The sequence below is a fragment of the Saimiri boliviensis genome, chromosome 1 (assembly GCF_048565385.1).
Source record: "Saimiri boliviensis isolate mSaiBol1 chromosome 1, mSaiBol1.pri, whole genome shotgun sequence".
In the NCBI taxonomy this organism is placed as follows: Eukaryota; Metazoa; Chordata; class Mammalia; order Primates; family Cebidae; genus Saimiri; species Saimiri boliviensis.
In genome coordinates, this window is record NC_133449.1 from 97,253,922 (window position 1) to 97,395,551 (window position 141,630).

General features: G+C 40.4%; 2 protein-coding genes across 2 annotated transcripts; both read right to left on the reverse strand.

Annotated features, from left to right (window-relative positions):
* Positions 1 to 17,271: 17,271 nt before the first annotated feature.
* SLC9A4 (solute carrier family 9 member A4) lies at positions 17,272 to 84,317 on the reverse strand. The gene is made up of 12 exons (XM_003922792.4): positions 83,563 to 84,317; positions 77,943 to 78,406; positions 52,228 to 52,487; positions 50,751 to 50,968; positions 47,674 to 47,876; positions 47,025 to 47,111; positions 43,789 to 43,859; positions 41,489 to 41,650; positions 35,825 to 35,921; positions 30,650 to 30,781; positions 29,079 to 29,166; positions 17,272 to 22,077 (listed from the first exon to the last, which is right to left on the reverse strand). The coding sequence occupies exons 1-12, from the start codon at positions 83,816 to 83,818 to the stop codon at positions 21,728 to 21,730; spliced, it is 2,388 nt and encodes a 795-aa protein (XP_003922841.2). The 5' UTR covers positions 83,819 to 84,317; the 3' UTR covers positions 17,272 to 21,727.
* Positions 84,318 to 102,816: 18,499 nt separating this feature from the next.
* IL18RAP (interleukin 18 receptor accessory protein) lies at positions 102,817 to 132,810 on the reverse strand. Its single transcript, XM_074400571.1, has 13 exons — positions 132,557 to 132,810; positions 131,692 to 131,919; positions 130,655 to 130,707; positions 126,399 to 126,566; positions 125,610 to 125,934; positions 125,333 to 125,516; positions 121,670 to 121,820; positions 117,755 to 117,820; positions 115,854 to 115,977; positions 113,567 to 113,718; positions 111,645 to 111,782; positions 107,801 to 107,974; positions 102,817 to 107,069 (listed from the first exon to the last, which is right to left on the reverse strand). The coding sequence occupies exons 4-13, from the start codon at positions 126,466 to 126,468 to the stop codon at positions 106,735 to 106,737; spliced, it is 1,719 nt and encodes a 572-aa protein (XP_074256672.1). The 5' UTR covers positions 126,469 to 126,566; positions 130,655 to 130,707; positions 131,692 to 131,919; positions 132,557 to 132,810; the 3' UTR covers positions 102,817 to 106,734.
* Between the last annotated feature and the right edge of the window lie 8,820 nt (positions 132,811 to 141,630).

Here is a 141,630-nt window from a genome sequence, read left to right on the forward strand (position 1 = left end):
TCACAAGATCTGATGGTTGCATAAGGGGCTTTCCCCACCCTTTGCTTACACTTCTCCTTGCTGCCACCATGTGGAGAAGATCATGTTTGCTTCCCCTTCCACCATGAGTGTAAGTTTCCTGAGGCTTCTCCCTACCCTGTGGAACTGTGAGTCAAAAACTAAACCTCTCTTCTTCATAAATTACCCAGTCTCAGGTATGTCTTTATTAGCGGTGTGAGAACAGAGTAATACCCATGTTCTTATGTATGCCTCACTATGTCATAGAAAGAACTCCATCTGTACCTCTTTCGGCAGTAACACAGGTGGACTTGCGCTCTCCCCATCAGCTACATTAGCATGGGATTTAAGTGCAGAGAAAGCAAGGGGAGGAAGTTGGTTCTGTAGAATTCCTATTTGCTGGTAAGAGTGGTGGTTAGGTGCCTCTCTCTTGGGGATTAAAGTCAATGCAGTGATATAAAATAGCATCAGTGCTAAGGGTAGTGGGATTGCAGTAGAGTTTCTGGCATCTAGGGTCTTCTGTCTGTGATGACAGCAGAAAAGAAAAACAGCAGCGGTTTCTTTAACAGGCCATCTCTGTAGCAGTTGCAGGCATTTTTTTTTTTTTTGGACATTTAGCCCCAAGCCCACTTTTTCTTTTTTCCAATGATACTGTGAGCTACTGAATATCAAATAATAGCTTTGCTATAAACTAGATGGTGAATTCTGTTGTTAGCAGCTGAGATTCTTATGTTATTCAGTAATTGTTACAGAGGTGGGTGCAAGCAGCAGGTCCTCATTGAAATAAGAAGGTGATATTGCGTATCTGGCCTGATTGAAAACAGAAAAATCCAATTAGGTTTAGAAGAGAGGATTCTGGTAGCCATTTCATGTAATGCTGAAATAATTTCTTGAATTATCATCAGTGCTTACCTTGATTTAAGTGTCACTAGGGACAAGGTTTTGCAGGAGAGAGTGTGTGCTGCCTTAGGACAGTGGGAATGCCATGAGGGACACAGCACTATGGTGGCTGCTTCTAACCCTGCTGGCAGCCTCAAAAATGACAAGCCCCAATACTTCTGCTTCTCCTCTGAATGCAATATAGCCACAGAATAAGAGAAGATTCTATGATTCTCCTAAGAGAATGTTTGGGATATACAGACCTACAGAACTAATGCAGCTGAAAATCACATTCTCTCCTTGATCATATGAGTTGCTTAATCAAAATACCGGGTGAATTCCCAGCTCACAAAATCTCTATGTGCACCCTTAGTCACTACCTAGGAAAGAATGAAATGCAGTGAATTTGAGTGGGTACATTAAGGAATATTTGAATCACTCAAAATATCCCAAATTTGAAAACTTCACTGACCCTTTCAGACAGAAGACGCAATTCCATGGACCCTGCATGATGAATGCCTGCCTTATTTGAAGACCCTAAAATAACCTCAGTAGGGAAGCAACTTTGCAATGTAAAGTCACCCCAATCTCTACGGGTCCTTATCACACCCAGCATAGCCCCGGGGCCAAGTTCAGGAGGAAAAGCTTTACTCTTTAAAATAATTGCAAGATATTCTCTAGTTTATTTTGATCAAACAAGGGAAGTATTTGTGGCAATGAATTCACAGGGCTCCAGACGAGAGAGAAATAAATACAATTTCAGATCAAGATGACTTTGACAGTAATACTCTTATTGAACATTCCGGATTAAACATATATTTTTGGGTGGTAGGAAAGACTCTATTTGCTTATTTTGTTTGCTGAAACCTGAACTCAGTGGTGGTCTATGCTGAATGAAGTACAGAGGCCAGAAACTCATTGGTAACGTATAAAAGGATTTCAAAGACATGAAAAATGTAGTGAGTGTATCTGCATTACTTTTTCTCCATCATAGTTCTGTTCCTGAAAGAAGACTCTGAAGTTCCTCTTTTCACCATGATAAGGGGAACACCAGCATCTGAGAAAAATACTTTAATGGTTGTTTCCCATAGGCAATTGGATACATTTGGGAATACCACTATTGAGATGGACTCCCAAATTTCAGTGGATGATAGGCTCTTGATATGGCAGAAGCCAAATAGCAGTACTCAGTAACCATAGACAAGGTAGTTGTTGCTACTGTAATCATCAAGTTGATTCATGTGATTGTAAGAATGGTCTCATATTCGTTGCTACTGTAATCATCAAGTTGATTCATGTGATTGTAAGAATGGTCTCATATTCAGGGCTCTTCAGCAGGCATTGATTATCGCCAGGTTTCCAGAACTGATATAGCTAGGAAACTTACTAATACCCTTCTTGAACCCCTAAAACTCTGGGACTGTAGCCAGAAGTCTGACTTAAACCACCACAGTAGATTCATGACCATTCACCATTTCTCAGATTTAAGTCAGTTCACAAACCCAGTGCCTCTTGAGTAAAGGGGAGCCCAGGTCCTCTTGAGCATCTTATAATAACATTAAAATGACATGCATTAAGCTTCCTACCTAATATTTCCCAGAGTAGCTGGTGTATATTTTACATGTAATTGTGTTCAAGGAAAAGAAAAAATCCAGGTGCTTGGGGAGTATTGGACACTGGGTTCAAGGTGACTTCATTTCTACAAATCTAACATTCAACTGTGGAGCATGAGTCCAAATAGGGGCTTATGGATAAAGCAACATGGAATTTTGGCCTACCTCCAACTATTGATGATTTGCTGGATCTATGGATCCATTTGTGGTTAATGTTTTAGATCTTGAATGTATAATCAAAACCTAGCAATTGGCTTCCTGACTCATCTAATGTGGGCCATTGTGTCATAAAGACCAAATAGAATTCTCTGGAGCTTGTCTTAATAAACAAAATAGGAAGCCAAACGTATTACCACATTCCTAGGGAAATCACACAATCAGTGCACTTTCTGAGATTTCAAAGATGCAAGGATGGTGATTTCTATTACCTCCCCATTTGACTCTCTGTTTAGACTGTGCATTAGACTTCTGGAGGTGGAGAGGGCTGCGGTACCCCAATCAGATCCCATTAGGACTGAGACACAGCTATCAGGAATGCTGCCTGCTGAAAGTTTAAGGCCTATTCCCTCCTCAGAAATGCCTTTAGCTGAAGAGAGTGGCCTGGTGGCCCAAAGTTAAGATCCTTCCCCAGGGCAGCCTACATCTAATGATGAGTCCTCATTAAAATTTAAAGGCCTGACTTCTTTGCATGAATTCAGGTCATCTCTGAATGGACGCCACACCATCAGAGCTCTCTGGGCATTTGGCAATGACCTTTGTTGCCATTCTATTACAATTAACTCTCTCCCTATGGCCAATCCCCATCACTCACAAGTGTTCCTGGGCATGCTCCCTGTAAAACTCCCTGCAAACAATCTGCTGCTCAGAGTCTATTTCCCAAGGAACCAGACCAGTCAGTTGGTGCCCAAATTGGCCCTAGGAATCAAATTCAAAATGAGATTTGCAACTAGGTCACCTACAAATTGTCAATGAGGATCCCATCCATATCTGATGGTAGGTGGACTAGATAGCTCGTAGTATGCTGCTATTGTGTAGTTATTAAATTTTCACTGGTTATATACTGGGATTGAATGCCAGTGGGAGGAGATACACAGGCAGGTACAATAACTAAGGTGTTTGAGAGGCTTGGGGAGGTAAAAATTATATGGAAAACGGAATTGGATGGCTGATGCTGAATACCATGAATGCACTAGGAAAAGGTAGTGACATGCCGATGGTGATTAATCACCAATTTAATCCTAGATATAAAGCCAGAGGCCTCCTTGAAAGCGTATAAAGAGACTCTCACATCCTGCAGCTGGAGAGCAGAAAAAGCCAAAGCCTGGCCCCAGAAGTTAATAAGATAAGCAGTGGACTCCACAGTTAGTAGAACAAGCAAAAACAAATTTGTTCTCTTACAGTTCTAGAAATCAGAATTCTGCAATGGGTTTTACTGGGTCAAAATCAAGGTGCCAGCAGGGCTGCAATCCCTCTGGAGGATCTAAGGGAGAGTCATTCCTTGCCTTTTCCAGCTTCTAGAGGCAATATGCATTCCTTGGCTCATGGCCCCTTCCTCCATCTGCAAAGCCAGCAGAGCAGCATCTTCAAATCTCGCTCTGATTTTGACCCTCTGTGTCCATGTCTCATCTCTTTCTGACTCACCCTCTTGCCCCACTCCATAAGAACTTTTGTGATTGCACTGGGCTTACTTGGCTAATCCAGGATAATCTCCCCGTGTTAAGATCTTTTACTTGATTACATCTACAAAGTTCTTTTTGCCTTGTAAAGTAACATATTCACAGGTTTTGGAGATTGAAATCTGGATTGTTGTTGTTGTCGTTGTTTGAGATGGAGCCTTGCTCTATCACCCAGGCTGCAGTGCAGTCATGCGATCTTGGCTCACTGCAACCTCAGCCTCCCAAGTTCAAGTGATTCTCCTGCTTCAGCCTCTGGAGTAGCTGAAATTACAGGCACCTGACACCACATCCAGTTAATTTTTTGTGTTTTTAGTGGAGATGGCATTTTATCATGTTGGCTTGGCTGGTCTCGAACTCTTGATCTCAAGTGATACACCTGCCTCAGCTTCTCAAAGTGCAGGGATTACAGGTATGAGCCACCATGCCCAGCCTGGAATGTGGACTGTTTTTTTGGAGGACATTACTCTGTTTATTACACCACCTAAATAAACAACAATTCCTTGCTAGTTTTCCAAACTGGTCAGATTTTAGAACAAGAACCCACTGACTGAAGGAGAGGCCAGATCCCCAAAATCACAGATCCTATAACCCTAAAACAAGCATATATAGTGTGATTTACTGCTCCTTCCCTAAAAGGACCTATAGCTTTTTATTCAGGGAACCATCAACTAGGAAAACCATCAACTTGAAAAAGCATTTCAAGGGCTGTTGGACACAGGGTTGACTTGACATTAATACCAGAGATCTAAAGGATCATTGCAAATCACTTGTTAAAATGAAAGTAAGCAGGAACAAGGTCTAGATGATTATGGGTTCATCTGCCATAAAAACCCACCCAAGGGTCATTTTCCTGAACCCTAAATGTATAATTGAAGTAGTCTTATTTAAAGATTGGCAGAGCCCCACATTTTTTTCTTGTCTTTTAGGGTAAGAGCTAGTATACATGGGAAAGTCAAGTTGAAGCCTCTAACATGTCGCTTCTGTAGCCAAGATAGTAAATTAAGTGACAGAGATTAGTTCCACCTTTAAAGACTCAGTTAATATAATGAGTTCAGTGCCAATAATATTTCCATTTAATTCGCCAGTCTGATTCCACCTAGAAGCAGATGGACCCTACAGGCTGGTAGTGGACTACTACCAATTGAAGGAAATAGTTGCCCCAATTGCAGCTGCTATCTATATGTGATATTATCTTTGCTAGACCTGATAACATGGATGCAGGTATATCTTATGCAGCCATTCATCTGTTTAATGCATTTATGTTCATCTCTATCAAGACATAAAAACAAAAACAGTTTGCATTCTCATGGAACAGACATGGTCTTTCTCCAGGGCTATAGTAAGTCTCCATTTCTCTGTCATAATATATTTTGAAGTTGCCTAGTCCTTATATACTTTACATATAAGATCATAGTAATACCATGCTAAGTGACCTGAATGTACCAGCACCTATCCAGTGTTTTGGAACCTTATAAGACACGTGCACAGAAGAAGTTGGGAGATAAACAATGGAAACATTTAAGAATCTGCCACATTAGTAAAGTTCAAATGACCCAAACATAAGGTATACTAAGACCACCCCTTATAAAACAAAGCTCAAAATGTTGTGCCTTGCACTTCTTATTGCTAAGAAGCAAGCATAAAGTCTAGTAGATTTCTTTGGGTTCAAGAGATGGCATATTTCACACTTGCTAATATTTCTGTAGTTCACTTATCAAGTAATACAGAAGATCGCCAATTTAAAAAAAATGTATGGATACACAGTAGTCATACATTTTTATGGGGCATGTGATATTTTGATATAATCATGCAATGTATAGCAATCAATTAAGGGAAATTGGGCTATCACCTCACTGTTAACTATAGTCACTTTGCTATGCTACCAAACACTAGATCTTATTCCTTCTATCTACCTGTATTTTTTGCACCTACTAACCATCTGGGACTCCTCAGAAAAGATCTGTGCAACAGCTCCAGGCAATGTTGCAAGTAGTCCTGCTATCTGAGCCACATAACAAACCCTATGTCATTCAAGATATTTGCAGTAGGAAAAGATACTATATGGAGTTTATTGGCAAGCTTGTATAGAAGAATCACAAAGTCAGTGTCTAAAATTCTGGAGTAAGGCCATGCCAACAATATCAAAAAACAACATGTTTTAAAAACAGCTGTTGGGATGCTCCCGGGATTCTATAACATCTGACATGGGACATCAAGTGATCATACTTCCAAATTGCCTCTCATGATCTGAGTCTGTTAGGTTGAACTTTAAGTTTAGTCAGGCCAACCAACAAATGATAATATCATATTTGTATTTCTGGGATCAGGCATGAGCAGGGCCAAAGAGCACCAGTGAAATGCACAACCAGATGGCCTTGACCCTGTTCCACTAGAACCTTGCTCCACAATCTAGGAGTGGAAAAGACTTCCCATCTTCACCAGCTCAAGGATATTTTGTCATTCCTTGTTGACATTCCTAACTTTGTCTTCATCTTTCTGAATAGATTCTTCACTAAATAGTTATTAATTATCAATACAGAGGGTTGCATGGTTTTCTGACAGAACTCTGAAACTATGACAAAGAATAACCTGCTTCAGATTTGTGACCTTCAGAAACCTAACTGCTTAGGACAATCCTCACATTTTCATTGAATGAATCACACTTGCTCTAACACATGTGTGTCTTACTAAAGCATCAATATTTCTTGCTGTTCCCTGGTAATCTAGCCCTATCAGCCAGTCATGGACTAGTATGTCCTACAGGATGTTAAAATAAAGTCCTTGTAGTGTAATTTACAGAACAGAACTGAAGTGAATACAGCATAAAACAAAATGGCAAAAGTGCAGCTGAGCCTTGAACAACATAGGTTTGAACTGCGTGTCTACTTACGTGTGACTTTTTTTTCAGTAAATATATTGGAAAACTTGTTGGAGATTTGCAAGGATTTTTAAAAACTTACAGGTGAACTGCATAGCCTAGAAATACTGAAAAAAAAAAGACAAAGTTAAGTTTGTCATGAATTCATTAAATATATTTAATACTAGTCTATTTCATCATCTATTACCATAAAATATACACGAATCTATTGTAATAAGTTAAAGAGTATCAAAACTTACGCATACAAACACAAACTCTACATGGTGCCATTTGCAGTTGAGAGAAATGCAAACAAATGTAAAGATGCAGTATGAAATCGTAACTGCATAAAATCAACTGTAGTACATAATGCACAATTATAGTTTCATAGTCACCTCTTGTTGCTATTGGTAGGAGTATCTGCTTAAAATGCAATGTGATGCTGATCATGTCCATATGAGCGGCTCATTTCTCCGGTAAATTGTGTATCAGGTTCCCTCATGGTTCTCTTGTATTTTTCATTGTGTTTAGTGCAATATTGTAAACCTTTAATAACACCATGGGACATATGAAGTGCCGCTAGTGATGCTGAAAGTGCTCCCAAGAAGCAGAGAAAAGTCATGACATTACAAGAAAAAGCTGAATTGCTTGATACATAACATGAATTGAGATCTGCATCTACAATTGACCATCATTTCAGGCAGATGATTCATCTTGCAAACGTACGATGTAAACTTATGAGATCAATAAATACAGAATAGTACTATAAATGTATTTTGCTTTCCTTATGATCTTTAAACATTTTCTTTAACTTCCTTTAAGAATACATTATGTAATACATACAACATGCAAAATATATGTTAATTGACTGTTAATGTTATAGGTAAGGCTTCTGTTCAACAGTAGGCTATTACTACAGTTGTTTTGAAGTCAAAAGTTATACACATATTTTTTTACTGCACTGGGGTTTGGAGGATTCAGTGCCCCTGACCTCCACATTGTTCAAGAATCAACAGAATTAGTACTATCTCTTCTAAATAAAAGAAAACTACTGTTGGTGTTCCCTGCTTATTGAAATAGAGGGAAAAATGTATTTTCTAATTCAATAGCTGCATACTAAGTGCTAGGAGTTCTGTTAACTTATTCTAGTAAATTTACCAAATCTGGTAAAATTTGGTCAGATTCTTCATTTAAAAAATCTTTAATACAGAAATTTGTGTGCAGAAAGTTTATTTGAGAATGATATTAGCAACACTTACGAAAGGAAGGGATTTTGGGCAAAGGAAGAAGTTACATTGTAATGTACTGCAACATAGACTCAGCTCATTTCACAGATTATTCTAAATCAGAACCATTCAGAAACATCCTGAAGCGAGGCAGGAAGAATGGCCCTTTTTGTCTTCATATGGATAAGTTACTGTCTCTAGTCTGCTACCATGAAGGAGGAGAAAACTTAGCAGTGCAATTCTCTTCACCTGAGGGCAATCTCTGGGGAAGGACTCACCTGTTGACAGGCGATGCTTTTGGAAGCTGGGAGAGTGTATATAAAAATCCTGAAGGAGAACCTGGGTGGTTCACTGCAGGGTCCAGTACAGTCCTTCCTACACAACTCGATGCCACTTGTGTTGTAAAAGTTGACCCTATCTGGGAACAGTTCTGAGGGAAACTTATAAGAGGAAGAATAATGCAACAAACTGACCCTCACATCTGCAGCTGGTCTTGGGGATACAATGAATCACACTCATCTCCCTCCTTTAGTAAGCCTTCTCTGTTCCTCTCATCATCCTCCACATTTCTGGTTATCCAGGTGGCTTTTCTGGTAGGGTGGCTTATACCCGTATCCTTGAGGGCTTTGAGCCACTGCTCACTTTGCCTTTCAAAGTTTTTGGCTCCTGCATGTGTTCATTTACCCCAAAATTGGCATTCTAATGAGCCTAAGAAAGTATCAAGTCCCACAGGATCATCTAGAAGACAGCCATATTCTTCCCTATATCCATTGTGTAACAGCATCCTGCCCATCAGTCAATTCATTACCCCTACCCAGATGGTGAGTCCTTTTCTTATCTGCTCCTTTTCAACTTAACATAGTCCCAAACTTTTCTACCTTTCTCATGATCCTGGATAGGTGACCATTATGAACTGTATCAGTGAGGTCCTTGTCCTTTGGCTTCTGATTGTGTTCATCCTGTAGGAGGTAGACAGGAGCAAGAGGAAGATGAAATGTTGGTATTTATTAACCTAGCTGCCTGACTACCGGGCTGGGCAGTACCATGGATAGAGATACAGAGGGTCACAGATCCCTTTGAACAACCTTCTCTTGCACCTGTTAGAGTCTCACATCCAGATTCACAATTTGGCCAGATCTGCCTATATTTTATCCTACTTGATAGAACACCCTAAGAACCCACTCCTAAACACAGTCTCCCAACTCCTATCAATAAAAACTAGCAGAGTTCTGAAACTATTTCAGTATAGGTTATTTCCTATGGAATCACGCCTTGTACTACTCACTCTAGAATGTGCTGGGACCTGGTTCTAATTATGATTCTAGAGGCATCCAGGGGGGATGAAGTAAACCTGGCAGAGATTATTTCCTTCTTGAGAAACAGCTATCACAGTACAGTTATTCAAATATTTTATGCAAAGAAAAGCTTGTTTCTTCTAATGAGAAGAAAACAAGGACTACTCTAGGCAAGGAATGACCAGAAGCTCTGCAATGTCAGAGTTCTCAGAATCATCTTTGTCTGCATAGATATTACCATCCCAGGTATCAAGTTTTTACAGCTGTCCTGTTCTGAGAATAAGTAACTTGGCAGGATTGAGCATCTAGTTGGAGGTGCAACTCTACAAACATTATCATCAAGCCCAAGGCTTCATCATCATACCTGCCCTGGAGGTTGAAGTCAATATATGCTGCATTTGGAGATGCTTCTCTGATGATTTTTACCCAATTTTCCACAAGACTGCCAAATTTGAGTGAGGGGCAGAAAACTTCAAATAATTAAGACCATAGAACAAGTGGCTTTTCTTCTTGGCCCTTATATTACCACGGATTCACCGATGCTTAAACTATTGTAAAAGACCTGAAGCCCTTTGAAGCCTGTGTCAGGAGCGAGCAGAAAAGTCACAGGAGAAACCTCTAAGTGTTTAGCATTAAGCTGTGCAAGTAATTTTTTCTTCTAAATTTTCTTTTGACATGTAAGTGTTTCTTTCGAGACTGCCTGATTATGGAATACCAGGTGCTCCTGCTATCTGAGTTTCCCATTATAAATGGGGTGTTATCTGAGCCATCAAGCCAAATGATACCCAGTTGTAAAATAAAAGTGTTGGTTAGGCCAGGCATGGTGGCTCACACCTGTAATCCCAGCATTTTGGGAGGCCAAGGCTGGTGGATAATGAGGTCAGGAGTTCAAGACCAGCCTGGCCAAGATGGTGAAACCTGATCTCTACTAAAGATACAAGAATTAGTCTGGCATTGTGGCAGTGCCTGTAATCCCAGCCACTAGGGAGGCTGAGGGATAGAATTGCTTGAACCCGGGAGGCAGAGGTTGCAGTGAGCCCAGATTGCGCCACTGCACTCCAGTCTGGGTGACAGAGCAAGACTTGGTCTCAAAAAAGAAAAAGAAAAAAAGAAAAGGTGTTGCATATAGTATATAAGTTTCTAATTGCTGCTTGCTGAATTACCACAAATACGGTGTTCAAAAACACAAATTTATTATCTCATGTTTTCCTAAGTCAGAAGCCTGGCACGACGTGGCTGGGTTCTCAGAGTGTTACAGGGCTGATATCAAGGCATTAGCTGAGTTGAGTTCTTGCCTGGAGGCCTTGGGGAAAAGTTGTAGGCTTCTGAGTTTATTTTACTATCCTGCTCGGTAATATACACATGGTTACATATATTATTCTTTTGTATCAATGTTGTATACTACAGAAAAAGCAATTATGTATTACTACAACATTCTAACTTTTGTTAATTATTTGACCAATCTTAGGTAATCTTTATGAAATGTGCTAACAGATTTTTTGTTTTAACTTGATCTTCAAAATATCATTGTTATTATTTTTAGTGACAAATCCTGAAATATTTACATATAAATTTATGTATTGTTTGAAAATTCACATCAAAATAATTTGGTGAATGTGGTAGCAAGTGTGGGTATAGCTGAAATTAAGATTGGCCATGAGTTAATATTTATTAAAGCTAGTGATAGATATAGAAGTACTAATTATCATCATCTGTTACTTTTGTATACATCAAAATTTCCCATATTAGAAAGTGTTTCTTTTAATCCCAACAACCACAAAGGAAATAATAACCATAAAAAAAAAACATTGATCAACTGAAGCTGAATAATGTGGATGGGAGCTTTTGTGGCCATGAGAGGACAGCTACACGCAGGCAGGCAGATCACCAGCTCCATGTGCATTGACACATCACCAGCTTCACAGACTCTTGAATCACCAACTCCATGTATACTCATGCAGATAGCTGGATCCATGAGTACTCAGATAGGTCACCAGTCTATGTGCTTTTGTTAAAACCTACAGGAAATACCACCACCCTAGAAAGTTCCAGTTCTTCTGGTGAAGGGTATAAGCTTCATCCAGATTATTGACTACTGTTCAATTTTGCATTTCATTCAAATGTGTTCTCTTGTGCATTCAGGCAGAAAACCAAGTCAGTGGCAATGATTCCATTTAAGTGTTCATTACAAGTTGCCTCATACCAAAGAACTTAATTATTTTATTTGTGTTTTATTGTGAATGATATAAAAGACAATCCGGACAATATTGATTCAGTTTTGTCAATGCTGTCAACAATAGCTCCCTCTCACTAGGAAGTGTGGGGGAAATTGTCCATGTGCATCTTCCTTTCCTGTTCCACACCTGATCCCAACAGGGCGATGAGGTACACACAGAACTCTCATTCAATAAAGATCTCAGATTTTTGTGAACCAGTTACACAAAGAAAATATTGTTAGTGCCTTCATTTCTCTCTCTTTCTCTCTTACACACACACACACACACACACAGAGTCACACACACAGACTTCCTAGAGGCACAGAGGGAAGGGTGGCATTTTTTTTTTTTTTTTTTTTTTTTGAGATGGAGTCTCACACTATTTCCAAGCTGGAGTGCAGTGGTACAATCTCGGCTCACTGCAACCTCTGACTCCCTGGTTCAAGTGATTCTCCTGCCTCAACCTCCCAAGTAGCTGGGACTATAGGCATGCACCACCATGCCCAGCTATTTTTTTGTGTGTGTATTTTTAGTAGAGATGGGGTTTCATCATGTTGGCTAGGATGGTCTCAATCTCCTGACCTCGTGGTCTGACCACCTCAGACTCCCAAAGTGCTGGGATTACAGGGGGTAGCAACTTTTTAAAAATTAGTGCCCAGTAGATTCCTTGCCTGAGCTTTTACATAAATTTTATTTTTAACATCAGAAGTAATATTATTGTCACTATTTTATAGATCAATGAAATAAATAAGGTTCAAATAGCTATGATAACTTGTCTAGGGTCCCATAGTCTAAGGACCTCTATTATCAACACATCAAACCAAACAGTCTGAACAACAAAAAGGAAAAACTTTTCAGTTGACTTTAGGACAGCTTTGCCAAAATTGGGTATATCTTAGAAGCAAACGTAAATACATAAAGACAATTCATGGGTAAAAAGAGTATTTAAATAGACAACTTAAATGAACTAAATCCCACAGCATTTGTTGATATAGTTAGTAATAATTAAATGAAGGCCACCGATGACCTTAGATTATTAAGAAATAGTTGGATCAGTATATTAAATGGATTCTTTAAGGGTCGAATCTACTGAAAGCACAAAGGAGTCAAATTTGGATGAGAGGCAAAACTGAGCACGAGGCAATAATCCAGATGAGGCTTACCCCTCTGCCAGAGGAAATGGCCCTTTCTGGGTAGCATTATTTCTCATCGGTTTTTACAAAAGTGAAATTTAAGTTCACAACATTGGGGTACCAAAAAATTTCACTTTCTCTGATTTCTAGATTAACTTTAATCAGCTCCAACCACTGTCATTTTAGTCTTTCATTTTCTGTGAGTTATTTTGTTGTCTTTTAGCTAATTACAACTCTGAAAATTATAGAAAACTGTTGGCATTGCAAATATCCTTGTTCATAGCCATGCAAATGGCTCTGTCAGGTGGAAAGACAATTTTTGATTTTCTCTCCCACCATGCAAAAAGCTTGCTTTGCATCTATTTGTTAAGTTAATTTTAGCATTTCTGATTGCCTATAAATGGTATTTTGAATTTTCCTTCAAACTGGTTGAAACATCATATTGGTTTTCTCAACTAATGAGTTGAATATAATCTTTGACAAGTGTTCATCTTATATTTGAGTCATTATTTTATCTTTTTTAAAAAAATATCTTTTCACAGGATCTAGATGGTCTGACTCCATAGCCCACACCTGATAAAGATTCTTTGCTTGATCAAACATTAGGCAGGCTGAGTCTTCTTCTAGGCCCATTTGTGTACTTCCTTATAAAATCTGTTTTAGTGAAGAACCCTGCTAAGTCAGTTTAGCAAGAAACACTACTCCCAGCCCCCACCATGTCTGATTACCCTCAATATCTCATTGGGGTATTTTCCTCCACCATACCCCAGGTGATGTCTGATTACAGTGGTCTGTCTTCAGCAAGGGTCTTGCTAGGTTGATTTAGCCAGACTCCCCCTTATCCCTGATGTTTCCTCTTAGTAATTTCTCATTCAATTACTTCCACTCTGCCAGTGCTACAGTCAGAGTGGACACAATCTCCGTTTCCCACTGCAAAAATCTCATGACAGTGGTCTCTACATCTATCTTGATGGTCCCAAATGAAGTCTTCCTTACTGTGCCTTAACAAGTGTAATTGAATAATTTTTTAAGAAACTTTTTAACTACAAAACTATCTAAAACCATTAAAATGGTAATAGCTAACATTTACTGTGTGCTAAACTATATGTCAAACACTCTGCTAATACTTGGAAGGGTTAAGCAAATTGCCTAAGTAAGGTTTTACAAAACCACAAAACAGCATTCAAATTCAGGTCAGCTTTACTCTTTTTTTTTTTTTTTTTTTGAGACGGAGTTTCGCTCTTGTTACCCAGGCTGGAGTGCAATGGCGCGGTCTCGGCTTACCACAACCTCCGCCTCCTGGGTTCAGGCAATTCTCCTGCCTCAGCCTCCTGAGTAGCTGGGACTACAGGCATATGCCACCATGCCCAGCTAATTTTTGTATTCTTAGTAGAGACGGGGTTTTCCCATGTTGACCAGGATGATCTTGATCTCTTGAACTCGTGATCCACCCGCCTCGGCCTCCCAAAGTGCTGGGATTACAGGCTTGAGCCACCGCACCCGGCCTAGTTTTACTCTTGTACTCCAGCTTTTAGCCACTTGTATTTCACAATGGTACCTCTTCTCCTCCAATAAATTCACCCTACCTCCTCAAGTCACTAGAAAACTAAACCTCTTGTGAGGTACTCCAAATGTCTTATTTTCTGTTCCTTCTGCATGGAAGAATTTAATTGCCCAAGTTCACCGTAGATGTGGTTTACTTTTCAAATTTTCATTTTCATTCTTATAATATTTGTCCAAATATTTTTTTCTACCAGAGAGCTGCCTGAAACTGCATGTGTTATGGAGTGAAAGTGCAGACATTCCAGCTGTATTGTCTAAAATCAGAACTTGAAATTCAGCTCCAGGGATGTGGGTGGGGTAGGGCAAGTATTGTTTGCTAAACCCTGTGTTGGGTTGGTCGGTACTGCCCGGCTCTGTGTGACTTTCCATGGGTGTGTCCTTGGGTGAGGACCTGTCCTTTCGTCCTTTCCTTTTAAGAATATCCTTTTTTGGAGGATAGAACATTTATCCTGCTTTCTGACTGGTTGTTTTTTTAACTTCTTGGTTTAGAATTTTAGTGATATCCTCCCACTCCGCCCCCAACTGCACAACCCCTTTTGAAGATAGCACGGTTAGATAATCGAGCTGCTTCCTGAACCAGGTCCAGGACAAGCACAAATTCAAAACAAGGGGCGCGTTCACGGGTGAAATAGTACACCAGTGAAACCCAGGGTCGGAGTTTCACTCACTCTTAGTTACCAAGAAAAATTCCTGTAAGAAAACAAAATAAATGAAACACTATGGGTTCTTCCTTCCTTTTAGACTGGCTCAGGGCCATGGTGCTAGCCGACCCCTTATTTTAAAAGTTTCTAACTGGCTCAGTTTCTAGTCTTTTCGATAGTTCAAAGAAAAATCCAATAAAAACAAAACTATTGAATAAAAACAATTTAATTCAAGCATAACTCATAGCCTCACTTTACTATATTTATTCAAAGACACAGACTCCTGAATGAACGATTTGATTATGCCTTCTGTGAGCATGAATTAGCATTTCAGCATCAAGTAAAAGGGAAAGGAACCTTGGAGCTGTGGCAGCAGCAGGTAAACAATACCTCAATTTTACCTGGTTTGGTAAAGTAACCTTTAAAATTCAAATGGTGGTGGCAAAAAGCAGACTCTTCTTTTTCAGTGTATTCTCTACAATAGTTAATGAGGGTAACTACAGCTCAGCAGATAGAGTTAGTGACATGGCAGTCAGACAGCTCTAAATGATGCTGCCACTTACTAGCCATATGTCCTTTGTGAAAACTTACCTGTGACTCAGTTCCCTTCTCTGTACAGTGGGGACAAATCATAATAACTACTCCATAAGATTGCTATGAGAATTAAATTTTTAAAGTGCATATATAGAGTACTTGGTAAAATTATGAGCATATAGTATTTCAATTACTGACAAAATACTTGCCAAGAATATAAATTCTTTTGCAAATGTTACATGAATGCTTCAATAGTTGAAGTCATTCTCCTTATCCTCTTCCATTTTCTTCAGTGGAAACGTTAGTTTATGTGTCCATTCTAAGTAAATAGCACAGTTCAGTGTTTTGACGTTGCCAAGAATTGTGGACATTGTCTGGCCAGGAACTCATTTGGGAACCATGAAAAAAGTTCTTTGGAGACAACATATAAATGAAATTTTTAAAAACTCAATTTAAAATCAGACCAGAACATTTATGAGTCCTCGAAAACAAAAACATAATGACTCAAATTATCAGTCTTGCTTGTCATCTAATTTTTACAACATTCATTAAGTTTATAAAAACAAATTTTCAAAACAACAACAGTTTCTACTGTATTTATGTGTCCACTTTAAAGCAAAGTTCTTTTTTGGCAAGATGGAGCTTCTCTGTTTTTTTCCTATTGGATCTTTCCCAAGCAAGAAAGAATTTTGTGTAAATCTGAGTCACTTATTAAATTCCCAAATCTACTCAAGGAAGAAATCTAGATCGGTGGCTATGAGCCAAGACAGACCTGATGTCTAAGGTCTTTCTTAAAATTAGGGAGACCTTGGACCTGTTGCTTAATCTCTAAACTCATTTCCCCTCATTTTGGATGCACTGAAACTAGTATGTGAAGCATTGTAATAGAGCCTGGCACGTAGTAAGCACTCTAAATGTTGGCTATCTATTCAAGACTGATTTCTTAGAACAAGAGTAAATACCTTGATTTTAGGACCATCTATTTCACCTTGAGATCTGTATTACTATGGAAACAGTTTTGGTTCAGTCCACAACATGGTTTTTAGTTAATTTGTTGAATAAACCCCAACTTGAAAAAGACTAGGCAATGAAAATTATGATTTCTAACCTGCCATACTTACTTGGGTACCCCTGGCTTAAAGCTCATTAGAGCCTCAGAAAGAAAAAGAATTTATTAAATCGATTATTGTGCACAGATGAAAGGGCACATCACTTGCTAATTACAGTAGTGGCTAGCACTGATGCAGGCATCTCTTTTATTCCCCTTAGCTTATGGTTCCATTAGCAATTAACAATGACTGATGTCCTGAAAGGAAGCATTCTGTGTGCACTGCTGGGTTTTCTCAGGACGAATTAGAAATGAGATACTTGACAGAGTTTAGCCAGAAAAAAAAGAAAAAAAAAACAATTTTAAACTACAAGAAACCACCTGTTTTATTTGCAGATAAAATATACTTGCAAAAACCTTAAACAACATCAACACACTCATTGACTTCATTTATTAAGAAAAGTTTACTTTGCCTAATTTTGGAACATTATGAAATGTATTAGAAACTATTTTATTTCATATTGAAAGTGCTTAAACACTTACTTCTTTAGTTAATATTCACAAGTGTAAAATAATCACTTTTTTTGGAGGGAAGGTATCTTACAGAAATGAAAGTCCAAACTGAGGAATTAAACTCCATTGAGTGTTTTCTCAATGAAGAAGTTTCCCTTTTCCTCACTGTGTGCCCATCACAGTATACAGAAGCAAGGCCATGGTCTCTCTGAGAGTAAATCAAGATTAGAACTGTACGCCAGGGTATACCAAAAGCAAGCAAGCAAACAAACAAAAAAGCAGTATTACTGATACTTGAGGTAATGACATAAAACAATCAAGATAAAGGTGTGCTTGATTGAAAGATGTGACTCCATATTCAGGCCCCATCTTTGGTCTGCTCTTAATTGATGGATGCTGGGTAGAGATGTGTTCAGGTAGAGCTGGGATCAAGGCGGTGATGTTCTCTATTTCTGTCACATCTTCTCCCTAGCTCCCTCAAATATACCAATCTAGCTACCTTTCAGAAGTCTCAGTAGCAGTTACTTACACCTCTTCACATAATTAAAATAATGTATATACTCTTTCATAAGCAATCTCTTCTACCAATCTAGCTACCTTTCAGAAGTCTCAGTAGCAGTTACTTACACCTCTTCACATAATTAAAATAACGTATATACTCTTTCATAAGCATATGTACTTTAGCCTAAATAATTACAGCTAATAGTGATCAAACTCTTCTATTAAAAAAAAAAAACACCAAGCTGAGCATTTTACATATATGATCTCATTTAATCCTCACAATCATTTTATGAGGTAGATATTTTCTCCATTGGTAAATTTCAGCTTAAAGTACGATAATTAACTTCCCCAAAGTCTCACAGCTACAGGTGGTCTGATTTCACAGCCTGGGCTTTGAAATAACTATACTATTGAAAATCCAAATGATCATAGTGTCAGGAGTCTTGACAGGTGAGGCAATATTCACAGGGCTTCTCTGCAAGCTGAAATCAACACTCCAGGCTGAAGACTTGAATTCTGCCTTAGTAGTCACTTCTTACACAGGAAAAGGAATTTCATCATGAAATTCAGGTAATTCCAGCTCTGCCTCCCATGACCCTTCAACTTTTTTAGAAAAGCACAGTTTAGAGCCTTTGTGAGAGAAGGAAAAGAATAGAGGAAACATAATAAAGTGTCCAGAATCTCATTCTCCACTTTGTCAGAGCGGATTCCCTTCTAGGTCAATGTTTCTGTTCTAGTAGATAGGTTAAAGACAGGAGAGGTGCCCATGACATCATGTCAGACTTGAGGAGGATGAATAAGAACATTTACCATATTCCAAACACCAGAAATGTGTGGCAAATCTTTAAGGTGCAAGGCTACCATATAGGAAAAATAAAAGGAAATGGTACTTAACTTCAGAAATTCACTGAAACCCAAGACCCTTCAGGCTAATAATATAAATAGGTTTGGGGAAATTAAAAACAAACAGAACAAAAACTCTTAGAGGAAAATTAGGATTGTGTGTGTTGTGCATCTGATTTTTTTTAGGATGAAAATAAATGAACAAATTTTTTGGGCCCATTGGCAGAGAATGTTGACTGCTTAATGGACCAGAAGCCAGGCTCAGAATAGGAAACTTGATGCAATTTCATTCCCTTTCAGAGGGGAGTAGGGAAGAAGCATCAGGCTCTCCTTGACACTCAAGAGAATGTCCTCTCTGCTGCACTGCTGGGTGCCTTTTGGAAAAACTCATCATGGGATATTGACAACCAGAGCATTCCTGGGCTAGCTTCTGTACACTCAACCAACCTCCCAAGTGCACTGCTCTTTCAGAGTATGTATGGAGTGAAGATCCGATCACACTGCATTTTCAGACAGTAGTGAATGATCAAATAGAGAGGCCATTTTGGCCGTGAGCTCTCCAAGTCTCACAGAGCCACCAGAATCACAGCATCACTGGGGCCCTCAACCTGCCACAAGTTTTAGGAAGTAGCCTCAGGGCCTCTTTCCAGGCTTGAACAGCCATGGCCAGTCAGTGTCTAGGTGAACAAGTGTCCTTAAACAACTCCATGAAGACCTCTGCCAACTAAAGGGGGAAGTTCTACTCTACTAAGTCATACTCCCACTCACCTTAATGGGATCAGCATCTCAGAGTAAAACAGGAGAGTTACACAGAGTCCACTAATTCTTAGACCTTGCTGGCTGCTCGGGGAAGGGGCCTTCACAAGGGATTTCTGTTGTTGCATGGAAGGAGTCCAGTAAGGGATGCAGGGACACTTCAGGTCTCAAGAACTGGTTTTCCTAATGGCACTGGAAAGGTGAATTCTGACGACTTCTCTTGGCTGCTGTATCTCCATCTGTAGTTTAAGGATAATAGCCCACTGCCTTTCATGGGGCACAGTTTTTTTTTCTGTTGTTGTTGATTGCTTGTTTCTTTAAGCAAAGAGAACAAAATCTGGCTGGGTGCAGTGGCTCACACCTATAATCCCAGCACTTTGGGAGGCCAAGGTGGGCACTTGAGGTCAGAAGTTGGAGACCAGCCTGGCCAACATGGTAAAACTCCATCTCTACTAAAAATACCAAAATAAGCCAGGCGTGGTGGTGCACACCTGTAGTCGCAGCTACTTGGGAGGCTAAGGCGGAGAATTGCTGAAACCCAGGTGGCAGAGGTTGCAGTGAGCAGAGATTGCACTACTACACTCCAGCCTGGGTGACAGAGCAAGACTCCATCTCCACGAAAAAAAAAAAAAGGAAAAGGACAAAAAACAAAGATTCCTGAGTTTTATGTATGCTTCTATCCCTTTAGGCTGATTACTGTTATTTGACAGTGCATAATTTTTATTAAAATCAAGATACTTAGACAATTGAGAAGCAGCTTTATATTTTAGGTTCAGAAGAAGAAAGACAATGGACTTTTTTGAAGGCATTTCTATGACTGCAGCAGGAAAATGAGTGCAAATCATTAAGAAAAGAAAAATTCAGGAGAAAGCGTATGTCTAGTCAGTAACTAGTATCCATGGGTTATATTAGAGGACAAGCAAGCATCCTTCAAGGAAAAGCAAAATCTGAGTTGGCATCCAATAGCATCTCAAGATATAATTTTTATCATCTACAAAATAAAAATGTCTGACAACACCTTTTCTAATGCCCGTTACAGCTTTAAAATACTATTGTGAGTTTAACATTTATAGATAATCTACCATGTACAAGGCACTATAATAACTGATAAGAGAAAAAGATGGAAAAAAAAAGCCCAAAAATACAAACTAGGTAGAGTGGTGAGATAAAAAACACAACAGATAAATGGATACAATTTAAAATGAGCAAACTCTCCTCCCTGTCCTTCAGCTCACTGACCACCAGAACGAACCTATGTGTGCATGGCTAGGCATAATCCACAGATAAGGTACGTGGCACATCCAAAGGGATGTGGGGGCACCAAGGGAGAAGGTCAAGGCTGGTCTAGAGAGCAGGATGCCTTGATCATGGACTTTAAAGACACATAAGATTAAACCAGCTGAAGATGGTAGAGATGTCAAAAATAGTGATGGCAAAAGGGTATTTGATTAGTTGTATATCGTAGATTAGTCATTTGGCCCAATAACAATGCTTGATAAATGTTTCTTAACCTACTGGTGGCCAGAAGCAGAGAGGGAAGGTGGAAGAGAAGACAAAAAGCGAGGAAAGATAAAATAGTCTAGTACAATTGAAGAGTTGGAGTGTGAGATTCAAGGTTGAGTTCGGGGATGATGAGGATGGAAAATGAAATTGAAAAATAGTTTCTTCCCCTAGGGTAAAATTTCACACCCTACAAATGCACACCTAATAAATGTCTGTTTTTAATTTCATTGCTGTAAAGTCTGTTTACGGCTGTTTTGTTTCTGATATTCATTTTTAAAATAAGTATTCCAATTATGAAATAGACGGTAAGCCCACTGTTGACAGATTAATCCTGTAGTGTATATCACATCTATCATTGCTACTGATTAAATAAAGCAACTTCGTAACAAATTTTATCTCTGATAAAACATAATTATTGCATATTGAATATGAAATCAAAATCAAGTTAGTTTCAGTTTGGAGGGAGGACAATCCAACCGTGAACTCACCATGCAACTTTGGACTAGATGGCCTTGTCTGTAAACACGGGGGGTTGAGTTAGGTGACTTCAAAAGCCCCTTCTAGTTTTAATTTGATTATAAGTTGCATATGCATATAGGCAATGTGAATTACTAACCAATAACACTTGTATCTCAATATATGGCTTGGATCTGATGCTCCTGATGGAAAGTTCTTAAGAATTCTTAGTGACTAATTCCTGGGGTGATTAACTTCTCTCACTCACATGGAATTAAAAGGTATCCCACACTAAGAACATGGCAGAGCCTGCAAGTTTGTTCCCAAAAAAATCTTCCTGCTGCTTACACATCCATGTCTAATAGCTTCAAAACAGCAAACTCAATAGCTCTCTTCTGAATTTCAGAAATTCTCCTTTCACAGTTATAGGAAGACAGATTTTTGAGAAACACCGAAAAAATCTTGTGGATAGTAACACTATTTTCTTTGGAGCAAAGGACTGTGGGACCTGTAGTCCCTGCCGTGTCCACGGTCAGTTGTCCACCTCGACCGAACTGCAGACGCCTCACCCTCACTCTCTCCTCCAGACTCACCCTCCTCATCCACTGCATGAAACAAAGGTTTGGGCCTTAACGCCACCCTCCTGCTTCCACCCATGTACCCCTCTTGGCTTGTGCCTCTTTGATAACCAAGGCTGAATGTCTTCCCTCCTCTGCGTAGGCTCTTCATTGGGATCATTTCTTCGGCCTGCTGCTTCTGAAGCGACCTTATCCTAGAGCGTGTGCTGAACATGACAGATGGGGATCCTGGATGGCTGCCGTCATCATCTGGGAAAACATCATGACAAGAAGGGGAAAGAATAACCCTTAAGACCAGAGTTAAGACTTAACATCCAGATGGCAGGAACTCAAGAGTGAGGCAAAGCCCTTCCTGAGGTTTCAGCTCTTACACTCAACTTTCTATTTATTTATGATTTTTTACTGTACTCTAGGTTCTGGGGTACATGTGCAGATCATGCAGGATTGTTGCATAGGTACATACACGGCAAGGTGGTTTGCTGCCTTCATCCTCCCCGTCACCTATATCTGGTATTTCTCCCCACATTATCCCTCCCCACCCTCCCGACCCCCTGCTGTCCTTCCCCTAGCCCCCCAACTGACCCCAGTGTGTGATGCTCCCTCCCTGTGTCCATGTGTTCTCATTGTTCAACACCTGCCTGTGAGTGAGAACATGTGGTTTTACACTCAACTTTCTTATTAGCATGATTTTCCCTTCTCGAGGTCATTGCCCCAAGGAGATGGAAGGACAGAAGCTTTAAGTGCAGTGTCATAAATAAATAGAAATGCATGAAAATGGTGTACCAAACCAGTCTCGCCAGGTAAGTAAGGCAGTGTCTTTTTACAGAAACAGATCAGTTGGCCATAGACATAAACATGGGACACAAAGATTCTTGGTCTTGTCCAAAGCCAGTGCTACACAGAAGGTTATGTGGTGCAGCCATATGAAAGTGGTTGCTTTTATCATGATTTGCTTTTTAATAAGTGGTTACCAGAAAGCAGTACATCTGAATTCCAATCCTTTGATACAGAAAGAGTCAATTCTGGAGAAACGGGAATAGGAGGGAACCACAGCAGAGACCACGGTGTGACCAGATGCCCTCCTTTCGGAGGAGTAAGCAGGTGACAGACTGTGACTGACACATGATGGGAACTTCCCTTCCCTGATAATTTACTATATGCCTGTCACTATGCTAATCCTTTTACATACTCATGCCATTGAATCCTCATAGCAGCCCTTTCAGGTGAGTAAAGTTATGAATCTCACAGGTAAAGTGGCTGAAGTATCACATAGTTAAGCTATGCTCAATATCGCACACTGGTGAATATGTGACTGGAGTTTGAGCAGAGCCTGCTCAGCTTCAAATCCACTTCTTAGCATCAGGTCTCCTTGCTGTCTCCTTGATGTATCCACGTGCAAGAGAGAGGGCTACCTCGTAAGAGGGGAGCCGGCAGCCCTCTATGCAATATTCCCAGTATCCAGACCCCTAACCCATGCCTAGGGCATTGCCTTGTCCCTGCTTCAATGTGCACACATCTTCGAAGGAGTATTTCTCACATATCTCATTTACTCTCATTTCCTCAAAGTCTTAGCCTTATAAATTTATTTTCCCTTTAAATATTCTCCTGCTAATTTAGATATTTTCAGACATTTATATTTAAATCTGAAAGCCATTGTTCTTTCTCCCATTCTCCTTCCTAAAAAACAAAACAAAAACTCCACATCTAGAATAAATATGCCCAAAGGTTTACACTTGAAAAAATGTATTTAGAATGTGGGACACCTGAAAATCTTAAAATATCCTGCTCAGTAATGTCTTTTGTAAAATGTGACCAAATTAGTAATACTAAGAAGGGAGCTTGGAAATTGGGCAAAGAAGACCAACTTCTTTCAATAAAGAAAACATTAATTAATCTATCTGTCCGTTTTTTTCCATGACTCCCCTTTAACGTGTGCTTTATGATGGGGCCTGGGACCAGCCCCTCTGGATCCTTGGTGCTTGGAGCACTAACTAAGGAAAGAATGGCCTGAAGACTTCTGTCCGCAAACCCTGTTCCCTCACTCCAATCTTTCCTGCTGAGTGCCCCATCTGTGGACAGGCCCTAGTCGCAGTTTTGGTTTCCTGACTGCCCTCTGGGTTATTGTACGGTGGACTCCAAGCTCTAGGAAGAGGCATGGGTATGTGACTTACAAAGTTTCACTCAACTTAGGTGACTGGAGCTGCCCAAAATTGAAGGAACATGCTGGCTGGAAAGCAGAAGGCAGAAACAGGAAGAGTGAGGATGTGTTTTGTCTTTCTTTTGTATAATTCTCCTCCACATGGGCACCCAGGCAGTGCAGATCCAGGCAGAACAGTGGATACTTTTGTAACAAAATGAATTTCTGTTCTTTTACCTTCCACCGGACCAACAGACAGACAGCTTTAACTTCTGGACATGGGCACCCTGGGGTGAAAGGAGAAATAGGGAAAGTGCTTCTGCTCAGCACAGTGCAGGCCCTAACACAGAGGACGAACCACCTGACCTAGCACACACTGTTCAGAAACCCACACCTGGAGTGCAATCCTCCCAACCTCCACATTTTTTAAACTTGTTGTAAAATACACCTAACATAAAATTGACCATTCTAACGGTTTTCATCTAACTATAAACACGTGTACGGTTCATTGCATGAAGTGCATTCACATTGTTGTGTTACCACGGTTCATCTCCAGAGCTTTTTCACCTGCAACAATACACACAGATTCTAAGCAGCCTTATATGTCATAAGGGGTTTCTAGGCAAGTCCTCTCTGCTTATAACACCAAGTGAGCCCCAAAGACAACAGAACTCTGGAAGAGCATGGGAAGTCCCCCAAACCAGCATGAAGTCCAAGACCTTCAGAGCAAGAAAAGTCCTGACCTTGGAGGGCAACTGGAGAGCTAGGAAGGGAAGCATTCTCTGAGTTTCAGGCAGGTTAGCCAGGGAATGTTTGCCTGAAGAACAAGACCCATCACTGTCTCCCCTAGATCTCCTCCAGCCATTCTCCTGGTGCAGAAAGATTTTGGGTTTGGAGAGAAAGATTCCAATTATCAATTGTGCTTGGCTACACACTGAGGACTATCTCAGCCTCATCCTGATCATTATTATAATCCTTTTTAATGTATCATGGTTTATTATTTTTCATAAATCATAACCATCAAAATTACAAATTATTCACAGTAGAGTTAATTCCAAGCAAGCCAGAAATCAATCTGCATACATAGGCATCAGTTTCCATGACAAATAAGAACAAGTGTATAAAATCCTACAGACACGACCCACAACATATTACAGAGCACTGATTTCCCATCTTTAAAACTTACTAAAGATAATTAGTAACGTAAGTGTTGTTCCATGACTTTTCCCTCAGTTTTCTAGTTTACTCTCTTTGTTCATCTAGATGAGACTAAGAACCAATTGAGTATGTTTGAAAGAAATCATTAGAATTAACATTTCATTTCAAGTCTGAATTAATTCATGTAGAACTGACATTGTGAAGCGTTGTCTTTCTTTCAAAGGACATCCGTACTTATCCATGTAAGACTTCTTTAAATCCCTATGTAGTAATAGTAATAATGACTAATATTTCTTGCACATCTATTTGGTTCCAGGGTCTTTTCTAGCAGCTTTATGTACCTGCTCATATGTGTACTTGCATGTATGTGACTGGCTTCACATCACAACAATACAATTGCGTATGGAGAGAACCAATATTATCCTCTTTATAGATCAGAAATGACAGTGTGGAGAAGTCGAATTTTACTTTTCCTTCATAGAGATTCTGTCTATTTTTTTCCTGGCATTTTATGGCTTTGTCTGAAAGTGTGATTGAAATATCCTTTAGTGAGGACATCTATCAAAAGGCTAGGATCCTGTGACCTATTTACTAGTCTAGTGAATAATGTATGTATGCTTCCAAATGTTAAACAACTCTCAAATTCTCGAATAAACCCCACTTTGAAAGATGTATTGTACTTTTAAGGTTCTGCTGTATTTTATTTATAATGCTGATTTAAGATTTGTTCATTAGTGCTCACATGAGGCTGCTTTGTGGTCATCTCCTGCTACCATAGTCATGCGGTATTAATGCTCATCTCATAAGAAATAACTGTTGTCTGGGCCTGGTGATTCACACCTGGAATCCTAGCATGTTAGGAGGCTGAGGCAGGAGGATCCCTTGAGCCCAGGAGTTATAGAGCAGCCTGGGCAACATAGGGAGACCCTGTCCCTCTTAAAAAATTTTTTCTAAAAATTTTTTTTAAAAAAGAAATAACTATGACACTTTCTTGTCTTCTCACTCTAATAACAAAAATCGTGCCAAGTTATTGGTACCAGGAAAATTGTTTTTAAAAAATTAAACTATTGGCCAAGCTCAGTGGCTCATACCTGTAATCCCAGCACTTTGGGAGGCTGAGGCAGGTGAATCACCTGAGGTCAGGAGCTCAAGAACAGCCTGGCCAACATGGTGTAACCCATCTCTACTAAAAATACAAAAATTAGCCGGCATGGTGGCATGTACCTGTGGTCCCAGCTACTTGGGAGTCTGAGGCAGGAGAATTGCTTGAAACTGGGAGGTAGAGGTTGCAGTGAACCAAGATGCACCCCTGCACTGCAGCCTGGGAAATAGGGCGAAACTCCATCTCAAAAATAAATAAATAAACTATTATATGCCCTATATTTATCTGTTGCTCTTTTGTTAGTTTTGTTTGCTTTTCTTTGTGGAATAGCTGACTCATAACATAAAATAATACCAGCTGCTAGAGTGTGTTTTGGGAATAGATGACTCAATCAGTGAAGCAGGATTGGGAATCCAAAATTCTCTCCAAGATAAATGACTTTAGCACAAAAAGGTGGCATTTTTCTTGGGGAAAAAAAAAAAAAACAAAAAACCAGGAGCATAGCTATTTGAAAGCAACCTGAAGTGCATTTCTACTTTAATTCTTACACAAAGATAAATCTTAGATATGCTGAAATTTAAATGGGAAAATTAAACTATTAAACTTCTTGATTAAAATAATTGGGTGAATCATTTTTGAAATTTTTCTGTGGAAGATCCAGCAGCTTGAATAAAAATTTCTGAAGGCCAGGCCGGGTGTGGAGGCTCATGCCTCTAATCCTGGCACTTAATCAGGAAGATGGATCACTTGAGATCGGGAATTCGAGACTAGCCTGACCAACGTGGTGAAACCCCGTCTCTACTGAAAATACAAAAATTGGTTGGATGTGGTGGGACATGCCTGTAATCCCAGCTACTTGGGAGGCTGAGACAAGAGAATCACATGAACTCGAGAGGCAGAGGTTGCAGTGAGCTGAGATTACTCCACTGCACTCCAGCTGGGGAGAGAGAGAGACTCCAACTCAAAAAAATTTAAAAAATCATTGGCAACATATAGAAGAGAAAATGGATGATATGCTTGTTATATAGAGTTCTTCAGATTCATTTCAAGAAAGTCAACAAACACATAGAAAACAGAACAAAATGAAACAAACAAACAAAAAATGAGGAAAGGCAGAAACAGAAAACTTCACCCTAAGGAATATCATTGTTTCCAAAATGTGAAAGATGTTCAACTCTACGAAAAGTCAAAGAGATTCATATGAAAATTAAATCGGCATATAAATTGTATGCTATCGTATTACAGATTACTCAAAAGTTTGACAGCAGCCCAGTGGTATTAGGAAAAGATCCTTCTTTTATAGACTGTTGTTGTGAGGGTAAATTAGTGATACAATCTTTTGTGATGGCGTTTTAACAATATATGTTAAAGTTTAAATCTGTATGAATTTGACCACAAAATTTTACTTCCAGGAAAGTATACTAAGGGAATAATTGCTTATTTGTGAAAATATCAATCACAAGTGGTCCAGAGTGCTTATTATATATTACTGTTTATATGTAGTAAAAGTTAATAATACTGTATTTATTAATTAGTAAGTAGCTTAATATGCTTTGGTAGATGCATATAATGAACTATTATTCATTCATTAAAAATGACTATTAGAGCCATATCTATTGACATGGAAACCTATGCACAATATATTGTTTGGTGAACTAGGCAATTTATAAAAATTGCAAAACAATGACTGTACTTTGACTTTATGTATAAGATGATGCCAAGTTTTTCTGATTTTTTTTGTGTGGGGGCAGGTGTCAGTATGGGTAGTGTGGGGGTCAGGTGGGTATAGGAAGAAGTCTAGAAGGAAGCTCACCAAAACATTCTATGGTGATTATACCTTGGCATTGAGGTTTGTAAGTTCTTTTGACTTTCTTGTTTATGCTTTTCTCTACTGATTGATTTTGATTTTGTATCAAGTATGTTTTTAAATCAGAAAAACTTTTCATTTTGAGGTAATTATATATACTCCTTAAACATTGAATTCTAAAATCCTATATGTTTAGTTTCCTTGAATTTCCAACATGATTTTAACACTTAAAAATTAGGAAAATAAAAATAGATAACATGGCGTGTTAAAATTTCCATAGGGTTGTTGTGTTTTAATTTTGCCAATTAAGGATAGTTACACACACACAATTTCTATCACCATTATCATCAATTCAGAAAGAAAGACTCTTAACCAAAATCACAGGAAGAACATAATCTGAGATTAAAAAAAAAATGGTCCTTCAAATTGAATCAATTTAGCTTTATGAGAATTTCTTCCTTGTCACCTTTTGCTAATAGCAAATCATTTTATACACATATAAAAATAGTAACTTTGCTTTTATTGGAATAATAAAGTTTTGATAATTCTAAGAATTCCACTTAATAATTAAATATTAAATGGGAAACATTTAATCAGTAAATTTGGTGAAAATCATTCCAGTGAAACTAAACCAGCTTTGGAGAATTCTGCTCATATTTAAATGGTGGGTAAATATGCCAACTTCAATGAAACCCCCTTTCACATTTCTTCAAGAGGAAATCAAATTATGACCCTTGGGCTCTATCTGGCCTGCTTCCTCTTTGTGTATGGCCTGTGAGCTACAGATTGTCAGTATATTTTAAGGGGCTGAAAAAAAATAAAAGAAGACAATATTTCATGACAAGTAAAAATTATATGAAATTCAAATTTCAGTGATCATAAACAAAGTTCTGTTTATGATCATCTGTGAAAGAAGTTGTTTTCTTCTTTTTCCTATTGTGTAAGTAACCTACATAATGTTCTTGATGTTGCCTCTTGGTCCACACTCCCAGATATTTACCATCTGACTACAGAAAAGCAGCAGAGCAGCCAGGTGTGCAGCTTACCTGAGAACCCAGCAGCTCTTGAGTCTCTTCCTGCAGATTGAGGATTCCCATAGGGAAAGGAGAGGTAGCGGATATTCTTGGTGCCAGCCTGTGAATAGCAAGTAGAGAGAAAACGCAGAATGAGCTGCTTCAATTAGGAGCTTCACATGGCAAATAAAGGGAAGGGCTGGACACGGTGGCTCACGCCTGTAATGCCACCACTTTGGGAGGCAGAGGCGGGCGGATCACCTGAGGTCAAGAGTTCAAAACCAGCCAGGCCAACAGGGTAAAACTCTGCTCTAGTGAAAACACAAAAATTAGCAGGGTGTGGTGACGGGCGCCTGTAATCCCAGGTACTCAGGAGTCTGAAGCAAGAGAATAGCATGAACCTGGGAGGTGACGTTACAATGAGCTGAGATTGTGCCACTCACTGCACTCCAGTCTGGGTGACAGAGCAAGACTCTGTCTCAAAAAAAATAAAAAAAAAAAACAAAACAAACAAAAAAAAAGTAAAGTAAAACAAAATAAAGGGAAGAACACAGACCTGTTCTTTGGCATCTTGTTTGCATTACTGGCTTTTAGTTCCTTTTGTTTAGAAAAAGCAGAACATGCCGGGTGTGGTGGCTCATGCCTGTAATCCCAGTACTTTGGGAGGCCGAGGCGGGTGGATCACGAGGTCAAGAGATCGAGACCATCCTGGTCAATATGGTGAAACCCCGTCTCTACAAAAAATAGAAAAAATTAGCTGGGCATGGTGGTGCACACCTGTAGTCCCAGCTACTAGGGAGGCTGAGGCAGGAGAATTGCCTGAACCCAGGAGGCAGAGGTTGCGGTGAGCCGAGATCGCGCCATTGCACTCCAGCCTGGGTAACAAGAGTGAAACTCCGTCTCAAAAAAATAAAATAAAATAAAATAAAAAAGCAGAACATGCTAGTCTCCAATATGTATTTCCTTTCCCTCTCATGATAAAATAAACCATTAGCAACCTTTTAAAGTTACCCCCTATCCCCACTGAGTTTAGGTTCTGATTAGGGTCTGCTTCTCACCCAGCCTCCATCCAAAGTGCCAGTAAAACTGGTATGCTATGGCCTCCAATGGGAAGAGTGCAGGAACACAGTGGCTGATGTGGAGGTGAGCCCAGGTGCCTTGGTAACAAGCAATCCTTTCCTATATGTTATTGGGAGAGAAGTAAGTTCCCTAGGGTCAGAGGGCCTGGTCCAGATCCAGACCCCATAGTGACCAGGCACTGACCATGAGGACTGAAGGGAGACCTCGGCATGGTCAGTACCTGGTCATCATAAGGCCTGGGTCTAGACTCACCGCACAACGGGTGCTTTGCAGTTCCTGTCCCACCATGGAAGGCAAAAGCTTATGGGCAGATGCCTTGAATCCCTAAGGCCCTGGACCCAGAGAAAAAGGTTGCCTTGGTGTCCTGCACTCTTACTTTTATACCTCTCAGGTAACTAGGTGAGGTTTTGTTTGTTTAAATATCAATGGTCATGCATGTGAGAAGATCCTGTACAGGAACAGGCTCAGCAGGTGACAAACATTTGCAGACTGAAGGAATGTCGCAGTCCCCAGCCCCAGTGTACCGGCTTTCCCCAGGGCAGGCTGTGGCCTTTCCTCATGCTCTCCCTTAACGTGTTCTGGTGGCGGATCAGAATCTCTTTGGCCTGCTTCTCACTTGTCTGGGGTTTGAGGTTGTATTTGTTGTAGGACAGGGTCTGCAGAGAAAACAGAATGTCAAATACTTAAGGACTCCTCCATACAACTTTCAGCCAAGGAAGCCATGGAAATATCAGGAACGTAAGACCAGGAGAGCGGGTGAGCACCTTGGAGGGAAGCTAAGCAACTGCCTTGGTGATGAACAAGCAAGCCTCAGCCCCAAGAAGAGAAGTCTGTGATCCAAGGTCACCGCTCTCAGGGCGCAGCTGTGGCTGGAGCCTCTGCCTTCTGCTCTAATCCTTACAGCAGCTATTCCCTTAGTTACCCACAGACTTGACCTGCCCCATACACACACTTTCCTTTCCAGGTCATGTTTTTGATGCCGGGCCAATGAATTTAACAGGAAAGGAAGACACCAAAACCAAACTACTTTGTGAATTTCCATAGGGTTGTTTTTTAATTTTGCCAATTAAGGATACCCCCCAACACAATTTCTATCACCATTATCAATTCAGAAAGACTCTTAATCAAAATCACAGGAAGAATATAATCTGAGATTTTTTTTAAAAAGTCCTTCAAATTGAATCAATTTAGCTTTATGAGAATGTCTTCCTTGTCCTTTATCCCAGACCAATGGAAACTTGTCATGGACCATAGGTCAACATCAGTCAGTCCTCAGACAGATGCTGGCGAAATGCTTAACTGAAATTTCTTCTCCCTCTTGGTGCTGACTAAACGTCCACTAGTGAATGCTCAGTTTGCTAGGGGTCAATAGGTGACACACTGTGTGCACTGATAAACCACAAAGTCCTAGTGCATGACAAGATTGGGACTGCAGGTGCTCTCCCTCCCAAGTGATGGGTGCTGTGATAGAGGTAGTCAGTTCAACTGCAATAGAGAAAATGTTCTATGTGACAGGTGCTGTGGAAGGCACAGGATTGAAATAAGTGGGTAAATCAGAATTACAGTCTTCAAAAGGCTTACGGTCTCCTGGAGAGGTTAAACCAATAGGGATAAGATGCTATGTGTGCAGGTAAGTGATAAGATTTTGGGATCATCGGGGGTTACAGAGTACAGGCAAAGGGCACTTCATCCACTCTTGGATTGGAAAGGTTCAGTGTACTGAGAGAAGTCTTGAAAGATGAGTGAGCATTATCCTGAGAATAAATTCCAGGAAGAGGAAACACAGGAGCTAAGACATCAGCTGTTAACCACCTTGGAGGTGAGAGGACAGTCAGAGGATGTGCTGGGAAAGAGCCAGGAATGGGTCTGTTACCACAAAAGAATGGGATGCTTCATTCAAAGTTTGTGAGAGGTGAGACTGGAAGGGCATGGAGGGGCTGGGGCCAGGCCACAGGCAGCCTGCTAAGGAGTAGAGGCTGAATTTTTCAGGCCATGTGTTTTTTAGGTGGGTGCACACACTTCAAACAGTGCCACAAGACGCCCCATGAGGTGAGGAACAAAAATACTAATACTTCTATTTCTTTTGATTTGTATTCAAATAAATACAAAACAGATTAAGCTCTATTAGTACTTAATATATGAATGTATAATGTGCCTTCACTCAATCCATACATCTTAATATGTGAATTTATAATGTGCCCTCATTCAGTCCATACATGAGACGGTCAAGTCAACAAGGGATTGACAAGGGCAGTTATTTCACCAGCTTTTAGTTCATTGTTCATGTTTCAGTGTATGTACATCCCATTAAATAGATTTGTAATTTTCATTATCTATTAATTAAAGTAGCTCTCACAAAATAGATAATTGTATAAAAATAGCATCATAAAGAAAGTGTAAACTGGACTGCCAAGGTGGCTTATGCCTGTAATCCTAGCACTTCCGGAGCCCAAGACAAGTGGATCACTGAGCCCACGAGTTTGAGACCAACCTGGGCAATGTGACTAAACCCCATCTCTACAAAAAACACACAAAAATAGCTGGGGGTGTTGGTATGCACCTGTGGTCCTACTACTCAGGAAGCTGAGGTGGGAGAATCAATTGAGTCTAGGAGGTCAAACCCACAGTGAGCTGTGATGATGCCACAGTGCTCTAGCCTGGGTAGCAGAGTGAGAGTGACACCTGTCTCCAAGAGGGAAATAAACGAAGGCATAAACTGAAGGCCAAGGGAACAATGAGGGAAGGGTGAAGCCAACTTTCTCCTTCCTCCAACGGGAGCTCTTTATCATCCACTTTTAGCAAATTAACAAATCGGACAATAATTTGGCCCAAAAAGTTGAATTGTGAAGACAGTTTGAAATATGGATTATTGTCAATCATTAGTAAATACACCTCAACCTATGTGTATCTTATATGTTGAAAAATTTTGAAATGGTAACATGACACTGTTGTGAAAAATAAACCAAGAATTAGGAATGTAAAGACAGACTTTTATAATTGTTCATCAATTTTAAAGTCATGCAAAACTGAATTCAGTGTATGTGTGTGTGTATGTGTGTGTGTTTGTATACACACAACGTATTGCTAGTAGGATTTCCTACACCTAGACCTACACCTAGACTTGGGAAAAGGCAGTATATTTTAAGGAACACTTGGACATTTGGCTTCCCATTTCACTTCCCATAACCTCCCATAACCCACGTGCTTCTCTATTTTGCCTGTCTACAGGGAGCATAGAAGGCTCTATGCAGGTAGTGTGCATGCAAGTTTCTTTCCTCCACTCCCTCCATTTCTGTGTTACAGTGGAGCTTGTATTTCCCACTAAACCTTGAGCCCTAGAGGAGAAGGAAGCTTTTCTTATTCAGTGCAGTGTTCTTGATGCCCGGCACATTCTAGATGTGCATTAACTATTTGCTGAAGGAAACTGAAATTGGATAAATTGCTCTCTTCCTTTGAAAGTATGCAGAAATTCTGAGAATGATCTGATTATCCAGGCTACTCAGGAAACACCCATCAATCTGTGACCTATCCCGGGGGTCTAGGCTAAAGCTGCTTTCTTCTCTTGTACGTTTAGAAATAGCGTTTCTCTGTCTCCATTCCCACTGTGTTTCAGAGAGCTTCCTCTGTGGTTGTCCTACCAGGAACCCCCAGAGGTGAGTCCCCTAAGCTTTCCACCCATGAAGATTCCGTTCTGGGTGTGCTGAGTGGAAGGACTTCAAACAGGATTGGCTGGAGTCCTCCTAGGAGCAACGGATCCAGCAGGGCCAGCTCAGTTTCAGATCAACTATACATTAGGGTTGCTCAGAGTTAAACTCTGCATTTATTCTGGTCCTGCCCTGAAGTAAATCCTGATGCCCAGGATGGTCTCTTTCAAAATGTGAACAGTGAGAAATGCCCTGGCCTATCACCCGGGCTAGAGAGTGAAGGTTGGCCAGTGTAGACCCTTTGCGACATTCCTCAAAAATGTAGATTGTCTGCTAGAAACAGAGTAGATATATAATTGTCCTGAATTGCATTTTTAGGTAGACTTTCCCTTCAAGAGATCAAGAGGACCTTGGTGGAACAGAGAATTCTCAAGACCTCTGTAAAGCTGAGTAAGGAAAGGAAGATGGGAAGGGGTAGGGCTGGTGAGTTTGACTTGTGAAGTAAGCAAAGCAGAGTCAAAAAGCCATGTCACAGGCTTGTAACTGCCCTCTGTTTTTCAATTGTGTTCTCCCTATTTGGCTCCCATGGTGGTCAGCAATAAACTCTTTAAATGGAAAGAGGACTATGTGCTTTAATTTGAGGGCAACAAGGAAGGGAGATGCTGTGTAGTTTAGAAGGTAGAACTCTGGAAGGCAGACTGCATGGGATACTTATTAAAAGAGAAGAAAGGAGTCTATCTTGGAACCTGCATCCAAGGAAAAAACAAAAGGATGAGCAGTCGACCTTATCTTAGACTGGATTGGAGTTGTAGCATCTCCACCTGTTTCCAGACCTTTCTCTAAACTTGACCTTCATTCACATAGAGAAAAGGCTGAGTACCAGGCACTCTCTGGGCTCTGGTTCTCACTAAGCTAGCCACATTCTTCAAACCAGGAAGTTATCTATTATTTATCTAAGGCAAGATGTGATAGTCTTACTGAAACAGTTTCACTTGGAATGATTTGACAAGTTTGGAATTTACTCTAAGCACACTACCAATTGATGCTGACCTGTATTCCTCCAGCTGGTACAGAGCCTCTCACTGACACATTCCTTTGAATCATTGACCTTTGAGTTGAAACAGGAGACCAGAGAACATTAACTTTCATTGGCTTATGTAAGTCCGAAGTCATGAAAATAGCACAGGGTGGGTGGGTAGAAGACCTGTGTTCGTAACCTGGATTTGTTTTGTGACCTTGAAGAAGTCAGGTAACCAACTCCACTAACCTCAGCATCTTCTCTTTGAAAATGAGGAGTTTTGCCTAGATGATTTTTTTTTAGTTTCCTTAAGACTATGATCAATGTCACCAAACCAAAGGCCCTCAAAGTGAATTCATTTCTAATCGCATCCAAGTATTAGAATTAGGATGGACAATCAAATCCTCAAACTTAAAAATACTTCTCATTAGATGACTTTGTTAGATGACTAATTAGATAAATATCATTTAACTAAATCAAAGTTTCAGAAAGATTCATCTACTTCCCCCAGAATTGTTCTTAGTATGCACTTTAGACCAGGTCCCAAGGACTAGTATAGATTTCATATCTAGTTTCAAAATTAAGAAATAAGATGTCTCTTTTTATTCAGGCATTTATTCATTATAAATTATAGTTTCAATATTCTAACCTGAACTATCTCAACTTTCTCATCTTTACTGTAGTCAATACAATTGAGACAACTGCACTGTGATCAGCATCCTGGTGCCATATTTGTTCTGTAGTGTGGTCGATGAGCTTCTCTGTAGAGAGACCTGCTGGTTCTGGAAAGCACCAGGCTGCAGGGCTAGGGCAGCCTGCCCCCTAGAGACGATAACTAGATTTGCGTTTCTTTTTATGCCACAGGTGCCAATTTTGCAGCAGAAACGTGGCAATTAACTTTCTGTTCTCCAAGCTAAGCAGAGAGAAAATATTCAGCAAGAGACCACCTTAGAGAGGGTGATGTGAGCATCAGGGGACTCCGGAAGGACTGTTTTCAAGAACAGACAATGGGGACCACACAGGTAGCTCATACACACCCTTTGCCGAACTTGGTACATGTTGCATGTCAGAATGTCCCTTATGGATTCCACATCTTCAGGGGAAAGTCTTTTGATTCCTTGTATCCTCTGGGCCCTGGAATAGTCATTGGAGAAGAGACAAGCATTATTCTCTCATTTGGCAAGAGGTACCACAAAAATATCAATGGGCCTTGATCTGTACTGAGAGGCATCCTAAGTTCTAGAATCCTAAACGTAATTTTTCCTGTCGTTCTCGTAAGTTGATTTGAAATGTCAGAACATGTGTCTTGACTTTAGGTTTCAAAAATACCATTCCTTTATTGATATCCTATGTATAGTAATTATTTCAACCCATTTTTTTAAAAAAAGGCCTAAAGTGATAACAAACACATTAATTTTTTCCTCCAAATCTGTTGTGAATTGAAATGTTTGTACAATACAATAAAAATCAATTGTTAGAAAATTATACCACGCCATGCAATCCAAATATTTTGCCGTTAAATGCAACAGAAAAAACATTGACTCAGTGAAAGGCAAATTCTTTGCTAGTTTTATAATTACCTATCTCACTGAGGACACGTGACAAACAACTCACAGATTAATACCATGTACACACCACATTTTGATTAGCATTTACCTAACAGAATATTAGTTTCATGAGTACATTTATATTGGAATTGTACCTGTAAGGATTTTACCTTTGGTTAAGAAATAATTGAAGAAACCAGAATCACATTTTACAAGGGCAATTAGACCATTTATACCATGAGAGCCAGCCCAGCTCTGAGATATTGTGCACCATGACCCCTTCCTGCCCCTGGAAGGAATTAAAAGCCAGGTTATGCCTGTGCCCAGGTTAGCAGTCAATGCACAATTGTCCTCTGGGGATTTCAAAGTCCTGACATTGCTAGGGGAAGAATTCTCATGTGACAAATGTATTTGATTACAATCCAGTGGCAGTAATTAAAAAAAACTTGGTATTACATGAATAATATACATTCCAAATGAAACATAAGAACAAAAAAGAGAGAACTAAAAATAATTAACTTCCTTTTTAATACTATCAACTTCCTTAAAATCTTGATATAAACCCTAATGGGTTTGTTCGTTTGTTTGTTTCTAGCTGCAGCTCTTTTGAATTTTGAATGCACAAGAACATTGAAGTATTTGATACCTTCTTGCATATGCTCTTAAAATAATTGGTCACAGATATGAGTAGTTATTAGTTTTAATACAGGCCACCTTTTAAGTATTTTTCAAAACATCAGTAGCAATACAGCCATAAATAGCGAAGACATTTTAAAAGAAATGTATATTTGAAAAAATATCTTAAAGGACTTGGACACTGGCTATCAGAGCATGCCTGGATTTTGTTTGGCAATGCTGTCTGTAGACTGACTAATACCCTTTCTGCAAACTGATTGAAACCAGTTTCCATATCTTAACGCTGTGAATGTCACCTCTATTGACACACAGTTGCCACCCTTGGTGATCTAAACATTATTATCAGTACATTTAAACCTAACTGTTTAAATGTCCTTCAAATAACATTTATTCCGATTTAGATATGCCCACACATTTCCACAATCTGAACACATTCCTTCAATGTGGTGAGTGTGATGTACTGCTAAGCAGAAACAACAGCTAGCCAAATAGTTCCACTTTCTGCTGAAACAACCAAATAGGAAAAACCACTGAAAAAGGAATTGGTAATACAGTTACACTTGATAGAGCAGTAGGTCTAACTTGGCACTCTTCCCAGTTTATAACTGACTACTTTGGGAAGGACGAACTTAGTTAAAGTCCATTCAGGCTCTGGCTGGAATGAGCACTCCAGGTATACCAAAGGCATTTCCCTTCATGGAGCCACACTGAGAAGCAGCAGCTAAAGAATTACAGCAACTATCAATCTACAGCTATAGAATTGACTCATCTGGGCGAGGTGATACCTGGAGTTTCCTTCATGCCACTTCATTAGCAAAGTCATCCCTGAAATACTCACAGCACAAGCACAGGAGATGTATCCTTAGAAAAACGGAATGAGTATCATTTCTATGTCAAATTAACTTATAAACCAAGACTCTTGTCACTGGACCATTCATTCATTATCCATAAAGAAGATCTTCGGCACTTTAAATAAAAATTCTGCCATAATTGCAGTCAAACTGGGAAAATCTGAACCTAAGTATACTTGGATACAATGTTCATATTTCTCATAACTCTTTTTACTTATCTTTTATATTGATATATAATAGTTGTACATAGTTTTGGGGTATATGTGATAATTTGATACAGTCATATAATCAAATTAGGATAATTGGGATATCCATCACCTTACATTTTTATCTTTTCTTTATATTAGAAACATTCAAAACATTTGAAATGTACAGTTAAACTATGGTTACGTTACTGTCCTATCAAACACCAGAGCTTATTTCTCCTATCTAAGTGTATATTTGTTCTCACTAATCAACCTCTCTTCAACCTGCCCTCATTCTCTGTCTCTTTTGGTCCATTACTATAGTAATGGAAAAAGAGGCTTCAATTCTACTACAACATCTAGTAGAATACACGTGTCATAGTATGAAGTTCCAAAAGATCAAATCTTATTTACTAATTCATTTAGAAGAATATACCTTTTTGTAAGCAGCTTAGATGTGAAGTCTGTGGGAAAAGTAGGCTCAGATGACAGGAAGACTTGCCTGTGGTGCACACAGTGGCACCCACCAGCCGCCCTGTGTGTGCAGCCACTTCGCATCTTTTTACAGAGGTCACCAAGAGGACCAACATTTAGAATGAGTGATGAGTGGCTGAGAAGATGTTGCTGCTCCTCAAAATACGGTGTTCCCTTGTGGAAGTGAAAAATGGCATCAGAATCTGCATCCTAGTCTTCCATGTGAGAATGTGGAAATGTGGATTTATACCTTTCAGTGTGTGATCCATTAGGAAATTCTTAGACGACAATGAAGTTACTTTAGGTCTCTTTACAAAATAAATGACATATTAAAATTATTTGAGAGTTTTAAAACACATTTTGAGGTTGTATGGTTGTCATTTGTTATGCCTACAAAAATATAAATATTTTAGTATCACTTTAATTTTAATCAAAAAATGTTTAAAGCTTCAAATCAGCTTGAGCCTCTATCTCTGATAATTTCTAACAGCTTACTCACAGATGAGATGTGATGCTTCATATTTGAAATAGTAATCAAAGTGCATATTCTACGTATTCATAGGATTGCTTTAAGTTTAAAAGAAGATAATGTATGTAAAAGTAACAGGATTCCAAACAATCAACACCATCCAAACTCTGTAAATAGACCACCATGGTGGCAGCATTCTCTTGAACGTCATAGAATTCGAAAAGCTAAACCTTTTGTAGAACAATTGCTTGAACTTCTAAGGAAAAAAATACCTGTGCATTTTGTTGTTATAATCTCATGCAGAATAATAAAAAGCAAACTGAGTACACATTTCTTTTTCCTATTATTGTATGAAGGTTTGTTTTGTAAAAAATTTGCTGCTTTGATCTTAGGAGAGGAATTCCTTTTTGCTTCATGTCCTACAGATTTCTGATGAGATCAAATAAATGCAGTTTAAATACTAAATATGTATTAAATATCAACTTTAAAAAATCTCTCCCACCCCAGTTAACTAACTGCTTGGGTTATAGAAGGAAAAGGAATGATCTCGTACCTATAAGGCTCTCTCACTAATCTTAAATTCATTTCTAAAGAATTATTGACTCGACTGGCAGGCCCCACTCTGAATAAAACTGGTTTAAAGATTACCTTGAGGTCAGAAATTAAGTCAAATGCTTATGGCTAATGCAATGTAATACAAAAATTCAAAATATGCTTTACCACCCGGCAGACCGATTCTCATTTGAGATAACACCCCTACCTTCCTAGACCAAGAGCTCACATAAGTGAGCAAAGCATTTGAAGAAGTTTCTAATGGTCTGAACTGCATTAACTGGCATTCATCCTTCAATGAGCAGGTCAAAGGCGAGAAGCCCAGGTGAGGTGAGGTGCACCTCTCATAGACTTGCATAGCTCTCTATTCTTTAAGATTATGTTTGTGTGGACTTTTTTATGAATGTCGTGACCCAACCAGCAGAGTATGGTGCCTATGAGGGCAAGGCCTGTGTCTGCTTCATGGTGCCTGGCACATACGAAGTGTTTAACAGGCAGGATTTGATCAAAGGTGTCAAATGCAAGAGGATTCCAAAAAATTCAGTAACTAAGAAAAGTCAAATTTAAACGCAAAATTTTTAGAAATAAAGGTCAATGCAAAAAATTCTTGACAAATATAATAACAACATTTTAAATAAAAAGAGGATCGATATGCCTGATGTTTCCTTTGCCTGGGGCTCCACTGTGATGCAGCAGAACATTGCCAATATATATATATTTGTCAGCACTTTTCCATTTTAATATCAGAAATTTCCTTAAAGCCGTGTGATGGGCAGCACCAAAACAAACCAACAAACCCCTACCACGACTCCCAGAGAAAAGTCACTAAGAAATAAGGCAGAAAACTTTTTATTATACTGAGATATCCTCAGGGATGCTAGTTAAGATTCTTCTCAGGCCATGTAAGAAATGCAAGGGTGTTTCTGATTTATTAGCAGGCAAGGGATGAAGGTATTATCTCAGAAATAACACTCAGGCAATAGTGACAATTTTATTGCTACCTATTCTTAGCTCTTCTTCCAACTTGCTTTTTAAATATGAAGACATAATTGAAGCATATGATCAAGTGTTTTTACCTGCAGAAGACAACAGGATGGAGGGTGCCCATGTTCCTTATCCTAAATATGTGTTGTGATTAATTTTCCCAATTTATAAACCATTCGTTGGAGAAAAACTGGGCATCTTTGGGAGATTAATGAATTCTTTTGACATTGAAGAGGTTCTCATTAACAGTTTTAAGAAGTATTTAGCCAGCTCTTGGGACAAGTGGCTACCAGAGGCTCTACCACATTGCAGAGAAAATCATCTTGTAATGATGGATGTATATTCCAGTGTCTCCCCTCCTTATGTCCTGCTTCCACAACAACGCCCTGTGGTCCTCTGTTTCCCAGAAATCCAGGCAACTCCCTGCTCCTACTCCAAGCTGGTCTCACATAGACTCAAGGCAAATTTCACAGTCTCAGGTAGACCTTCGCCTTACATGCAATTACAAACACAACTTTCTCTTTATATAACCCACCAATGACCACACCTCTTGCTATCATCACTCATTCCCAAATCCAAGTTATCTCAGAAAGCTAACTCATCTCTCATGTAAGAGGAAGAGAAATGGCTGATGGGAAGAAGCACAATGGTAGGAAGGATAGAATCACATGCACAGGGGTCATGTCAGGAGGAAAATGAGGCGGTCTTGTGAAATATGCTGTGATTCTACACATTCACTTGCCCTTCCCTCCCAAAGAAAGGTGTCACACAGCCCTAAGTAAGCAACATTTGCTGGAAAGTAATTTTTCAGAAACTAGGTAAAATATGTTGAGCTTGGGCCATACCATAAAAATGCCAAGACTTAGATTACATATTTTTAAAGTAATTTCTTCCTCATATTTCTGCCTCTTTTCTCCTCGTATACCTTTAAATGAGGCAATGAGTTAGTGCCCCTTGGAATTCTGACAGTGAAAGTTTAGAACAAAGTACAGACAGGACTTACTGATGGGGTACGGAGAAAGCTGTAGAGCTCAGTATCCCAGTCTCCACCATCTCGATGGCTTGTTTCATTTCCAGCTTCTTGTACAAAGAAACAATGCTTGATTTGGGTAGGTTCTCTCTGATGAGGATTTTTCGTAAGTATCTATGATCAAACTTCTTAAACCTAAAAACAAAAACCAACATTTTGGAAATCTTGAATGTCTATAAGTGTTACATAAGTATGCATTTCTCTTAAAACAAACTACTTACTACTTAAGTTTATTCTGAAGAAACATCAGGACAGTGCCTGGAATTCACAGCATTTGAACACTTTTTTAAAAAAAAATTCATAGTATTTATGCATTTTTCAAAATATAAAAAGAATGGCCTCCTGGCCTGAATACATTGAAAATCAACTAAACAAAAGGAAGGGACAAGCTGCAATCAGGGCAAAAAGTGTGCATAAGTGAGGCGCGGGGGAGGCCCAGCCCAGCTCAGCTCCAATTGTAAGAGAAGAAATGAGGGGGCTGAAGCTTTTGAACAAGTGTTCCATTCTAATAGCTCATAACAGCGGCAGCTGCACTTACAGTAATACTGGCCTATTCAACCAGAAACCAATAACTTTAAATGGCCCGGTAGTTACAGTAGTTTTGCCCCATTATGCTGCAGATCATTTTGAATCCTACCAATTAAAGGGAAGAAAAAAACCCTACATATGTCCCAATCGCCTGAATGATGGAGACTCTGAATAGGCGAGACTGATGGCCGCTGACTATTGTAAGGAGCCTCTGGCCGGCCCATTAGACTGAGCTGTGCTATGCATATGGTGCCTTCAGAGTCAGCCATTTGTTTGGAGTTGGAATTTTCAACACTTTCAATCATTTCACATTCAAAGAGTAGTTTGTCCACCTGCTTTATTTTCCGGAGGCGCACATAGCTTCCCGGGCTGCTGGCTTATTATCTGGCAATTGGTTTTCTGGTCCGTAAGGTGTGCAGGCTCTGTCAGCTAAGTTCCTTCAGGGTTAGGGGCTCGCTTCCTGAGCTTTGCTGTCTGAGGTCGGCTCAGACCAGGTCTCCTTTTGTTCTGACTGGCTCGATAGTCTGTCTTCTAGTTTTCCGCCCTCATGAGAAGCCATGGCTTTTGTGTATTCTCGGCCCATGGTAGTCACCTCCCCAACCAAAACACCCTCCCTGACATTCTTCTCACTGAGCTCACCTTAATCTTGTCCTGTTGAATTCCAGAGGCTGCCCTTCTCCTTACCTTCCTGGGTTCTGCGTGTCTCCTGATGTGCTGCGTCCTCCCTCTGTACCCTCCACATTCTGACTCGCTCTTGCATCCCTGCCAGCCTCCCTGACCACTTCTTCCCAGTCTCCTTCTGCCCTTTCTTTTCCTTCCCTGAGTAACAAGACTGGGAGCGTGGGAGCTTCTCAGAGCCCGGTCCTCCGTGAACTACCAGCTACTCACTGACAACTGACAACCTTCGTCTCCAGCTACAACCTCCCTCCTGAACTGGAGACTAAATCCAGTAAGACAGTCCATTCTGAAAGGTGAGATATGGTGGAGAAGAAGGATTTGGGCATTTTTAAAAAGAATTATTATATTTAAGACCCTTAAAGATCTTCCACCATGGCTTCCCCCACAATGGAGGACTCCCTTCCCAGGATTCCTCAGCAGGCACCAAACTCCCTTTCCAACCTCTTGAAGCTGGCCATTCCATGGTAGATCTGATCTAATCTTATCATTGGGAACCTTGTCCTTGCTTTTTTTTTTTTTTTTTTTTTTTTGAAATGGAGTTTTGCTTTTGTGGGCCAAGCTGGAGTGCAATGGTGCTATCTTGGCTCACCACCACCTCTACTTCACAAGTTCAAGCGATTCTCCTGCCTCAGCCTCCCCAGTAGCTGGGATTACAAGCATGTTCCACCACAGACAGCTAATTTTTTTGTATTTTTAGTAAAGACAGGGTTTCTCCATGTTGGTCAGGTTGGTCTCGAACTCCCAACCTCAGGTGATCCACCTGCCTCGGCCTCCCAAAATGCTGGGATTACAGGTGTGAGCCACCATGCCTGGCCTTGTCCTTGTTTTTAACTTAAACCTGACTTTCCTAATTCCTACCCATTCACTGTACTGGTTCTTTCTGAAACAACCTACACCAAGTCTACTGCTTCTTCCACCTGACGTCTGTTCATTTTCCAGGCTTAGCATGCCCTGGAATTTCAGTTACTTCCTGTAGGGGATGGCTCTGGAGCACTTCATCTGCTTGGTCTCCCTTCCCCATGCCACACATATTCTTCGTCAGTGAGTGAAATCCTCAGCTTTCTTACTTGTCTCTCACTTGGTAGTGACTCCAGTGCCCACACACATCTTCAATTCCAGCCTTTAAGTGATCCATCAGCTGCCAAACAAACACAAGAAAATGCCAGAGAAAAGCCAACTCTGAAAGACACACAGGACAGATAAGACCCTTTAAAACACAAAGGAGGCTTTAATTTTCTGGGGCATATCTGACTTTCTATCACTCTGTTCATGTAATAAAATATTTGATGCCTTTTATAGTAATTTAGTTTAAAGACTTTGTAGATAAGTTTCTTGATAATTCACATAATATGTAATGAAAACAGGGCATCTGGCATTTTGGATAATCGATTTCTAGAATGATCTAGGAAATTTCTCATTACTGAAATCATTTGGAAGACAATAATAATAATAAAATATATTTAAGATACTATGAAAAAATAGTAATAACTGTTACTTTTAATTTCATTGCAAAAGATCACACTGTTATCCAATCAATAATGTCTGAAAATATAATTCTATAAATATTCTACTGTAATAACATATAACAAAATATCTATTTTTCTCATTTTAAGATGCTCGTTTGATCTAAGTACTTACATCTTACCATGTATTTGTTTTATCCAAAATTGTTTATGAAAACTTAGGAAAAAGTGCAATCTTCAAAATAATTATGAATTAGTCTCCAAATATTTTAAATTTGAAATCATTGAAGTCTATTCTGGCTTCTGAATTTTATTTTGAAAAACAGATTCAAATATTAAATTAATTCTTACATAATTGATTCACTATCTTCTACCAAAAATGATAACTTTTTTGAGGAAAAGAAAAATAAATGAGAGAAGAGTAAAATATCCAAGTTTCATGGACTTAGGTGGATTATCTAATTTGTCAAAATAATAAATTATAAGAGATAAAGATAGAGACAAAAATCTACAATCAGGTTAAGGTGTTACATATTATAAAACAGTCACTACTTATCTGTTCATTATTTTCAAATGGCCTTGAAAATTTTTCATCTGAATTTCCTGGAATTTAAATAACCAGATTTCCTAGGTGACTTTGACCATGAACTTTAGGGTAGATTTTGGAAGACTTCATCATTCATCCGTTTCTCCTGTATTAAAATGGTGAACTCTCAGGGATAGAAGAAACCTAAGCTTTTTCAGGTTCAACTATCTCCTCAAAGCTTGAATGTCATGTACAGCAACTATGTCACAAGTTTCCAATCACAGGTTACACACATCCACTTTAGCTTCAGGTGTGCCAATCAGAAAATGATTGTCAGAATGCTCTTTCATTAACTGAGTGGAAGTCCCCACCTATAACCCTTCAGACATGAGTTCTCGTGTCTATTCCTTGGAGCTCTACACAGTGGCATCCCTTCAGCATTGTGCCGAACTGAAACAAACAGGTAGAAACCATGCTCAATGTCGTATTCATCTTTGCCAGACTGGGATATTTTCGCTAAAATCTGCCACTCAGCCAAGTTTGCAAAAGAAGTAGCACCCTTTACACCTCCTCTATTAAGAGTTCAAAAAGGGCAAAGGACCTCATATTTCATTGCAACAGTGATTTTAGAAGCAAGCAGGACGACTTTGAATGTTAGTCACTATGATAATATTTTGAGGTATCATTTTAGCCAGGCATGTCACCAGTTATTCAATCAAACACTACTCTAGATGTTACTGTAAATGAATTTTATAGATCTGATTAATAATCTGATTATCAGTTGTCTTAACTAGGGAGATGACCCCAGATAATCTGGGTGGGCCTGATTCAATCAGTTGAAAGGCCTTAACAATAGGCCTGAGGCTTCCCTGATGAAGAAAAAATCCTACTTGGGGACAGCAGCTTTGGTTTATGCCAGAGAGTTCCAGTCTGCCCTTCTGGATGGCCTGTCCCATGGATTTTGGACTTTCCTAGCAAGCACCCACAGTAGCAAAAAACAATTCGTTACAACAAATCTCTTCATATATGTGTATCCATATCTATATATCTATTTCTGTATGTGTCTATCATCCTGCTGGCTCTGTTTCTCTGTTGAACCCTGATGGAAATACCACTAGCTTAGACAAAAAGAGAGGACAAAATGTAAGAAAGATGTCAGACCCTCACAATTCTATAAGCAAGAAACAGACAGATAAAATTTCTCAGCTGCAAATGGGTGCTACCTTTATTAAAAAGGAAGCATGATTCAGAGGGTGAAGTTGAGGACCCAGAAGGTAGAGCAAAGAGTTGCAGGGGATTAAGGGATTCCCAGGCCTTGAAACCAAATAGAGCTTGCCCAGGAAGCGTTGAAGTTTGCTTCAAAGTTTGGTATAGATGGATCCTTTTTTTTCTTACTTTATTTCCCCACCTTTTTGAAAGGCAATAGCTATAACTGTTATTCAATGAGTCTCCTACCATCTATTTTAGGAGCAGATAACTTGTTTCTTGAGTTTCAAGAATTCATAGATGAAAAGAAATCATGCCTCAGAATAGATTATACTCAGAGCCTCACTGAGGCCTGCTCTAGATGATGGAGATGATGAGATTGGGGTTTTTTGAACTGATAAAATTCAGATAATATTTTGGATTTTGAATTGATGCTGCAGTGTATTGAGATTTTTGGGGTGTTGGATTAGAAAGAAGGTATTTTGCATGTGGAACAGACATGAATCTTTGGGAGACAGAGGGCAGACTGTGGTAGGAAGAACAATGCTCTTGAAAAACGCTCGATGTCTTAATCCCCAGAACTTGTGAATATGGTAGTTCAGTTTAAAGGAGGATTAAGTGCCAGTTAGGCTTAAGGTTGCTAATCAGCTGACCTTAAAATGGAGACAATCTCCTGAATAATTCACATGGACCCAGTGGGATCCTAAAGCTCCTTCAGTGTGGAAGAGGGAGGCATAAGGGTCATTGTTGGAGGGATGTAGCCACTGCAGGCTCTGAAGATGGAAGGGGCCATGGGCCAAGGAACACAGGCAGCCTCAGGAAGCTGGGGAAGGTGAGGAAACAGATTTTCCCCAGGGACTCCAGAAAGGAGCACAGGCCTGCAACACCTGAATTTTGAATTTCTGACCTCCAGGACTGGAAGACAATAAATCTGCATTGTTTTAAGCCACTAAATTTGTGGCAATTTCCTATAGCAGCTGTAGGAAACTTGTACAGTCACTCTTGGTAGAGGTGGGGAGGAAAGAGGAAGTCTAGTGGCATGTGCACACATCTCATGGCGACAAAGGGGAAGCAACTTATTATTAATTGTGATGCTGTGATAACTTACACGAATATGAAGCTCTTCATTGATGGATTCTTTTTTATTGGTTTTTTTAACATCCAGGTACCGGACCAGAGGGCCAATTGTGATTCCCTAGATCAGAAATAACGAAATACAGGGTTTTGTTGTGATGAAGACTGTCACTGGAGAGAGCAAATTTATCAACAAAACTATTCGAATGTCTAATCTGTATGTTTTTATACTGGCTATTACAGGATAAACGCTCCAATATTTACTTCAGTTGTTAATTCCTTTAAGTACTGAAATAAAAATAGATATATTGTCTGTATTTTAACATAGGAATTTGGTCTCATCCATTAAAATAAACTTTCATTAGCTCTTAGGAGCTAACTCAACTAAAACAAAAATGTGTGCTACCTAGTACTAATTGGAATCTCATCTTCAGAAATGTAGTGTAGCTATTAGTCACCTGCTACTCAGGAATCTTTTGATTAATATGCTGCATTGACTTAAAGGCGATATATTTTAGAAGTTAAAGGATGATCACAAACATGATCTAGAAATCTTTGGGAATTTGATTGTTTGGATATTGAGCAAAGATCTGAAAATCAGATAAAATTTCTTTATATTTTATTAATTTATAAATTGTCCTGAAATAACCTATTTATTTTAAATATAACCGAAATCTACTTACCTGAATAAACACAGTAAAGTATATAACTACTAAAGTAGCAGTGACAAACATTTTCTTCCTAGGAAAAAGAGACAGAGGAAGCAAAAATGCAAGTGAAAAACTTCCAGCTCCTCGAACACCACTGTAGAAAATTATGCACTGGTCCTTGGTGGAGAAGGGGAAAGTCCGAAACTGGTTACTGACATAGAAGAGAGCAAATACGCCTAGAAAGGGGGAAATATGTATTAGAGCAGAGGGTCATGAATGAGCAGAGATACAGAGCTCATGAACTGAAGTTGTGTGTGTGTGCCCTGCCGGCAATGAAGCCTAATTCCATCACACACCCATGATTGTCTATCAGAGGTAAAGTACCTTTTATGGCTTTTGACTTTTTTGTTAGTTGTGAGATAGTAGCACTTCAAGTGGGAATCTTTGCTACAGTAACCTGGCATGTATTATGTGCATGTGTCTGCATTTCTGTGTTTAAAGTAATAAAATCTTGATTTTTTTTTAATGTAAGGTATATATTTTCTAATCTATACTCATAATATTTGCCCTGCCTTTCAAAACTAGTCAAAGCAAGGATATTGTTGAGTGGGTGAAGGGGAGAAATGCATTCTTATCATCTCATATTTTCATTGGGTACTCAAAGGAGGTCTGCAATTTAAAAATGAGACGGGTACTCTTAGTGACTGTGGTCTCTACAATCAAATCCTTTATCATTGGTATGGTCCTTCTTGAAGTTCAGTGCAAACAAGGAACGAATTTGGAAAGGGTTAGAGGGTGAGTGGGTGCCCTTACTGCCGGTGAGTTTCTTAAATAGAAGGTGAAGGGTCGGGGAGCTTGTTTGAAACACAAAGGAGTTTTTTACTACACTGATGTTCATCCCCAAGTGGCCCACATGACCTAGCTACCACCAATGCGTGGTGCCTGGTAGGAAAGTTTCCTTAATTAAAGCTCTGATGAATCAAAGAAGCATTTCATTTAGTAGAATAAAACTCTCCACACCCTCATGTACTTCCAGTCACACGAACTTGCCAGCAAGAATTCTTTGATAATAGGTGCATGGATAGTGCAAGAGAGAAGCAAATTTACTTTTTATTTTTTTTTATTTATTTTTATTTATTTATTTATTTATTTATTTATTTATTTATTTTTTGAGACGGAGTTCGCTCTTGTTACCCAGGCTGGAGTGCAATGGCACGATCTCGGCTCACCGCAACCTCCGCCTCCTGGGTTCAGGCAATTCTCCTGCCTCAGCCTCCTGAGTAGCTGGGATTACAGGCACACGCCACCATGCCCAGCTCATTTTTTTTTTTAGTATTTTAGTAGAGACGGGGTTTCACCATGTTGACCAGGATGGTCTCGATCTCTCGACCTCGTGATCCACCAGCCTCAGCCTCCCAAGCAAATTTACTTTTTAAAACATTGTTGTGTTTGTCCCGGTTACTCTACATGCCAGTCATGTGACCTTGGGGGTGGTTCTTAATCATTTCATGTCCTCAGACTCCACATCTGCTTGATGGGGTAGCCACAGTGTTTCTCTCAGAATGCGAATGCAAGGATTAAATAAATTTAACATCCATAAATAATATAAGATGCAGCCTTTTATGTAATAAGCCTTCACGAGTGTGAGCTTATTACATAAGCTTAGTTGTGATGAGTCAGGGTGGGAAGAGAACAGGCTGTGAGTGGGAGAACTGGATTCTAACACCTGGCTCTGTCAATTGCTGTGATGTGGCCCATTGTGTCACTGTCTTGGTGGTTTTTCCATCAATTTCCTCAACTGTGATAGCATGGGGTTGAGCTGGATTATGAAGCATGAACAATGTCGATATTCCTCCAATATAAATCCTCTCCTAGGCAGTTTCTTTTCTTGTTGGCTGGGCTAAAGCTCTATAATTTTACTTCTCTTGGCATTCGCTCTACTCCCTTGTAGATTCCTAGAGTATTAGAACTGAAAGAGAACTAATAAATTTGTTCAAATTCATCTTTCTGTGGTTGAGGAAGACAATTTTGAATAGCTAAATGTCTGTCCAAGATCAAACAGCTAGTTTATAATAAGGCCAGTACTAACGAATTGAGATTGTAAACTTGTATCACAGCTTCCTCCATTCCCTTCCAAGGAGCCCCACAAACATATATATTCAGAATTGCTTACAAATATTTTAATATTTCTGCATTCTTGTTAATCTCCTCTAGAGCCTAAAACCCATCTTAAACGAATTCAGAATTAATATGTTCAAGATAGGTTCTCAGTCGTTTCACCTAATTTCTCTTTGAGTAATTGGCTTGAAAATATTGGTCAAAGTCGTTTAACATCATGCTTCAAATATTAGTCAAGACACTTAAAAACAGAATTGCTCCGAGTCAAAAGGCAACCCATCTATTGTGGTTCAGTGCTTAATGTTCTTTTCTAGCTCCTGAAACATAAATGTAAAAGAGAAATCATCAGCCACTAGTTCTCATTTTAAAAGCCTAGTTACATTTTACAGGTGTGATGCCAGTTATACTCTAGAGTTGTTCTTACAAATTAATGCAAAGCTCTTTTAAAAATATTCACTTCCTGATTTTTTTATTTGCTATACATCACACATTCACGCATTCAACCCTCAAATAAAGCCACCTGTACTATTTATGGGAATGTTTTCTGCCATTATTTGCCTTCCATAGAATACGGTTTGTGAGATTTCACTTATCCTATAGTGAAAGTGTAAACAAATGCCCACGGTTTATAATCCATTTCTGATTTAAGGTGCAAGAGGATATAAATCTGCAAAGAAGTGAAGAGCAAGGGATTCACTGACTGAATTGTATTTAAGTAGGTAGATGTAAAAGTTCTTTCTTCAATTAAAAAAATACTCCTTGCCCCAGCCTGGCTTCAGTGCAGAACCTTATCAACCACAAACAGAAAAGATTCCTGCTCACAACCAGGTGCCTAGTCTACCCTAACCGGTAAAACCGGTTAGCATCCACTCAGTACTAAAGCTTTTACACTGCAGAAGGGAATAAGAGAACTGAAAACGTAGCAGGGACCGGAGACTCTGGGGACCGGGGACTCTGAGGACCGGGGACTCTGGGACCCTGCTGTCTCTTACTAATGGCTCTCCAGATCTGGCAGAAGGCCAGGGTGAAGCAGATGAAGGCCCAGTTCCACTCGTGGTTCTTGCCCACGGTGGACACACCCATGAAGATGAAGATCAAGGTCTCGCTGACGCTGCTCAGCATCTTCATGAAGTATTTGATGGTCGTGTACGATGTCTGGGACACGTTTTCTTCCACGTACTTTTTCATTGTTACCGCACAGGCTGTAATTCTACAAAAGGAGCAGAGTCTCAGAGAAAATCCACGAGATTTTACTCTTCCACAAAACACCCTCCCTACAGGTGATGCCACAGATGCGTGAAGCCTGTGTTGGTACAGGAAGAATATCCCCCTTATTCCCTTCTGTGACTGCAGATTTTTCACAAATATTCTTTCTCCTTCTTTTCCCTCCCTAACGGATCTTTACAAGGTAAAGCTGAATGTGGTGGAAAGGTGGGCATGGCATGGTCTTTCTGGAATAAAATGACATGCAATTCCCATGGGCACACCCAGTGCAGAATGCTTTTCTCTTGCCCTCTTCATGAAGAGTTTGTCAGTCCCAACTCACACTTGCTACTTTACTTAAACCAAAATAACAGATAGAATAATTCAGCAAGGCTCTCATTTCCTCCAACCCAAACATAAATTATCAAAACGTAACACAATGCAAGATTCTTTTTTATTGGTTTTATTTCAAATAATCCTGTTCTAGCGTGCCATTAAGCAAGTGTGGGAAAAAGAAAGAAACTTGCCTGGTCTTAGAGGTTTGGATCATTTTTCAGGTGGGAAAGTGACAGATGTCTACAGTTTACACTATCACATTTAGTTGAAAGAGCTATTTCGCCTTCAATGAAATTAAATGTATCTTCCTTAATAGCTGGAAAGAAGGATAATGCCATAGAGAAGATAAGAAGACCAGATATAACAAGCCAAGCCGAGCAGCCTAATTCAAAGATAGACATCTCAAGGATACAAAGACATAAGGACCAGCATTTCCAAAATATTTGCATTAGGGCAAAGAAATGTAGATTTCTAATCTTATCCCATCTGCCTAGTTTCATTCCATATTGAAGAGCCATGGCTGTGTGATGTGGTTTGAGGGCCACAGCAGAAGGCAGAGCCCAGGAATGGCAGTCCCTGATGCATGCCTCTCTTCGACTTTAAAATTAACTTTTCAAGGGAAAAAACACACTACCGGGATGATAACTTAACCTTGAAGTTTCCCCAGATCTTCTCTGTACCAGCTCTACTGAGCCTTCTAAACTGACATCATAATTACTACGCGCTTCTCAGGCAAATCACAAAGGCAAAGTTGAAGAGAAGGTTCGTTTGACAAAGAACTCAATATAAAAGTTTAGAAACTCCTAAATCCTGCAACACCTTTGAGGGTTAGCGTCATTAGTCCTGCCTTTCCCACATACCTGATTCAGGTGACGTGGTCCTAAACTTTCTTTTTATTACTATGTGACTTGATCATTGGTTTGTACTTACGCCAGGATGCCAGAGAGGTAGAGGGTCTCAGCAGCTAAGTAAGACAAATAGCTGAACATGAAGACGATGAGTGGCTCAATTGCAGAGATATTCTGAGTGAAACGTGTGATGAATGCAGAAATAAATCCAAAAACGATGCCAAACATTACCCCTCCAACCCCTACAATGATGAATCGAGCACATCCAGCCAAAATGTCCACAGGTTCTATGTCTTCAAATTTATGCATCTTTGTGAAGGCAATTAACATATTGTATAAAACCTAGATTAAAAAAAGATAAAATAAATATGAATGATTAATGCAAACTGGGAATACTTTGCATGCAGATTCTCAGCTATGTGTCTAGGTAAGTAATACACAAAAATAAATTATACAACAAAAAACACTAAGATGACTGAGTTTTAACTGTATTCCCAATAATTTAGATGTATTCTGTTTCACTGAATAAAAAGTGTAATACTCACAGCTTTCATTCACTGAGCACCTACTACGTGTCAGTCTCTGTTAAGCTTTCAGTAGCAGTTAATTCATTGCCTCTAAATTCCAAATGTACCCTTCTATTCATGTTCTATAATAGACAGTGTAATTACTTGAAGCATTTCTTCTTTTAAGTGAGCACCTGGTTAAGCTCTCTCAGTAGAGGGCCTCGGAAGGACATTGCAGGTGCAGGTGGAAGGGGCTTACTGCAGTTTCTCTGGGGCCTGAGGGGAGAGTCAACCACGTGGGTGTGAGGAATTCCAGTGGATCCTGCCTGAGCCACAGGCCCTGTAGGTGATCCCCCTGCAACCCTGCAGCTTTGGCCTGGTGATAACCTGTCTGCAAAAAGCCCATGCTATGATATGAGAAAAAACATGATAACCTGTCTCCATGGCCCATGTGCATTGTGTCTGTGGCCCAGGGCTCCACCCAAGCAGCCCACCCTCTAAGAGCCTTCTCCTCCTCCCCCCATGCAGCCTGCTTCTCTGAAGATCCTCTACCATCTCCCCAGTGCAGGCTCCCACTACAGCTCTGGCACAGGGGTTGCTGACTGATGTCTGGCCCTGCCTGCCTTCCAAAGGGTGGTCAATTGTTTTCCCAGCAACTCCAGACCAGCTCCAGTGTGACTAAAGCAGCCAACTTCTCTGCTACCCAGTGGCTGGTCCATACCTTCTCCAGTGAGAGGTGAACCCCTCCCACGAGTGTCCTTCCTTGGGTGACCTCCCTCAGCCCTAGGGTACATAGAGAGTTTGCTTATACCTTGTAATTATGCCTTATTATAGTTAACACATTGTTATAACACATTATAATACATTAACATTTTTTATCTAACCTATCATGTGGTGTGTCTTTCCTGATTGAACCTGACTGTTATACCCTCCACACACATCATTTCGTCAAATCCCCCAAACAATTCTAGCTTATGTGACACACACTCTGAATTTTCCTATTTCTCTATTTATTTCAACATTTATTTTGAAGCCGCAGAGATCTATTTATCACTATTTCATGCCACTCCACAGCCCAGAACTATGATCTAGCTCCTGAAAAGCAACAGCAGGCGCACAGATAATGAGACACAGAAAAGAGCTGAATGAAGATCTCTGCAGGAAATGAAGAGCTTCGGGAATATCAGCCCCTGAAAGAGTCCTGTGAAACCACAGTGCATGCCTCTTAGCCTCTGTCTATCTACTCCAGGAAAGACGCAAAAAAATCAGAGCAGAGGGTGGAACCTAAACGTCAAGGAAATCGTGGCTGCGATGGTATTCTGCATGCTGCAGAGGCACAGAAGGACTGCACGGACCTTCTAGAACTGCTGATGCCCCCTCATCTTCACAGTTGGCTCTCATTTCCTCGCTGGCCGTGGCCCTTCACGCTGCACCCTGCCAGGCTCTCTCAGGCCTTGACTCTCATCTTTTTAAAATGGGAATCATCTTCCTTATGGAGACACTCAAGTGTCACCACTGATCTTGGGTGTGGCTTGACAGCCTTTGGGTTCTGACTTTGGCTTTACCCTCAGGACTTACCAGAACCGCATACTGCATTGCGTGCGTGCTGACCCGTTTGTTGCTGTGGTCTGCAAGCTGCAGGAAGCCATAGCCATTCCTCCTCCAGCCCCTCTCCTAGTCCTGGCCCCTCCAGGTTGTAAGCCCAACCTCTGCTGATTCCCTATAACATCACCATCATGATAAAAGACTGTTGTTTCTGGTCAGGCACAGTGGCTCAAAAAGTACCACAAATTTTGGGAGACTGAGGTGGGTGGATCCCCTGAGGTTAGAAGTTCAAGACCAGCCTAGCTTACATGGTGAAACCCCATCTCTACTAAAAATACAAAAATTAGGCCAGGTGCAGTGCCTCGCACCTGTTATCCCAGCATTTTGGGAGGCCGAGGCAGGCGAATTGCCTGAGCTTAGGAGTTCAAGACCAGCCTGGGCAACATGGTGAAACCCCATCTCTACTAAAATAAAAAAAAAATTAGCTGAATGTGGCGGTGTGTGCCTGTACTCCCAGATACTCGGGAGGCTGAGGCAGGAGAACTGCTTGAACCCAGGAGGTGGAGGTTGCAGTGAGCTGAGACCACACTACTGTACTCCAGCCTGGGTGACAGAGGAAGACTATCTCTTAAAAAGAAGTACAAAAATTAGCCAGCATGGTGGTACATGCCTGGAATACCAGCTACTCAGGAGGCTGAGGCAGGAGAATCACTTGAACCCAGTAGATGGAGGTTGCAGTGAGCTGAGATTGCACCATTGCACTCCAACATGGGTGACAAGAATGAAATTCCATCTTGAAAAAAAAAAAAAAAGATTGTTGTTTTCCCACAGAGAGGTTGGCAGTAAATGACTGATCATGTGCAAAGGTTGTCCCTAGGCTTCTGTCTTGTTCTGTTTACAATCATGAACAGTCAGAGTGCATCAATGGCAAAGACCTTCTCCTTGCTCTCCCTTCTGAACAATGTCTCAACGTTTGTTTGAGGGAGGCTGTCTTCTAGGGACAGATAGAAGTGAAAGCAGCAGGAGGTTATGGAACGGACATATTTATGCTGCAGCCACCATGCAACGGTACACTTTTTGCTACTCCCTTATGTGCAGATATCAAACATCATACAGCATGGCTTTGGGCTTTGGAATGTGAGCTGGCAGTGAGGGGCATGCCTCAAAGTAGCTCAGGTGTCACTCATCCTCACCTAGGACGCTTCATGGCCAATGCACTTTGTTGATGGGGGTTGGCAGACACGGAGGTTGTATGGTGGCCCTCTGCTAATGGGTTTTTGGTCCACAATGAGGCTCTGTCGCCTTGACTCCTGTATGACTCTCCTAGGGATGCTGTGACAAAGTACCACAAGCTGGGTAGCTCAGATTAACAAAAATGTATCCTCTCACACTGTTCTGCAGACTAGAGGTCCATACTCGAGATGTTGGCAGGGCCCTGCTCCCCATGAAGGTGTTACGGGAGGGCCTTCCTTGCCTCTTCTGAGCTTCTTCTGGTGGCTGCTGGCAGCCCTCACTGTTCCAGGTTTGTGAGTGCATCACTGCAGTCCCGGCCTGCATCTTCATCTAGTCTTCTCTGCCTGTTTCCTCTGTGTCGCATCTCCTTCTTAAAGGACACCAGGCATTGGATTAGGGTCCACCTTAGTCCAGTGCGAGCTCGCCTTCGATAATATTAACTGTAAAGACACTGTTTCCAGTTAGGGTTCCATCTTGAGGTTCCAGGTGAGCATGGATTTTTAGGGGACACTACTCCACGTAGTACAGCTTTTATAGCCAAAATGACCATACGGTGAAATTAACTTGTATTACAGACTGTAAGTTTTCATTATAAATCTCTCAGAGCACAAATAATTTTATTTTGAATTTTACAGGGTCCTAAACTGTGGCTTATTCCCAAAATGGTTCAATCATGTTTCTTAAAAAAGCCTAGAATGCAGATTTTGAGTGTATAGATTAGATTAGTGCTCCCTGCTCAATGTAATAAGTAACCAATAGCAATAAGCGTGGTTAGATATGGGAATGTGAGCAGAAGGTTGTAATAGGCTTGCATTCTTCCCACAAAGAGATGTTTCTAGTGTATTTTCTGGGAGGAGAGGAAGCTGGGGAAGATGAAGAAGAATCAGAAAGCTTGATGCCAGTGAGTCCAAGCAAGTACACACACAACATACAGACACACATCATACACACAACAGACATACACAAGCAACAGACACATGCATCAGACACACAGACACACACACACACACCCGATAAACACTGTGAATTGCTGATATTAGGAAAGGAATTACTTAAAAAGAGAAAGACTTGTAGAAATCTTAAACTGAATTTGCTTAAGAATATACATGAAGTGTAGAAATGTCCAGAAACAAAAGAGCAAAGGAAAACCCCTACAAATGTCCCACAATCCCTCCTAGAGAAAACTACTAGACGTACTATAAGTATGTATTTTCTAATTCTATCTATCTATCTATCTATCTATCTATCTATCTATCTATCTATCTATCATCTATCTATCCATCCATTCATCCATCTATATATCATCTATCCATCTGCTATCTGGGGCAGTCAGAGCCCCTCAGATCCCTAACTGCAGGGATTCCCATCTGCTGTTCTCAGCTAAGGCCTGAGCTTGGCAGGGACACTGAGATAGGTCCCTTCCTGGAAGGCAAAGGACTCCTTGGATAGATGTTTTAACCTACAGTTTCCTGATGAGCTTGATAAACTCTGAAGAATGCAGTAAAGACAGTCCATCAGCTTCTGTCCTTCCCTCTCTCCTTTTCCTGGAATCACCTGCAGGGTGACCTGAGAGCTCTCCCAGCCCCTGGGCTTCTTCCCCATTTTCCCTCACAGGAGTTTCTCTAATCAAACTCTTGCATGTTTAATGCACTCTGAGTGTCTGATAAATGAAGAACCTGGACAACATCTATCGGTTTGTCTGTGTATCAGTCATTCTTTACAAAACTGTTATAATCCTGGTCTATTTTATTTAAACAAACTGCAGCCATGCTTTAAGAAAACCTGGGCTGAGTATTTGAAAGAAAAATTGTGATTTTTTATTTGGAATAAATCCAAAAGAATCTTACTGGTTGTGTCTTGACTCAGTGAGTTAAGTCCAATTTCACTTTCTGCCACGTATGGGTCTTAGGATCCCTGGGTATTGCACTGCTGGAGTTGAGCTCACAATGAAAGAAGTGAAGCCACAATGAGGAGTCACACACTCCCCACAATCCCAGAAAAAGAAGTTTGAATGAGGTTAAGTGGAACCTGACAGCTTATTTGACTTTCAAATCCAAAGGAAACTCAGTGAATATGACCGAGACTCAAAGATTTGAATATTGTTGCCACAAGCTAAAACTCTTTTCCATAGCTTGTTAGATTATTAGTAGCTACCCAGACTACTCCAATGGCCTGGGAAGGTCAACTGGGCCAGCCTTGGCTCTGGACTCCAGTGTGCCCTGCCAGGAAGATGCCATGGCTGTTTCAGAAGCTAAAGTAGTACATATAATTAAGAAGACTGCATTTACAATCACAATCCCTATTACTACACGAAAAACAGTTCTTACCTTTCAAATTACCAGGCTCTGGGTATCATTATAGTTGCAAAAGATTTTCTTTGGGTTCATTTCAAGTCACAATAATGTGTGTGCATCTTTTATACACTGAAGGAAAGCTCAGCCAATGCTGAATCTCAAACATGTCCACAGCCCCATGGAGAACAAGGTTAGATTTTCCCGCTTCACTCATTGTCTCAGGAAATGGTCCTTTTGTGTTATTTTGAACATGTTCTCCAAGCCTTCCAACATGCTAATAATCATGATCCTTTAGCTGATGCCACTGTAAAAGTTTGCAAAGCCTTTTTAACACGCAGAAACTCATGCAGTAGCTAAAAACATTAGTCCTTCAACCAGGTCTCAGCGGAGGTGAAGAGTCAGTTCTAAATATGCTAACTTTTTTGTTGTTGTTAACTTTATTGAGGAAAGATTTACATATGATAAATTGCATCTAAAATGAATGAATTCTGGACATTGTAGATACCCATTCAGCCATCACCATAGTCAAGATATAGAACAATTCCATGAACCCTGAAAGGTTTCTCATTCATTTGAAGTTCTCCATTCTTCTCTCTGACCCTGGCCACAATGAGAAGTCACACACTCCTCACAATCTCAGAAAAGGCAAGTTTGAATGAGGTTAAGTAGAACCTGACAGCTTATCTACTGCCACAATCGATTACTTTGCATTTTATATAATTTGAATAATAAATTATGAATTCTTTTTTTGTGACTTATTTAACCCAGCAGGATGTTTTTGAGAGTTACCCAAGTTGTTGGAGATATCGGTGGTCTCTTCCTTTTTACAAGCCTGAGTAGTATTCAACTATCTGGTTATAGCATATTTTCACCATTCATTTATCTGTTTACCTGTTAATGAATATTTCTCCTTCTCCATCCCCCAGTTTTTGCTATTGAATGTTGCTGCTATGAACATTCATGTACAAGCCTTTTTTGTAGATCTACGTCTTCATTTCTCTTGCGTATATACCCAGGAATACAATGGCTAGGTAGTATAGCAGACATTTGAAAGTTTTAAGAAACTGAAAATTTGTTTTTCAAAGTCATTATATCAGTCAGGGCATGGTGGCTCATGCCTGTAATCCCACCATTTTGAGAGGCGGAGGTGGATGTATCGCTTGAGGCCAGGAGTTCAAGACCAGCCTGAGAAACATGACGAAACTTTGTCTCAACTAAAAATACAAAAATTAGCTGGGTGTGATAGCGTGTGCCTGTTATCCCAGCTACTGGGGAGGCTGAGACACAGCAATCACTTAAACCTGGGAGGTGGGGAGTACAGTGAGCAGGTGAGCAGAGATTGTGCCACTGCACTCCAGCCTGGGCAACACAGAGAGACTCACTATCAAAAATAGAAAAAATAAAACAAAACAAAGTCATCATATCATTTTACATACCCACCTGTGGAGGGTAAAGCAAACTCATCTTGGATGATAATCCACCATGTTGATTTCTGATTAATCCTAGTCTGGGAATGCCTCTAAGATTTCTATTTTATCTACCTTTTTTTTTTTTTTAATTAAAGCACATATTGTAAATTGTGCCCTTGATTTACAGGAAATAAAGTAAGTACAGTAAGCCAAAACAACTTTGACCATAAATTCTGCCCATAGACAGATTTATACAACATTCTTGCCTTTCCCTACAATTGTCTACACATTCCTTCTCTATGGTATATAAGGCCTGCGTCTGGGGGTTAATGGCACAGGGTTCCACCATCTTTTCTCACCACTGCTGAAGACACAACCATAGCTTCTGTTCCTAAGTCCCTGTTAAATGTTTATTTCCAAAAAACTAGGTATGTCCATCCCTTTTTTCTGCCTCTCCGCTTGCTTGGACTTTTGGGGTAGATTTAGACAAATGTATCCACTGCAGAATACCCCAGAAATGTATGAGATTTCCAGTGGCTCCATATACTTGTTAACACTTGATATTGTCAGGTTTTTTTAAATTCTGGTCATTCAAATGGATGGGTGGTATTTTACTGTGATTTTAATTTGCATTTCCCTGATTACTAATTACGTTGAGCATATTTCCATGTGCTTGCTGGCCATGAATATATCATCTTTTATGATGTATCTGTTAAATCCTTTTTCTGTTTTTAATTGAGCTCTTTATAGTCTTATTGAGAACTAAAATTATTTAAAATTATTGGCATATTCTCTATGTCATTTGTGAAATACATGTATACTCAATGATTTCTTTCATATGTAACCTGCTTTTTTGATTGTACATTTTGAAGAACAAGTTTTTTTCTTTTGATAAAATCCAATTCATTGCTTTTTTTTGTTTGTTTTAATTTGCACTTTTCCTGTCTTTTGACTATTCCAAGGTCAAAAAGCATTTGTTTCTATGGTCATAAAGATATTACTACTATGTTTTCCTCCAGGAGATCTATAATTTTACCTTTTACATTTCATCTATGATACATCTTGAGTTAATTTTTAAATATGGCTTGAGGTTAGGTGTAATTTTTATGTTTTTCCACATGGATATCAGATTTTTTCAGTACCTTTATTGAATAGACTTACCCTTTCCATTGAATTGCCTTGGGTCTTTTGCCAAAAATTAATTGACCATGTATATGTAAGTCTGTTTCTAAACTCTGCAGTCTCTTTCCTGGTCTATATCTCTATTCTTTAATTAATATTGTGATTTGTGTATAATTATTATAGTTATTGCGGCATTATAGTAAGTCATCAAATAAGTCTTTTAGCTTTGCTCTTTATTTTTAAACATTGCTTCATGTAGTCTAGGTCTTCACATTTCCAAACAGATTTTAGAATCAGCTTTGTCAATGTGTACTAACATGTTTTTTGGGATTTTAATTGGGCTTTTATTGAATCTATAGATCAAATGGGAGAAAACTGATATCTCAACAAGGCTGACTCTTTCATTAATGAATATGACATTATTTAGGTCTTCTAATTCCTTTCAGCAATGTTCTACAATATTCAGTAAAATGACCTGGCATATCTTTGTTAAATTCACTTTGAAGTATTTCTGTTTTGGCAGTGCATTTAAATGTTATTTAAAAGATATCTAAAATGTTATTTTCTTTCTTGAACTGTAAAGTATCTAGAAGTGTGTTGTTTAATTGTTAAATACTAGGATTTTCCTAGATATTTTAAACATATTTTTAATTCTGTGTGGACAAAAAACATACTCTGTATGGTATCAAGGCTTCTAAAGTTATTGAGGCTTCTTTAATTGTCAGATGTATGATCATTTTGATTAAGCACACCATATGCACATGAAAAGAATGCTCAGTTTGCAGTAGTTGGGCATAATGTTCTATGAATAGGAATTAGGGCAAGGTGGTTGATAATATTCAGATCCTCCATGCCTTGCTGATATTTTACTTAATTTTACTATCATTCCTAAGAGAAAGGTGTTAGAATCTCCTACTAAAATTGTGGAATTGTCATTTCCTGCCTTGTCAATTTTTAATTCATGTATTTAGTTGCATTATTATTAGATATATACATACATATGCTTTTTAGGTATTCTGGATTAGTCAGTTTTTTTATCGTTATGATAGATCCCTCTTTATCTTTGTAATAATTTCTATGTTTACCTCTATTTTTAACTGGTATTAATGTAAACAAATCAGCATTCTTGTGCTTATTGTTTGCTGGTTTTTTTTTTTTTTGCATCAATTTACCTTCACCCCATTTATGTCTTTATAATTAAATTGTATTTCTTATCAATAGAACATATTTGGGTCCTGCTTTATAATCAGTTCTGTTACTCTCTGGCTTTTAATTGAAGTGTTTAGTTCATTAACAGTTAATGTAATATTTTATCATTAGATTTGGATCTACCATATTATTATATTCTTTCTTTGCCCCTTTCACTTCTGGATTATTGTCCTTTCCTGCATTCATTTTTATTTATTGAATACTTTTAAGAATTCTATTTTAATTTTTATTTACTGGCCAAATTTTTTTACATTATGTTCAGTGGTACTCTACAGTAACAACTTTAACTTTTTACAGCATGCTTTTGGCTAACATTATACCACTTCATATAAAATAAAGAAACCTTATAGCCATGTTGGTTCATTAAATGTACTGACTTTTAACTTTCCTTAAAAATCAAAGTAAGAAGGTTCTTTGTAGTCATAACATTAAATCTTGTGGATTAATTTAACACTGATGGCTAGGGCTCTAATAATAATTAATTGCAATATTTTTTGTGACCACCAATCCTCCTAGTCATGATAGTTATGGTCCTCACCATGCTCATGGATCCCTATAAGGGTAAATTCTATGACATAGCATCTGAGGAAGGAGCAGTTCATTTCTACTTTCTACTCAAGAGTGAGAGTAGACAGACCCTCAATAAGTCTATCTACAGGCTGGGGTCTGGGAAGCAGTCTTAGGTGAAACCCTCTGCCCAGCTTTAACCTATGGTAACTGTCTTTTTGGAGACTCACAGAGATAATTGACTTGGCATGTATGACTAGATAAATACAATGAAATAGGTTAAGAGACAATGAGGGACCATGAATAACTATGAGTTCGTGGTGGAAACAGAAAAATTGTAAAATAGAAACTATGAGAAGGGAAAGAATAATTGAGTGGATGATATGGAAGCTAACTGGAGTGGTGATATGGTTTGGCTGTGTCTCAACCCAAATCTCTTCTTGAATCGTAGTTCCCATAATCCCTATGTTTTCTGGGAGTGACATGGTGGGAAGTAATTAAATCATGGGGGTGGTTACCCCCATACTGTTCTCATGATAGTGAGTGAGTTTTCAGAAGATCTGATGGTTTTATAAAGGGCAGTTCCCCTGCACATGCTCACTTGCCTGCCACCATGTAAGACATGCCTCTGCTCCTCCTTTGCCTTCCAGCATAACTGTGAAGCCTCCCCAGTCATGTGGAACTCTGAGTCAATTAAACCTCTTTCTCTTTATAAATTACCGGGTCTTGGCTGTGTCTTCATAGCAGTATATAAATAGACTAATACAGTAAATTGGGACAGTAGAGTGGGGTACTACTATAAGGATACCCAACAATGTAGAAGTGACTTTGGAGCTGGGTAACAGGCAGAGTTTGGAACATTTTGGAGGGCTCAGAAGAAGACAGAGAAGACTGAAACTTCCTAGAGACTTGGAGGGCTCAGAAGAGAGGAAGATGTGTGAAAATTTGGAACTTCCTAGAGACTTGTTGAATGGCTTTGGCCAAAATCCTGATAGTGATATGGACAATAAAGTCTAGACTGAGGTGATCTCAGATGGAGATGAAGAACTTGTTGGGAACTGGAATAAAAGTAACTCTTGCTATGTTTTGGCAAAGAGACTGGCAGCATTTTGCCCCTCCCTAGAAATCTGTGGAACTCTGAATATGAGAGAGAGGATTTATAGTACCTGGCAGAAGAAATTTCTGATAGGCAAAACATTCAAGAGGAAGCAGAGCATACAAGTTTGCTCTGACAATGAGGTAGAAAAGAAAAAATCATTTTCTGGGGAGAAATTCAAGCCTGTAGCAAAAATTTGCACAAATATAAGGAGCTGGATGTTAATCACCAAGACAATGGAAAAAATGTCTCCCGGGCATGTCAGAGACCTTCACAGCTGCCCCTCCCATCACAGGGCTGGAGACCTAGAAAGGAAAAATGGTTTCCCGGGCTGGTCCCAGGGCCCTCCTGCTCTATGCAGCCTTAGGACATGATGGGTGCCCTGTGTTCCAGATGCTTCAGCTCCAGCTGTGTCTAAAAGGGGACAATGTACGGCTCAGGTCATTGTTTCAGAGAGTGTAAGCTCCAAGCTTTGGCAATTTACACATGGTGTTGAACCATGTGTGAGTGCACAAAAGTCAAGAATTTAGGTTTGGGAACTTCTTCCTAGATTTCATAGAATGTATGGAAATGCCTGGATGTCCAGGCAGAAGTCTGCTGCAGGGACAGGGCCCTCATGGAAAACTTCTGCTAGAACAGTGCAGAGGGAGAATGTGGAGTTGGAGCCCCCACAGAGTCCCCACTGGGTGCTGCCTAGTGGAGCTATGAGAAGAGAGCCACTGGCCTCCAGACACCCAAATGGTAGACCCACTGACAGCTTGTACCATGTGTCTGGAAAAGCCACAAACCCTCAAAATCAGCCCATTAAAGCATCTGAGGGGTGGGATGGGGAGGGGAGGTGGGGGCTGTGCCCTGCAAAGCCACAGGGGTGGAGCTACCCAAGACCCATGGAAACCTACTTGCATTAGTGTGACTTTGATGTGAGAAATGAAGTCAAAGGAGATCATTTTGGAGCTTTAAGATTTGACTACCCTTCTGGATTTTGGACTTGCATGGGGCCTATAGCTCCTTCCTTTTGGCCAATTTCTCCCAATTGGAACAGGTGTATTTACCCAGTGCCTTTACCGCTATTGTATCTAGGAAGGAACTAACTTGCTTTTTATTTTACAGGGTCATAGGCAGAAGAGACTTGCCTTATCTCAGATGAGACTTTGGACTGTGGACTTCTGAGTTAATGCTGAAATGAGTTAACACTTTGGAGGGACTGCCGGGAAGGCATGATTGGTTTTGAAGTGTGATGACATAAGAATTGAGAGGGGCCAGGGATAGAACAGTATGATTTGGCTGTGTCCCCACTCAAATTTCATCTTGAATTGTAGCTCCCATAATCCCTATGTGTCATGGGAGGGACCTAGTGGGAAGTAAGTGAATCATGGAGGTGGGTTTTTTCATGCTGTTCTTGTGATAATGAATAAGTCTCATCATATCTGATGGTTTGATAAAGGGCAGTTCCCCTGCACATGCTCTCTTGCCTGCCACCATGTAAAATGTGCCTTTGCTCCTCCTTCACCTTCTGACATGATTGTGAAGCCTCCCCAGGCATGTGGAACTGTGAATCCATTAAATCTCTTTTTCTTTATAAATTACCCAGCCTCAGGTATTTCTTCATAACAATATGAAAATGCATTAATACAAATAGGAGCTGGGCACAGTGGCTCAAGCCTGTAATCCTGGCACTTTGGGAGGCTGAGGCAGCTGAATCACCTGAGGTCAGGAGTTCAAGACCAGCCTAACCAACATGGAGAAACCCCATCTCTACTAAAAATAACACTAGTTGGGCATGGTGGCAGATGCCCACAAATCCCAGTTACTCAGAAGGCTGAGGCAGGAGAATCACTTAAAACCTGGCTGGCAGAGGTTGTAGTGAGCCAAGTTTAACCACCATTGCACTCCAGCCTGGGCAACAAGAGTGAAACTCTATCTCAAAAATAATAATAATAATAATACAAATAGGAAGAGACATTTAAAAATCAGTTGTAAAAGCAGCAGAATGTGAGCAAGTAACCATATGCGTCCATAATGAAGCTCCGAAATGACAATGTGATAGCTATTAGCATTATTTATTCAATTTTTCTTTCCCTTCTAGGAACCTTGCAGGATTGCACTTCTAGTCTCTTTGAGGTTGGTTGTCACCATGTGACTATGCCTGGCCAACTTTTGAGTTTGAAAGAGTTTTCCTTTGTTTTTTTCTCAAGAAAGAATTGCAAGAGAGAGTTTTGAATAAAAAGAGGCATGTCATTTCCAGAATGGGGCATTTGCTTGCTGAGGTGAGACTGTCCAGAAATTTCTCTTTCCTCCAGCAGTGACCAGCAATGTTCAATATGGTAACTGCTCTATAAGCCAAAGACCTTCAGTAACCATTATGAAGGGAGGGCCCTGTTGGCTAGCAGAAGGCAAGGAAGGCAAGTAAGAAATAAACCTTTATTGGTTTTGGCTATTTAAGTTTGGAGAGCTGATTATTACATAGCATAACCAAGTTCATCCTGATGGTAAAAGACCTATAAACTCTTGCTTCTGAACTTCCTAAAAGCAGCTTGGTTCTAGATGAAACTTTGTGATACCTCATCGTAAACCGCTTATTATTCCTGGGTTCCTGAGGGATCAGCTATGGGTTGAATCAAGCCCCCTGCTCCAAATTTATATATTGAAGTTTAACTGCCAGTACCTGATAATGTGACTGCATATAGAGACAGTATCTTTAAAGAGGTTATTAAGTTAAAATGAGGCCATAAGGGTGGGGCCTTAATCCAATATGATTGGTGTCCTTATAAGAAAAGGAAGAGATACTAGGGAGGGTCACACAGAGGAAAGGCCACATAAGGACACAGCAAGAAGGTGGCTGTCTGCAAGCCAAGGAATGAGGCCTCACCAGAAACCAACCCTGCCTAAACCTTGTTCTTGGACTTCCAACCTCCAGGATATGAAAGAATAAAAGTCTGTTGTTTCAGCTCCCCAGTTTCTGCTGTTTTATTACAGAAGACCTAAAGGGCTAATAAAAAATCTGTGTCTTCCTCATTGCCTTTCATATCTTTATAATTAATCTTCATTGCTTGAGCTTGCCATAAACTCAAGTTACTTAAAACAAAAAGCCTAACTAATTACTGACCCTTTATTTTTTTACTATTAAGTTAAAAAAAAAAAAGCATTGGAAGTTAAGAGTCATACCATAATATAATAAAAAATGATTTTCCTGCATGCCACATAATGGAAAATTACAAACAATATCATAAAGACCTGTAGTCATCAATCTTAATCAAAAAATTAAATGGTGAACCTAGTTCATTTTCTAGCTTATATTAAGGGGCTCTGGCATACTAAACTCTGTCATAGGGCAGTTTCTTGGCAACCACTTTCTCTGACTCTCTGACCACAAAAGGAAACTAAGAAGACCAGCAATTACCTAGCAAGCTCTACATAACAATGTAAAAGGCAGAAGAGAGAAAGCTCTTTCACCTCATTCCTAAAGGAGGGGAAATAAAGACCTGAAGCCCAGATAGGGAATTTAAACAAGGTGTTGACCCACGTTCATGGGGTTGAGATCTCTGAACATTTGTTGTTCATAATTTCAGTGAACAGAGGCCAAGCTGGTGAACTGAATGGATGTCGGAAAATGTGATGAGGAGGAGAGAAAAGTGTGTGTGTCAATAAATCTTGTTTACTGACCTGGGTCACAACAATGACATCTCTTTAAGGATTTTTTTTTTCAATTTAAAAAGTTTGAAACTCTTCTGAGCTTGAAGAAAGATGGAGGATTGCCATAGTTCATAGCTGCAGTTACCACCTATTCGCCAATGACTTTCAAATATGCATCTTTTTCAATCTCTGGCCCAGGCTCTAGACTTTCATTACTGTAACTATTGAACAATCCCTTTCAATTCCCTGTAGGTTTCTAAGACTCAACAACTAAAAACCAACCTAATACTATCATCTACCCCCACCAATACATCCATCCACCTGTTCCTCACCCATGGTGCCATCCAAACACCTGCCTGAGTCTTACATCCCTCAGTCTATGCAAATCCCTCTCCTCCTTCGCTCCCCACACCACCTTGGAGAAAATGACTTTAGGACTATCTTTCACCATCTAGTGTCAGTTCACCTGCATGGCACAAAAGGTAATTTAAAAGCCACTTAACCTCAAAACTTTTTTAGCCATAAAAGCTAGCATTAATTATAACTGATAGATTTAAACTCACCCAAGACTAGCTCTGTAATTTGCTTTTTCTGAGAAGGAGGTTGCTCTGGCATAATGGAACAAGCAGTGCCTGACACTAAGTAGTAGCTTAGTAATATTTTTTGATAAATGGATGAGTGGATGGATGGATGGATGGATGGATGGATGGATGGATGGATGGATGAATATATGGATGGATGGATGGATGGATAGATGGATGGACAGATAGATGGAGGATTAGAACTCAGGGGACCTCTGGCTCCACGAGACATGACTGAACTTCATCATTAACATAAAGGCATGAGATTTCATGGTATCTCAGCTCTCTCTGGTGGTATTAGCCTACTACTCACTAACAACCAAAGCTGGTACTGGGTGATAAGGAGGAAAGTATGGATTACCCCAGCCTGGAGGCAGGATCAAAGGCTTCTCCCCTCACCCATATCCTGGATCTAGTGCTCCCATCCAGGCCTGTGCAACAGGTTCTACTGGATGTCATCCATATATACAACCATTGAGGAAGCTATAAGGAAATTATTTGCCAGCCAGCACCTCCCAAACAGCCAACTCATGGGACTTTTCATACGACACCGGGCATGTTTTTCCTATTGCAGCCCAACACACCCACAGCCCCTTAAGGATGCAAGAACGGGTGTTGTGGGGGTGGGACAGCTCTTGAAAACCACAGGACTAGGAAAGTCCCCAGGCTGTGCTTGAGGCTCTAGGCTTTTCTCTCAAGTCAGAGATTTCCATTAATGTATTATGTAACCTCCTAGGAATTCTCTGTGGCTAGAATGGGTTCTAATAATATACAGAATAAGCAGGTCCATGGTTAAAAGGAATTATTTACAAGCTAAATAAATAAGTCATGTCTTCATAGCTGTGGCTCTTCAGAGGCAGGGGACAAAGCTTGTTTGCTTTTGTATCCCAGGCACTCAGCAAGCCTAGCGGGGAGAGAACTCCTCCCACGCATTTTTCTGCGCTCATTCTGATTATTCCCTAAAAAGCTAAAGATAGATTGCTTTTCTCCCTGTTTCTCCTCCAAATCCATTTCCATAGCTGCTCGACCCCACCTCCTGGCAAAGAAAAGACAACTTGATAATCAGCGGTTTTTCTTGTGCCTGTGAACTGAAGTGAGTTCTAATCACTCCTAAACAGCTCTCAGTGTAGTCTGGTTGAAAGCCAGTTTGTGCAATTCAAATTTCAACCTTTCTGTTTCTCAGCCAGAAGAAAATGAACCAAACAAATGTTTGATGACCCAAATGGGAGGCCTTGCTGTGAATCACAAAGTGCCCTCCTCCAGCCCTGCGCCACTCTAGCGTGCCTCCCAAGGATTAGCCCACGCCCTTCAGGCTGCTCTTTAAAGGGCGAGTCTGTGGCTTGGGCTCCAGAAGTGCAGGAAGCAAAGGGGTTGCCTGTTGGAGAAGGTTAGGAGTCAGATTTGGTGAACCCCCACCCTTTGCAACACTCTCCTTCATTTACTGGGACCTGCACTGATCTGCTCCTCACTTTTCCCAGCCCCTTCCATGTCCCCAACCAGGTCCAAGCTCTTCATCACAGGCTATAATGGTTGCTGCATCTCTCTCTCTCTCTCTCTCTCTCTCTCTCTCTCTCTGTCTCTTTCTCTCTTTTCCCATAACACACACACACACACACACACACACACACACACACACACACACCAGCTGTGGGCTGAAGAAAAAATTCACCATGAAAACCTCTAAATATTTTGACTGAAAGTGCATGTCTGAAGGCAAATGCCTGACTCCTTTGGGACTCATGTCTAGGCTGTATGGGCACCAGACTCCTACTCTACACCAACAGAGGGTCAGAAGCAGCCCCAGAGGACACCCTCACAAATAAGGCACTTGCTGAGACATTGCAGGGTGGTGGAGTTCACTCCCCAGGCACCAGAAGCCAATCAGCCAAGGCTGGATGGCCCTTTCTGCCTGAGGTTCAGGCCTAATCTCCATTTCTATGCCTGACAGATTTGGCAGATGGTCATTCTTGTGTGGACCCATCACTGGCACACAGGAAGGGCAAGGGGACATTTGTGTATCACCTGCCCTGTGCCAGGCATCCGAAGACCTACTTCACAACCTCCTCACAATCACCATTTGAAGTCCGATTAATCATTCCCATTTTACACATGTGGAAACAGGCACAAAACGATTGGGTCCCTTGTCAAGATCACGCAACTTATAGGCCCATGTCCCTCATATACAGTGAGCTCCCTACATTCTTGGCCCAAAGAAACCGTCTCCTAGTAAAGCTATCTCCTCTCAGCTCCCATCCTTGGAATCAGAATAAAATGAAGGTAAATATAAAGAGGACAAGGAAAAGATGCCTACTCTCCCCTCAAGATTCTGCTCAAGTTTACATATAGCTCTTCTCTTGGAAAAGCTGAGACTGCAAAGTTCAGATAGACAGATATGACAATGCAGCATCATTAGGGCGTCAGGAGAGCTCTGTGGTTCAGATGTATCCATGCAGGTGGGCTTGCGTGAATAACACCAAATGTAGGTGTTATTCCCTCTGTGCCAGGTTCTATTTTAAATGCTTTATGCGTATCAATTCATTTTAACCCTCCCAAAACCCTCTCCCCATTTCACAGAAAGGAAACTGAAGCCCAGAGACAGTAAGTGATTCACTTGAAGTCATACAGCTAGCAAGTAGCAGTGGAGGCAGGACCTGAACTGAAGCATATGGCTTCCCATCCACGCTCTTGGCTATGCTTTACTGCATCTTGAATGGGAACTAATAGAGTAAGGACTCCTTTTGAGGCAGGAAAATATAAACCAGAAATAATCATGAAGACAAATTTGCCCTCAAATGAAGAGGCCGGCTATGTGGTTCACCCTTATGTGCATGGTGTCCAAGACAGTGGGGGTGCAGAACAGTGCATGACAAGGTGTGGGGAAGGAGAGATAGGACCCTGGGATTCTTCCCTCTGTCCATGCCCGCCTCTGGTTTGATCCCACCCTTAGCATTTAGGCTCAGTAAGCAATGCTGAAGTTTGGTGGTGGCAGTTCATTTGAAGAAAATCACCCAGTTTGCTCCCTCTTGGGGGCTTAAGGCTGGAGGGCTTCAGTCAATGGAAACAGAGACCAGGGCAGCAGGCAAGCCCCACCACAGCCCCTGCACACCTCTCCTAGTCCCCACTACTTGCTGCCTCATTCATTATTCACTCTTCCTGCAGCATCTATTTTCCCACTATAGCCCTTTACTCAGCGCCCTCTGCAATGCTCCATTCTGGATGCCGAGTCCTGTGATTACAGGGGGGAGCAGCATGGAGAGAAATTGACAGAGCCGACAGGCAACTAGCCAACAAAGTTACCGTTGCTTACAGGGACAGACAGATAAGAAGAGAAGAGGGCAAAGGAATTCTAGCATGAGGATCAAGAGACATAGGATCTAATGCTACCAGCAAGAATCCATAATAAATAGAGGGCAAATTGCAAACTGAATGAAAGGTCAATAGTCTCTGATAGAAACTGTTGCCACTGATCACCTCAGCCAAAGGGAAGTGCCGGCTGAGCAAAGCAGTGAGGACGCCTTTTGACTCTCTCTGGGATACTGAACTGCATAGAACAAAGTCTAGTCAACAAATAGATAAATGACTTCTGTGAGAATTTATGTCTTTATAACAAAAATAACAGTGAAGAAACTTAGGCACATGGCAATCTGCTAAGTCACCCAACAGGCCTGAAGGACTAAGAAGGGCCAGCACAGAGATGTGGACCTAGACAGTCTGGGTCCAGGGGGTCTCTTTCCTTAACCACTGTGTAGTATCCCTACCTCATTAAGCTGCTATGAGGCTTAAATATGGAAAATGGCATGAAGCACCCATCAAGGTGACTAGCCCAATGCTCAGAATGTTTAGCTCCGCTTCCCCTCCGACTATCCTTTTAGAGAATGGCATCCAGAGTCAGCAGGATGCCCTAGGAAGATGTCACTGGAGGAGGGAGCAAGAGTGGGAGGGGAGAGAGGGATGAGGAAAAGGGGAAGTACAGGGTGGCAATCAAGAGCAGAGACACCCTAGAGCCAGGCTGCCTGGGTTCCAGCCTCAGCCCTGGCCCATCTGGGCCTTTGACCTCTCTGATGAGGTAGAGGAGATGGGGAGATGGGGGTAGCTAGGGGTGATAGAAAGCTTGGTGGCCTCACTTTATTGCTTATTCAGCAAGTTGACCCAAGAAAACCAGGGCCAATTATAAATCTAAAAACAATCTGCCCTACCATTTGTGAGGTAGAGCCATATACATATATATCTTTTTCTTTTTTTTTTTTTCTGAGATATAGTCTCACTATGTCACCCAGGCTGGAGTGGAGTGGTGCGATCTTGGCTCATTGCAACTTCTGCCTCCCAGGTTCAAGCAATTCTTCTGCCTCAGTCTCCCAAGTAGCTAGGACAACAGACACGCACCACCACACCTGGCTAATTTTTGTATTTTTAGTAGAGATGGAGTTTTACCATATTGGCCAGGCTGGTCTCGAACTCCTGACCCCATGATCCACCCACCTAGGCCTCTCAAAGTGCTGGGATTACAGGTATGAGCCACCACGCCCAACCGAGGTGGAGCCATATTTAAAATCAGCTACTTATTCAGAATAAGCCAACCACCAAACAGTGTCCTGGAGCTACTTCAGTAAAAACTCACGGCTAGCATTCAATCGAGTGCTCACTCCAGGTTGGGCATTCACTCTACTAACAGCTGAATGAAAATTTTCCAGTGATCCTTATGAGCTGAAGAATGTCATTATCCTGAATTTACAGCAAGAGGAAGCACAACAGGATCAGAACGTTGCCTTGGACCACACTGTTTTACAAAAAGAGCACTGGCTTCACTCGCTGGACTTGAGCCCCATCTCTTTATTGGTAACACATGGGTTCCCTCTTGTTCATCCCAGTTCCATGAGTGGAAAATTCAAAAGGTGAGGAAAAAAGGATAAAGCGTGGGAGGAGGCAGAGCTGAGCACACCCGTGTCTGCTCTGTCATTGGTCAGGCAGCATGTCCTTGCGCAGTTTATTTTAACCTCCTTCGCCTCATTGTCTTCATTCGTGAAGGGCACTTTTATTCATGAAGAGTTTATTTTATTAACTCCTTTAATTTTACCAAGGGCACTTGGTCATGCCTCAGTAAAATTAAAGGAGTTAATAAAATACTAACAAATGCAAAAGTGACATCGTAGCTGCACCTGTCTTCCTGCTGAGATTTTGGCCATGAGATTCAACTAGGGATATTGTTTATGCAATTTCCAAAACATCCTTTATTTTTTAAATAAAAACTTGTATATATTTAAGCTGTACAACATGTCTTGATACACACACACACACACACACACATACACTGTACACAAGGAAATAGTTTACTAAGGTCAAGCTAATTCTTGTATCCATCTCCTCACGTTGTAACCTTTTGTGTATGATGGGGGGTGAGGACACTAAAGCTATTTGGGTTTTGTCTCCCTCCTTTTGCCTACCATTAAGTGTGCATGTGTTCTGGTGATTAGTGTCATAACCTAAAATATTCAGCAAGAGGGAGAAATAAGTGGAGCAAGACATCTGGGGGATCAGATTCATCAGCATTTCGACTGTTGGGAGCAACCCCTTCTCTTTGGTGGGAAGGCAGCTCTTGGTGGGTGAAGATCTGCAGCATTGTCTGTCACATGTAACCCACAATCACAGGCCACCTTCTGGGTGACTCAGCTGCCTTGCTGAAAAGGCATGCTTGTGACTGCTGCCCCAGGAAGGCTCCTTCCTCAATGAAAGGGTGAGGTCAAGGCCCTTAGCTCAAAATACAACTGGACGGCAGCAAGTTCTAAATCTGGTCCTGGGGCTTCTCTGTTTTCACTTAGGGACCCAGCAGTGCCAGCGCACACTTAATACTCACTGTGCTGTGGGTGACCACAGAGTGGCCCAGGAGTGACGTGTGGGCAACCCCACGGAGCCAGTGCAACAGCAGCTCTGCCCAGCAGAGGTCACAACAGTGTCCTCAGCACTTACTCTGGTCACTTGAAAATTATAATTTTATCCTGAAATGATCATGCTTAAAAATGTCTCCCCCAAAGCAATTAAACTTTGGGGCAGTCAAACAGATGTTGCTAATAAAGAAACACCAACCAGAACCAAACCAAGCTGTTACTGGCTCTCCATGAAATCTAGAGATAACCCAGAGGGAAGTCAGATTCTCAAGTTCCAGGCAGGAGTCAAACGCTTTTTTTTTTTTTGTAATTGATAAAGACTCTTCTTTGGTAAGAACTTCTGTAGACTATATCATGGAGTTTTTGACAAAGAAAGAATGTGCTGTGAAAATTAAAGAGATGGTATTTACCATGTAGTTTCTTGATCTCTCTAATAATTTATGAAGGAGAGGTTGAATAATTGCCTCAGAATGGACTTCCAAGGGGTGGCCCTGGTCATATCACAGGTGAACACCCTCCAGGGCACTGTCAGTAGTGGGGGTGAGAGTAACCAAATAACACCCCAAAAAACTTGGATCTCAGTGAAATAAGGTTATCTCTGGGAGACTGCCTAGGAAATGAGCACATCATGGGTCAGAGGGGCTCCCTTTAAGAGATGGAATGGATTACCAGACAAAGACACTTACTCGTTTGTAGCAAAACTGAAAGTATGAAAGTATTCACAGAAGGAATGGGTTGGGGAAAGGGGATCTGAGAGACTGATCCAGTGCAGTCTGCCGAGATGGATACGGTCTTTGTTCTAGGCATGTCATCATTTTATATCAACATTTATCAGCTTCTCTCAACCTAAAAACAATAAATCTATAGTTCTCAAACTTCAGCAGTCAGCTGAGGTTTTAATAACACAGGTTCTTAGGTTTGACTTCCAGACAGTCTGGGTTGGAGGGTGTGAAATGGGATGGATATCTGAAGACTCATCAGGAACACCAGTGTGATGCTGAGACACATGGCCTGAGGACCAGACTCTGAAAAATGAAATCTCTGGATCCTATGGGAGTCTGGAGTCCAGGCTTCCCCGGCAGCTTCCTGACAATGTGGCCTTTTGTGAAGCTTGCCTACAAAGGTAGAATGCACCAGCCTGATGATTCTAGTTCCTACCCTCAACAGTTAGGAATTCCCATTATGAATAAATGATTTGACATCAGGTTTCATGTATGGGCCTTCTTTGCTTAGGAAATCCATAGGTATAGCTCAGATTATTTTTCTTTTTTTTTTTTGAGACAGAGTTTCGCTCTTGTTACCCAGGCTGGAGTACAATGACGCGATCTCGGCTCACCGCAACCTCCGCCTCCTGGGTTCAGGCAATTCTCCTGCCTCAGCCTCCTGAGTAGCTGGGATTACAGGCACGCGCCACCATGCCCAGCTAATTTTTTGTATTTTTAGTAGAGACGGGGTTTCACCATGTTGACCAGGTTGGTCTCGATCTCTCGACCTTGTGATCCACCCGCCTCGGCCTCCCAAAGTGCTGGGATTACAGGCTTGAGCCACCGCGCCCGGCCCAGATTATTTTTCAAAAGAGACTTTTCCTCACCTAAAAGATTTCACACACACACAAAAAAACTTATCTTGCTTGCCAGGAGAATTAGTAAACTGTAAATGGAAAAAAAAATTAAAAACAAAATGTTTGTATGTCTTTTAGTTAGACACAATCTCTGGAAGCAAAATATAAACTCCAGGAGCAACAAAAGAGTACATTTGTAGGTTTGACTATATAAAAGCTTAAAACTTTTATAGGGTAAAAAATACCATAATCTAAAAAATTTTAAATGACAAAATGGAAGAAAATATTTGGTTTTTATAGGACATTCAAAAGTTTAAAGGTAAGGTAACTTAATGAATTTCTACAAACCTTTTTTTTAAGCAAGTGGTCCCAAAGAAAAATGGGCAAGATGCAACATTTGCATATAAAAATTGGGATATGACATACTGATACTGAAAACTGTAATCACTGTTTAACTGAAATTTAAATTTAACTTGGGGTCCTGTAATTTTTTTTTTTTTTTTTGAGATGGAGTCTCACTCTATTGCCAGGCTGGAGTGCAGTGGCATGATCTCAGCTCACTGCAACCTCTGCCTCTTGGGTACAAGTGATTCTCCTGCCTCAGCCTCCCTAGTAGCTGGGACTAAAGGCACCCGCTACCACACCCAGCCAATTCTTGTATTTTTAGTAGGGATGGGGTTTCACCATTGGCCAGGATGGTCTCAATCTCTTGACCTTGAGGTGTACCCTCCTCAGCCTCCAAAAGGGCTGGGATTACAGGCAAGAGCCACCATGCCAGGCTGGTGTACTGTATTTTTTTAAGCTTGTCAACCCTGAAAGGATATGAGTTTTCAATTTACAGCATATGACACAGTAATGATTGGCAGTTGCTGAAAAGTTGCCTAATATTATCATGCAAATTAAAACAAACATGAGAAATCCTTTTAGCTCATGACATTAGAAAACATTAAGAAAACAATGTCCCTTGTCAGAGATACAAGAAAACATACATGCAATACTCTGTCTAAGGAAGTGAACACTGATTAAGGAAGTATAAGCTGATTAAGGATTTCTGGAAAATCTTAACAGCTGCGGTCTAGAGCTTGAAATTAAGGTTCAATATTATGTACTGCCTCGATATTTGGCAAAATTATGAAGACCTCAACTGGTCTACCTGCAAGTTTCCTTCCCAACTCCGCCACCTGAGTAAGATCCTCTAGCCAAACCACCCTCCTTATCCAGGATACCAGGCACAGTTCCTGCTTCTTCCTGAATAGAAGGGTTTAGGTCCCTGCCAACCTGCAAAATCATTCCAACTCCATGACTTCCTCCTGTGAGATCCAGGGAGCCCCTCACCCTCTCATTACCACAAAGCCTGCCTCCCACAGCTCCTGGTTGTTTATTGGTTTCCAAGTGCAGCCCCTGTGTGGCCCTGTAAGGCATGTGGCATCCTCCTCCCTTAGGCAGTCAGTATAGGTGACTGATAAACTGCTGTCAATCTCATCTGCCCAGTGTTGGGTGTCATGTGTTTGGCCATCTATAACCTTAGAGTGAGAATTTCTCATTTGCCAAGGAGGCAGAGAGGGGCTGATTAAAACAGTGGCACATTTTAACTTTTATTTCACTTCTAAGAAAATATCATGGAAAAAAACGAATGCAAAGAAGAGGCACGCAGAAAAAAAGCATATTCAGTAGGCATTTCAACCTTGCTTGTAAAAATGAAACATTGGAAACAACCTAAATAACCCACTCCTCAGGAAACTGTTAAGTAAGTTACTGTAAACTTCATCTAAAAAATACTATGTAATAGCTGAAAAGACATTAAAAAGAGGGCCAGGCATAGAGGCTCACCCCTGTAACACTTGCATTTTGGGGGGCTAAGGCAGGTAGATCACCTGAGTTCAGGTTGATGTCGCCCAGGCCAAAGGTCTTGACCTGGCAGATGAGGTAGAGGGAGAAGCCAATGCCCAAGGCATTGACCAGGGCCCCTAGTACTGCCCACCACAGGATGGAATACAAAAACTTAGCTGAGTGTGGTGGTGGGCACCTGTAATCCCAGCTATTTGGGAGGCTGAAGCAGGAGAATCACTTGAACCCGGAAGGCAGACCTTGCAGTGAGCTAAGGTTGTGCCATTGCACTCTCCAGCCTGGACAACAAGAGTAAAACTCTGTCTCAAAAAAAAAAAGAAAGAAAAGAAAAAGAAAGACACAGAATTTTAAGACTTTTTATAACTAAGCAATACATATAACCCACCCACTTTATATTAAAAAATACAGCTCACACACACATCAAATAATAAAAGATTTGCAAAAATGTTATATATGCGTTTAACAAAGACCCAAAGGAAAAGGCCAAGCAGATAAAAGTGGTTGCGTCTTGCACAGAGGAGGTGAGGGCAAGCAGAAGCTTTTGCGTTTCATGCTATATAGTTTTGTACTATTTGACTCTTACAGTGAAAATGTATTACAGCATTACTTATATGCTGTGACAGAAATTTAAAAATAAGAAACGTATGTATGAAAATCTTCCTGTCTAGCAGTTGCTGAAAGTTTGTAGTCATTAACGAAATTGAGCAACGGGACTAGCTAGTTCTCAATATTCCACACCCCTAGCCTACAGGCACCCCCTGGGCCTTAATGCTAGATGTTGCTCAAGCCTCTAAGTCCTTCTCAGTTTCCTGCCAGAAAGACTCATAAGCAAAAACGCCTGGTTCACGTTTTCCATACAAGTCCTGCAACTGAGTGATACACAAACTAACACATTTTCACAAATCTTTTGTCATCTCTTCCCGGACGCTTATCTTTTATTTAACCTAATAAATGCAGTCTGTTAAAACCGCAGATAAAGGGAATGAGAGTGAGGTCCGATGATGGAGAGAAAATAAAAACATCAGCTTCCGCTTTAGCTAGCCTGAAAGCCCAGAGGGGCCATTAGCAACGGTTTCTGTTTGCTAAGTGAAAAACTACGTTTAACTCAAGAATGATACTTCTCTCTCCTTTTCCACGCTTTAAAGAAACGAGTGGGCTTGTGAATGGCAGGCAGTGTGAGTGAGCGGTTATGGAGGCCATGCGGATCCTAAGGAAATGGACCAGAACTCGGGCCGCACCGCGCGGACTGAAGCTCATCCCTGCCCTGCAGCGGCCGAGCCACCCCGGAGCCCGCCCCACGGCCTCCGGTCCCCAGCCCCACCTCGACCCCTCATCTCCCCAGGAAGCAGGAACGGACACCTGGCGCCTCACCACAGTAATGCCGTCATTGAGCAGGGCCTCCCCAAAGATCATCATGTAGAGCTGCTCGTTCACGCTGGCCTCCTCAAACACGGCCAGCACGGCCACGGGGTCCACCGCCGAGATGAGGCTGCCGAACAGCAGGTTCTGCAGCAGGCTGACGTCACCCAGGCCAAAGGCCCGGACCTGGCAGATGAGGTACAGGGAGAGGCCGATGCCCAGGGCGTTGATCAGGGCCCCTAGTACCGCCCACCACAGGATGGAGCCGATGTTCTCAAAGAAGGGCCGGGTAGGCATGAAGTAGCCGCCCTCCAGCACGATGGGCGGCAGTAGATACAGGAAGTAGATGCTGGAGTCCATGACCGGAGGCGATTTGTGGTCGGTGCCGAAGATGATGCCGCCCACCAGGGCCCCCACCAGGATGAGCAGGCAGCTCTCCGGCATGAGGCCCGGCAGCCTATGGTAGAGGTGGAAGCCTGCGGGACAGCGGAGAGCAGGGTTAGGTGTTTGCAAACGAAACGGTTCTGGGTGTACGTGAGGTCCTTTAAAGGCGGGCAGACAGAACCACGGGCAAGCTGGCTGGCATCTCAGCCTCAGCGTCCCATCTGTAGCAGGAACCGGTAGCGCCATGAGGGTCGTCAGTAAGATCAAATAAGTAACATGCCCAGCGCAATGCAGGTCACAGAGGCATTCTCAGCCAGCGGCCCCCTCCTCCATCCTCCTTCCTACTTTCCCATCTTACAGGGATCTGCGAGGGTGCATGCGGGAAAAGGAGAAACGAGGCTGAAACTTTTGCGCTGGTGCACGCCCAGCTTTCAAGCTTATGCAGAATCTATCACAGCCACCAAAACCTCAGCTTATTCCAAACTTAATCTGACCTCATTCCCCTCTTCACCAAACACATACACAAAAATTACAAGGCCTTTATTTTATCTCCTATGTTTAACCAATGACATTGCCATCTGGTCGGCCACTGAAGAGGAAAATCAGGTTGCGTTTTCATGAGTGACTCTTATACAATCAATTCTGTATTCATTTATGTCATGACTGTCATTCCCTACCCCCAAAATCCATCCCCTCCTCTCCATATCTTTGGCCACTGCCTTTATTTAGAGCAGGCATCCCCAAACTTTTTACGCAGGGGGCCAGTTCACTGTCCCTCAGACCGTTGGAGGGCCGTCATATACTGTGCTCCTCTCACTGACCACCAATGAAAGAGGTGCCCCTTCCTGAAGTGCAGCGGGGGGCCGGATAAATGGCCTCAGGGGGCCGCAGTTTGGGGACACCTGATTTAGAGTCTCCCCATTTCTCATCCTAATGATTGCATTGTCTTCCTGACCTCCAATCTCACTCTTGATCCCCCAAGCCATTCCACACTCTACTGCCAGATGATTTTTCTACACCACGGGTCTCTGATTGTCTCAGTTCCCACCTAAGATTCTGAAGGCACAGAAAGCATCTCCTGGATTGTAAACAGGGGATATTAGTTGAGCCTCACTGTGCAAAGATTACTGTTAAGTACCACCAGGTAGAAGACCAAAGAGGTAGACAGCTGCAATTCCCATGGTTAATAAAGTTTTTGAAACAAGACATAAACAAATAAGAAGATGACATGTACGTATATAGTGAAGGGTATACTGAACATATCATCAGACCTGGTGAGAGATCAGAGCTCAGCAGATCACCATGGGGTTCTCTCCATCTCCCACACGCTCTGCATTATCTTCATGTAGCCTGCATTCAGCCAGGCAAAGGCCTTGCCACTCTTCAGGCCTCTTTCTTATCTTCTTATTCTATTGTCACTGCTTGGATTGTCCTTTTCCTTGATGCCTTTAAGTCCTGCTCATCCTCTGAGGCTTAGCTTTCCCTAGCTTCTTCCTGAGTTCATATCTTCCTCTGAATTCCTATTAATAAAACATTTTATCTGACTCTGTTTAATAACAATGATCCCTGTCTACTATTTTTTTGTGCATGATTCATGTCCCCCACTAATCTGGAAACTCCCTAAACTCAGGCAGAATGATTTACATCTTCATATCTCCCCAAAGGCTTGGCACGGTATTTTGTCCACAATAGCTGGTCTACTTGCTGAAAGCTTCTGCTAAGTGTATAAATGAATGAATAAACAGTTAAATGTTTATCAGATAAGCTTTTTCATGAGAAGAGATTGAATAGGTTGTCGCAGAATGGTGAGAATTTGCATATTTGGATAACAGAATGGGAGACATTTTGGGGGGGGGACAACAAGAGTGAAAGAAGAGAGGGAGAAATGGACTAGCCAGATATCTGACATTCACTGAGGGAGGGAATCCACCCAGCTGGAGCAATCTTTGAATTGGGAAAAGTGTCAGAAGACTTGGAAGATGATTTTGAGACAAATAATAGAAGATCTTGAATTCAAACTTAAGGATGATGGTGGACTCCCAGCCACAGGCCATGGGGAGCCAGCAAATGTCTCCTTGGGAATTAGTAGATTCAGCCATCCAAAGATGGTGTGGGCTTCTCTGGCCATGGCTTTGAGCTTACTCGTTCACCATAAACAAGCAAGTTAACACAACGGGTATAATTATCACCAAGGAATCGGATCATCCCCACTTTCACTTGGCTTCGGGGTCAGTGCAGGTACCTCTTCTGGAGCACTGAACTCTATTTTCTAATAACTACTTATTTCTCCATTTCCTCTTCCTCCTCTTTATTCTCCTTCTTTCTTCTCCTTTTTTCCTCCTCCTTCTCCTTATCTATCTCCTCCTTTTCTTTCTCCTTACCTTTTCCTATCCTTCTCTTCCTCCTTCTTCTTCAGTGAGTGCTTATTTTAACCAAACTTAACTTTTTTAAATATATGAAGGAGGTGGAAGAGCCCATAGAGTGATTTTCTCAGGCCCTCTGGCTCCCCAGTTTGGCCCTGCTTTCAGGGATCCAGTTTCCTGAAATGGATTCAACATTTACCTGCCTTAAGCCAAGTTGCACTTGACACAGCTGTAGCAGGAAGAGGCCACACATCCGTAAGTAGGGCCCTGTAAAGGGAAATGCTGCATGCCTTTCACATTTTAAAGCTTCTCCCTTTCACGATGGACAATAGAGTCAATCACTTAGAATTCAGAGTATCAGTCCTTAGAACTTAAATTGACACAAATATTGAAAGTCCTGTTTGAAAGTCAAAGAAGACCCTACAATACAGTTCCTCCCAAAGATTCACGGAGCATTCATCTGTGATGTTCTAGGACACGGAACCGAAGTAGAAGATAAACCACAAAGTCTGAGGTGGCTTTGTGTTATCTTTGTTCTACATTCTCTTTGTTTTATAAATGAATAATTGCATGCTTTTAAAAGGACGGGGGGAGGGTTTTGATGTTTTTCTGTCAGTGTGTCTATGGGTAGTAAGTACTAAATTAACCTGTCTTCCCCATTAGACCAAGTCCCTTGAGGTGAGGGATCATGGTCATTTCCACGTATTTCATGGGTGCTCAGAAAATGTGCCTTGATAGAAGGAGGAACAAAAGAATGAATCATTATAATGATTATTAATTTTATTCTGATTCACATCTTATATTAGAATCTTTAGAAACCCATATGAATTCCTTAAGTGTTAAAATTTGAAATAATCATTATTATTATTTTGGCCCTAGTAAATACGCCCTTATACATAAATCTACCAGCCTAGTACTTGGCACATAATATATATTCAATAAATATGGCCTTTTTTCTCTTCACTCCTCATGTCCATATGGAATATAAAAATAATCTAAATTCTTCAAGACTGATTAATATGAAATTGTATTTGATAAGCATGTGCTGATATCCTACTCTTTTTTCCTAAAGTATGTTAAGTTACATCATGAAAATCAAGAACATTTAAAACAACAGTTCTATGAACAATCGTATTTTCACAGTGCTCTTCATTCCTAGACAGAATGAACCTGGATACATACAATCCCTCTAGAACAGGCGTCCCCAAAGCCTTCAGGCCGCATGCGGCCCCCTGAGGCCATTTATCCGGCCCCCTGCTGCACTTCAGGAAGGGGCACCTCTTTCATTGGTGGTCAGTGAGAGGAGCACAGTATGTGGCGGCCCTCCAACGGTCTGAGGAACAGTCAACTGGCCCCCTGTGTAAAAAGTTTGGGGACGCCTGCTCTAGAAAGCAAGCTAGGTTTTACACAAATATAAAACCAAGACAAAATGCACCCTTACTGCATTTAGATGTTTATTGATAGACACAGCAACTAGCTAGTCCGTGACAGGATGTTTCCTCGTACTTAGATGGACTTGAGCCATTTCTGTGAAGAGGAAGCCAGGTTGTGGAGTGGGGAGCAGGGAGCGCAGAATCGCTAGCATATTGTTTTAAAAGGAAAACTCAAGTACCAAGTAAGATCACCTTGAATATAATCATACAATTCACGAAAGATGTTAGGCTTCTCTGAACTGGGAATGTTATCCATTTGGAAAGCCATTTTTACTCGAATACCTCTTAAAAATCATGTAAGACCCTTTGTGTAACTTAATCACTGAACAAATAGCACAAGAGTTCTTCAAACTAACAATTCCTATTTAATCTTCACGCTTTACTAGCTCAAAATGAATAGCAGTTATAAAGGAGAGTCTAAAGAAGACACTGATACCAGTGTCCCCAACACTCATGGGGAGGGAGCTAGGTGAATAGACAGAGCCCACGGAAGGTAACTGCCAGATCTCAAGGTTCAACCCACATTTCACACCCATCCTAGAGAACATATACCTATATACATAAATGAGAATCAAAATGTTTCATAGATTTGATCTCAGCAAGGCAATCTACATACTTAACATAAAATTTATAGCTGAGGCAAAGGAGACATTGTGCTTACACTTGAGATAATTGTATTAAGTTTCCACTTTGGAGTAAGGCGGTTTTAAAGAGACAAGGGGTGCAGTTAGGGATTAAGTAATCACAGAGTGTAACCATCTCTTTGGATTTTGACACAAAGATCCCTTGATTGGAATTTAATCTACTCACTTGGATACACATTAGTTCACAAAGGAAACTAGAGATACCTCACTGGCCCCATTTGGCTTCGTTGTAAACTGATACTTTACAGACGGATATCATCTTATATGGCCCCACATCCCATCACTGAGTGATATGAGTTGCCTGTGGTTTTCTTATTCCTTGCTTTCTGTCAATTTGCAAGAAGCATATGCTACTTCTAAAGAATAAACAATGGGGTCATTGATGAAGCCCACAATTACACAGCCAAGAAAATTTTACAGGAGAAACATTATGTGGTTCCTGAAATTTCCACCTTGCATCATGCCCAGGTTTACATGCTTTATTCTCTATATTTTTAAAGCATAGAATCTGAGAGTTTTCTATGTCAATAATGTCAGATGGTTGTCACCCTAAAATGAGAAGAAACCAACACAGTCCAGGACCCAGAAGTATGCACTTAAATTTCAAAGCACAATCCTGAAGCATTACTTAGCTTAGTAAAAAGCAGTTATGACTTTCCCTTGACTGAGGGGAAGATAATTTTTAATGTAATAGCAGTAACAATTAAAATCCTTTTAGCCCAGTATCTGTAAGGCATCTTCACATTCACTATCTTATGTTAAAAAAAGAAAAAAACAAACTCACCAAACCAGGTGTTTAAGGACTTACCTATTTTTGCAAGGGACGCTAGAAGTATCCAGAGAGTGACCTCATAAGGAATTTGCACATAGTCATAATCCAGTTCAAAAACAGATATCCTTTCATCTGGCTCTGAGCTGGAAGTGGCAAACCAAGCGTCAGGTGCATGCTGAGCAGTGGAATTTGCAGATTCATTAACATCAGAAGATGCTTTAGAATACTCAAGAGCCATTAGCAGTAGCAAACAATTCCAAGGACTGAAAGTCACGAACATCTGCAGAGCCATTCTTGTGGGCTTCTCCTACTTACACCCCTGTGTGTGGATATATGTCACACATCTGAAGTTGGAGAGGCTTCTAGGGAGTGTCTGCATCCACCTGGATCAAAGGTAATACAAGTACATCCCTGAGTCCTTCCAAGAAGATTCCGAGTGTGTTACTGAGCTCTGCATGTAGATGCTCTCTAATCTTCTTTAAACCATTTGTGTTCAGGCAACTCAGCTTCCAACTCACAAGTAGTTATTCAATAGACTTGTTAATAAGTCCATGGAGTTACCTGGAGGACCTCCATCCGATCATGGCTTGAGCAATTTATAAAAGGAATAAAAATCTCTCCAGTTAAAGCTGTTTTCTCATTTCATTGCATTTGTGTTGTGGGTGAAAATTCAAAAGCATACCATAGTGCTCATTCCACAGATCGCTGGCGTCCTTCTGATGAGGAAAGGAACCCTTCCCTCTCTGTCAGATACCAAGAAGGAACTACCTGTTCTGCACCTGTTCCTTCTCTCCTCCCCCGTCCTCTCGTTTGTTTTGAATGGCCAAGGCTTCAGGTAGCTCTTGAACTATACTTAATTACTTGTTCTGATTTGACTTTTGTAATGAAATCCTTTCTCTAAGTGTTCTCTGAAGGTCACACTGCTGACACCTAGTGGGCACCTGCAATACAACACCCTTGACACATTTAGTGGTGACTATTAAGGTGACCATGAAATTATCCAAACCAGGACAATTTGGGGATAAATAATTAATAATTATGCCAAGCTGTAGGCACAAACCAGAACTGTCCTGGTGAATTGTGTTATATGGTATTTATACATGAGGAAGAAGGAGGATGAGAAAAAGGTGGTAACAAGGATGGTAGCAAACACTGAAACTTTTGCACATTATCAGACTCCGCGAGCAATCATTCACAAAAGGAATGAAGTTCCAGCTCCCTACGAACTTTACACTGTAATTTTTTAAAAACAAGAAGCCAAAGAACAAATTCCATAAATACATCTAAATAGCTGGATTTGTAAAACTCCATGGCACATCCAGATTTTCAATTTAGAAAAAAAAAAAAAAAATGTTATTGAAAAGAAGCAGCACCATAGAGTGTTGATTAAAGAATTTTGAGATGATTTTTATGAGCCTACTTCTTGCTCTTCTATTTGCGGCCAGGTGACTTCAGCGAAGTTAATCACCTTTCAGAGATTCCTTACTTGAAATGGGGAGACAAATATCTGCCTCATTGAGTGGCTAGGAACATTAAATGACATAAAGCAGGTAAAGAATTTGGCATATAATTGGCACTTAAAGATTAGTTTTTATTTTAAATTATATTTCTTTTTCTTATACAATAATATACAACACTTTTTCAATGATTACGGATATTCAGTAAAAAATCAGAATAATACACCATCCATATACTACCTCAACATCTCTTTTACATCAAACTGCAAGATTATTTGTGTTTTGTTTTTTTTCTTAGTTCATATTAGTGACTGCAGGAGATTCCCCCCCACCCAACACACACAAACACACACACACACACACACACACTCACACACACAGACACACGCACACTCAGCAAAGAGCACTGGAAAATTGAGAAAGGAATGGTTGAGAAGGGTTAACACCTAGATGCAAATTTATATGAGGCAATAGAATTAAAATTCACAGATGAATTTTTTTCTTTTTCCTTCAATTTGACTCCAAAATAGATTGGATTCAGTCACTGAGACAAATCAGGTGGACGACAAGCAGGGCACCCATATTGAGTTAATTATTTTTTTTCTCAAAGAATATATGAATTTATTTTCAGAGAAAGCTGCTTTATAATATGCATTTTATTTTTATTTGAATTTTTATTGTACTTTTTTTTTTTTCTAAAAAGAAATGAGGGAGTAAGTCTCCCATAGTGCCTTGCGAAAAGACCAAAACTAAAAATCAGAAAACTTATGTACTCAGATACTAATTGTAAGGCTGGTTGCCTCGCCAGGGAGTTTGAACACGCCCATCTCCCTCCCCGCTTGAAAATTACATTATCAGAATATGCCCATCATCTAGCTCTGCCTTGGAAATCCCCTCTGCGCTCAGCACTTAGCCCGCTCACCGGAAATCCCACCTACCTACCAATAGCAGCTCACCCCATCCACATCCTGTTTCTCCAAATCCAACTGAATGCCTTCACTCCCTATAAAACCCCACTCCTAAGAGGAATCACAGGCAACTTCCCTGGCCCTTTTCCCTGGGACCACAGAACCTCGCCTGGGAGCGTAATAAATTGGCATCTAATTTTCTTGTGCTGGCCTCGGTCTCCTCGTTTTTAACTCGACAGTAAACCTTTAGAGAATAAACTTTATACTAATTATCTAATTGGCTTTGGAAAATTACCTGTTCAAGTCTTAGTTTTCTCATCTAGAAAATATAGATGCTGTCCATACTTGGTAGCTTTTTCCTGCTCTAAAATTCCAAATTCTGTGGGTATATGGCAACTCGTTTAGCCTTATGATCACCTGATGGCTGATAGTCCAGTCCCTCTCAGTGTAAGAATGCCAATCTCGTGAGGATGGCAGGAGAACAACTTAAGCTCTGCCACCGTCTACTAACTTGTAGCAGCCCACTTCATCAACCATTGGCATCGCTTCCACTCATGTAGTTCTTTCCCACAGATTGTCTGAACGTTCTTTCTAAAATGCTTTCTTAATATAAGCTCCCCAGTAAAGTGTATGTGAGACAAAGCTTCCACGAGAGGTGCAAACCAAAGGCAGCAAAAGTGATGGGAAAGGGGGAAGAAAGGAGAAGCTCTTCCAAAATGGCAGCATGAGAAGCTCCTTAGACTCTCTCCCTAGTGAAACAACTATAACTGGTGAGATTATTAAAAATCAAAAGCAACCAACCAGTCTCTGGAAATTGTCCTAAAAGCAGACAGAAATGGAAACAAATCTTCTAAATATTGGTAAGACCTGAAGGCATGACCTGTTTTCTCTACCCAACCCTCAGCTCAGTGTGAGAAAAACTCTATTCTGGACGAATGTAGTCAAAAGGACAGGACTCCCTCTAATCTCAGATCCCAGTTTAGGACTACAGTTTCTACCCAGAAAAGTCAGGCTGTCAGTATATGTAACCAAACTCTGCCCTACCCCCTCAGCAATCCGTTGAACAAACTTGATTGCAGGCAAGTGTAACTGAAAGATCCGTTCTTCCAAACAGCCCCACTCATAGGACTGAAATTACTCCAGAAACAGCAAACTAGGAATACTGGACCCCAATAACTCTCAACTTGCTCCTAAGACTGAGTTTTCACAACAGGGGAAATAAACCAACACGACAAGTGGCTACCGCCCCAGTCTAGCATATTACTCACACACCAGGGGTATCACTCCAAGAGAAGCAGGTAACTGTCTCTGTCCCCATCTCCAGAATAGTGGAACAGAGGTTCTGCAGAGGAGAGGAGAGAGGCTATAGAACAGAAAACCTATAGCTAACTCTAAGTAGACTCACTTTATTTGAAACAAAGTATAGAGATGTTGAAGCCTAAGGGCACTGTCAACAGCAATGAAGATTTAGGTTGTAAGCAAGGAAGAGAAGCTAGTAGCTCCAGGATTGCAGTAAGTTAAAGGGTAGACCTACTAGAAGTTTAACAGAACAACCAGAAAAAGACACGATTGAAAAGAACCCTCCTGAGGTATAACATGTCTCAAAGACTGGCCTCAAAGATGACCATGCAAAGGGGCCTGACTTAATTGGATCAGACTGTGAAGTAATTTATGACTCAAGGCATTGGGTATTGTTGAAAACCATAGGCCATTTCTGCCGGCAGTTACTGGAAGCTAACAGTTAAGTGTGATCGATACAACAGACCAACCAGAAGCTTAACAGATCAGTGAAAGTCAGAGAAGCCCACTAAAACCACTGTTATTCTAGGGGGTGTGAGAGAGGGCTTAGGGGGATTATGAGCATGCCCCAGGCTTCATTGGCTAAGGAGCAATATAAAAAGCTGCAAAGGAAAACAGAATTTGCTGAAATTGTCCAGCCAAGTCACTAAACGCAACAGCAAACAATTAAGCAGCAACAAGCCCTGGAGTTGGGGGAAGGGGAGAAAGCAGCATCAAGAATTGCTACAAGATAACTTCTAAAATGTCCCGTTTTTAGGCAGAAAAAGTTCCGAGACTACATACAGTCTACAGAAGTCACATTTTAGTTTCAAAGATACCAGTAGATTGAAAGTAAAAAATGGGAAAAGATATATCACAAAAACAGTATGCTAAGAGAGCTTGAGTGGCTTTACACAGACACAATAGGCTTTAAAATAACAAATGTTACTAGAGATAAAGAGAGACATTTTTAAAAAAGAGGTGTCGATTCATCAAGAAATCATAACAACTCAAACTTATGTATACAAAGTGGGATTTATCCCAGGAAAGCAAGATTGGTTTAACATATAAAATTATTTCATATAACATGTATATGAATAGAATTAAAGCAAAACCACATGACCATTTTAACAGACTGAGAAACACATTTGACAAAATCAACCACCTTTTATTTCCAAAACACTCCACAGGTCAGGAATGGAAGGAGACTTCCTCAACATGATAATGGACAGCCAACATCATACTTAATGGGGAAAGACCTAAGTACATTTCTCTGAAAGAACAGGAACAAGACAAGGATAGACACTGTTTCTATTTCCATTCAATATTATGCTAGAACTGCTTTTAGTCAGGGCATTTAGAAAATGAAAAAAAAATAAAATAAAAGGCATTCAGATGGAAGGAAAAATGTAAAACTATTTTCACTTGCATGATCTTTTAAATAGATTATCCTAAAATATTTAAGTAGAATATCCTAAATAATCGAGTAAAAAACTATTAGGTACAAGAAATGAGTTCAGCAAACTTGTGTGATATGAGATCAATATGCAAAAACAAAGTATTTTATAGTGACAATGAATAAAACAAAATTGACTTAAGCAAACAATGCCATTTATAATAGCATCGAAACACAAAATTCTTAGGAACAAGTTTATCAAAAAAGTATCACACTTGTATTCTAAAAAAATTGTTGATTTTAGTTAAAGAAGATCTAAATAAATGGAAAGATATCTCTGTTAATGCATCAGAAGACTTAATATTGTTATGTAGGTGACAGTCTCATAAATGAACTACAGATTCAACACAATCTCTACCAAAGTCTTGGGTTTCTTTTCTCCTTTTTCAGAAATTGACAAGCTGGTCCTGAAATTCATATATAATATGCCCAACAAATCTTATTAAAAGAAGATCAAATTTGGAAAACGGATACTTCCCAAATTCAAAACTTACTACAAAACTAGAATAATCAAAATAATGAGACGCTGGCCTAAGAACAGATGTAGAGAACAATAGAACAGGATGGACAGCTCAGAAATCCTTTTCTTTTATGGTTAATTGATTTCTGACAAGTGTGTCAGGACAGTTCAATATATAAAGAATACCCTGGTGTTGGAACACATGATGTTCATTTGCAAAAGAATAAAGATGAAATTAATAAAATTAATTAATACAATTAAATGAGTTAATATTCATAGGGTGCTTACAATAGTGTGTGGCACATAGAAAGCACTAAGTAATAAAAAGCAGGGAGAGGATGAAATGGGAATAAGCAGGACTTCCATTCATTCAACTGATGTGCCGAATGTGCTGTCGTCTATCCTGGGAATAACAGGAAAGAAAAAGATGCCTCAGTTAAAAGAACACACTTGTGTTGTGCAGGCTTCTCTGACTAGAAAAAGGATGCAGACATTTAGGAAGGGTCAGGACAATTGATAAGAGGAAGACGTATAGTTGGAGCTTCGTAGTTATTTGAAACCAAATTCGTCTTGATGTGTCTACATGGTAATATGATCTAAATAATAATTATCCATCACTTAATTTCTTGGAAGTGATCCATTCACAGGTGCGCCAGAGTATCACAGGGTGCTGGGCACTTTCCTGTCTGTATTTGTGATGGTGAAGGGAAAAAATAAACAGTTTTCACTTGCAAAGCAGAGAGTTAAAAGAATCATCCTGGAATTTCAGGTCAGCAGCAAGCTATTGGATCACTGACAGTTTTGATAATTATTCAAATAACTGTATTGGTTGTAGAAACTTGACCTTTTCTGACCTGCCTTCCTGTTCCCTTGTTGGTGCCAATCCCAACAATCCCTGTGGTTCTTGTCATCTGCTCTTAGATACCCTCTCACACATAGAGCCCAATGGCAGGGAAGGAATAGCCAGATATCCTCTCCAACGGATGCCTTATAATTTAGGTTGCCATATCCTGTCTTCCCTCCTGGGACTAATTGAAGGTGGTACACACTGCAAGGGAATCTCCCATCCCCCAGGGTTTCAGCTGTGTACAGACAGAAGAGGCGCTGAGGGTTCATTCTTCCCTTTTTACCCTCGGTTTTCTAGAGGCAACTTTTGTTTTAGAGAAACTCTAAAAGAGAAAAAGAAAAAGCAGAACTGTCACTATATTTTACACATGATGAGTTAGAAAGTCATCTCTAAGAATAGTTTTCAACAAAGTATTAGCACACCTGTTCTTCCCTCCCGTAAGTAACGTGTCATAGCTGACTTTACCAGAGAGTATTTGTGTAGCACTCTGAGTCTAAAGTATCTGTTGGTTGTCTCTGAATTCTTGTTATTTTGTCAGGGCTCAAATTTATATTCTTTTTTAGGAAGAATGAAAAAGAGTAGTGATAGAGAATTGGTCAATGCTGTCCAGAAAGACAATTTGCTTTCCAAGACCATAGCTAGCAATTAAGCTGGATGGCCTTGGATCAAGTTCTGGTATATCATACCCCTAAATTGAAAGCCTGTGTCTTAAGCTGGAGAGAAGTCAAAAGCTATGACCCTGCTTTCAGGACAGAAAGCTGAGCTCTGTCTCTGCCCTGCAAAATCAAACTTCCACTGCTCAGAGAGAAACAGAGGAGGTTGGTAAAGGGTAAAATCAAGTCCAAGAGATCCCCCAATATGGAAGGAGAGGGTAAATACCACAATGTAGTGTGGGTGGATGGGGTGGACATGAATGTAAGCTTTGTAACAAGACAGATCTTCATACCAGAGTTAATGTCACATTCTTACAGTTCTTTTATAGTAGCTTTCCTAAGGGAATACAAATTTTGCAAGAGGAAAAATTTGAAGCTGTGTGAACTGAGGACATCTTAAACCTCTTTCAGTCTCAGCTACTTTATCCACAATGATGATGATGATGAGGGTGCGTATCCTAAAGATGCTTGAGGATTAGGTGAAGTGACACATAACAGAAAGAAAAATGCTTAGTACAGAATTGATACTAGATTAGTATTAGATTCATTTTATTTCAAGGTGATTATAAACTCCATATAGGGAAAAGCCTAATATCCCTCAGTATTCTATAATACTTCCTAATAAGTTACTTGTAAACAAGACATCCTAAATTTATTGGATGTTTAAAATAAGACAGTGAGGTGGTTAAAAATGAAATGTGTCATCTTTCTGTATTTACCCACATTGTCACCAGTCACCACTGTTTAGAAAACGAGTCACAGGGCTAGTAGAACTCAGACTAAAAAGGCTGAGCTAGCAACTGTATCCTCCCTAAACTTTCCTCTTCATTCCAAGGGCTAATCCTCTCCCACTTCTACCCCAGTCAACCCACCATCACCAGCACCTATGTTAGGAATGCCTAGTTTGTCTGTTTTTCCTCTCCTCTTTATAAAATGACTATTTTTCTTTTTTATTTTATTTTATTTTATTTTATATATATATATATATATATTTTTACTGCATTTTAGGTTTTGAGGTACATGTGAAGAACATGCAGGATTGAGTCAGTAGAGTGAATCGGCAACCAACAGAATGGGGAAAAATATTTGCAGTCTACCCATCTGACAAGGGGCTGATATCCAGAATTTACAAAGAACTAAAGCAGATCTACAAGAAAAAAACAAACAAGCCCATTCAAAAATGGGCAAAGGATATGAACAGATACTTTACAAAAGAAGACATACAGGAGGCCAACAAACATATGAAAAAATGCTCATCATCACTGGTCATCAGAGAAATGCAAATCAAAACCACATTGAGATACCATCTCACACCAGTTAGAATGGCGATCATTAAAAAATCTGGAAACAACAGATGCTGGAGAGGATGTGGAGAAATAGGAACACTTTTACACTGTTGGTGGGAATGTAAATTAATTCAACCATTGTGGAAGACAGTGTGGCAATTCCTCAAGGACCTAAAAATAAAATTACTATTTTTCTTTCTTTCCTCAATTAAATTCCTATTCCCTTAAGGGGACCATGACACTGGATTTTGAGAAACACTGATTCACCTTAAGGCAGGTGGATAACATGTACTGACATTGGGAAGAGGCTGCTTTTGTTAGCAGAAGAATTGCTGATAGATACTCAGGCAATTTAGAAACATGGACGTGCCAAACATAAGCCAGTGAGATGTGAGTGACACGGTGGACCAGAGGAGATTGCAGTTTTCTCCTTTACTCAGGCTTCAAGGATATGATTGAGTGTGGAGGAAGGCAGCTGAACTTTATTTACAATTAATCTTCAAAGAACCAACTCTCATGACAGTAACCACTGTCACCTCTCATTTTCTATGATTCAGTCCAGGTAAACCTATTCCTCCTTCAAGGCTTCTGCCTGCTTCATATCATCTCCAGCATCACACACCCAGGGAAGCTTGGGAACTGTATTAATTTGCCCAGGGTCTTATAACAAATTACCACATGCTGGGTGACTTAAACAATAGACATGTATTTTCTCATGGTTCTGGAGGCTGGGAAGTCCAAGATCAAGGTGGTAGCTGATTAGGTTTCTGGTGAGGCCTCTCTTCCTGACTTGTAGACGGCTGTCTTCTTGCTCTATCCTCACATGGACTTTTTCTGTGCAAGCTAGTGTGACAGAGAGAGAATCTCTAGTGTTTCTTCTTGTAAGGGCAATAATCCTTTTGGTCCAGGGTCCTACTCTTATTATCTCCTTAACTTTACCTCCTAAAGACGCTATCACCAAAACACAGTTACACTGCAGTTAGAGGTTAGGGCTTCAACATGTGCCTTTTAGGAAGATGTAATTCAGTCCATAGAAGAAATCTTCAGAGAATTTTTCACTTCCTGGCTCTGGCTCCCTGTGATGAAGCTAGTTGTGACCTATAAAATAATTTGTTCTTTTTGTTGTCTCAATTGGCAGAAACTGTTTTCTTTGGTACTCTATTAGAACAGAAGGTATATCTGCCAATATCCCTGGTACAAGACGCTTCCACAGGTAGCTTTTAACTTTTTAAATCTGTTCTTTGTTACAAGACAGAATTTATGTCCCCTAATGATATAACGCTCATGATTATCGGCCTTCAGCAAAGGGAGGGTTTTTGAGGAAACACTGGAGAGACTCTCCAAAGGTCCATCTGTATTAAATCATTAAAATGAACTGCTTATCCCAGAAAGCTCTGCTGCAGAATTGATCCTGTAGCTACCAGCTGGGTGGCCACTGAAGCAGAGGCCAGCAAGCATTTCTGTACCAAGCTGCCAAAGTTGCCTCAGAAGGAGAGAGCAAGATTCTAAACCTCCACATTTAGTTTCCCCCAATGCTTTAAGTTGAGGCCCAGATAAATTTCTCCACCTCTTTAACATGGGCTAGCAATACCACCCAGTCCCCAGATACTTCCCTGCCGGCCTGAACTTCCATAACTGATAGGATGTCCTTCCCTTTGAATACTTCACTTCTGCATCACCTTCATGACACACAGATGAAAGCAAGCCCCTGAACAAAAAAAAACACAAAGAAATAAAACCCAAACATTGATAAGAGACAATTAGTGAAAGCTAGGCAAAGAAGGCCTGGGAAACACAATATGTGTGGTTCCAGAAATTTGTGAGGCTAGAAGTGGGGGGAGGGGTGGGCAATAGGCTCTTGTCAACCAGTAGGCAGGACTTGTCCGTAGGGTATTTGCCAGGTACTCAGATGTTTAGGAAGGTGAAAGCCTCCTGGGCCAGGTGGGAGCAATGGCTCATGCCTATAATCTAAGCATCTGGGAAGCCAAAGTGAGAGGATCTCCTGAGCCCAGGAGTTTGATACCAGTGCCACTAACATAGCAAGACTTTGTCTCTACAAGAACTAATAATAATAATAATTAATAATAATAATAATAATAAAGCAGGGGATGGTGGTGTGCACCTGTAGTCCCAGCTAGTCTCAGCTACTCAGGAGGCTGAGTTGGGGAATTGCTTGAGCCCAGGAGGTTGGGGCTACAGTGAGCCATGGCCAAACCACTGCATTCCTGCCTGGGCAACAGAGTCAGACCCTGTATCAAAAGAAAAAAAAAAGGCTTTTACTTTTACAGTGAGGTCATATTTTGATATTTGAACCAGCTTGAGTGGGATTATGCCATTTCATAGGCAAATGAATTTGTGCACCTGGTTCTTGGTCCAAAGTCATTACAGGAACTACTAAGGTAAGAGGGTCAGAAACCATAATAGGCTTGTAAGGCATAAGACAGCAGGGGCAGGGGCAAAATTCAGAGGCCCAGATGTTGTCTCTGCCTCCTCCATACTCAAGGGTGTGGCCTCGCCAGCACTGAATTTCGTTCAAGAACCAAGAACACCCAGGGTTTGTAAGTTCCTCATACAAAAGTAACACACTATTCACACTTTTATATGGAATAGTAATATAAACCTTGAGGATCAAGACTAGTAGGGTACCCAGAATGAGGCTATTTCGGCAACTGTGATAGGAATCTCATGGCATGGAGAAAGTGATGGGATCTGTAGGAAATCAAATGACCAAGAACATCTTTGAAAGCTACACTGCGTGTACTCCTCTCACAGCATCCAGCCCTGTTCTATTGAGTTCAGGGTCTGTGTGTGTTGTTGGGTGGGATGAGTGATGTTGGATGGGTACATGTGATCGTAATTGATTATACCAATTAAACCCACTTGCAATAAAATACCTGCACTTGTTCACTCATAGTGAATCATGTTTTACTGAAAAATATGCTGAATGATGGGATTGCAATATATTCTGCTTTATTTGAGAAATGTCTACATTCTACCTACCTGGAAAAGGGAAGAAACATTCAGTTAATTTTAAGAGAAAAATCAGAAAGATTTGGAAAAGTGTTGGAGGTGGCCGGGCACAGTGGCTCACGACTGTAATCCCAGCACTTTGGGAGGCCAAGGCAGATCTTGAGGTCAGGAGTTCAAGACCAGCCTGACCAACATGGTGAAACCCTATCTCTACCAAAACTACAAAAATTAGCTGGCGTGGCATGCGCCTGTAATCCCAGCTACTCAGGAGGTTGAGGCAGGAGAAACACCCGAACTCGGGAGGCGGAGGTGGCAGTGAGTCAAGACTGCACCACTGCGCTCCAGCCTGGGTAACAGACTGAGACTCTGCCTCAAAAAGAAAGAAAAGAGAAGTGTTGGAAAGAGCACCTATTGGAATAAGTTGTCTTGTACCTCTTGTGCAAGTCTGAGAGTCGGTTGGGACGGATTTTTCATTAGGATCTTCACTCGTGTGGTAGTGCACAAAGAGCAAGGTTCAGTTCGGTAATAATTGCCTGAACTGCCTCGTCACAGGCACATAGCGCAGGAAGAGAAGGCGAGACAGCCGAAGTATGCGGGGAAATGAGACAGAACAACACAGAGGGAAATCAGGACGCTGTCCACCAAAAGATAACCGTTTCTATGTGAATTTCTTAATTCTGAAAAGCATGATGGTTTCAGATGAGAAATCCCTAAGAACACGCTGAGACATTAAGGAAGAGAACTCTACTTACGAAAAAGACTACTTTTCTACTAAAAGAAAAGACTCTACTTTTATGTCAGTTAGGACGCTTTAAACTCTGCTGCAATGATAAATCATCTAGAAACTTCAGTGGCTGAATACAGGTAGTTTACTTTGTACCCCCATATGTTGTGCAGAATAACCAGGTTAGAGTCACATTGGAAGAAGTTCAATGTGGGTCAGGAAGACCTTTATCATGTGGCCATGCCATCTCAGGCATGTAGCCTCCAAAGTCACAAAGGCCAAGAAGCAGTGTGCAAAACTTATATCTGCATTGACTCAGCCTAGAAATCACCCTGTCACATCCACTTTCCTTCTAGAAAATATTAGTCACATGGCCCAAACCAACTACAAAGAAGGCTGGGAAAAGTGGCTGCCCTGTGTGTTCAGAAAAACAAAATGATTTTGGTGAACACATAACGTTTTCTCTGTCACATCTGTGCAATTAGTTCTCGTTAGACTTAAGGTACAATTGCATACAGGTTCATCCATCTGTAATTGAGTGGTTGATTTGTAAATAGCTTCTATGGGATCTGATCAGTGGAAGCAAATGGGACCTTAAAAAATGCAGTGAGGCAATGGTGGGAAAAGAGAAACACCATTTCCTGTAGATATCTTGGTAAATTCAGCCTGTTCAATAATCCAGTTACAGTTGTGGGGCTCATGAAAAACTCCTAGACATGAAATGAACCAGAGTACAAAGGTAAGAACAGCCAGTAAGTGATATTTAACTGTGCCAAGTTCTTGTCAGAGACTTGCCTGTATACAGTTGGTTTTTTAAAAGGCACAGAAACTTACCTGGGGATGAGTACAATCAGAGATTAAATGGGCTTCTTTTTCAGTTGACCTTGAATTTTGGCAAAGGGGACAAATTTAAGGACTGAGTGACAAGTGTCCTCTCAGTTCAGAGATGTTAAACAAAACTCCTGCAGGGACTTGGTAAGGGCAGCCAAACTGGTCGTCTAGCAATCACATCCACAGAGACCGATGCAAAAGACACTACAGCCTCCCAGTTAGAGATCTCCCAGGGCACGACTCATAGACACGAGGCTTGTCTGCCAGCAGGGAAGACTGACATTTCATCCCTGCTTGAAGATGGGATCACTCAGCACAGAGCTGAGTTCTCATCCCCACAGAATCCATGTAATTGGAACATAGAGAAGTAAAAAAAAAAAAATCTTGAAAGAGTTTATAATCTTTTGGTTGGGTTTCAAAAATCGAACTGGTGCCTGATCTTCAGCAGGATAACAGTGATCGTGGGAGATCAGCTCGAACAAGTGCAGTTGGAGAGCTAGGAAAGAGAGGGATGCCTGGCAGCAACGGTGGGGAAAGTGGGCATCCAATTTCCCATGAACCATGTGAATGTTGTGCAGAATAACCAGGTTAGAGTCACAGTGGAAGAATGGACCATTAGGGGCTTTACTACATGGTGCAGAAGATGAGGTGGGGCCAGAGAAGGTTTTACCTTCATCAGGTGTGCCAGGAGCAGTGGACATCTTGGTAGGGTTAGAGATAATGGGTTTACATTTTTGCTTTTAAATTAACATGCAATAAAATTAGTTTGTTTGATTTACAGTTGTATGCATTTAAATAGGATGTAAATTCACATAATCACCAAGACAATCAGGTTACATGCCCTTTCTTTGAGACCCGCCCTCCAACTCCTGGAAACCCCAAATCTGTTCTGTCACCATTTTGTCTTTTTGAACATTTCATAGAAATGGAATCATGTAACCTTTGGATATTAGCTTTTCCCACCCAGCATACTGCATTGACATTCATCCAGGCTGGTGCGTGTCTCAGTGGTGAATTCTTTTGCATTGCTGAGAAGTATTCCATGGTTTGCCTGCACAACTGTTTGTTAATTACTTTACCCTGTGCCAGTTATCAGTGTATTACCAGTTATCAATATATTACCTCACAGCTCTGAATTCACCATTCGGTACCTGCTCTGGGTAATAGATTGAATTTTTGAAGCATTCATCCTGTACAATGAGTATAGTATTCACCTCTTTGGTACAGGGAGTTGGACAAGCATTACAGAAGGGTCCGTCTTGTTCCAGCTGCTGTATTCTGTGTTTTTTCTCACTTGTGCTGCACCATCAGGCAGCAGTGTGTGTGTGTGTGTGTGTGTGTGTAGGCATCTGCTGGTGGTCTGCACTAACTATATCCAGAGGAAGCTGTTGCTCAGTGACCTCGCAGTCCTAGCTTAGGCCAGGTGACCCCTTCCCATGTCTTCCTGATGTGGGCACTGTGCATTCCAGGCTGCATGTCCAGAGTGGCATTCCAAATGCACTGTGTACCCCCATATCAACTGCAGCTCGCCTGCACCCTAAAGTAGTCATAGCCTGACCATGCTACATGTCTGTCCACCAGCCATGGCTTGACTGCACCCCACAGGTTTGCTTCTAGCTTTCCCAGAAACTGTGAACTAGCTCTGACCTAGGCAAATAGGAGACCTTCCTTGCCATTCAGCGGGCTACACCACATCTCTTCTAGGGATGTCTGAACCCCAGCCTTGGAGAAGGGAACACTTCCAACTTTGTCTTTCTACTATCTCTCAGCCCTGAGGTGTTCTTTGGAGTTTTATTTATGTCTTTATAATCACTCTCTCATTATAGCCAAATAATTATTTATATCACAATATTCCTTTTTAAGTTACTACTTGATTTCTCTCTTTTGATTGGACATAAACTGACACATACTGGTTGAAGATCCTTGAGTTTTTCTAGGTATTAGCGATTATGAGTAGAGTCACAATAAACATCTGTGTATTGGATTTTGTGTGAACATAAGTTTTTATTTCTCTGGGGTAAATATCTACAAGTGGTATTTCTAGGGCATATAGTAAGGAAGTCACATTATAAGGACTTGTTGAATTGTTGTGAAAGGTGGCGGCACCATTTTGCGCTCTCACCAGTAGCAGACGAGAGTTCCAGTTTCTCCACATTGCCACCATTTGGAGTTGATAGGCTTCTTTTCTTTTCCTCTGTGTGCCTGAGGGCCATTTTAGTCAATGTGTTTTGTCTTGTTTTTCACTCCTTGTGGCTTTAATTTTTATTTTCCTAGTGGACAGTGATGTTGCACATCTTTTCATGCACCTATTTGCCATCTGTCTGTTCTCTTCAGTGAAATGTCTATTCAAGTTTTTGCTCCTTTCTTAATTGGGTAGCTACTTGTTATTATTGAGGCTAGAGAGATCTTTATAAATTCTCAGCCCAAGTCCTCTGTTGGACTTATGACTTTAAAATAATTTGTATCAGTTTAAAGCTTTTTTTTTTTTTTCCATACGTTTAACAGTGGTTTTTCTCAGAAAAGGGGGTTTTAATTTTGTTAAAATCCAATTTTTTTTTTCTCTTAAGGATCATGCTTTTGGTGTTATATCTAAGAACTCTTTTTCCAATCCCAGGTCATGTTTTCTTCTCACAGTTTTATAGATTTAGGTTTCACAGTGGAATCTATGGCCTATTTCTAGTTAATTTTGTATAAGGTGTATGTTCATCTTATTCCATGTGTATGTCCGATTGATCTAACAGCATTTGTTTAAAACTCTACTCTTTATTGAATTACCTTTGAAAATTTGTCAAAATCAATAGGCCATATTTGTGTGGATGTATTTCTAGACTGTCTATTCAGTTCCATTGATCTTCCTCTTTATCAATATCACATCATTTTGATTGCTATAACTTTTTATTGATTCATAAAATCAGGTAGCATGACTCCTCCAGCTTTATTTTCTTCTCCAAATTGCTTTGTTTTTTCTAGTTTATTCACCTTTCCACATACATTTTAGAATTAGTTTACCTATATCTACAAAAATTCTGCTGGAATATTTGTTGGAATTGTGTTAATCCTCGTAATCAATGTAAAAGGGATTGTTGATTTGAGAATATGTTGAATCTTTATATCACCAAACATGCTATGCTTCTCTCTTTATTTAATTATTCTATAATTTTGCCCATAAGTATTTCATAGTTGTCAGCTTATAAAACATCCACACATTCTGTTGATTTATACCTAAATTTCTTCCTTCCTTCCTTTCTTCCTTCCTTCCTTCTTTTTTGAACTATTATAAATAGTAATGTCCGTAACATCTGGCTTTCAATTGTTTCTTAATAGAAATATAAATTTTTTTTTTATTTTTACACTGTTAATCTTGTCTCCTAAGAACTTGCTAAACTCACTAGTTCTAAGAATATTTTTGTAGCTTTCTTGGATTTTCTACATAGAAAATTACTTTTCAGGAAAAAAAGAGAGATTAATTCTTTCTTTCCAAACTGCAAGCATGTTATTTCTTTTCATTATCTTATTCCACTAGTGAAAACTCTGATACAAGTATAGGATTCTATGAGTAACCATCCTTGCCTTGCTTCCCATCTTATAAAGAAAACATACAATCTTTCACCATTTAGTATGATTTGCAGCTGTAGTTTGTTTGTTCTTGTTTTTGGAGCCTTTTATCATGTTGAGAAAATTCCCTTCTATGCCTAGTTTGCTGAGAGGTTTTATGATGAGTGGACGGTGAATTCTGTCAAATGCATTTTGGAATTGGTAGATATGATCATGTGTTTGTTCTTCCTTAGACTGTTAATATAAGGAATTACACTAAAATATTCTAAAATATTAAGCCAGCCTTGAATACTCAGGATAAGCTCCACTTGGTTATGGTGCATTATCATATTTGTATGTTGCTAGGTTCAATTTGCTAATATTTTCTTGAATATTTTTGTGTCAGTGTTCATGAAGAATGTTGGTCTATAGTTTTCTTATAATTTTTTGTTTGGTTTTAATATTAGAAAAATTCTGGACTCATAATAACTTGAATAACTTAGAAAATGTTCCTTCTGTTTTCTGAAAAAAAATTGTGTAGGATTCACATTTTTTCCCTTTAAATGTTTGATAGAATTAGGCAGTGAAACCATCTGGGTCTGAAGATTTTATTTTTGAGATGTTTAATAATATGAATTCAATTTCTTTAATAGTTATGACCAATTCAGGTTACCTATTTCATGTTGGGTGAGTATTTTTAGCTTGTGATTTTTGAGCATTTATCCATTTCATTTAAGTTGTCAAATATGTATTTATATAGTATCCATGATATTTTCTTATTATTCTTTTAAGATGTGCAGGATTTGTAGTGCTATCTTGTCTCTCACTACTAATATTGGTAATTTGTCATCTTCTTCTTCTTCTTCTTGTCAGTCTTGCTAGAAGTTTTTCAATTTTATTGAAGCTCTCAAAGAACCAGGTTGCTGTACTATTGATTTTCTTTATTGTTTTATGTTATTCACTGGCAATAGTTTCTGCTCTTAAATTTATCATTTTTTTCTGCTTACCAAGGTGGAAGTTTAGCTTATTAATTTATATATTTGCCTTTTCTAACATAAGCATTTAATATTATATACTTCCCCTTAAGCATGGCTTTAGTCTCATGTTGCAAATTTTGATATGTTGCGTTTTCCTTTCTATTCATTTGAAAATATCATCTCATTTGCTTCAAGGCTTCCTCTTTTATCCATAGGTTATTTAGAAATGTGTCACTTAATTTCCAAGTGTTTTGAGATCTTTTCCTATCATCTTTCTATTAACAATCTCTAGACTGAATTCATAATAAATCCATTATAAATACAGAACATAACTTTGTATAATTTCAATTTTTCAATTCTTGTTAATGTTTGTTTTACAGTCTAGGATATGGTCTATCTTAGCAGATGGTCTCTGTGTACATCAAAAGATTGTGTGTTCTGAAGTCATTGAGTAGAGCATTCTATAAATGTCAAGTAGATCCAGAAAACAACAATTAAGTGATGTTGTTCTATATTCTTGATAGATTTCTATTTACCAGTTTAATCAATACTTGAGAGAATAAGATGGCTCACACCTATAATCCCAGCACTTTGGGAGGCCAAGGCAGGCAAATCACTTGAGCTCAGGAGTTCAAGACCAGCCTAGACAACATGGTAAAACCCCATCTTTCCAAAAAACAACAACAAAAAAAGGAATAAATTGGCCGAATGTGACAGTGCACACCTGTGGTTCCAGCTACTTGGAGGACTGAAGTGAAAAGATTGCTTGAGCCTGGGAGGTTGAGGTCGTAGTGAGCCATGATCACACCACTGTACTCCAGCCTGGGCGACAGAGGGAGACCCTATCTCAAAAAAATGTGGGTACATATATATATATATATATATATATATATATTTATTTATTTAGAAACAAATAATATATATTAATATATTTTTATCATATACTAAATAAAATAAATAATAAACGTTAACATATTTATCATATTAAATATATGTTTGCTAACATATTATTTATTTTAGATAATGTATAGATTAAATAATACATTTATATACAGGCACTCTAGCTTTCTTTTAATTAATGTTCATGTAATTATATCTTATTAACCTACCTATACCATTGTATTCAAAGCATTTTTCTTTTTTTTGAGACGGAGTCTTGCTCTGTCACCCAAGCTGTAGCCCAGCGGTGTGATTTCGGCTCACTGCAACCTCCACCTCCCAGTTCCGTGATTCTCTTGCCTCAGCCTCGTGAGTAGCTGGGACTACAGGCACGTCCCACCGGCCCCTGCTAATTTTTTGTATTTTTAGTAGAGACGGGGTTTTACCGGGTTAACCACGATGGTCTTGATCTCCTGACCTCATGATGCGCCCACCTGGGCCTCCCAAAGTGCTGGGATTACAGGTGTGAGCCACTGAGCCCAGCCCAAAGCATTTTTATTGTAAGGGCATTAAATTTCTTGTTCAGATAAACTTGCAAAAGACAATGTACTGAGAATGCAAGACATGATTAAGATTTCACTAATTTTGAAGACAGTGAATTTGGTTCCGATCAAGTTAAATCTGATAAATGGCTTGCTGAAAATAATTTTAAATAAATTTGTAAAAATGTATTCTAAAAATCTCTGTCTTTTAATTATTTTGTTTAGACATTTTACACTTACTGTAATTATTATGTTTGGATTTATGTCTACCATTTTGTTATTTGATTTCTATCTATTTTCTTAGTTTTTTTCCTCTTGTTTTTCTCTTCCTTTGTTTTGGATTATTTAAACATTTTGATTATTCCATCACAACATTTTTATGTGGTAAGAACACTGAACATGAGGTCTATCCTCTTAACCTATTTTAAGTGTGCAACACACTATTGTTGACTATAGGTATGATGTGGTGCAGCAGACACCTAGTGCTTATTCATTTCATGTAGCTGATATTTTATGCCTGTTTATTGATGACTTCCTATTTCCCTCAGTCACCATTTTAGTCATTCATTTTATGCATTTGACTATTTTAGTTAGCTCATATAAGTGAAATCATGTAGTATTTGTCTTTCTGTGTCAGGCTTGTTTACATAGCATAATGTTCTCAAAGTAGGTCCATACTGTGACCTATTGTAGAAATTCCTCCTTTTTACAGGCTGAATAGTATTTCAATGTCTGTCATGCTTTAACAATATTTGATGTTTTGTTTGTTTGTGTTAATGGCTACCCAATGGAATAAAATGTAACGATTTTCACATTCTACTCAGAATCAACAGTGTGCCACTTCAAGTGGGAAAGAGACACCTTACCATCATCTAAACCCCTTATCTGACTCTTTTATGTTGCGTTATATCTACCTATATTGAAAATCCTACCAGAAAATGTCATCATATTTGCTTTTAATAAATCACTTCCTGGATGTTTTAAATATTATGCTATACAAGTCTAGATCTTGTTGAACTCCTATGTAGAATGTTATTTTTGCTTCAACAGGAAATAAACCCAGTGGGATTAAGTCTCCAAATTAAGCCTATGGCTTTAATTTCAGTTTTGTTTCACTTTCAGTTCTATTTAGACCTACTTCATATTTATACCTTTCAGTGGCCCATATGGAACTCAGAAAGTGATCTCTCCTATAGCTCAATTCTCAAAGTTTATGGTATTCCCTTTAGGATCAGATTCATACATGCATAGATTGGGAATGAGCCCAAAGGTGTATAAACCGTTGTACAGGTTCAGTTTTCTGAGCTCCTCTCTGCCTGTACCCTCCTCCTCTGTGCAGTTCTCTGGCCAAAGCATTGAGGCTTTATTTATCTCACTCTGCAGTGCACTTCCCACAACTGCTTACATCCACGTAACGAAAGGGTAAGAGGAAAAAGAAAAAATAAAACACAATAGAGGTTTGCCACACCCTCTTGGGACTACAGATCCTCGTATCAAGGTAGACGATTCCCTTCCTCAGAGATTTAGACTCTCAAGGGCCACTAACGTCACTGTTTCTGTTGGTGTCACCACTGCTAACACAGGATTGCTTAGAGACTGGGCAGTGAAAGACATGAAATGGAAAATATGGGAGGGCTAGAAAACTCTTTCTCAGTTTTCAAGCCAGAACTAGAGACCTTGTCAAGCTCTTTCTGTTATTGCTGCTGTCTACTTCTGAGTTTCAGACTGTACGGAGTCTAAGTCAGAAGAGACTGGGGACAAATTACGAGCCTTTAATTATTGTTTTCTCCAATCTGTATGCTTCTATTTACTTTTCAGAATACTCAGATTGATTGTAATGCATTTTTATCCAGACTTTATAGCTGTACTAGGAGGAAGAGACAGGATGGTGTTGTTTACTCCATCTTACCTAGAATTTCAACTTAGAAATAATATAGATGTTAAATGTAGGTATTAAAACCTAAAAGGGACCAGGAAAGCTATGAGAATTGCTCAAGCTATCATAGAAGAGTCAGTAAAGAGAACTCTGTGATGTATGTCAGAGGTAGGGTGACCATCATCCAAGGTAGAATACTTTTTCAGAGTAAAAGAGAGTATTATAATAATAATACTTGGACAATAAGTACAACCAGGAACCAGAATATATAGACACCTTCCTTAGAAGATGTGATAAAAAATTAATACTCTTTTCTAACTATATTTCACTGAGTCCAATTGTTCTATTGCAATCAGTATCCTATACACAGAAATTTTGTTTTGGTTTTCTGCTTTCTTGTGGTTAATTGACATGTAAGAAATATAAATAGCCCCCTGTCCCAAATGCTACTTTGTTACCTTCACTGTACCTCCCAGCCTGGAAGGAGTGTATTCTGGAAATATTAGAAGTAGCTCTTTCTCCTTCTGTGTACCTGCTAACCTGAAGCTCAATTTGATTTTCTCTGAGATTAAGGACAAAAGGCTGGACCTCTGGATAGTCTGATTATCTATCTTAGGATAGACTGGCCAAAAGAAGTTTGAGTCTTAAATCTCAGTGAGTGGCTGGCAGGAAGGCCAGGCATCCTGGCCATCACCAAAGCACAATGGCACGGTGACAGCATGGGTTCCTCTTCACTGAGACCCTGCAATGATCCTTCCCACAAGAAACTTCCTCCAAGAATAATTTATACCCTTTAACTCATCGTTAACTTTATCACTGAAATTTCCAACAAGGATGTTGCTTGGTGCCAAAGCCACAGTGGTTTTTATGATGTGGGTGCCTCTGTGAATAAAGAGCAGAAGTGTTTCACACAGGCCCCAAGACGATCATGACTTTTAGCCACTCTGAACTTGGATTACATCCAGACCGGTGGATGTGACACATTGCATGTGAATGAGCCCAGACGTTGCTTTTATTTATTGCTCAGATGATAAATTATTTCATTCCTTTAGAGAAGTCAGAGTATAAGAGTTTGATATCCACATGCAAGTGGAACACTATTTTAAGTGCAGGATAAACTGTTGTAAAGGAAACGCACTTATGAGGGGGAAATTGGCCTCATCTATCACGAACCATTTCATGGGCCTGCAGCCCATTACCCCATTACTTTGGAGGATTTAAAGGGAGACCCCTCCAGATTGGAAGCACACAGGATTGCCAGACTCAGCAGACGGTTCAGGCAACAGTTCTATTTACATTCCATTCTTGCTGCCTTTTCGCCAGTGTATATCCTTATTCCCCAGACTCTTAGCTGCACTGCTGACTCTTGCCAGTGCCTCTCTGCTCTGTATGTCACTGCAAATCCATTCCTTGTCTCTTCATTGGCCTGATCATTTTGGCCCAGTTGGTCTATACTTCCAGGGGCACAGGGTAAGGGTTTACACTTTATACCTAACATGAAGATTTCTGGCTGACATCACAAGGAGGAACTGAAATTACCCCTACTCTTGTTTCCAAGCCTATATCCTGGCATAGACTGCATCTGGCAAAAAGGGAAGGGACTCTTCCTTTAGTTCCTCCACCCAGAGTGGACGCTTAGCATAAGCACACAGTAGAAACCTACCCTAGCCTTGTCTATTGTGGGTGCTGTTAGTCTCTACCTTTTATGCTCACTTTCTATGCTTCAGAGTTGTTGGCTGACCATGGAGTAGAAATTGTCCTCTTTACAGAAATGCTTTAGGCAGAGTTTAAATCACTTGTTTCTAAGGCAGGGGGTGGTGGCTCCAGCACTTTGGGAGGCTGAGGCAAGCGGATATCCTGAGGTCAGGAGTTTGAGATCAGCCTGGTCAACATGGCGAAACCCCATCTCTACTAAACATACAAAAATTAGCCGGGCATGGTAGTGCACGCATGTAATCCCAGCTACAAGGGGAGTTGAGGCAGAAAAATTGCTTGAACCCAGGGGTCAAAAGTTGCAGTGAGCTGAAATCAAGCCACTGTACTCCAGCCTGGGCAACAAGAGTGAGGCTCTGTCTAAAAAAAAAAAAAAATTACTAGTTTCTAATAAAATAATAAAGTCATATGCACAATACGTGGTAGACAGGACAGTCCGTAGCCACAAGGCAGACGTAGCTGTATTTTCTGATTCTGCTCAAACCACTGGGAAATTCTTGGGGATGTTGTGTACTGAAAGTACCCAAGGTCTAGAGAATTTACTCCCACTCTGTCCAGTCCAGGAAATCAAAGGCTCGAAACCGCATTTTCAATCCCATTCCACTGTCCATCAAGCTTGCTGGTGGTGGCAGGAGACTCTTTCAAGCCTGAACCCACACACACAGAGTTGTGAGTTTTGTCCAGCAGCATCTCTATCCCAGAGATTGGAATGGGAGGGGGCTTCCAGGCTCATTTCCCCATTCCTTAGGCTGGGAGCTCCTCCCTGGTGGTTTCTCTTTTACTGAGTCATATCCAATGAAAAATCCTAGAGGTGATTCTAAGCTGGTTCCACATGAGTCCTTGAGAGTTTTTTCACAGGCATGTGGTAGCGCATTTGGGTCCAGAAACTAGAATTGGGAGGAACTGATTTTAAGCCTCTCCACGTAACTATGGGCAAAACCCTGAGAGCTTTTTTCACAAGATGAGGTAGAGACTCTGGCTCTTGGAAGTAAGAGAACTTAATTAAAATGAGTTTCAGTGTTTGATCATTCAAGGCAAGATTCACTGCTGCTTGTAGTTCAAAGACACTGGGTCCGTTGACATACTTGGGACTCAAGATGAATATTCCTCTTCTGCTTCTCTTAATACTGCTCACAATGTCTTCTGCATACACTGGAAATAAAACATTTGATTATTTGCAGTTGATATTGTTAAACTTTGAGTCAGAGAGCTCCTTGCAATGGATTATCTTACATAGAAGGAAGGGAGATATGTTCATTCTACCATTTACGCTTTATCAACTCTATTGCCAGTGGAATATATGCTTCAGTGTCCAGTGGCTCTCACCTTTACATTCCACGCTTTGTGTTCAGTCTCCCCAAATTGGCAATTCCTCTAGGGACAAAGCTGACTGGAACTAGGTAAGCTGGGATAAGGGGAGCCGTGGGACGTCCCAGCCTCCTTGGTGGAGGTATCTGGGAAGGAGCAGACCAGCAGAACAGACTGAGATCTGGACCTCTCAGGGTGCCCAGGGCTTGGCCCAGGCCTGAAAATCCTGCTTGACCCAGTGCTGAGTGAGCTTTGTGGGAGACAGAGTCCCAGAAGTCAGAGGGGCCACTAAATTGGGGTGACAGAGACAATCTTCATCTGTGAAGCCGAGAGAGGTATCTTTGTCTTAGAAGGCCTGCCTAGGACCCCATATCACTTTTTCTTCTGCAGATGGATCTGTTTGATCATGGAGCACATCTCTGGAACACCTAGTTTCTGTGTTGTTGCCCAGGATGTTCTAACCTCATAAAATCTCCCGGATCTATATTCCAAAAGAAAGAATGACAAAAGGAACTTGGAGATTGCATTGAACTGCACTTTTTGCGCTGTAGTTTTCCTTGACATGTTGGACTTACCCCCTCCTGGAGCCACATCTCTTTCAAGCAAACATAGGTTATATCCATATTTGTTTTCTAAAACATCAGGAAATAGGCTCAGGGCCAAGTGTTCTTCACTCAGAGATGAAGTGGCGTCACTTTGACAAGAGCTAGATTTTGCATAGGACACGAAAGCATCAAAATCCTTTTTATCTGAAGAATAGGAAAAAGTATAAAACATAAGTCATTTACTTTTTAAAAAATTATCATGGTACACATAAATATGCTTGAAACTTATGGTAAATGAATAAGAAATAAGATTTGGGGATCCTTATTAAATTGCTTTTAAAAATTCATTTCAAAATCATACCACTGAGCGGTATTGCTTGTCCACCCAAAATCTAATTCTAATTTATGAAGCACTTTTGCATTTTCGCTGAGGTTAGATCAAACAGCTGAGGCATTCTGTGCCTGAATCACATGAACTCAGGAGTTTCTCTGAGCCTCCTTCGTACCTGCAGTGTTTCTGTGTCATTAGTCACATATCAAACAGGAGTCTGCCTCATCCACCATGATGGTATCCAGTAAGCAAAGTACTGCAAACACCTAGCACATCGTATCCAGGGATAAAGAGTACTTCCTTGGAGAGTTGATGGCACATATGCTGATATGTGAATCCCTATATCTAAAATAAAGATAATCGTAACTCCTTGACAGGCTGTTTTAAGAGTTTCATGAGATAATGTATATGAATTTCTTGGTGCCTGGCTCATAAAAGGCACAAGATAAATGTCCATTCCCCTCTATTCGAGATGGAAAACTATATGTATAGAACCTGTTACAGGATATTTTCAAGGTCGTATATGCCTCTGTTGACTATATTAGAAAATAATAATTTATATAATATGTAAAATAGTCAACAGAGGCATATGAGACCTTGAAAATATCCTATATTTTTATATGCATACTTCATAAATGCATATGATTCCTGGGACTAAGGAACTAACTGGAAGAAGTAGAAAATCTCAACACAACCCACAGGCTTTGGAATGGGATACACCAGATTCATATTCCAGCAACCTCACAGTTGTTACAAAATGGTAAACACTAGCACTGATTGCTGATGCTATTTAGTAGTACACCATGTTCAAGGTGAACCTAAAAAGATTCATGGTGGATGGAAGTACCAGGTACCGAAAAGGAAGGTCCCAGAGTCAATAGAGGAGGATGCCAAAGAGCTGAGGTTGGGAAACTAACCTATGAAGCACCTCATTGCTCATGTAGGAAAGCTGAGACTTGTGAGACGTGGCTGACAGGTAGGTGTTGTGCTGTTTAAATATGTAGTTGCCTCTGTCTTCCATATCATGTGAAATCTGGGCAAACTAAAATTTTTCTATAACCTAGAAACTACATTTATTCAGTCATAAAATTAGAGAACAGAGTATCAGATGATCTCTGAGGTCCTCCAGAATTCTAACATTCTACATCTGTAAAATTTTGGTTACTCAGCACTAACTTCAGTCATATTGCTAAAAAAACGTTACGCTGGCCAACAGAGGGCACTGCATCGCTATGTTTGAAAACCAGATTCTCCCTCCAGATCTGATCACTAAAACATTGTCTTTGCAAAGTAGAAAGAGAAAGGACACAAATCTTTCACCATTGACTGACTCTATTACACAAGCTCCAGAATCTTAAGGTAGATAGCAATTTAAGACATTTATTACATAATTTGCTTCACTCAAAAAAGCTATTAAAAATAAATCTTAAAAACATTTAGCTTAAGGATTTCTAATACATATTCTCAATAGTTAGTCTAAAGAAAAACGTGAATGATGCATTTCTTTTTTTTTTTTTTCTTTTGAGACGGAATCTTGCTCTGTCACCAGGCTGGAGTACACTGGCACTATCTAGGCTCACTGCAACCTCTGCCTCCCGGGTTCAAGTGATTCTCCTGCCTCAGCCTTCTGAGTAGCTGTGATTACAGGTGCCTGCCACCATGCCTGGCTACATTTTATATTTTTAGTAAGGATGGGAGGTTCATCATGTTGGCCAGGCCAGTCTCAAACTCCTAACTTCAAGCGATCTGCCTGCCTGAGTCTCCCAAAGCACTGGGATTATAGATGTGAGCCAACATGCCTGGCCTTTTTTTTTTTTTTTTTTTTTTTTTTTTTTTTTTTCAGATTGGGTCTCAATCTGTCATCCAGATTGGAGTACAGTGATGTAATCATGGCTCACTGCAGCCTTAACCTCCTGGGCTCGGGTGATTCTCCCATCTCAGCTCCTAATAGCTAGAACCACAACGGGGCACCACCACACCCAGCTAAGTTTTAAAATGTATTGTAGAGACAGAGTTTCACCATGTTGCCCACACTGGTTTTAAACTCCTGAGCTCATGCAGTCCCCCCTACTCTGGACTCCCAAAGTGCTAGAATTACAGGTGTGAGCCACCATACCCAGCCTCCCATGCAAGTCTTTATTCAGCGTTTCTTCCCCTAGGGATCTGACAGCTCCTCACTGAAGTCCTAGTCTGGGAAAGCACTGAAGTTCGAAGGGGCCTCTCAGTAAGGTAAATGATTATCCCTGAAATCCAGCAAAAAGGGATTCTGCTGTTTTCAAGCAACAGTCATTTACTAAAACTCCAAACTTCTAACCTTAGAGATTTCCTGGACTAGAAAAAATCAGAAGCAGCACTTCTACTCCAAAGAAGGAAACATCAATGAACATGATTATCCTACCCCAAATATTGACAGGTACTTCATTAATAATAATAGTACTTGCATTTTACAGGTCTTCTCACTTTTAGGGGCATTCCCACCATCTAAAAAGCCCTCATTTTACAGATGAGGCTAACTGAGGTAACAGCTAATGAGATCTCTTAAGTCAGGCAATCTGTGCCCAAATCCCAAGCTCTAACGCCTTCCAGTGGTTCAATTTTAGGCATATGACTTCCTCTCTCTCTGCCTGGCTGGTAGGATTGCTGTGACCATTAAAGAAGCTAACACACATGACAGGAATACACTCCAGTCCTCAAGAGACAGCCATAGCTGAGCATTTACCGTGTGCTGGGCGCCATTCTAAATACTTAATGTGGCCGGGGACGTTAGCTCATGCTTGTAATCCCAGCACTTTGAGAGGCCAAGGCAGGTGGATCACCTGAGGTCAGGAGGTGGGGACCAGCCTGGCCAACATGGGGAAACCCTGTCTCTGGTAAAAACACAAACAATAGCTGGGTGTGGTGGTGCACGTCTGTAATGCTGACTACTCAAGAGGCTGATGTAGGAGAATTGCTTGAACCTGTGGGGTGGAGATTGCAGTGAGCTGAGATAGTGCCACCGCACTCCAACCTGGGAGACAAAGCAAGACTCCGTCTCAAAATAAATAAGTAAATAAGTACTTAATGTGTCTTAAGAATGCATCAATGAGCCCTCATAGCATCCTTTGCAATTGGTGCTATGACAATCCTGTTTTATAGATGAGGAAACAAAGGCACAGAGATAATTTTCCCTTTTGCTTTAGGTCGGTTATAGAGGTATGATATTTAAGTGCAACATGTTTCCCAATAGCATTGTCTACAAGATTCCTGGTAACTAGAATGAAACGAAAAATAAATGTTTCTCCAGCCTTCCTTAGTGTGAGGTCACCAGCCCTGGAGGAAGGCATCAAAACCTTAGGGGCATTACTTTATCCAGTTGGGGGGTATTTCTTTTTCTTCAGCTCCTCCCTCATGCTCTGCCCTGGCTGGCAGATGACATCTGAAATTATTTTCTAAAGTAACTCTGAAGAAACAAAGCCAAGGAGTAGTGATCGTATTTTCTGTGATCCTGCTCCAAGTCACTTCTGAGAGGAAAAGTCAGAGGGCTGCATGTGAGGGTGACCTTACCCCCAAGCGTCTCGTCCTTGCTCTGGTAGGTCCGGTACAGCAGCACTATTTCAATCCAGTGCCTGTAGAGGAGAGCACTCGCCGCCAGCAAGGCCACCAGGGTCCCGACAGTGCCAAGCAGGATGTACAGGAGCACCACTGCGGAGACAGGGCCTTTGTGAAGAGACACCGAGGCAATGGGCTTGGGCCCAGACCATGTTCAGGCCAGCACTGTGGCCTACCCAGCACCTTTTCCAGCTCTATCATTTTATCAAAATTATTGCCACTAGCAGCAGTTTTTGTGAATCTGGAAACCTCTTAAATCACATCATGGAAAACTACTCAGCCATAAAAAGGAACAAAATAATGGCATCTGTAGCAGCCTGGATGGAAGAGGAGACCATTATTCTAAGTGACGTAACCCAGGAAGAAACACCAAACATTGAATGTTTTCACAAGTAAATGGGAGCTAAGCTATGAGGATGCAAAGGCAAGCCTTCAGGGACTGAGGGAGAAGGGCGGGAAGAGGGGGATGAGGGATGAAAGACTACACATTGGGTACAGGGTATACTGCTTGGGTGATGGGCATGACAAAATCTCAAAAATCACCACTAAAAAACTTATCCATGTAACCAAAACCACCTGAACCCCCAAACCCTACTGAAATAAATTTTTTTAAAACATCATATTTTGAGAACCATCTTACAATAAACACTAGAGACCCCAGGGGAATGGGTAATTCCTGATCAGGGTGGCCACAGAAACTTATCACATTCATTTTATTTTTTTTCCTCATAAACGTCCACACGATCCATTTGCATCTTTCTCATTGCATATTGCAAATTATTTCCCTGTATTATTATCTCTACTGAAGCCTAAATTTCCAGAGACCAGGAGTCCCATCTGGCTTACCTGACACAAGGGATCTCCTACATACTCCCATGGGGAAAAACCCCGCTTCACAGAGTGTCTACTACAGGCCAGAACACACTTTGTCTTATTCAAGCCTCACAAACATTCAAATATGCTTATAACTATAATTATTTATTTATTTATTTATTTATTTTGAGACGGAGTTTCGCTCTTGTTACCCAGGCTGGAGTGCAATGGCACGATCTCGGCTCACTGCAACCTCCGCCTCCTGGGTTCAGGCAATTCTCCTGCCTCAGCCTCCTGAGTAGCTGGAATTACAGGCATGTACCACCATGCCCAGCTAATTTTTTGTATTTTTAGTAGAGACGGGGTTTCACCATGTTAACCAGGATGGTCTCGATCTCTCGACCTCGTGATCCACCCGCCTCGGCCTCCCAAAGTGCTGGGATTACAGGCTTGAGCCACCGCGCCCGGCCTATAACTATAATTATTAATTAAAGAAATGAATGGTATCAACTTCATCTCTAGACATCATCTTAAAGAAATTTAAATGCTGTTCTTCACCTAGAATTTCTACTCCAGCTTTTTTTCACCCATATATCAGTGGTATACCATTTTGAACAATGAACAAGATTACTCCTTCTCTCTTCCTTTCTCCACTCATCAGAACATGAATCCATCATATCCTCTGGATTTGGAAGCCAGGAAAGAAAAACTGGACAGGGAGCTAGGTCTTAGCACAATGCCTGCCACTCAGGGCACGTAAGTCCTGTAGCAATTGTAGAATGCATGCATGAATGAATGAGTGAATGAATGAGTTGCTTTTCCAACACAGCCTCCCAAATACAGAGTATTACATAAGACGACTAGCTCCAAACCAATACTATGCAGTTTACCAGTTGCGTGGCTTTGGTCAAGGTATTAAATGAGTTGACACAGGAAAGTGCTTAGAACAACGTCTGTCATCTAGAAATGTAATCACTATCATCATTATTACTATTCTTTAGGAAAACTCCTCCCCTCTCAAGGGAAAGCAGTTTCATGCCTCCTGGGCAACCTTCTGGGCTTACCTCCTCTCTTTACCTTCAGCTGGATGGACTGGGTTTTGTTTCCAATAGAGTTTTGGACAAAGCAAACAAACTTCTTGTGAAGATCATGCTGAGTCACTTTTTCCAAGATGATATCACGCTCAAAGATTTCACCCTTTACAGTGGATTCAATACTAAGAAAGGAGAAAAAAAAAACCACATCCATTCAGGAACATACATTAACACCCATTTGAAGCATTTGAAATGGTCTGGCTTTTAGAGAACTGTGACATCAATAGTATAAGAAGATACCAGGAAATTGTAAGATGGTCTGATAAGAGTGCTCTTTCTTGACTCAATTATTGACTCTTCTAAGCATGCTAAGGCATTATTTACTTGTTGGACTCATCTGACCTTCCTGACTCTAAGAATTCTCCTTGAGAATAGGTAGTAACAATACATTAAAAAAATATTTAAAATAAACAACTCCTACTGAAGATTGACTATGTATCAATTCCTCTTCCGTGCACCAAATATGGACTCTCACGTCCTCCATTCCTCACCTCCCAGAAACCACAGAGTTTAATGGAATCATAGCAGCTTTGGCCAGTGACGAGGACAAGGCCAAGAAGGTGGGCGAGCAGGCCCAGGTCACACCACGGGAAACGGGCAACCGGATTCCTGGGCCCGTGACACACGCCTCCATTTAGGAAGTTGAGACTCTTGGCATTTATTCACAATTTGAGTTCTCTGAAGTCACCAATTTACAATCCAACTTTTTTTTTTTTTTTTTTTTTTTTTTTTTTTTTTGAGGCAGGGTCCCACACTGTCACCCAGGCTGTAGTACAGTGGTGTGATCTTGGCTCACTGCAATCTCCACGTCCTGGGTTCAAGTAATTCCCCTGCCTCAGCCTCCCGAGTAGCTGGAACTACAGGCATAAGCCACCACGCCCAGCTAATTTTTTTTGTAATTTTAGTAGAGACGGGGTTTCACCATGTTGGCCAGGATGGTCTCGATCTCCTGACCTTGTGATCCACCCACCTCAGCCTCCCAAAGTGCTAGGATTGCAGGCGTGAACCACCACTCCCAGCCTACAATCCATCTTTGTGTTAAGAAATCTTTTATATGTAAATGATGTTTTAGGCTGTGTTGCTCTGAGCCCCTGCTTTCTACCTTCAGATTGTGATAGGTATAATACCTTCACTGCAGCCACCCCTCCCAGTGAGCTTGCAAAGTGAAGGTTATTATCCATAGATTATCAATGGGGTAATGGAGGCTCACAGGAGTTAAAGTTCATGTTGCCACTAGATAGAAAATGGGTTTAAACCCAAGGGTGCGTGATGCCAAACTATACCTTCTTGACTACACTCTCCCACTATGAACTCTAATGCAGTAACAGCTTAAGATGGGCCTCAATGACCTTTTTGATCTTAGAAATTCTTGCTAAATTTTGTTGTTGTGACCAAAATCTGTTCTTTTCTTTTTTGTAATGATGTATACTTTTCAAAATGATACTGCATTTGCTCATTGATATCTGTTAAATATCAGAAGAAGGTACTTAATCTATAAACTCTTACTCTGGATCAGATCTTTGAAAACCAGGGAATATGTCCTTTAGAGACATGTCTGATTGGACATCATTGGATCCAGGCCCGACTGGAGATCAACTTTTCTTGTGATTGGTTAGCTCCAAATATCTAGGGTTTTCTACTGGCCAAAATCTCTCACTAATACATTCTTACCACTGATCTGAGTTCTGCGCTCCAGAAAGCAACATACCAAGTCTAATTTCTGAAACAGCGTACTAGCTCCCAAGGATTTCAAGACCAAGAGCCCTCCTCTGAGCCTCTTTTTCTGAGCTAAGTTGCTTCAGCTGTCCCTCACTTCACATATTTTTTGTCAGACTTCTTATTATGATGTCACTTCTCCTGGATGTTTCCCAGAGTGTTCATTATCCCACACATCTGGATCCCCGGACCCACCACGCTCTGAATGGGCGACATAGGTCTAATGCAGAATGAGGGTAGGCGGCGTTTCCTCCCATTTTTTGGACATGTTACTTCTCTCCAAGCAGTTGGATCAGTACTTCTGTCTGCTCAATAGCCTGACTTTGAGAGCAGCCACGTCAAACTGTTTCTACAAATCGAGGCTTAAAACAACTTACATATTTCATTCAATGGCCCTTTTCACTTTGCATTTCTGTACTTTTATTTTTACCACTAGTTGGTGCTCATGGCTATACCATCAAATGCATATTTCAGAAGTTTCTAAAGGTAAAAGCATCTCTTCTGAATCGTAGAGAACAGATTCCGTGAGTTTTTTTCTTACCTTTTCGCCTCAGGTACTGAGACTTCCCGCTCTAGGTCAGAATCTTTGATGTACCATTTTATGACAGGTTTAAAGACCCTTTCAAAGCCAAATAGTGCTTTGCAGCTAATATTTAAAGGCTTTCCTGAAAATGAAGAGGCCAGAGAAAACAAGAAGGAAGCTCGTGAGAACACTTTGTCCTATGACTGGAAGGAAGACGTGGCCAGAAGCTGTTTTCTGATGCAGTCAGATTTGCAGGTAGAATACGTGTGCCAGAAATAATGAAATGTCTACACATCTTTCATTCAGAAACACATGAAATCAGTTATGTTTGTTCTAATGGGCAATCCTTCTATCTCAACCATATAACTATATGTTCTTAAAATGAAGATAAGCGTGATTGTCTTCTAAGGGTCCTTACAAGGACTGAGAGAGACACTAAGAAAATGAGGTGTTTCTGAGATCAGCCCAGTCTCCTACACCTGTGGAAGTACAGGGTGTGTCCCTAAAGAAAATTTTACTATCCTATATGTTTATTAAGTAAAAAGAATAAGGTTATTTCAGCATGTGGTTTAAATAAAGAATTATTTTCATATTGAGCTACTTTTCTGAACAATTCACTATGGATGGGCATGTATATTATGAGACTAACTTCTTTCTACCCATTTTTTTTCCCCATGAGGAATATCCAGATATGCTCTACCTCGAACTTAATATTTAACCATGAAATGCTTAGGAGCTCTGTTTGAAAACTCATCTTTGCACCTTAATGTGTTTCCACCAGTAATACCTTATAATTCACTAATATATATGTGACTTAACTGTTTGAATTAATTTAATTTTCCCCCCCTTTCCTCCTTCCTTCTGTTTTCATGATGTTGACCGTATAGCTAGGGCTATTTCCAGAGTCAGGACACGCCACTACTGCCACCTAGTGATCTTATAACATATATGCTTACATTTCTTTCTAAGATAATAAATCTTTTAGTAGCATTTTAGAAAATATTATTAAAAGAAAACCAGCATTTTATTTTACATACAGCAGTTCTTATTTGGCTGTGTAGAAGGACATAGATGTTATTGAAGTTGACAAAATAAAAGGAGACCACAGGGAAGTCAATCTCTCCTCAACCCCCAAGAAGACAGTACTTTGGAATACAAACTGTTTGGGCAAGGGTTGTAGAATTCCACTACAATTCTCTTAAATGCCACACTAAATGTCATATTAATAAGAGTTAATGTTACTCCAGTTGGTGAGTTTATAGTCATAACTGATAGACCTAACCAATATACACGAAACTACCTCTTCTTGGGTAAGTAAGGAAGAATAAAATCTATTGATCATGTTTTACAATCCAGCCACTTAACATACATTGTCCCGTTATTTCTCAATATAATGTTTTTATTTTTTTCTTCGAAATGGAGTCTCATTCTTTCAGCCAGGATGGATTGCAACGGCGCAATCTTGGCTCACTGTAACCTCTGCCTTCCAGGTTCAAGTGATTTCCTGCCTCATCCTCCCAAGTAGCTGGGATTACAGGCGCCCACCACCACACCTGGCTAATTTTTGTGGTTTTAGTAGAGACAGGGTTTCACCATGTTGGCCAGGCTAGTCTCCTGACCTCAGGTGATCTGCCCACCTCAGCCTCCCAAAGTGGTGGGATTACAGGCGTGAGCCACTGTGTCAGGCCTGCAATATAATCTTTTAGGGTCATTTTTATGGTACCTATTTGCATATTTAAATACTGAGGCTTAAAGGGTGAAGAAACTGTCCACGGTCACAAAACTAGTCAATGGCTGAGTTAATTCAAACCCAATTCTGTTTGACTGGAAATCCCAATGTTCTTTTCCTTCTGTCCCACTTAGACCTGCTCCCAGCAGCACAATGTCATTCAACGGTGATGTAATGAGACCCAGCTTACCAAGTTCTACCTCCAGTGTGCTCTCGATGGGATCCAGAATATCTGGTTTGAGTTTAGTGTCTGCGACTGAAAGATGAAAACAAAGATTACTATTTGCATTGAGAAGTCTGAGGGCCTGCTTAATGAAGATTTGCACGCACAGCCACACTTTGATCTGAATGTCTTGGAGCTCTGTCTTCAAGCTCATTTATTCATGATCTGTAAATTTAGGAATTCTGGTTTCCATGTAAAAATCTTGCCACCTAAAATGACCGCCACCTCAGGTTGTGGGTGCTGGTAGAAGATTAGCCATTAATTGATCTATATATGCCTGTGTGCATTTTCTTTCACATTGGTCCTGCCCCTTGGAGACTTAGCCCCTATCCCCGTCTTTTCCTACAAGATTTCTTCATGGTACCATCTGGCTGAGTAATCCAATTGAAAGGAGAATCCACCCGAGAAACTGTGAAAGTCAAGCATATCTGAGTCTTCCCCTCCATCCTTAATCTCACGGTTTATTTCAAAATAAAGAAGAGTTCAGTCCTTAATTAACAAGTTTATCCTTCAACTTCTTGCCACAAACTTTCAAATATGCCTCCACTGTCAAACTTCCTCATGAAGGTGTCTCTTTTTCTGGATAAAGGAAAATTCAGGGTCTTTGCTGTTGGCATCATCTACTCTTACTTCTCAAAGGCCTTCTCTCCTTGGCACCACCTTGGTCCTCTATATTTAACTTCTCTCTCTCTTTGACTCTTTCTCTCTCTTTCTCTGGGCTTCTTCGCATTAGCATTTATTCATGCTCAGTCTCATCAACCTTAAAAAGAGAAAATGCTCCCTGCCTCACATCCCAGCCTCACTCATTCTTCTTCCTTCCCAGCCCAATTCTCCATCCCCTCACCTCCCACGGAACCTGGTTTCTGCCACCGTTACTCCACTGAAATTGCTTTAGCCAAATTCACCAGTGACACCCATGCACCTAAATCCACTGGACATAATCAAGTTTTTAATTTACCTTCCCTCTGATCAGCATTGGACACTGTTGGCCATGCTCTCTTTGAAACCCTCTCTTCTTTTGGTTTCATGTTCTCATACTCTGCTGCTTACCTTCAACCTCTGTATTCACTTCTCTGTGTCTGTCTCTTCCTCTATATCTCTTTTGACTATTAGTTCTCTCTTAGTGTTCTTTCACTCCTCTTGAGTCCCCTGGGTAGTAAGTTTATTCTCTAGGCCTCTTCCCTGTGAAAGGTCTTGATGCTTGAGATGTCTCTCCTACATCATCAATTTCACTTCCTCTGTTGCTCTTCTCTCCATCCTTCCACTGATATTCACTTGCTGATGTATGTTTCCATCGCCTGTAAGGATCTTCCTCTTCTCCACATCCTCAAGCATTGAAATATTCCTGAGTTAGGCTCTAGGACCTTCTGCCTCTATGCCCACTCCCTAGGAGATCTCATTCAGCTCTTTGGCTTCAGCTATCATGTAAAAATTCGCTATCTTCACATTCACATCTCCAGCCCTAACTTCTCCAGACTGGATTATCCAAATGCCTACTTGTTATCATGACTTGGATGACTAAAAGTCCTTTTAAGCCTAATACTTAATTTCCTCTTCAAATGCTCTTTCCTTCAGCCTTTTCAGTCTCATTAAATGGTATCACCATTCGCTAACTTATCCAGGGCAGAAAACAAAAACATGCTTGATTGTTCTCTTTCTCCTACCTTCTACATAAAATCCAGCATCATGCTCTGCTGAATTACAAAACCCCAGCCACTTCTCATCACCTCTTCGAGGTCTATTCACAGCACAGGCAGTTTAACCGTAAGTCAAGCCTGCTGCTCCAAGACTGTGCCTGCTCTCATCCTTCGTATTGACGTGCTCTTGTCAGCATGTTGCCTCCTTGACCAGCTCAAAGCCTGGCTTGCATCCATGGCTCCTGCTTTTCCTCATCCTTGCTCCCAAACACCAAATCCTTTACCTGTACCTCCTAAATATTTCCAAAGTCATCCACTTATCTCCATCCTCTCTACCACCCCCTAGCTCAGATCCCCGTCAGCAACTGCCTGCTTGACCACAGAACTTCCTCACTCTTCTCCCTGCCTCCATTCTTCCCACTTCCAACCCAGCAGACAAAGTGATCTATCTTGAATACAGATTTATTCATGACATTCTCCCACTTAAAACTCTCCATACCTCCCCCTTGTTCCTTCATTAAACCTCACACGTATTAGAAGAGTGTGATGTTAGTACTGCTCCCACATGCTCTCCTTCATCCCCTGGACTTCAGCTCTGCTGCTGCCTAGGTCTAGAATGGAAGCTCCCCTACCCTTAGGGAGCTGGCGTGTCCTCATTTCTCTGTTCTCACTTGGACTGGGCTTCCCCAGGTTGGGTCTGGTGGGCCTCCCATGTGCCCATAGTGTTCCTTTCTCTCGCTGCACTGTATTGTGATAGCCTGCTTCACCTTTGTCTTTATACCAAAACAGAAAGTTCTTGGAGGTCAGATAAAGCATCCAGGCACTCATCCTTGCAGCCTTAGCTCCAAGCCTGACACATCCTGGGTGTTCAGTACACATTTGTGTGAAAATGAATAAATGTGAGAATCAATGGCTAAGTGAGGAAGACAGGAATGATGGCAGAGAGGGCTTGACTGAAATAGAGGCAACAGGTGTTGCAAGGTGTCCCTTGGGTGAGAGAAAAGCAGATTATGCCGTTGAGAATTTGAGGGGCTGAGTTATGGCTGAGTAAAAGAACAATTAGACATCACTTGCAGGGGAACAGTGGTGCAAGTGGGTTTTGCACGTTCTAACATCTTTCGAGGAGCAATGTCATAATAGAAAATGACATCTAATCTATGTAAGATCTAATCAAAAGAAATATAAAATGATTCTGAAGTGGTAGAGGGTGCAAGGGCCAGGAAGTAGGCAGGAGAGTTTCCCTTGATCATGGGGTACTCCATGTGGTTTGTATCTTGTAACAAAAGAAGATTAATAACTAAGAACAACATCAACCACTCTGTAGCTCTTTGATACAAAGCATGAATGACTGGCTCTCTTATGTTTTGACTCCTTAGACCACATTTCAATCAATGCTATCACATCATTGATTCAAGCTGATACTTGCAGATCTAGTAAGAATGATCCTAAGATAAAAATAGACAAGCCATGGAAGGAAGCCAACGAACCAAAAAACATATAACAAGATGTTCGACCTCATTATTAGTCAGGGAAGTATACTGTGGAGTAGAAAACAAACAAACAAAAATGAAACTCCACTTAACATCAGTCATAAAGTCTGATAACAACAAATATTACTTGGGAATAGAAGGAATTTACTGCTAATGGGGTGTAAATTGGCAAACCAATAATTTAGTGTAATACCATGTGTTTATGACACAAAACACATTTCACAACTCAAAACAATATTCTATTTTGTTAATAGATGCATACATATGTAGAAAAAGCATAAAAACATAAATGTAAATGACATAAATGATAAGATGTGATTATACTGCAAAAGCAAAGGCTTGGAAGGGAATGGAATCATAAACCTCAAGTTGTTCTTCCAATATTTTGTTTCTTTAAAGAAAAAAAGTATGATTTTAAGCATGTGGGAAAATGGCAACTCAGTTAAAACTGGTGATAGGTGCATGGATGACAATATTTCTCTATGTGAAATGTTTAATACATTTTTTAAATGTATTACAAAAGCAATTCAGGGGCATACTCATGGACAACCCAACTTGTGAGAATTTGAATCTGTTTCAGAACTTAGCCTTCCTTGGGGGATTGCAACCTTGATGTTTGCCCACATTAAAGATTTTACATGATTACAAGTGTATGACTATTTTTTTTCCCTAAGAGGAAAAAATTACTAAGCCAAAAGAAGATAATTTTAATTCAGTGCTCAGATCTCAGATCTTGAGACAAAAATCTCACTTACCAATGGTTCTCACTTGAACAACAGCTCTGACTGTCCATGAACTTGCAGTATCCAAGAGCGTGTAATCGCATACGTATCTGCCCTGGTGATAGTCATAAACTTCATCCACTGTGATTTGGCTGCTCCTTTCCTTAGGGAGGAGGGTTCCATTCTAATCCAAAAAATATTTTAACCAGATAATTTTTGCCATTGAAAAACTTTATGAATTACAGACCTACAGAAAAATCCTACAAATTTGAACAGGGAGGAGGAAGGTCAATCCGAGATAAGGGTATCCTACAAGCTATGAAGACATTGTCTTTAAAAACTGCTTGTAAATTTGAAACAAGAGGCATTTTCTAATACAATTGCATTGTGTGTAGAGATAAGACAGTCAAACCTCCAAACCTGATGAGCCCCTAAAGAGCTATTTAGCATAGGACTTCCCAGAGCATGCATGACTTGGAGCCCTGAGATTATTCTAGAAGACCTGTAGTGTTCTAAGGGCTGATACCAAAATGAATTTTTTTATGTGTGTGTGTGTACGTATATACAGGCATGTATATATGTATCTATAAAAACATATATTGTATATATTTACTCATATAAAAGATATATACTTATAAATAAATACTAATATATATTATATAAGCAGACATTCTGGAATGTGAGTGGCTTTTTTCTCTCTCTGACAACGCTAGAAAGTGAGATCACTGAGAATCAACCTCATTTTTTCTGGTTGCGCTTCATGCTGCAATTGAAGAATTTCCCTTCCACTTTGCCTGCCTGCTGGTGGAAGATAGATAGGAGGAATAAACTTTCAGACATATTTCATAGCAGGATGATTATAGCCAATAATATTGTATTGCACATTTCAAAATAACTAAGAATGCAAGTTTCAAAAGCCTGGCCATAAAAAATAAATAAGCAAGGTGAGGAATGTGTTAATTAGCTTAGTTATTCACTCCACATTGTATACATATATCAAAATATCACATCATACCTTGTAAATGTACATAATTATGATTTGTTAATTAAAAATAATTTTAAAATAAAGAAGCTGAAAAAAGTTAAAAGCAATCTGCGCCGGGCGCGGTGGCTCAAGCCTGTAATCCCAGCACTTTGGGAGGCCGAGGCGGGTGGATCACGAGGTCAAGAGATCGAGACCATCCAGGTCAACATGGTGAAACCCCGTCTCTACTAAAAATACAAAAAATTAGCTGGGCATGGTGGCACGTGCCTGTAATCCCAGCTACTCAGGAGGCTGAGGCAGGAGAATTGCCTGAACCCAGGAGGCGGAGGTTGCGGTGAGCCGAGATTGCGCCATTGCACTCCAGCCTGGGTAACAAGAGCAAAACTCCGTCTCAAAAACAAAAACAAAAACAAAAACAAAAACAAAAAAACCAGAAAGCAATCTGCAAGCCTGTGTTTTGATTTGCCAATTAAAAATATTGTGGAATGTTTCACAGACTCCAAGCCCGGGGATTTATTTCAGTTGGATACCCTGTATCTGATGGGTGTATCCCTGTTCAGCAGTTTTATTTGAATTCCATAAGGCCATGTTTTCATTTTCTCAAGCCAGTGTCAGCTTCATCTGTTCAGAGATGGGCTGTAGGTATGACCCACCCACCACCTGAGAACCTAGGGTTTAGCAAGAAGGAAAAAGGCATTGGATATTTTTTTCTTGCCTAATGCCATCACTTTTAGTAATGTACTACTGCTTTAAGGTCTGTGATTTCCAGGTTACTATGTGCCTGTATATGTATGTGCATGTATAAATGGACACACATATTTGTGTAATTCACAAAGCCAGGACCTGTCCAAATCTGTATCAGAGGTACAATTTTAATAACAGCCGTTGTTCACCTATTTTTAGGGTGGCTGCCTGTTCACCATTAAACACATGCTGACGTTTGTAGTCAAAGCCCCAGGGAAGTGAAACAAAGCTTTCTTTCATAAACGTCAAACAGTTTTAGGGTTTAGTTTATAAAAGCAATATTTTCAGAGAGCTGGCAAATATTATGTGGCTTGTGCTCACCTGAAGAGTAAAAATTCATAGCTTTCACTTCAGGTGCACGATCATTGAAAAGTCAAACGTATTTCAACTGAAATAACTGGGACAAGACTGCTTTACTGGCCTGAGAACAGCCCACAAAGATAACAAAACAGCTGCCATCCTGGATGACAGATACGCTGAACCAAAAGGAAGTTTTGTTCTGGAGAGAGAACTGAAAATAATGAACAAAACTATTGGCTCTTCTTACTAACCTCATTTTAGAGGTTATGAAATGAATGTTTCTGAAATTAGGATTTTTATTGAGACGAGCATTCTTTCAGGGTCATACAAAACTCAAATGTGAGACCATAACCCATGCCACTTGTCCTCTCTGTATATTTATTTCTGTAAATGATGTGATAACATCCGTCCTCCTGTTAGCATGGAGTCTCAGGAATCAAGTAGGGAAATGTCTCCTCATATCGTGGTAACTGTAACCCCAGGAGACTCGCATTCTTAAAATTTGGGGTGCCTTAAACCATTAGATAAACATAACTCATCCTTCTGACTTCAATCAGTACCAATTTAAAGTGATATTTTTATATTAACAAACATATATATTATGAGGTTGAATGCAAAATTGTGCATAATTTTGAAGACAAAGTATTGGACTTCAAATAGTTTTGCAATCGTCAGAAGCGATTTACATTCTATTCCTGGATTCCGCCACCCAAGAGACAACTGACAGGGGGCTCTGTTGAAGGAGATGGTTAGGCAGCATTTAGTCATCGGCTAGCACTTGGAAAAACTATAGAACAAGATGGAAATATGAAGTGCTTTTGTTATCGGAGTTCACATACATGTGGTTCATAGCTCAAAGTCATTGTGAAACCTGCTTTTGTTCCCTTTTTCTCTTAACACTGTACCCCTTTCCCACCATCTCACCTGTGCAAGACATCTGTCACTCAGGGCCACCTTGGATTTGTCCTAACTGTCCTTCAGGATCCTTTTGGGAATGTATTCCTGTCTCCAATATCTTTCACAAACCCTTCAAGACTTATGTCTTGGGTGCTCCCTTCCCCTTTGCAATGCCTATTGCTTTCCAAAGACAGTGAAAATGAATGAACCTTTCCTCCTACATTAGCAGCTGTTAGTAGGTTTATGTCTAATCTCATGTGTAATATACTGGAATTTTGTAAGTTTTTCTGCTATTGATCAAAAGGGTGGTTCTAATAATTTGAATATCAAGCTCTGTGGCTTCCCAGGGGACATGATCATTTTAGAAAGTTGGATCTCCTGAATAGGCACAGGGCCAGTTTCTGAGAAGCTCTAGACCTCAGATTCTCAAACACACTTTTCTGTGAATAAGCCATGAAGATGATACCATAAAAATAATGAATAAATCCTTCCCTTGAGACAGACGGATTGTTTGAGGTCAGTAGATCGAGATCAGCCTAGCCAACATGGTGAAACATCATCTGTACTAAAATACAAAAAATTAGCCAGGCGTGGTGGTGCAGGCCTGTAGTTCTAGCTACTCAGGAGGCTGAGGCAGGAGAATTGTTCAAACCCAAAAGGCGGAGGTTGCAGTGAATCAAGATCATGCCACTGCACTCCAGCCTAGGTGACAGAGCAAGACCCCATCTCAAAAAATGCTCTTATATTAATTTTAGAGAATTCACTCTTACCTGGTACCAGATAACCTCTGGACTTTGTGCATCATCTTGGCAGCTAAGACTGGGGCAAGAAATGGAGCCAATACTCCCAAGAAGTAGGTCTTGCTTATGTGATGCAGAATTCTCACACGATGCGTTTGTCTGGGGTTTAACTTCTAAAATCATCTTGACACAACAGGCTGCATGATAGGGACTCCTAGGAAATTAACAAGATCCTGTGAATATAGATTTTGTCTAGATAATAGAGAATTTGGGAATGTTTTCAGGTAGAAATGCATTTGGAACATACTTAATCATCTTGGCTCTACAAATATATGATCCAGCGTTATTCACCCCTGGGTTCCTAAAACGAAGGGTGTATTTTTCCTGAATGATGTGAGGGTTGCTTTTCCTAATGTCCTCTAATGGATCACCATTCGAAGGTTGTCGGTACCACTGGACATCAGATAGGTCTTTACTACCAGTGAAGGGTAAGTGCTCAGGGCCTTGTATTGGTGAGAATTGACTTCCGTGGCAGAAATATGATTTCTGTTGCTTTGGTAAATCACAAAATAAGACAAATTCTTCTTCACTCCTTGTAGAATATGTCCAAAGGAACTTTTTTGTGGAACAACCTGAAGATCACAATAAATAGAACAACATGGAAACATATTAGAAAACAGAACTCTAGCTTCTCTTTACGTATAGTACTTGTTTTGACAAGAGGCTAAGCTTCCTCGTGTGTCTTTCTTCTTCACTGCCCATTTTGTAGGGGAAAGGAAGTTCATGTTTTAATTCCCTCCCAGGAGACTCCAGCATCACCAGCAGCAGCTCCGGTTTCCTGGAAAAGATAGTAGAACCCTGGCTCATCCCTCTTCAACTGCTCTCACTGAATACTCAACTATGGTAATGGGTACCTTGTTGATGCTTGGTATCAGCTAAAGGTTTTCACCCCAATAATTCTCCTCCCACTCCCTTTTTAACAGTAGGATGGAAAGGTTGTGTATTATCATGGCACGATGCTGATATATCAGGTTATCCTTCAGTTTACCTTTGACCAAAGACTCACGGTGCTAACACAAAAAGTGAAAACCCCTACCTGAAATATTAAATTGTTCAATTCTTTCTCCTGCGACAAGCAAAAGACATATCCAGCCCAAATAGAGCATTGTTCTCCCGTGTTCCTGTCATCACTCCAGTAACTTCATTCTGTTGCCAGAATAGAGTTTTGAGATGCAGAACTCTTTCTTGAGTATCCTTTTCATTTCTGTAAATGAAGAAATGGGAAATGAAGAAATCAGAGCCGGTGACCAATGTGCAACTCAGACAGGAAACTTTGAAAGGGCAGATTTTACCCAAACCGGCTTTCATGTGCCCATAGCTTACATGGGTATTTCCAATGGCGTGTAGCAATCTTTTCACTGGTGTCGTTTCTTACAAATCACCTCAAGCTCATGATATCCCTTGGGACTAGGCTCTATACAGAGTGTTCTTTTAATGGCATTTCCCCCTCGTTAATCTTTTTTTCTTTGATATTCTCACCTAGCATGTATATGTCTGTAATTTGGAAAGAGTTAAGTTTAACTTTTCCTGAAAAAAATAACCCAAATTGAATAAAAATGTCAGGTTCTTCACAGTTAGGGAAGCTAGAGGTATAGCTCCTATTGATAAAATTTGAGAAGGTTTGCCCATCACTAGTCTGTACTATTAAAGAATAGAGGCCACCTGCCTTTCAGTCCCAAATACGAGAGTGAAAATTGTCACTGGATGGCATCACTATCAGTCCTCTCAAATACGAAAGGGGGAGCTGGTCCCCTCCAGAGAATCGTATCTAGGCTGTGTTCAAAAGACTTGTGTCCCCTTTGTTGATAGGTTAGTTATGGGACTTTTCAAACCACTCAGGAGAAATGAAAGGTAAGATCCTGGGTGGGAAATATTTAATTATCATTTAAATGTGTTTTGAGTAGGAAAAAAAAGGATTTTGCTATGGAATAGTTTTATCTGTGTCTCTTTGAGTTCTGAAGTATTATCATTAACATAAAAATAACCTGTGTATAACTCTTCAAGTTATAGGAATAAGGTAAGTTCCCCCTGAACTTTGGCTAAAGATTCCCCCTAAAACACTCCCAAACTGTCATAGGTTCTTTAAGGGTGCTGAGGGGAAAAATAAATAGTTTATTTTCAAGGATCTATTACAGTATGGAGAACATCATTAAAAATACAATGATTCTGACACTGGCTAAAACCATAGGGAAGGCTTTATTCAAGACTTCTGGGAACTGGGCATGGTGGATTGCGCCTGTAGTCTCAGCATTTTGGGAGGCCGAGATGGACAAATTGCTTGAGGTCAGTAGTTTGAGACCAGCCTGGCCAACATGGTAAAACCCTATCTCTACTAAAAGTACAAAATATTATCCAGGTATGGTGGTGCATGCCTGTAGTTCTACCTACTCAGGAGGCTGAGGCAGGAGAATTGTTTGAACCCAGGAGGTGGAGGTTGCAATGAGCCAAGATCACACCACAGCACTCTGGCCTGGGTGACAGAGCAAGACTCCATCTCAAAAAATAAAAATAAAAATAAAGACTTTTGGGGAAAGATATCAAACTCAATTCCCATAACCAAGAACAAAGTGCAAGGTAAAGGTCAGTGGATAGAAAATTACTGAGTGATCTAAGGACACAGGGATCCTTGCTAAACTGACCTAACAGGATTCTTGCTAAAGGCAGGTTAAGGACTTAAATATCAAGGGTGGTAAATGGGGAGTTTGATCAGACATTCAGGGCCTTCAGATATCAAGAGTGCCCTGATAAATTAGCAGGATTTTTTTCGAAGACTATTTGGGCAGGCCAAAGACAGGAGGGGATGCCAAAACCGAGGCCGAGCCAAGAAGAAGACTCAAGGGACCCTGACTAAAACTTGGCCAAGGAGAGTCTTTGGCAACATAAACACGAAAATAAACAATCACAACAAAGTGTAAGAAAGAAATGAAGTCCAGTGATGACAGAAAAGAAAAACAAAACAAGATGTAAGTAAAGAAAGAATGGAGGAAGGGAAGGAGGGAGGGAAGAAAGGAGAAGAAGAGGGAAGAAAGGAGAGGAAGAGGAAAGGAAAAAAAGCAAAGAAAAAAAGCTACCCTAAATATTATGTGGCCTCTCTCAAAATCTTTAAGTCTCTCCTCAACTTCCCTGGGTTTGTTTGTTTTGACAGCTGACAAAATCAGTCTCTCTGTCTCTGTCTCTCTCTCTGTCTCTGTCTCTGTCTCTCTCTCTCTCTCTGTGTCTCTCTTTCCGACATCTATTTAGCTATGAAAGTTTCTCTCTTCACTTCTTCCTATGCTCTCTGGCCAGTCTGACAGCCACATCTCCACCACACCCGGCTTTCCCAGGACCTTTCTTTCCAGATAGCTCCATCTTTTCTCATAAATATTTGGCTTACTTCACTTTATAATATCCTTTACCTCCAACCATATTGCAACACACACACACACACACACACACACACACACACACACACACTCCAATTCTTAGATACAGGAGGCGAGAGTGATTTCAATAATTATAAATTAATTGTTAATAATTAGTGTTTCTCTAACAAGAACGCTGAACTTGAAATATCCTGGAGATCCTTTGTAATAGCTTCAAAGGACACACACACAAAATAAAAACATAAAAAGAAATATCTTGGAGATCCAACTGGAGCATTCCCAGGGCAGCAGGGTGGGGAGGGGGATGGCTCAGAGCAGGGTCTGGATTTCAGCAGCTGGAGGGTGCCCGGGGCATCTGTAACAAGCCTGGAGTGTCTGTTGCCCCACAAGGGAGGGCAGATGAACTTCCTTGAGAAACCTCAGCTTTTGAAAGTAGGCCAGGGCCAATGGAAAATAAAGAATGACAAACCTGAAAGGAAGACAAGGAGCAGAGCTGAGAGACCACCTTGGCAATCCAGATGGAGAAAGCTTGGAGGAGATACAATCAACAGTGTCAGAAGCTGCCGAGGAGTTGGACATGAGGAGTGAGAAGTGTCCACCAAAGTGTCTTGGTTTGGCCACCAAAAACTCAGCATGTGCAGCTGGGGTTAGATGAGAGAGTCCTTCAGGGTGGAGAGAGAGGAGTGGAGGGAATGTGTAGTAGAGGGAAAGAGGCTGCATGATGCAGGGAAGGTGGAAGGAAGTGTTTGCCCATTTCTGAAGATGAGAGAGCCTTGGGCAGGAATCCACTGTGAGGGGAATGCATCTGCCGGCCAGTGAGGTCAAATACGAATGAGAGGGAGGACAGGGTGCATGGACTACTTTCTCCCAGGAAGCCAGAAGAGATGGGGTCCCTGATACCATGGAGACATTAATCTTAGATAGGAGGCAGGCAGAGCCATGCAGGGAGACAAGGAAGGTCTGCCCAGACCACTTTGTGCAGGTGGAGCCAGAAAGTACAGGATGCTACGGCCTGGCTGCTGATGCTGACCTGGCTGTCTGCTGAGGGCAAGGCGTGTTGATGGGAGAAAGAAAAGGGGCTCTGTGCAATGCACCTTGCAGAACGCCAGGGATAGGGGTTGAGGTCACTGAGTAATCCCCACTGCTGAGAACTGACGGCTCTTCTTACAAGGACTGCAGTCAAGGAACAAGGTAGGATCAGCAACGACCTTTGAAAATGTGGTCTCCCCACTTGCCTTTCCCTTGTCCACAAAGTCGCTGAAAGAACAGTCCTCCAGCTCCACCACCAGCCACATCTTCCTAAGAAGCAAGCCTCAGCATTTCATTTCCATGCCCAAACTGTCACCGGCTCCTGCCACCCATGTGATGAAGCACAGATTCCGGAGCACCATGGACAAACCCTGTAGCGCTTGGCTCTCTCATGTCTTATCTCTGCTTTCTTCCTCAGAAAGACATTCCCTGACCACCTGGATAAAGAAACCCGTCCCTCTCTCCTTGCCAGCAGCCATGTCTCTTCTTACTCATTTTAAATGACTTTTGTCTTAGCACACATTATTGTCTGAAACGATCTTATTCCTAAAACTTCTCCCCAGCTAAAACGTAAGTTCCATGCCAGCAGGAACTGAATTTGCCTTTCCGAGCCCTGCAGCGTCTCTCCCGGAATAGTGCCTAGCTAATAACAGGAGTTCAGTAACTACTTGTTCAGGATTTAGCCATGCTGCGGTAGAACATTTGTTCCTTACACCTTGTCCTGTCACTAGATTGGGAGCTCCTGAAGACCAGAGACCCTGTTCCAACAATCATATCTCCTGACCCTAGGAGAGTGCCAAATGAATAATTAGTAATAAATTCTGTGTTCTGAAAAATGATAAATACTTCCAGAGCAGTCAGAACAAACACATAGAGCAATCTATTATGGCAATTCACTTACTGTGTGACTCCAGGTAAGTCACTTAGGCTCTTTCTGGACGTCAGTTTTCTTATCTGCAAAATAAAATATCTGGACTGTATCAGCAGTTCCTCAACCTTAGAATGACGGAATCAGAATCCTGGGGTTTAAGTCAGGATATTTGTCATTTTTGAAAAAGCTCTCTGACTTCTAAATCATAACACTAGATGATTGCTAAGATCATCCCAGATCTACAGTCCTGCAATTTATGTCTACATGTCCAAGCCTATAGCACATTAGCTACCATGACACCCATCAGTCTCCAGCCCTCAGAATTTCCACCAACCTTGAGATGACAGCTACTACCTACTGATGCACCCGCCCACCGACTGGCCTCAGACCTCCAGCTGCCTGAGGCTGATTTCAGGCTGCAGCTTTCACTCTGGGACAGTGTTTCTCAAATTATCTTGATTATAAGAATCACCTGAAATACTTATTACAAATACAGATTTTTAGGCCCCCCGAGGACTTATTAAATCAGATTCTCAAAGAGAAGAACAATGGAACCTACGTTAGAAACAAGTATCAGGGCCACCACTCTCAACCGGGAGATACCTTTGGAAAGCCCTGCTCAGGGATAAGCATAGAGCTTGGGGAGGTGGGTCAGTGCTGAGTTACAGTAGCTGTTGCCAGCATTGTGGGCAACTGATGAACATGAGCCAAAGCCCATTCTGGAAGTCCCGTTTATGTGGGACAACACACCCACACCGTGCAGCTTGTTTGTTAATATCTACCTTTTAAAGGCCATCTAATGTTTACGTGATGTTTTCCATGGTGCCATCGCTAAAATGCTTCACTGAATCGGAAGAATTTATACAAATGCTGAGTACATTATTTATTGAGCACTGGGCAACTTAAGCCAAAGCAAGCTTCAGACTCTGCTTATGGGAATAAAATAATGTGGCTCTCATTTACTTTCTGTAAAGTGAAGAGGGGTGCTGTCCTTCCCGTATTGCAAATGGACAACCAAGACTCATTGCTTGGAATAGCGGTGCCCATTCTCAGTGATAATCACATACCTGGTGAGTATTAGAAGGGGGATTCATATCCAGGTGTAGAGGGTCTCAAAGCTTCTGATTTCCTCATCACCAGACACCGTCCTTCACAAAAGGAACTGAGAGCCCCGCAGCACTGAGAGCATCTACAGAATCTCTTCTTCAGTTATTTTCCAGATGTGAATCACATATCTTTCCTCAAAGCATGAAGATTTCTTTTTCAGGTGGTCAGGGCTACGCCTTCAGCTGTCTCTAGGTGAAACAACAAAGTAAACTTTTCACACAAAAGTCTGTGGTGGGAAACAAGGAAGAGAGAGGAAAGCACCGGAGAAAGCAGTGTCAACAGGGATACAGGGATCAGAGGCCCAGGGAGAGAAAAGTCACCATCAAAGGCAGATGTAATCCACTTTACACAGAGAACATCTGTAGACAGAGATTTGGTCTCATGTAATAGTGACAGTATTTAATTCAACTAATGTCATTATGATTCTCACATGCTCCCTGGTAGCTTTATACCCTATTGTCTAGGGATAACAAAAAATGGAGCTTAGTGCCTGCCATCAAAGATGCTACAGTTAAGTTCAAATGGGCATTCAAATTTGACAAACATCTTGAATCTCTCTGCTCTTAGCTCTTCCTGTAAAAGGCTCAAAGCACATTAGACAGGTTTATTTTATAGCCACCAGTTTTTTTAAGTGAAGACTCCATACATAAGGAGATGTAAATTTTGTTAGTAAATAACCTATTTGTTATTCTAAAATATTTCTTGAAAAGTAATTGTGTTGGCAACTCATTTTTAAAATTATTTAAGCTCTTTTCCCAACTTATATTTTCTGATTAGAAAATCTAGTGGAAAAAACAAAAAACAAAAAAAGTACTACTCTCTTACCTTTATTTCCTGTCGTTAAGACATAAAAAAAGAGGAAGGAACTTCAAGTCTTTATTTCAGTGACTGCCACCTTTGTATCTGAAGAGAAACATGTGAGAATATCCATTTTCAAAGGGTTCTACTATATTTCTTCCTATCTAGAGAGATACCTAGAGAAGACACAGCAGCCATGTAACTCACACCAGTTTAAAAATAATGAGTTATAACTGAACGAAAAAGGAAAACCTTATTTTGTAAATGGCCATTGACATTGTGAAATGCATGGTCAGACAGAGGAAAGTCAAATGAACTACCTCTATCAGTAGGAAATGCTCTGAGGAAGAAGCACCTAAACTCTTCTCTCACCAGCCTCCTTGATGAGATAAAGTTTGTGGTTGGGTTTTGTTGAGAGAGTGAGTAAGCTGGGTTCCTTTACAGGAATTTCCTGTAAAGAATATTAACTCTCAACTCAATTTCTCAACTGTGGGTTTTGTTTTTATTCTTGTAAAACTAACCTCCAAAAGTGTAACCTTTGAGAGAAACACTACGGCCTGTCTTGTGGTTAACTTTAAAAATTTTTTTTTTATTTTGTGTGTATGTGGTTAACTTTTTAATTTTGAGAAAGAAAAAGTAGCTCTTCAACACCAATTTTATAAAGCAGTAATTTATTGATACACAATGGAAAATACATTTAAGGTCTAAAGTTACGTGGGTTTTTTTTTTTTTTGTACCTATTAAGAGACAGTTTCAGAATATAACATATAATTTAAAACTCCATTGTTCCTTTAATAGAGCAACTGAAACCATTTAATACATAGAACACTCTGAGAATACAACAGTCATAACGAATTTTGTCTAGGAACTTCCTTGGTTAAGTCTAGATAACATCCTTCATCAAGAGTCTAGTATTCTAATAAAGGTAGACTGGCACAGATGAACACACCAAAGCTCCAGGCTGCTTCTACACATATCTAGAGAATAACATGAAATACAAATAAAAACTAAATTTATGAAAGCAAAATAAGTGTTTACCTGAGATGAAGGTAGGAGAATACAAGAATTAGTAACTGTAGACAGAAAGGAGTTCCAAAATGTATCTGCCAGTGGTTATGCATCCACCTAAGATTCCAAGAGGATGTGAGGGTTTGTTCCAAGCCTATTCCAAGAGCGGTAACAAGGAGCAGTGACACAGACACTCCAGGCATGTGATGCTCCAGGCTTACAGCTTCATGTGGCAACAGCCCCAGTGATAAGAACAAGGGCAGGAGACCCCAGAAGTCTTGGAGAAATAAGGTTGAATGGATGAAAAAGTCTAATTAATAAGGTGTTGTTTATGGTAAGTGTTCAATACCTGTTGAATGGAACTGTATTCAGGTGAATTGGGTTATGGAAGTTGTCCTTGTGAAGTTTCAGAGATCTGTATGCAGACCTCCAAACTGAATCTAAAGTTATTATATTAGGCTGTGCTTGCATTGCTATAAAGAAATACCCAACTGGGCAATTCTTAAGAAAAGTGGTATAATTGGCTTATAGTTCTGCAAGCTGTACAGAAAGCAGAGTGGCATCTGTTCCTGGGGAAGCCTCAGGAAGCTTCTAATCATGACAGAAGGCAAAAGGTGAGCAGTCACATCACACAGTGAAAGCAGACGCAAGGCAGGGATTAGTAACAAAAATGTTAATGTAATATGCAAGTGTCCCTCCTTGTGTCGTGATTCACATATATAGGGCGTAAAGGACTATAATTAGTATATTAGGTCCTATAAGCAAAACAGTGATGTTTGATCGGGATAATGAAGCCATAGTCACAAAGAGTCCTCCTACTAGATTAATGGTAGGGCATAAGGCAAGGTTAGTGAGATTTGCTAGAAGTCATTAAGAGGCTATTAATGAAAGCGGTGTTTGAAGGCCTCAGGTAAGTAATATGATTCGGCTATGGACTTGGCTCATAGTTCAAATTTGCTAGGCAGAAAAATAAGGATGAAGTGAGTCCATGAGCAATTATAAGGGTGCCTGCACCCATAAAGCTTCAAGGGGTTTGAATGAGGATAGCCATGACAACAAGTGCTATGTGGCTTATGGAGGAATAGGCAATAAGTGATTTTAGATCAGTTTGTTGTAGACAATTAGAGCTTGTCATAGCTATCCCTCACGGGAATAGTATGAGGAAGGGGTATGTTATATGTTCTGTTAGGAGGTTGAGGATAAGGATAAGCCATACTGTACCATTGCTGCCTAGCTTTAGTAGTATCTCTGAGGGTACTAGGTAGCCAGCAATAGGGGCTTCTAGGTGGGCTTTAGGGAGTCACAGATGAAGTCTGTATAGAGGTATTTTTACTATAAAAGCCATAGACATGCTAGTCATGTAAGATTATTAGATCAAGAGGCTAATAGCTTTTGGGTGGTAAGTATCATTACTAGCATATTCAGTGAACCTGAGGTATTCTGAGTATAAACATGTATAACAAGTAGAGGAAGGGACCCTACTAGTGTATGAAATAAGAAATAAGAGCTTGCATTGAGGCGTTCTAGTTGGTTATCTCAGCAGGTGGTGATAATTAGGGTAGGAATTTGTTTTGCTTCAAATAGGATATAAAATATAATTCGTTCTGTGGTTGTCAATGCCATAATTTCAAAAATCTGCAGGGAAATCAATATAGAGCTATAGAGCTTTTTTCTTGGGGGTGATTCATTGGACATTTGACATTGGCTTGCTAGAATTATAAGAGGTAGTAGTCAGGCTGTTAAGATTAGAAGGGATGATGTCAGCAGGTCAGAAGAGAAGACTGACGAGAAGTTGGATGAGTTATTGTTGAATTGGTTAAAAAAATAGTAGGATAATGAGGCTGATGATTAGGCTGTGGGTAGTCATATTGATTCAGATTACATAACTTTTAGAGAATCATGTCATTGATAACAGTGTAATTGTTGGAATAATAATTTTTGGCATTGAAGTAAATTTAGATTTTGCACATAAACTAGGCTGTATGCGTTGGAGATTGAAACTAGCAAGGCAGTTTCACAAGCAGCAAATACTAGGAGAATGATGGGTATTATGGATGCTAGAGTGACACGTTTGTTTCAAGTTATGAGTATTTACGATAAATGTTAATAATATTTTGCCTTCTAGGCATAATAGGGATAGTAGGTGGGATTGATAGACTAACACTCCCAGTAGTGACATAGTGTATGCTAGTATAATATTGATATCAATAGAGGGCATTTAGTAAATACAGTCTATCATAATGAGTTGAAATTATTTATTTTGACTTCAACTATTTACCAACTCAACTCAGTCTAATCCTTTGTGGGCTCATTCATAAATCAAGCCTAGGATTAAAATGGTAACTAGTATAAGGACTACGCTGATTATTAGTGTCAGCTTCTTTGAAGAGCTGTCTCTAATCCAAGAAACATACACATTCCATCTTCTACATGCAAGATCTTTTGCTGGTCGACCTAAAAACAAGCTGAGGCATAATTAATGTAAGAACAGCTTGGGGATTACAATGCTGGACCATAGATTCAGATTGTTCTGAATATATGCTCTGATTAGCAGCAGTTTCAGGTAGATGTTTAAAAGAAAAGAAGAGACAGTTTCTAAGTAATTTAGCAAGAATTACATATAAATAACATAAGCTATTGATTGGCTCTCCTTTGTTACCTGTCTCAAAAAGTTCAAGAACATGAAGATAATGCGTGAGGTAGCTAGTCAGAAACAAAATGACTTTCAACAATTGCATTAGGCACGTCGGGGGTGGGAGCATGACTGAAGTCACATACTTATATCTCTCTGGGTCCAATAAATTTTGCATACCTCAGAGAGCTCACACTACACCGAGCTATTTTTCTTCTCTCTTTTCTACCTGCTTTGATCCAAAATCTTCCCACGGAAGTATTGATGATCAGTCTTTGCTTAAGTTAGAATGATAGGCATCCTTCATCCCCTGTCACTGGGAAGGCCCATTCCTAGATAGAGCCCAGATAAGTCACTGATTTATATAACTGCCATTGCTTGTTGAATTATCTGTAGTTTTTGAAATTTTATGCTTTTGAATTTCTTGGAAGAAGTACAGCAATGGGAAATATGTGGTGAAACCTGTTCCATTGGGGATTCAATCCAAATTTTAGGAAAACAATAAAAACTCAAAAACAATGATTGGTCAGGACTGTGACCTAATAAGAGGTATGTTATCATCTTCCTTGAAGACATAGTTTTTCTCTCTCCAGCTTCCCATTTTTACCAAAGATAAATCTTACTGGGACCAATTTACTTGTAAAATAAGTTATAGTATTATACTTGGTCTGATTATTTGCATAAAGTGCAACAAGAATCATGATTAGACATATAGGCTGTTTTAAGTTGGCTTTGCTGGAACTTTCATAGGGAATTTTGGATTACACTTTTTAAATATATATATATATAGAACTTTAGGTTCTGGGGAACATGTGCAGAACATGCAGGATTGCTGTATAGTTGCATACATGGCAGTGTGGTTTGCTGCCTCCATCCCCCTGTCCCTTATATCTGGCATTTCTCCCTATGTTATCCCTTGCCAAATCCCTACCCCTCACTGTCCCTCCCCTATTCTCCCTCAATAAACCCCAGTGTGTGATGCTCCCCTCCCTGTGTCCATGTGTTCTCATTGTTCAACATCCGCCTATGAGTGAGAACATGTGGTGTTTGATTTTTCTGTTCTTGTGTCAGTTTGCTGAAAATGATGGTTTCCAGATTCATCCACGTCCCTACAAAGGACACAAACTCATAGTCTTTTATGCCTGCATAGTATTCCATGGTGTAAATGTGCCACATTTTCCTTGTCCAGTTTATCATCGATGGGCATTTGGGTTGGTTTCAGGTCTTTGCTATTGTAAACAGTGCCACAATGAACATACATGTGCATGTGTCTTTGTAATAGAGCAATTTATAATCCTTTGGATATATACCCAACAACGGGATTGCTGGGTCAAATGGAATTTTTATTTCTAGGTCCTTGAGGAATCGCCACACTGTCTTCCACAATGTTTGAACCAATTTACACTCCCACCAACAGTGTAAAAGTGCTCCTATTTCTCCACTTCCTCTCCAGAATCTGTTGTCTCCAGATTTTTTTAATGATTGCCATTCTAACTGGCGTGAGATGGTATCTCAATGTAGTTTTGATTTGCATTTCTCTAATGACTAGTGATGATGAGCATTTTTTATATGTTTGTTGGCCCCATATATGTCTTCTTTTGAAAAGTGTCTGTTCATATCCTTTGCCCACTTTTGAATGGGTCTGTTTGTTTTTTTCTTGTAAATCTGTTTTAGTTATTTGTAGATTCTGGATATTAGCCTTTTGTCAAATGGGTAGACTGCAAAAATTTTTTTCCCATTCCATTGGTTGCCGGTTTGCTCTAATGATTGTTTCTTTTGCTGTGCAGAAGCTCTGGAGTTTAATTAGATCCTATTTGTCTATTTTGGCTTTTGTTGCCAAAGCCTTTGGTGTTTTAGCCATGAAGTCCTTGCCTATGCCTATGTCCTAAATGGTTTTGCCTAGGTTTTCTTCTAGGGTTTTTATGTTTTTATGGTGTTAGGTCTTATGTTTAGATCTTTAATCCATCTGGAGTTAATTTTAGTGTAAGGTGTCAGGAAGGGGTCAGGTTTCTGCTTTCTGCACATAGCTAGCCAGTTTTTCCGACACCATTTATTAAACAGGAAATCATTTTCCCGTTGCTTGTTTTTGTAAGGGTTGTCAAAGATCAGATGGTTGTAGATGTGTGGCGTTGCCTCCAAGGCTTCTGTTCTGTTCCATTGGTCTATATCACTGTTTTAAAAAGCCTCAAGGTTAGGAAGCCAAGCCAAGAATTTGCCACCAGAATGTACCTGTGAAAACTTTACAAACTGAGTAAATTCCTCTTCTCTTGAGGTTCCAACATGTCTTGAGGACCCTAGACCTGTCAGAAAGTGACATTCTTTACTTACTGCAAGATTATAAACCTTAAATAGGAACCAGGTATATAAGCTACTAGGCCATCCTTTTCAAGAGGCTTTTGATTGTTTCTATAAAGTCAACTTCAATTCTTCAAAGCAGTCTGGTTATATCTGAAAATATTCCATTCCAGTCAAAGCCTTGGTAAAATGATCAGTATCTCCAGTTGTGTCCTGTTACAGAAAACAGATTCTTATTAAACTTATGCAAATAACTACATTGCCAGTAAAATAAGAATACTCACATATAGTTTCTAAACTTTGGAGAAATCAGGTGGAGAGAAAGGCAAATGTTTCAATTTTACTCACAAAGGTCTATTTTAGTCAATTGCTATAACTACAAACAGCTGAAAAGAATTTTTTTCATGACTCTGGAAAACAAAATATGAAAAGAATCAGCAATGCTTCAAATAAAAGTCTTATAAATCATTTTAACCCTCTATCACTTCAGTCCCATGTCATTAACTTTCCTTGTGCTTGAGGCTGGGTTAGCAATCTGCATGAATAAATCAGTTTATTAGAGTTCTGAGTGGTTTTAGATAGTCCAAGGATATGATATCTAAAGTTATCAGAAACCTGTATTTAAGAGTACTTTTCAAGGTACATTTTCAAGAATCTCCTTGAAGAAAAGGCAAATTTTGGACTATAGCTGATTATAAACCATTTTTTAGAAGAATCAAAGTAAGACAGAAATGTCTGTGAATAGCAAAAGACGTAGCTAAGTCTTTAGCTATGGCTAAAGATGAAAGTGACAAGAAAATTCGGTTATTTCTGTGGCAGACAACAGTATAACTTAACAATCATAATTATGTCTGACAACGTATATGAAGACATATCAGGATTTTACAAATTTCACATAATTCTGGAGCACCTATTAATGATATAACCATACCAATGATTCAGGACTTTTGCTCCTTAGCTCAGGTAGGTCTGGGTTCTTGTCTCATAACCAGGAAGAAATAGGCACTCAGACATCAAAGAGTGAGTGGCATAGGATCTATTAAGTGAAAGGAAAGCTCGCAGCAGAGAGGGACCCTGAAAAGCAGGTTTTTAGCTGCCCTCTTCACAGTTGAATACCAAGGCATAAGGTGTGAATTGCTGGCAGCTCCATCTCATCCTTCTAGTGCACATGTGGGCACTTAGACTGAGCTGCTCCATATTGATTTATTTTCCTTACTGCACATGTGTTAAAGGATGGAATTTTTCACTGTAGGCATGTTTAGGAAAGCCCTCTATGCAAGTTCCCTTATCTGCACCAAACAAATGGTGTAAGCACTTGTGGGGTGGGGCTGAAGGTTCTCTGGGGACCTTCCTTTACTGTCTGCCTAAGGCAAGCTTGATAATGACTGTTCTTCTTCTTCTTCTTCTCTTTTTTTTAAATTTTACTTTAGGTTCTGGGGTACATGTGCAGATCATGCAGGATTGTTGAATAGGTACATACATGGCAAGGTGGTTTGCTGCCTTCATTCCCCCATCATTTATATCTGATATTTCTCCCCTCATTATCCCTTCCCACCCTTGCTTTCCCTCCCCTAGACCCCCCTCCACTGACCACAGTGTGTGATGCTTCCCTCCCTGTGTCCATGTGTTCTAATTGTTCAACACCCACCTATGAGTGATAACATACTGTGTTTGGTTTTCTGTTCTTGTGTCAGTTTGCTGAGAATGATGGTTTCCAGATTCATCCATGTCCCTATGAAGGACATGAACTCATCGTTTTTTGTGGCTGCATAGTATTCCATGCTGTATATGTGCCACATTTTCTTTATCCAGTCTATCGATGATGGGCATTTGGGTTGGTTCCAGGTCTTTGCTATTGTAAATAGTGCCACAATGAACGTGTGTGTGTGTGTGTGTGTGTGTGTGTGTGTGTGTGTGTGTGTGTCTTTATAATAGAACAATTTATAATTCTTTGGGTATATGCCCAGTAATGAAATTGCTAGGTCAAATGGTATTTCTATTTCTAGGTCCTTGAAGAATCACCACACTGTCTTCCACAATGGTTGAACTAATTTACACTCCCATCAACAGTGTAAAAGTGTTCCTATTTCTCCACATCCTCTCTAGTATCTGTTGTCTCCAGATTTTTTAATGATCGTCATTCTACCTGGTGTGAGATGGCCCTATCATCAAAACTGAAAGAGTTAGAGGAGCAAGAGCAAAAAAACTCAAAAGCTAGCAGAAGACAAGAAATAACTAAGATGAGAGCAGAACTGAAGGAGATAGAGACACAAAATCCCTTCAAAAAAATCAACAAATCCAGGAGCTTGTTTGTTGAAAAGATCAACAAAATAGATAGACCACTAGCCAGACTAATAGAAAAGGGAGAAGAATCAAGTAGGTGTAATAAAAAACGATAAAAGGGATATCACCACTGATCCCACAGAAATATAAACTACAATCAGAGATTACTACAAACAACTCTATGCACTAAAACCAGTAAACCTGGAAGAAATGGATAAATTTCTGGACACTTGCACTTGCCCAAGACTAACCCAGGAAGTCGAAACCCTGAATAGACCAATAACAAGGGCTGAAGTTGAGGCAGCAATTAAGAGCCTACCATCCAAAAAAAGCCCAGGCCCAGATGGGTTCACAGCCGAATTCTACTGGACATACAGAAAGGAACTGGTGCCATTCCTTCTGAAACTATTCCAAACAATACAAAATTAGGGAATCCTTCCCAACTCATTTTATGAGACCAATATCATCCTAATACCAAAACCAGGCAGAGACACAACTAAAAAAGAAAATTTCAGGCCAATATCCGTGATGAACATCAATGCAACAATCTTCAATAAAATACTGGCAAACAGAATGCAACAGCAAATCAAAAAGCTTATTCATCATGATCAAGTAGGCTTCATTCTGGGGATGCAAGGCTGGTTCAACATATGCAGGTCTGTAAATGTAATCCATCACATAAACAGAACCAAAGACAAAAAGCCACATGATTATCTCAATAGATGCAGAAAAGGTCTTCGACAAAATTCAACAACCTTTTATGCTAAAATCCCTCAATAAACTAGGGATTTATCGATGCTATGTATCACAAAATAATGAAAGCTATTTACAACAAACTCACAGCCAATATCATACTGAATGGGCCAAAACTGGAAGCATTCAC

Bases quoted from the DNA above. Each gene is read 5' to 3' on its own strand.
- IL18RAP (XM_074400571.1), bottom strand. From the start codon at position 126,468: ATGCTCTATTTGGGCTGGATATGTCTTTTGCTTGTCGCAGGAGAAAGA. The intron at 125,935-126,398 runs GTAGGGGTTTTC...TGTGATCTTCAG, and splicing joins TGAACAATTTAATATTTCAG to GTTGTTCCACAAAAAAGTTC. The intron at 111,783-113,566 runs GTAAGCCCAGAA...CTGTCTCCGCAG, and splicing joins GCTGAAGGTAAAGAGAGGAG to TGGTGCTCCTGTACATCCTG.
- SLC9A4 (XM_003922792.4), bottom strand. From the start codon at position 83,818: ATGGCTCTGCAGATGTTCGTGACTTTCAGTCCTTGGAATTGTTTGCTA. The intron at 50,969-52,227 runs GTAAGTACAAAC...CTCCTTTTGTAG, and splicing joins TACCTCTCTGGCATCCTGGC to AATTACAGCCTGTGCGGTAA. The intron at 35,922-41,488 runs GTAAGTCCTGTC...TGACTATTCCAG, and splicing joins GCTTTCTCCGTACCCCATCA to GGCCCAGAGGATACAAGGAA.